A 121896-nucleotide genomic window follows, 5' to 3' on the forward strand; every position below is an offset into this window, starting at 1 on the left:
AATCTTGAATATCAATTGAAAAGTATTGCATAACAAAATTTGCCTAGGAATTACAGGAACATGATGCATATAAATATTTCCCCACTTCCTGGTTTTCCCTTTACATTAGGAATACTGAAGAATGATAGTAATTTCTTTCAGGAGCTATGGTTTGTCTCCCTAATGAACATCTTCTCCATAGTTCCTCACAGGGTACCTCCCATTTGGATAACGAGGCTGAGAACATGCCAGGAGGAGCAGGATGAAGGGGCATCAGGGCTTGGCTGGGCTCAGCATCCCGTTTGATCTGAGCCAGGTGAGATTAACCCTAATGCCAGTCTCAGCCACTTGCAGCTGGAGCAAAGCAGGCTGGCAGAGATGAAAGAGGAAGCCAGGCCCAGCAGTGAATTGCTCAGGGGCAGTGATTTTGAAGGGAGCACCGGGAAAAGGGTTAGGGAAAAGCAAGCATGAAGGCACAGCACCTGTGGATACACTCTGGAGGCTGTGCAGTGAGAGAAAGAACAGTATTGAGCTTGCTGAAGAAAGGCAGGGAAAAATATCTGCTCATGCATGTATTTCCATGTGTTAAATGCTGAGAATTAGGCTTTTCTGTCAGAATGTTTGGAAGATCTGTAGGGAAAAAAAAAACCACTCTGAAGGTCAGAAGCCTGCTACTATCAGGAAGCAAAACAAGCTGACTGAGCTCGTGAACATAAGTCAAAGCTGCTATTATCTCCATATAGGATCTTACCATTTGCAAAGTATCTGATAACTGTGGTAGAGTAAAATTAATGCCATTTCTTGGATGAAAATTTTCCCATAATCACTGACTTTACTATTTTTTGTTAAGGCTGTCACTATTATTTCTGTAGCACAGAAGTTCATTAAAAAATCAATTTATTGGACTATGTATTGTATGTATGTGTGTATATTTAAAATACATGAAAAATGCAAGCACTTAACATTAATTATTACATTGCAAAAACACTTCACATCTGTCACATGCAAAAATCAGATTTTCCAGACTGATCACTCTCAAATCCTTACTTTTCTTCCTTGTGTTAGTGAAAAGAACCTTGCTGCAATGGGACCAGGACTATGACTGCAGCAGAGGTCCTCTTCTGCATCATCATCCCTGAACTGCTGTAAGTGATACAAGCTCTACTCCATAGCTCCATGCAGTTGCACATGTAACACATCAGCTCAGCCACCACGATGCTGGGAAGAGATCCTGAGATCCTGCTGTGACAGTTAAAGGTTTACAAGTCTCTCTCCGCCATTTGCTCCTTTCAAGAGAAGCATGGCTTTAGACTGTCCAAAATCTCCATGTTTCAAGTAGCATTTGCCCTTTGTTAGAAACTCTCACTCCTCCTAAACCCTAGTCCTGCAAGGCATACCTGTATATAATGAGGCACAGGTATTACCTTGCAGCTGGGGCTTACAAGTAAAGGAAAATCTTATATTTCTTTTTTTTCCTGCCTTCCTTTTTCACTGTTTTCATCCCTGTTTCCAAGCATGTGGTACATCACTGCTCAGTGGCATTGGTATGTCACCTCCTCAGTAGAAGCAAGTTCTATGTTGCTTCAGTTCCAATTCAACTCAGGGCACAAGGAACAGCAATGTCAGGGAGAAGCAAATAATGAAAGGAAAGCAGAAATATGAATTAAACACCTTAATGAGGTATCTGTGCTTAACATGTTGCATACTTCAGAAAAAGGCACCAATATGAGGCATCCAAAACTGCCTTCTTGGGAAAGGTTTCCATCTACTTAGTCAGGTCAAACCAGGCAGCTGATGAACCTGACACTTTTGCTCTGTGTTGAACCCTGTGATTTAGTTTATTATTCCATAATGTGACTGTACATGCAACTAAACTAGCTGAATTGTAAAATTCCAGGAATTGATTTGCATGCTTTAACAGGGATGTTAATTTGTTGAGAATAATTTGTTTCCCCATGAGATTTGTTCTAAAATTAATATTTATCCTTACAAAGAAATACATGTGACCAACGCTATTTAATAAAATACAAGACTTACAGTCTCAGAGACCAAAATATTCTCCATTAACCACAGGAGAGTGATTCATGCCAAGTATCATTTTTCTGGGCAACTGCGAAGAAAAAATATTCAGACGCTTGGAAAAACCTAGCTCTGATAATATCTTTCTCTGGCCTACACAATGTTTCTGTCTTGAGTAACTCAACATGTAAAACCATAGGATATTCATGCAAATCTCTTGGGATTTTAGTTTTGTTTTGTTTTTTAATAACTCCTAAAGTAGATGCACCTGCCCCCAACCACCCCTTTCAAATGTGGGAAGCTCAGGAGTGCCAAATCAAAGACCAACTGAAATGATCTTACCTGGGGCTCACATTTATCTGACCAAACTCCACTTTACACAGGGAAGGAAAGAGTCCACAGCAGCTTGTGGGCAGAACATTTTTTTTAGATAAATTTCTCCCTGCAGAAGAGCTGCAAATTTGGCTGATGCTTAGACTACTGCAAGCCAAAGATGATCCACTTCTCTACCAGTCACCATCTCTGTTGCTGTGCCAGCAGAAATACTTACCTGCCTCCATGACTGCTAATAACTGTTAAACACAGAAGCAACTCTGTGATGTGTTGGGATTCTCTGCAGACACCTGAAAGAACAAGAAACTATAGTTGAAAATCACAAAAGTCAGAAACTGTTGCAGTTCCTCCCTTGTAGAAAATACAAGTTAGAAGAATTTGTGAGGGCCAGAAAGAGCTGGTAAAGACTCTGTATGCTTTGAACTTGTTCTTTCCAATTGATATCTACCCAAAATGGAGGCAGTGCTGAAATGTGAGACATAAATTGATGTGCTGCTTAACAGTATATGTGGGGTTTCTGTGCAACCCAATGAAAATAAAATGTTGGGATTTTTTAAGAGAGCGCTAGTATAAACACCCCCTTTCCTATTGAGATGAAATTTACTATAGTTTGATTCTCTATGTTTTATAAACTAAGCTGTGCTCTTCAGAAAATCAACTACATAAATACTTCTGGTAATCCAAAAGTGAAAATTTTAAAAACGCACTGGATCTTGATGATGAAAAAGACTCTATAAACTGTTGCCTTTGACTATTTTAGGAAGTAAAGTACAGATATATTCTGTCTTAAAATATTTACTACATCAACTGAAGGTGAGTTGCAATCATGGTAATGTTCAATAAGTACTTAAAATCAATGCATACATATTACAATTTAAATAATTGCATTAATATAGGACTAAAAGTTGCATATATAATTTTAAATTCATTTATATATATACTTCCAGTTATAGTTGAAATCCTATTACTTTAGGTCCTGTGGGAAAAAAATATAATTAACCATTTTGAAATATTAACTAGGTATATAATTTCAGTATAATCTCCTGTTTTAACTACATCACCAAACTGTATGATGTATTGGCTTAAAAATTGCCATTCTCTCTACCAAGGTGTGAACACTGAGCCCCACGTCTGCTGTGCACTGCTGTGCATTGTCTAAATCACACTGATTCAATGTTTTATCTGCTTGTGCTCAAAGCAGAAACACTGCTGCTGAGGGAAACAGTCCTGCTGAGGGATAAAATAATCTTGTGCAAAAGAAAAGGGGGTGATCTGAGTGGGAGACAGGGTCTGGGAAGGATGTCTATCTCAAATTTTGAATCTGTTTTGTAACATGCTATTAGTAGTTTTTATGGGGCTGTAGTAAGCTGTGATGAACATGCAAAATTGAGTATCTAGGGCTGGAATCCTCTTAAAAGGAAAATTTTTGTTTAACTGCAGCCTTTTGTCCAGGAAAAACCTGCCCCAAACAGATTAACCTCCAAGTTTTTCTTGCTTCTTAAAAGCACAATAAGCACAAGTTTAGATTGAGCACAGAAGCATTTATAGAAGGCAAGATCCATGCAGCCTAACTCAGGAAAAATCAGCTTAGGCTGTCAACAAACAGAGAAGTCTCTGGAATAAACCAAATATGCTCAGACTTTGAAGTGAATCACTTAAGACTGATGTGCTGTGCTGTGGGAAGCTCCTCTATTCCTTTGGCTTGTGCTGCTTCTGCCATCCTGACACAAGTCCTCATCAAGAGCACATAAAGAGCTTCATAACAGCTGGCTAACTGAGAAAAAAACACATTGTGGAACTGTATTTTAAATAATTTCCTTAGTGATATCAGGTTAGTTGGCACAGCTATAGATCTCTCTTAACCATTTAAATTACTTTACATGCTTGCAAGTAATGTAGTATTGTTACTGAGGTTTCAAAGTATTAGCTACTGTACCATCCACAAATCAGTATCCTTAGCAACATTCAAACTGTTGTCAGACCTGTTTCTGCTGAGCTGTTCCAAATGACACTATAGTAATGGGAATCTTTCCAAATTTTTCTTTTGACTGATATGTTAAAAATATAGCAAGTATGGCTTCTGCTACCTGGCACTTCCTTGACTATGAAACTCTGCTCCTAGAAAACACTTTACTCTCTTAGTCTTAAGATGTATGATTTCTGACACTAAATGCTGATTAGGAGACATATTTAAAGCAGTCTGTGCAATAGCAAGGTCTGTAGGAGAAACAAGCTTCTGCCATTTCTGGTTACAGTGACCTGTCCAATACAGGCAAAGGAATACACAAAGAATTAACAAGAACACAAAGTACACAAGTGTGTTTATTACATTTTGCAAGCACTTTGTTCTACATTTCAAAAACGCCACCATCAAGCTGTTGGCACATTTATGTACAAAACAGATTAATTGTAATGCCTGCTACAAAGCATTCTTTGTGAAAATACAAACTCTAATACCAGAGAAGAGCCAAAAGCATTAACATCATTACATGAGTTTAAAAGACATAGTTTTAAAAATCAGCACAAACATTTTAAGACACAAAACTGAAACACTACAATATAGAGTCCAAAAGAGGTTCCTAATACTTTTTGCAGAACTGTAATACCGGTACTGCACATTATCAGAAAACTGTTGACCCCGTAGGACAGCTTAAGTATAAAAAAAAAAAAATCCAAACCAAAACCAAAACCCCAAATCAAAAACACAACAAAAAAAACCCCCAAAACAAGCTAAAGAAAAGAAAAAGAAAAAGAACTCAACCAACTAATACTACTTAATGCATTATCATGCCACAAGTAACTATAGTATTACCTTCTACTTACTACAAGAATTGTTAAAAATTACTGATGATGCATGACTAGTAATAGTACAAAGAAGAGTTTTACTCAAGAAATTTTATTAGAAATGCACTTACACTGAGAGAGAATTCACAATGGTCCAATAAGTGCACAAAACTACCTAAGGTTTTTAACACTGACAAAAATGTCTTGTCAGGCTACATCACTTTAAAAGACACTTTACAGCATTCTTGTAGCATTAGAAATAGGCAAAAAAAAAAATCCACCAAATTTGGTCCAATAATACTGACTTTTCTTAAATAGGGTTTTTTGTTCTGTTTTTGATACAGGTAATTCTTTCAAATTAAGATGACCTATCATTCTGATAACACTTTCATATCAAAATAAAGGTTCAAATATATTACTACACTTTGAAATAATAAGCTCTGTAGTGGTCTTTCACCTTACTTCAACGTAATACAGGTAAACCATTATGTGTAGGAAAGCTAGAAGCCAAGCTATAACATTTATGGAAGTCTCCTTTAATATATCTTTTACAGTTCAGACAGGTGCAATCCATTTAAATTTTTAAAGCAGGTAAAAAGACATCTGACTCCTATGGTCACTGCATTTTTGATATATTACTTTCATAAATGTAGCTAAGCAGTAATTTCTTACATCATCACATGGACAGCTCCAATTTAGCATAACCATCATTGAATTAAAGAGAGATTATTCTGTAGAAAACTATGAATAACTATATCACTTAATTAACAGTTGTCTATATACCATAACTCGTTAACAGGTAGCCGTGGTATTGAATTCCTTCAAAAGGCAAGTGGCCATGCATTGTTAGCACCACGGACTGCATGCTCACAATACAAACAGGAATTATCACCCATGGAACTTGAAACAAGAGAATATTCTTTAAAAACATCAATAATACAATGTTAACAAAGATAAGAAGCACTTTTTTCTTTTTTTTCTTTTTTTTTTCTTTTTTCGCTTTTTTTTTATTTTTTTACCCACTATTACAAATTTAGAAATTGCACCTTTGATTGTTTAAAACGTTCTTAGGACCTTCATTCAAGTTGATCAGGGTCCCTCTGGCAGGTTTTCCATATATAAAGGAAAGTCATCAGAATGTTTTCTTTATATATTGTACATCATGTACAATGGTCCCTTTTAAGTATACCTGTAGTTAAAGTAGTTACTGAACTCAAAACTAAAAAGTATAAAAAGCTACTTTTTTTCCAAAAACATATAAGAAACAATGCAAAAGGTGTTATGCATAACACATACAAAGTGATTAAAAAAATCAAACACATAGTTGTATTTGACAATAGTTTAGTATCCTTGACCTATCAGAACTAATTAGCCTAAGGGGATTCAGGAAAGGTTATTTAGGAGCTTTGTGGTATAGAATGGTCACACAAAGTAAGAACTAATTAAGAAACCAAGTGCTAGACAACCAAGAATTGTATGTAGGTGATATGTAAGTCACCCAAACTATCTTTTGTGAGAAGCACTTTCAATTGTTTTTAAAATGGTAGGATGGCCTTTAGTTAAACAACAAAGCATTCACATGTTAGGAAGTAAGACAAGGTTTCTTTTATGTATAAGCATTGAGCCGCTCTTTAGAGCGAGTAGAATGAATATCATGCAGCTCTTGTTCCTCCTTTGATTTAATATCCTCATATTTTTGCATTCTGCAAGCATCTTTCACATAGGCCCAGTTGGCAGACAAGACCATGAGATAATGAACCTGTAAGAGAGGTAACACAGCATTAAGAAACAATAGAGGTAGTCAGAATAGAGCACGTGTAAACTTGGAGGCTGTAGGTGCTCATCAGCAGGAGCTAGGTAGTCTGTGTCAAGAAGTACTATAGAACCATGATGGCAAATTCAGGCTTCATTAACCTTCAGATTATTCATCTCATAGCTGTTACTGTTACTATAATTAGTAGTTGGTAGCAATAGACATAAGGAAAAAATCCCTAAAACCTGAAAAATTCAAATTCCAAATCATCCCTGCATTATTTTTCAGTTAGTTTGCAAAGGTACATGTAAAAATGCCTTCTGTGTTATGTATTTACTGTACACTTTTCCCCACTGAAGAAGTTTTTGTTAAAGTAGTTCTTAACATCAAAATATGCCATAGACACATCTTATGACTGCATATCTAATACAATTACAGAAAGTTTTACTTCTTGATTTTTGTTAAGGTTAGCATTTTCCTTTCATTTAGCCACGACTTCTTTCAACTACAATTCCAGCTTTGTATTTAATTCACCAATCTGGGGAAAAATTGTCAATAATTGCAAAATAAATTCAGTTAGGCAAAATGTGACAAAATTTAGTTGAAAAAAATTTGGATGTCCTGTTTACTCTGTATTCAGTCAGAAAATAAAAGTGTTCCACAAGGATATTCAACTAGTTTTTGCTGGGACTCTCTGGACCTTTATTCCCTCCCTAGCAGGTTTTCAGACACTTTCGGAGGAGAGCATCTCTAATTTATGCTAATCTACTTCCTCAGAAGCAATGCGCAATTTTGTGAGATCCAAAATATTTTACCCCTCTCTAAGAAATTAAGAAATTATACTGGGATTCAGTTAATGGAAAATGGATTAATAATACAATAAATAATAAAAAACCACCTTGAGATTACGCAAACTCTCCTTTTCATGTTGTACTATTGTACATATGAGTATGTTAGATTCATATTTAAATGAACAAATTCATTCTAATACGTTTGGGGTTTTTTTCTTTTGGAATATTTGGACATTTTTTTCACAACTGTTTGTTGGCAGTTGTTGCTGATTAGTGCAGGCAAAAGTACATTTCTTAATCTGGATAATTATGATCAAGGAAAGCATTCTGAAGCCCTTAAAAAGACCAGATATTTTTTCTACCTTTTTTATCCTTATGTTTTATGTCAAGTTTCCAATTAATCCTTATTTAAGGAATACTATCTGACTTGAGGAGACATAAAATTAGAAAGAAGCTGTCCAGAGAATCTGTCCTCTAGGGAAAAAACTAGAGAGTAGTATTTCTACATATCTTAAGGATTTTCTTGATATCTAGAGCACAACACTAGCAAAGCAATCCATGAGTATAGATGTTGGAGATGGTAGCATGTTGTGTGTCACTCTGGAATGCTCTCTAGTCATAATTTAGTACATGGGAAAAACACCTTCTATCCTAACTCAGCTCTTCCAAAAGCTTTCACCATGGGTAGTTTCTGGATCAGGCATTTTTAGATTGAATGGGAAACCCTAATCCTGGATCCCCATTGTGATGAATGAAATGCCTTAAATTCTCCACAGTAAAAATATTGAGAAAAATCAAAATAAACAGGCTGGTAAAATTAAAAATTTTGTCATCTCAATTGCAATTTGCACCCAATGAAAATTCATTGGGTGCAAATTGAGTCTGAAATTTCAATTAAAAATACAATCTGAAACTCAAACAGATTGCAGACATGAGAATCCTGAAAGTGGGGGCTATCTGAGCAGTGTACTCGTATCTTCATGACCTTTTAAAACATATTTGCCAGAAATCCTTGCAACTGAAGAATCTGTGATGAAAATGGAATGATATAGGCACTTTTTCTTACCTTCACAAAATATTTGGTAATGACCCAGTAAAACAAAAATTTAAACTTAATGTCCTGCAATATCACTCATCATTTTTCTTTGTTAAAAAATAGACTACTTTGAAGGTATACTGGTAACAGTCGGACCTTCCTTAAACACCCATTCTTTGCCCATCCCTTCCTTATGAAAATACTGAATCAAACTACTGTAACAACTGTCGAAAACTCTTGGAGTTCATATTCAATGTAAGTAGGAAGGTTTGCCAGGAAACTCCTACTTTAACTAATATAATATCAAATATATATCCATGTTTACAATGACATATACATTGAACAGTACCACCACCTTTGTTTTTTATTTTAACACCAAGTTCCTAGATAACATTGCCACACTATGGAGGTCATTTCTAAGTGGCTGTCTAATTGCATTTCACAATTCCATGACCTGAATAGCCTGAAGCCAGTGGGGCCCTCGTCAAGGCTTACTTAAATTGAAGCCAGGCAGCTTCCACAGTCTGCCTCAGGAGGTTTCAATTACAGACAATATGCAAGGCAGTGCAGGGTCTTTCCATACCTATTCCTGCTTAGATTTCTTCATAAGGTGAAAGTATGCTTCAGTGTTTAGAAATTGTGGAGTTGGCTATTTGAGGTTGTTTTTTTTGTTTTATTTTTCCATGCAGGACATGTCACTACTTCCCCAGGACCCAAGTTTAAATAACTTGAATTCCTCCCTTTATATGCATCTCACATCCTGCAGAAGACCACAATCATACTGGGGGAGAGGAATACACCACTTTACACTTCCATTGTTCCTGTTTCAGGAGACCTGATTGCATCTCCACCTTACTGGACATAATTTCTGTGGAAGTTAAGGCAAAAGAGTTACCAGCTCATATGGTAACTTTGAGAAAGGAAATTTTGCATCTCATAATTAAGTTTTTCCGCAGTGTTTCTGGGGAAACATAACAGCTAGAATGTATACTGGCTTTACAATCAACTGTTGAATGCTAGAGCTTACATTTAAACAACTTCATGTCTTCTGTTTCTATCTAACACAACACTGACAACAGTAAAATTTGTAAGTATGTATGTATAAAATTTATAAGTAATTTTCTATTCCATATGCCTTTGTTGTCCATTCAGACATAAGAAAGAACAGTACTGCTCAGAATCATGTATGGTACAAATTAAACACTATTCAAAAGCCTGGCTATTTTTTCCATGGTAAAGACTCTCAAAAAGCATTTACAGCATAAATAATTTATCAGGTTTTGGTTCTTTTTTCCCCATCTTGCATTGACATAAGAGTGATAAATTTTCAAAATAAACTCTTTGACTGTGTTCTTTGCTGCAAAATGAAACTTTCCCTGACATATACTGTAAAATATATGAGGCTTTATATATATCAGTCCTCAAATGTAGGACAATTCTCCTTTTGAAACCCAAACCCAAGATTCTCCTTTGCAGACTAAAGAGGTATCTTGTGAATTGGGAAAAAATTCTAACATTCTTAAGCAAATCTGAGACCAAGAGATCTGGGGAAATAGTGATTTGTGATCAAATGGTTTTGCAAGTTTTAACAAATTTTTTGTGGTTTTGCAATAAATGACTACTCTTAAAAAAAATATCTTTTTAAAATACAGTTTTATGAAAAGTATCCTGGGGACAGATGGATTTAGTATTTATGAATAAGCTGATTCTTTTGTGAATTTTGTAGAATCATATTGACGTTATAGAGTTTAAGATACCTTCAGAAATTCAATAGTCTGGCACTTGCAAATGTTTACAAATCCAGAAGTGAGGATATAGTGGAGTATATTGATGTCATAACTTAAAATGTCATTTCAGGAAGCAGATTTTACCAATTCTGTCATTCAGCACTGATGTTGCACTACTGTTACTGGCTGGCCATAAATACCATATACTTACCACTTTAGTCAGATGGACTATTCTGCTTTAAAGTAATTGTTTGCAAGAAATGTTTTAGGAGTGCATTATATTAATAAGCTTTTTCTTTTGTAAAAGACTGGTATTTTCTAATTTTCCTGTTTAATTTCACAAACATGTTCTGGATATACTCAAAGACAAATGTCATAATTTCATTTATAACTATTCTTGAAGCAGCATATATAGTGAAGGGCACTGGTTTTCCAATTACTAAAATGACTTCTGCACACTATTTCTCACTTCTGATGCATTACCTCTGTCTACTAATTTGAGTCTAAGATCTGGATAAAAAAGACATCTTCTTCCTGGATGAGATAGTTAGGACCCCAAATTAATTTTCCTCCCTTAAATTACTTTTACCTTGGGAAAGTAAACTTTCCTTAAAGGAGAACCTTGTAATGTCTGCATGTCCAACCACAAGATTCTGAATTTTTCCTCATTTCCCTTGTGTTTGGGGTACTATGTCAAGTGTGAAGCACATGTCTTAGCCTAGAGATGTGGTCTGGTATGTTGGTTTTGGAAATTACACTATCAAAGAGTGGAATGTGCTAGTCTTTAGGTACCTAACAGATTAGAATGTTAGGTTAAAAACAAACAGCATAGTTAGAAACTTGAAAAAACTGTTGTAAACATTTAATGAAACATACATCTACCAGTGCTGGGACAGTATGCCATTTACTAGCACTTAGAACATTAATTTATATTTTTGTTGGAACAGTGTTATCATGTCTGCTCTGTGCATTATAGAATTCAACACAAAGCACACTTGGAAATGGGTAATCCTTCAAAAACATGTGAAAAAATATGCACCATCAAAGTGACTTCAAAGGGTGTTTGTGCCTAGTATAACGCAGCTATGGTATCTTTGATACGCTGAGCTTCAAGGGGACTTTTTAAAAACTTCATTGAAAGTATTACGTATTTAAACTATGTAGCACAGTGTATTTACTTAATTTGCTTTCACTGAAGATGTATTATTTTTCATTAAATATATTTTGGTGGCTATTTTAATTCAAAACTCTTGATTGAAATGCAGAATTTTCATCTGAGCAAAATAGAATTTTATGATATCAACTGAATATACTTCAAAGTAATCACACAGTGGAAAACTAATGATCTCTTTTCCTAACACTAATGATATGTTATCATAATTGCTATGTGGTTACCATTTTTCGAACTATAAGCAGAAAAATTTCAGTTTGAAAAAAAATTAAATTATTATTATGAATTCTATTCTACTATTACACTTATCATTTGTGGCCTTGAAACAAAAAAATACTTTGAAAATATGTATTTTTTATTTAGCTGTCTTTGCTGTTTGCAGGGTGTCATGTAATAATGAAAAAATGGCAGTAAATACGAAAAGAAATCATTGACGTAAGAGAAGCACTAGCTTCATTGGATATTTTCTGAATGTACTTTTTTATAATAATATAATTATAAGGATAAAAAAACCAAATCATGGCCCTATGATCCATAAAAACTACTAGTATAAGCAGTATATAGGAATCACCACCACTAACACTTTTGAAAGCATCAGAACCAAGTAACAGTCACTTTTAATTTCCCATTGCAGCATGCATAATGCAAACCTACACCAGTAGAGAATTGTGAGTCTAAAAATATCTTTATGCTTAAGCAAATGCAGCAGACAAAAGACAAAAGAGCAGGGCACCAGCTCACATATTTTTTCTCAGTGGAACCTTCTCATTGACAAAATGTCAAAATTTAAAGTGATCTTCATTATAAAGGAGCAGAAAAATTGGTCCTGACAGAAAAATCAACACATTCATATATATTCATAGAACTGACAAAAAGATTCTGTTCCTAAAATAGCAGTGTGGCAAGCCTATGAATACCCAGAAAGGCAGAGATCATAAAAGTATAATACTATGGTTACAAAATAGACATGTGAATTCAGACACTTGTCTGAAGACAGCAAGAGAACAGTGAAAATTCTTAGCATGTACTTAAAGGTGTTTTTTCAATTCAAAAAAGTAATCATGATATTCTACTTAAAAGGGAATCCATCAATATATTAAAAAAAAGAAGAAAAAAAGGGAGAGTATTGAATTACAGAACTATATTTTAATAATAGCTTTGGGTGATAGTATGGAAATTGAACAGCTGATCCTAAGTCAGAATCAGCAATTCAGATGAGTTATAGAGGGGTATGGTGGCTTACCATAGCAATGACTGCTGCTCCAGCTCCAGCAAGTGCCACAATGAACAAGTGGAATGTCATGTTTAGCTGCAAAGGGAGCAAAGAAAAGGACTTCCATGGTTGTACAGCAAACAGAAAATGAACAAAAATTCAGACTGACATAGAACAAATAATTACCTTCCTGGTTCCGCCCTTCCACATAAGTAATGAATGGGAATATTTTTCCAAGAGATTGATAGCACTACATGTAATTGTGCTTGTGCTTTTTTTGGTTACAATGCTCATGTCAGGGAAAAAGCATAACTCTATTTAAATGTACAGCATTTACATAATAAAATATTAAGAAATTAATTATTTAAAATAAACACTCCAGCACATTTTGAGGGTTTTGTTTGTTTTTTTTTTTTTATTCTACAATACTAGCTGACAAGAATAATGTTTGTGATGGCTTCTCAGTGGCAGAGACAACCTAAGAAACCACATTTTCCCTTCATGAACTGTAGCTTTCCATCCTCATATATTGATCCACTTCCCTCTCAAATTTGTTCATAATGATATAATATAAACTAGGTTACTTACATAATTCAAATTAACCACCATCCTCACTTCACCCCAAACCAAATGATTATATTTGCTTTTAATTTCAGTGACCTGGTTTATGCAGCAGCCACAGAGAGTCAACTGCACCACAAGAACTGATTTTGGAAGATGGTTTTGGTGTAAAGGAGGATTGTATACCGTCCCTCTGAGATTGATTCAACCATAGTAAGAGACCCAGTAAAACACTTATCATATGTTGACCGTTCTGGCTTCATGAGGGATCAACATTTTAGCCTCTCTTTGTTCTAGGCAGATGTAATTTTGTTTGTCCTGTCTTCATCCTTTATCATTTGAAAACAAAACCAGAACCCTCAACTGCACTGAAACTGGTGGCATTTGCCCAAGGGAAAAACTACAAGGAAAAACGTACTAAGAGCTACAATCCTAATGCTCAACAAGGTTTGGCCAAATCCATTTGCAATCTTTACTCTCCTGTCACAACAGTAGCCATAAGCCCTTCAATCAAAGATTCATTATATGGACCTATTCATTGTGCAGCAGAGGCATTAGCTTTGAAAAACCTCTCAGTAACAAAGAACAAGATACTGGAATTATTAAAAAAATCCAAACAAACAAGCCACAAGCATATTTAGAAAACAAATGGTTGGAGAAATTGCACTGACTAAATTTGGTAAAAGATTAGGAAAACTACTTGCTTGACTGTGTTTTTCACTGTGATTTATTTCATCTCCAAAGCTAGAATTAGACCATTAACAGTAAGAAAAAATATACCAGTTACTTCCTGCTACAACATATATAATGGATTTGCCAAAAAATACTATGATATTTATTTACCTCATTAGAGTCACACATCTTGATGAAACTTTCTGATGAGGTGCAAACCTTCTTTTCCTCTCCAATAGTTACAATACCTGGAGAAGAATGAGTATTCACATTATTAGGAATTCCTGGTACAGATCAACTTCCTTTATATGAGAAAAGCTAAGAATTTATTTTAACAATGATATCTGGGGTTTGTTGACATTTAGGAGTCTGGAGCAACTCTCCTTTGAAGACAAGCTGAGGCAGCTGGGATTGCGCAGCCTAGAGAAGAGAAGGTTTTAGGGAGACCTTATAGCAGTCTTCCAGGAATACAAGGGTCTGTCAAGAGAGCTGGAGAGGGACTTTATACAACGGCATGTGCAGTAGAACAAGGGGTAATGGCTTGAACTGAAAGAAGATAAGTTTAGGTTAGATGTAAGGAAGAAATTCCTTATTATGAGGGTGTTGAGGCACTGGAACACGTTTCCCTGAAAAATGGTGGACATTCCATCCCTGGACTTGTTGAAGGACAGGTTGGATGGGGTCCTCAGCAACCTGATCTAGAGGAATGTCTCTCTGCCCCATGTCAAGGGGTTGGAACTTGTCTTTAAGACGTCTTTCAACTAAAACCACTCTAGGATTCTATTCTATTTCAGCCAGCACAAAGCACATTATCTATTTAGTAAAAGCCCTAGTAAGAAAAAACATGCAGGTAACAATTGTTCTGCCATTTTTGAAGATATCTTTATTCCTGATTTTGAACAGCACAACGATTAAAGAACCAGAAATTATTTGCAACCAGTTTATACACTTCAAATGTTCACAAACCTTCTCTACCTTCATGTGGAGAAATGTGCTGTATATTGGTTTCAAACATATTGATCTGGTATAAAGCTTCTTCCACAAGTTATAAAAAAGCATTACACAAACTTATACTTTATTGTTTCTCTTTTCAGCAGCAATAAGTAGAATCTGCTACCTTGCTTCCTTTAGCTAGTGTCCAAATACTAAATCAAAGACTAGCTTGAAAAAAATACTGCAAGTAACTTAGTTACCATGAAAAATGGTTCTTTCCTAACATCAGTGTTTTTTACACTGAATCTACAGTAAAAAGGTACATTCACAGAATACACACTGTACATATTAGTGTTCTATGAACATCCTAAATAGAATTAATGAAAAAATAGTCATGAATATTAACAAAATAAAAGGTCATAAAAAGAAAAATAATACACTTGATAGGATCTATACAGATAATTGATTTTTAAACTCACCTGCCATGCTGTGTAGGGGAAAAAAACCAAACAATAAAAAACTCCAACTTTCCTTCCCTCTCATGAAAGAAAAATCTCAAATATTTTATTTCAGGTTAATTGAAATGTTTACTATTATTAAAACCATTTCCTTGCAAAGGGAAATGCCAAGGAAGAACAAAAGGAAAGATAAGAAACTGTCTGTCGAGATTCTACATGTTATGGTCCTAGTGATTTCTCAACCCACAAAGCTCTGTGGGTTGAGAAATCACTAAGACCATAACATGTAGAATCAAACCAGTCTTGTAGAAGGATTGAATTACCATCACCAACCCAAGAATTCTCAGATATTTTAAGATCACAAATTCCTTTCTCTCCTTTCACATTCTCTCAAAACACACATGGGTGCGTATCCCCACATTATTCTAACCTCCAGCATTCAGGCTTTAGCCCCACTCCCTCTCTCTCTTTCCACCACTTTCTTGGAGTGTTACTATCAGTATTGTTGGTCCTCATCAGGGTTTTTGAAAGCAATTGATCTTGTGTCCCAATTCACTTCTGCAGAGACAGCTGATACCCTAGGACCTCACATCTCCAAGTCAGTGTCCTACAACAAAATTAAAAGTCATTCTCCAGATAGAAGACTAATTAAGCATTTTAGACAAGTTACAGCAATTTCTGAAGAGACTAAGCCAAAGCCTCATGACAGATTTTCATTACTCTGGGAAGATTGACAAGGTTGACTCAGTTTTTGTCAGGACGGGCAATGCAGTTCATCTTTTATGCACTATTTAGACTAGTGGGTAAAAGGGCAGGGAGAGACACTTAACAATTACTTCAGAAACACTGAACAGTTCATTTCAGACACATGGAAGCAAAGTAGTGGAATGCTTTCTTTTGTGAAATATTACTTTTCATTTAGTGCTTTTTATTTACATACCATACTGGCGAAGATCCAAGCAGAGATTAGCTCCGTCCACTACGGTGGCATTTCGGCAAATGGTCCACAGGTTGAAGTACATGTAAACAGGCAGAGAAGTGAAAGCTGTAACTCCAAGCCAGGCCAACATAAAGATGTATGTCAGCATAATAAACTGCAGTAAAAAATAGAAAAACATAATCAGTGGTAAGTCAGAACGGAACTGATTCACCATTGGAAAAAAGGAACAACAGAAAAGTAACAAATGCATATATGATTGGCTTTGTCTGCTTCTGTCCTCATTTAATTTACAGTTTTGGTCAGATAATCCATTAATGATCAGGTCAAAATGATGCCAGAGCACTCTCATGTTGTTTCTGAAGAACAAGAATTATGCTTCCAGAAGGGCAAGATAACTCCATGTTCCTCTCACCCTGGTGCCAACGATAGATGTAAAGCAGCGCACCTGAAGTACAGACAGCTGTACGCTTTGTGAAACATATCTGTCCCTGTCTCTCATCACCAGTACTCCATAGTTAGAACAGGAGGCCTTATGGTTGTGTCTTCCACTACCAATCATGAAGTAAAAAATTAAAATTAAATACTGTAGGCTTTGCTTCTTTTGTTTTTAAAATTGGGCTCTTAATAAAAATGAGTCTTTATCTATGACTGCCACAAAGTCTCACTGGCAAATCCATTTGGCATTGAACCAATGAGACTATATTTTTGCCATTCTGTTATTGCATTCGTACATATTGGGGATCTACAAGCAAATTCATCATTCAGAAAAAAAAGTAAACAAATGTCCTATACATATGTAAACATGCTACCTTGCTGCTCTTTTGCTGGCCTGACACCACTGGGAAACACACTTATTAATAACAAATCATCTTTTAATTTTATGCTGTGGAAAGGATATGAAGATGCTACATGGTAAAATGGGGAAATTAGTTTCTAAATATTGAATCCAAATATCCTCAGTATTTGTTGACTTCAGAAATGTTGATGAATCTAAACACATTACTGGAAACAAAAAAATTTCATCACACTAATATTACACTAACATTTTTCTAGCTGCTTACCTCAGAAATATTGGCTCTGAGAATAAGAAATAAGAAATATTTTTGAAAACTGAATAAGCTGATCAAATATCTGCTAAAATTAAACCTTAAAGAGTAAATAAGGGGGAAATGGATGATATTTTCTTTTTTGTTTTTGGTTTTCTTTTTTTAATGCAAGATCTCTCAATTCAGGTAATACAGGAAAAAGCTTAATATATGTAGAGATTTTAGTTATGGAAATCAAATAAGGTCAGAATCTAAAAGGTAGTAAATGGTACTAAAAATTGTAGCAGAGTGACTTATCCACATTGATCTGATCAGGAAAAGTAATCCAAAACAACAAAAGGTCTGAATTTTAAATGAGATACCTTTATTGTGTTGAAGGTATGGGATGGATGTTCTTAAGCAATATGAAAGAGACCTTAATTTGATTTACCTTAACTCACTTCCAAATACTACTAAATAAAAGTAATTTTAATTCTGAGGAAGTGTATTTACATAGGGATTTAATGTAGTTTAATTAATCCAGTTTAAAATTTATTTCAGATTAATTTTCCTGATTGTCTCTAGGTAAATGACACTTGTCATAGTAGTTTGAAAAGCTGTTTAATACTTTTCTTATCAGCTTTCTATCCTTTTTTCTCCATGCTTCAATACTTTTCTTATCAGCTTTCTATCCTTTTTTCTCCATTCTTCAATACTCATACTTTACATTCATGCTTACCAGTTTGAGGGTTACAAACTGTTTTAACTTTTTCCTCAACTTCCAGCTAGTTTAAAAGAAAAGCTGATGTGTCCAATTTGCACACAAAGATTTCTAAAAATGTATTTATGCAGGTAAGAAAAAAAATTTTCCCAATAACCCACTTACTACAAACCCAGATGGTAAAATAGAAGAAGTCATGGCAAAGTCCAAAATAAATATGCACCCTTGAATACTACTTTAGATATTTCCATGAGTCAGTTGCTTTATATATTGGAAATTCTATCCCATCTATTGCAGAGCAAATAGTTAACACAAGTAAATACTGTTCTGTACATGGTCCTTTTTCTGTTGTTGTTACTGCTCTTTTACTGTTTTCTTTTTTTTTCCCTTTCCATATTACGGTGTTAAAATTAATGAAGAAATATCTGTCTCCACCCCAGGCACACACTTACAAACGATTACTTGGAAAACTTCATAGAAATGTAGATTCAGGGATATGAATTCCGAACTAAATTGCTATGTCCGATCTTAATTTATTATCAAGGCAAAGAGTTGCACTCATTTTTTTCTAAGGCAGGAATACTAAATAAGAAAGAAGACTGTCTTTGTATAGACTTTAAATTCTCATTTATTCTAGAAGTGTTTTAAAAGTAAACCGGCCTTCTAGACTATATTCTTAACTTGACAAAAACAAGTAAGTCTGAAGTCATACTTGTGGTCCTTCTAGAATTTGTGAAATAAACAATACTTAATGAATTTTAGTATATGTCTCAGTGTAGCACATACACTTATTTAATGAAGTACTAAATCTTTTAAATTAGTTATATCACTGAAATGTAATAACTGTTTTCATGACTGGGCTCCCTATAGATTTGAGAATCTTCCTGTTTTGTGATAAACACCCCATGGAGAAAAAAAGATAGGTCTAGCATGAGCATTACAAGTTCTTTTTAATATCTATTTATTTTCTGATCTGTAGTAATGATAAAGAAGCCTACTCAAAAATTTCAACTGAGATAATACACTAGTATTTGTGTAAGGCACTGGTATAGCAAAGAGGGGGAAAACAGAGCTTATTAGCCTCTATAAAATCTGCCTTGGGCATAAAATGGTAGTATAAATCTGTCATATGATAGCTGCTGTGAGTCACAAGAGCTGCCGTCTCAGAGAGAACTGTCTGCTTGTTATGGAACAGATTCTTTTAAAAAATATGAATCTGATTGGTTGAGTATCTCAGAAAAATTGCTCAAATGATGATTTCATTTTAGAAACATATTTTAGAAAAGGAAGAACTTCAGTTTTCCTCTGTCAGTTGCTTTCAGCTGAAGAGCCAATGGCCAATGACATACCTAATTTCATGTCATAACACCAAGAGCACCAAGAAGACAGAAAAAATACGTAAGTTTTCTTTGTTTATGTAAGAATAACTAAAATACAAAACTTCAAGTTAAACCATGGGGTAATTATGGGTTATGCCTGGAAGTTGCTATCACTGATATCAGTGTAGCAAACCACAGAAATGTGGTCTGGGCAGTAATATACTTCTTGCCATAAGAGCAGTAAAAAAAGTTTAACTTTGTACAACAAATTAGCTTCCAGCACTAGCAGGTGGTAGCTTCTTTTTATAATTGAATGAAACTATTAATTATTTGATTTTAAAAAAAGCAAAGGGAAGAATAAAGTCTTTTTTTAGATCATTTTCTCTGGTATTACAACCTTCCCTCTTTGTCCAAGAGAACTTACAAGGAATGCTTAAGGAGCCTGTTCTCTCCAGGAATTAAATTCAGAGGCCAATCTCCTGAGATTCAAAGGGATCTTTCTCCTTTGAAGTAGCATTCTGCTATGTGACAAGTTGAAGATTTCTGGAATAGCAGTATAGCATCCTAAAGAGGTATCACAGTTTGTCCTTTGGCATCCTAGCTATTGTGCTTATAGTGAGAATTGCTTTCTCTGATCAGTTCGATTTTCACTCTAAGAAGCCAAACACATAAACTCAAAACAAACTAGAAGGGGTAGTGAAATTCATCTATTAAATAATGAAGATGAAAGATCACTAATTTAAACTCAGCTCACATTTGCAAAGAATAGCTGAAATGAATAATTATTTGAACAAAGAAATCTTTAACCTTTTTAGTGTTTTGGGGCTTTTTGTATCATCACTGTGGCTGGCAAAATGCTCTTGCCTGATTTTGTAAGCTTTTCATTGCCTGTAATGGCTTTTCTGAGTTATAAATTATCAAAGCAGGTGAATAATCAACCTTCTGGAATGATTTTTTAAGTCAAAACAGACCAATATCAGGAAGTAGGTATTTCAGAGCATATTCTGAAATTGTTTGTGTGGAGCACAACTTCCCTGGTGGTCATAGCTGGTTGAAATCTTTTTTCCACTGGAAAGATTACTTAAATCCTATTTTAATAAGATCAAGATTTCAGTTACTGGTTGGTTTGGTTTTTTTTTTTCCCCCTCCCTCTTTCCTAATTTATGGGTACTTGTCCCATGAAAAGCACATTCATTAAATTTCAAACACTCTTCTTGTTTTAGTTTTGTTATAAATAATTTAGTACCCTGAAGAAACATTGTATGATGGCTCAATGACCCTAGGGATAGAGACAGTGAAATCTTATCTAAAAGCTACAGTTTCTAAAAACAGAAATGGAAAGAGAAGGAAACAAATTAAACCTCATTCGTGTCATTTTATGAGGACACTACTGCTTACAACAAGAAAAATAATACAGAAACATAGCAACAAATTAAGTGCCCAAATAAAACTTAACTCCAGAAAGCTCATGTTGCCATGTAATTCAATCTTTGTTCCACAGCACTCAGTACTTACTTTTACACTTTCTCTCAATCTCATCATATATTTATTTTATACGAACTCCCTGATGTGAGCTCTCAACGCAGAGAGTTGCAAAAAGATGTGCACCTTGCTGTGTTTGCATCACATTGAGATTTATTATCCTATGAGACACACACAAAAAATGTTTACTTTCAGCTACATGAACTAAGAGGTTCCTTCCAAACCTCTTCACTGCTTCAGAAATTCCCATAAACAGCTTTTGCCAGAGATCAAAACCACACCTACAGAGATCATGTACATCCATCCTGCTCAAAGCATATCATGCTTCATTATGAAACCCTGGCACTGCTGGACACCACCCAGAATAAGCCCAGGGTGAGCCTGGCTGTCTCTTATGGGAATACTAGGAAGCAGCTGGCCTCTGCAGTGCAGTGCAGTCCAGGTTTTGGGTGCATTTTCCAGAACAAGGTGCTGTGTTGGAATTTTTGGCCACACAGAAGCATGAACAGAAAGATCTTTCCATTTCTTCCTGAATTGTCCTGTCTCTCAAGCATCTCATTCACTTTAAATTGTCCATATATACTAACAAAACCTTTTTTAGTTTTAGCACTTTGCCCAGCCTCAAATTCATAACTAACCTTTGCCTTTCAGACCTTCTGCTTCATCTTGTTCATTTTACCCAGAAAAAATTCCTCTGAGTTATTACTACTGTCTCTTTACCCTGAACACATTCTGCATAAATGCATTTGCATACTCTTTTTAAATTATTTATTGCAGCTGACACATATTTTCTCAAATGCTGCAATTTGTCTTGATGCAGCTGTACTGGGAGAGTACTGATAGAGTGCACAGTTCTCTCTTCAGGTTACAAGTCAGATTTGAAGCACTACACGTTCCCACTTCAGGCCTGTTGTTTATTTGCATTCAATTTTCTATAATGCAGGGTTTTCACTACACCTCCTTACATCAACAGTCCAGACTCAATAAGGGCTCTTTATCAATAAACTTTTATGACAGAGCAGTTTAATGATTAGATATTTGTTCCTATTCATCACCTACATTATTGCCCCACAGAAATTTAGTTCTTCTTTTCAGAAGTTTAGATTTAATCCAGCAGATTTTTGCAATTTTTTTTTCATTTTTAAAAAAGACTCTCTCCATAAACACTTCCACCTCTTCCCTAAGGATTTCTTTTTGTGACAGCATTTTACATGTATAATTCCTCACACACAAATATGAAAGAGAGTTAGTATAAAACTTGCTGAGTTCCTCTGGAAAACATTTTAACAATGCAGAAGCTCAAAGAGCCTCAGCTGCTTATTTTAAAATGTTGTCTAGAACCAAAAATTCTATTATTTATTAAAATGTAAATAAATGACAAAATTAAAAAAAAATAGCAGATGTCTTTAGAGATAAACTTGTTAAAGAATGACTGTTGAGTAGCTCACAAGGAAACGGTTTCTAATATTTTCATTTCTGTACTAACTAGCATCTCCAAATTCATGCCTCATTCATAGAAAGAAATAAAAAAATGAAGCAAAAATATTTCAACTTGTCTCATTTTATATACAATGCTTTTAGAAAGGACTGTTGTTCTGATATTATCACTGTAAACCACAGAAAATACACACATGCAAAGTCTTTTCTATAACATCACTTCCATTGCTAACATTCACTTGTTGGACATTTATAATTGCCTCTACACAATATGCTTATCCTCTCTCTCTCTAATATATTATCCTCCCAGGCACAGCTCCAAAAGTCTTGTTGAAACATGGATAGATTTCATGGTGTGCCATTACTGTCACGTGGTTGACATTCCTTGGCTTGCATTCAAGTCAACTGCTTCGAGAGGAAAAAAAAAAGCCAATATTGGTCCAAATTTCTCTCCATAGAGGGACAGTCTTCTCAGGTTTGCCTAATTTAAATTCATTCATTTACTGAATACTACCTAATGAGAATTTCCTTTGATTATTAAAATATGTTAAGAGAAAAATATAAAATCCCAGAAAATTGAAATTATATTTTGAAACAGTTTTGTTTGGCTTTTTAAGACATTTTTCTTCTACAGATAGTTTAGATGGAAGGAAAACTGATTTTGTCGAAGTTAGGATCAATTCTCACTGTTGCTTTCTGCTTTTCATCTGCACATATATTTTTCCAAAAGTGTATTTCAAGATTAAAATATTCCATGCATTATTTCTATTGCTTTGGAAACCATTTGGATGCATGTAAAAACTGGCTTACTTTTTGATTTATGCTGTTGATTTGTTGGTAGCAGTGCAGGAGGAGATTTCCACAGTCATGTCAGAAATCATTCTCTAAGAAACTGATTCACTTTTTGAAATATTGCTTAGTAAACAAATTGATGAAATATCAGTTTGAAGAACATGACTTCTCATTAATGCAAGACAAAGTTTTACCTTAAGATGATGTGATTTTTCTCTATGGTACTTCCTTAGAAACTAAACATGGTAATTTATTTTTATTTCTGAATTTTCTTTAGAATGTTGATGGGTCTGTAGCCTTGTGTTGCCTAAAGTTATCATTAGTTGTTTTATATCCTTCAGGCAAGACTATAATTTTTGTAGTCTGACAGGCTTCTGAAACCCTGTAGAAAGCATTGGATCTTTAGTGCTGCTTGACAAAAGCAGAATTTCCTATGTAATTTTTTTTACAATCTTTCAAACAGGAATTTTTTTTTCAAAATGCATATGCTCATATTTTCACATTCAAAAAGCTGGCCTTCTCTTGTTTTTCTTTCTGGTGGTATTTCTCTAATGCTAGGAAGTACTGTCTGGGAATATAGTTAAGATATTTGCTTTGCATTTAAATGGGATTGAAGATAAATAATTTGGTTTCCAAAATGGCTTTTTAAAATATGGATTAGTAGCTTTTAAAATATGGATATCTTCATTAAATAACCTTTTTCATGCGCTCTCCTCCCTATGTTCATGCCACATAACTATTCAATTCAAAGACATTAAGTACAAAAAACAATCAGTTCAATCATTACCTTTTCCCTGACAATGTAGGCTGATCCTAGTAGTAAATTTACAAGGTTATGCTACCAAACAGCTGATAATTTTTTTATAAACCATACTCTAATGGTTTTCAGTGATGACAAATTTTCTATACACAGATGAAGATGTAACACTCAGCTGGGAAACGACTGAACAGTACAGATTGTTTACATTTTTCACATTTCCAAAATTTGCAATGCAACATTTTTTTTAGGAAATTTTCATGGTTTGTAGTTGGACACAAAGGAGTGAAACTTAAAGTAGTAAGCAGAAATAATAGTTATAAGACTAAACAAACATGTCACTCAAGGTTAATACCTGGCTGTCAAAAAAAAAGTGCTTTCTTTCCTGATAAATTCTTAATGGGCTTTGAGAAGCCTGTGTGAAAATGAAAGGGTAGGGACCTTCCTTGCTTGATTCCTGTCTTGTCAAGCATTCAAAGTCAATAACACAGTCTTTTAAGATTTTATTGTGACCTTAAATAAATTTAAAAGTTTCCCTCCTTCCTATGCAAGCAATGACCAAAGATATTTACAAAGCTAATTATTTGTAAGACATCAACAGGAAGATGCACTTCATAAGAAGAACAAAGGCATATGGCTTCTGTGAATTTTCTGTCACCATAAAAATAATGAATTTTTGATAATTCCACTGATATTCAAAGGTTTAAATACCTATAAAAAGAGTAAGATGTCTAGATGCAGTTAATAAGTTCCCCAGGTGAGAGCAAGAATCAGGGAAAACTGTCATCATCTGATGGAACATTCAAGTTAAAGCTGAGATGGATTATCTGAACATAGGGGAAATAAAGCTATCATCTTAAGCGTTTTGTGATGATCCATAAAATAAAGTTAAAGCAAACGGAGAAACTGCTCCCAAAGTCAAGCATACTTTGGAAATGCATGACAGCAGTTTATTAACAAAAAGTTCTTGCTGACTGAGCTTACATGCCAAGAAAAAAACCTGTCATCCATGTGCAAGACATAAAGCACAATGTGAAGTAAAACCACCCAGTTTATCACCACCAACAACAACATTGCTGTCAGCGAGCAGCAAGACCAAGAGAAGATGAGAAGGTACTGGGAAGGCACATTGCAATGTCTGGCACACCCCTCTATTAAAGGATGTAATGAATACCACAGTCAACAAAAGGGCTGCATATACAACACAAAGGAAGTTATGAGAGAAAAAGAATATCAAATGAAAGTATTATTTTATATGTGCAATATTCCTGAGTGAGAAAATCTGGAACTATATAATAAAGAAAAACAAAAGGGCTTCAACAGATTACAGAAAAAAGACAGAAAAAGTAGATTCAGCACATAGACATACATAAAATTTCTGAGCTCATTGTAAAATATTTCTAAAAATATAACAAATAGTGAAAAAAAACCAGCTTTCTTCTTTCTTTTCAAGACCCCATATGTATATTAACAATGCAGCTGGGAGAGAGTGACATAAAGATGACTCTCTTAACCATTCAATGAGCTTTGAACTGTTGCTACAGCTTGATCTTCCTGTTTCAAGATCAAGAGCAGAAAACTGCAAGGAACACACAGTTCTGTAAAGAAATTTCAACACTGGTTTAGTATCCAGGGATAAGATGAATTCTAACAACCTATAAAATTGCTAATATGTTTTCTTTCATCTACTAACTCCAGCAGTGTTTAGACAGCATATGTTATTCACCTAAATTCCAGCTAAAGGGGCCAGGCAGGATACATCCAACTAACAGTATATAATTGATTGAAGAACCTAATATAAAAGACATAACTTAAAAGACTTGAGGGTTATTTTTTTTGCAGAAAATAGGACAGTCACAAAAAAATTCACTTCACCTGATAAAGTTTGCCTAAGCTGCCCTCTCCTTTAACTACTGAAGGAGCATTGGTCTTTTTCTTAGCAACCTTAATTAGGTGGGATATATCTGTGCCATAATATAATCCCTCTGAAGTTAACTATTCCATTAGCTTCTGGGTAATTTGTGGGGAAAAAAAAATCACGTTCCTGGTTTAGAGTTGAGCAATCTGAAAGGTCAGAGCAGTATGAATCTCACCTCCCCCATTTCCCATATCACAGTGTGAAACTCCATACAGCATACACAACTAATCATGTATGAGGACATGAGATTTTTACATACTTTCCCTAGTTAAAATTGTTTTAAAGTAATCTGGACCCACAAGGATATCTGCTGTCTTGGAGAGAAGGTCCTTTATTTCTCACAAATATGGTATGAAGCATACTGCATTCCTCAGATGGAGCAGAATTTAAGAAGCAAGGCCTCCCTGTCTGTCATATCAGCAGTTTTACCCCAGAATATCCAGACATGGTATCTAATTTTCAGAAATGAGGGCTTCATTTCTAACATTCAGAAATAATACATCTGTTCTGGGTGGGAAAGCCAGCTGAGCCTGCACTGAACTCTCTTCCTCCTGTTACACAAAGAATCAAATGTCAATATGACGCGGTTTCACTGCCTCCAGAATAACTGGTCTGGTAAGGAAAAGATGCAATGATGAGTTCACAGATGGTTTTTCAAAACATTTGTGCAGCTTCCATGGTTTTTTTTTGCGAAATAAAATCTGGAAATATATTGGGAAGTTCATGTTTTAGTTTAGGCACTCAAGAAGCATGTATGAAATAGCCCATAGGTAGCCAGATAACCAGAATTATTTTCAAAGGCAGAAAAATCCTTGTCAGTAATTAAATGAAATATTCCTAAAACTAAAGATACAGAAGGTATACGTAAGTGCAGTTTAGAATATAAAACATCTTTCTCTAGAGCCTTAACATGGTTCTTTTGAAAAGCAAGGTACAAAGAAATAGAAATACAACTACCACAATGAAGTCTTCATATATTTGTTTCTGATGAAATAAAATAAAAACCAAACCTCCTTTCCCATTTTATAGCATAACATGAGGGGGAAAGTGTCATTGTATTTCTATTGACTCTGTGAACAGATACTCTAAAACAAGGTGTAAATGAGGCTTTCCATGGCCAAGGGAGCTGAATATAATAGGAAGGGTATTAAATTGCAAACATGAAAACAGTGTTACAGTTGGCATCAGGCCTGTCTCCCATTCTTTACTAATCATGCTGCAGCACAGTTATATATGAATGTTTATTTAATACTCTAAAAGCATGTTCAGGCATGGAAAAATGATGCCTAGAATGAAAGGCATCCCTCCTCGAATGTGACTGGCATTGTTTTACTGCTTTTGTTTTACTTTTCACAGTAAATTGAGTCTGCAAACAGTGCCAGTGAGAGCCTTCACTGTCACTTTCACAAGGCCTCTCTGAGAGGCCCTACTCCATGGCAGCACTGACATGACTTGGATGCTAAGCCTCTGAATGCTCATATCAGCTGTTAAGTCAACTATACATTGATTGGAAAGGTTAGGCTGAGCTATTTTTTTTTCCGTTACTTCAGGCAAAAAAATTTCTTTTGCCAATTCAGAGCTAGAAAGTGAGCTATTTGCAGCTAAGGAGGGAGGTCAGGAAGAGCACATGAAAAGTTCCTTCAGATGTTGGCTATCAGTGTTCTCAAAAGTCTGCTTTTCAAAAATATTTCTTAAGAAAGAGAAAAAGGTGTTATTTTTTTGTATATTTCTATATATAGAAACATACCTTATTTATACAAAGTTAAAATAAATTTTTCCTTCTTGAAATTTTTTATTGATTTTTTCCAATATTTTCATAATAGGTTTAGTCACAGACATAAGAAATTTGCTCCTGCAAAATATTAATGACAAACAACTGATGGCAACGGTAAGCTGAAGGACTTCCTTTTCAGACTTTAAATGAAATGTTAAATGTTAAACTTCTATTTAGAAAGATATCAACAAATTTGATGTGAAATCATAGTCACAACTGGAGTTTTTACAAAGGTGTTTTTGATGTGGAGCCATTTTCATAATTTTAATTTTTCAAAACAACAAATATCCTGTGTGTACATTTCTGTAAGCATTAAGGCACTGCTAAAAGAAACCAACTGTTTAATCTTTGACAGTTTAGATTTTTAATATCTACAAAATTACTAGTTCAAAACTGTACACAAGAAGCTTTCTTGCAACTTGTAGTATCTGCCAACCCTTTTCAATAGCATTATCTCATTTTGGCAACTGTACAGAACAAAATTTATTACAGCACTATTTTAGCAATTGAACAATCTGGCCTTGACACACCATACTGATTTGGTTTCATTTACCTCTCCACTATTCTTTTTGTTGTTCTTAGGTCTTATTTCTTGATAACATTGCATGTGTTATGGAACTGAATAAATTCTGAACACATCTGTCTTGGATTGAAATATTTTGTGATTCCAAATATATGTATTTTTTAAACCTGTTATTTTTTCCTTAAGAATTTTAAGTATGAGACAATGAAAACCAACCTTGTCAAAAGGATATCAAGTTTTAATTGATATATACTCTCTAGAGTACAGACACTAAAGCCAGAATAATAATCCAAAATAACTCCAGACATTTGTATAGCAATCTTACTGACAGAGCATCAAAATGAGATGAGCAATCAAACCGCAGGTTTGGGGTTTTTTCACTAGGAAAAAGAAAAAACTGACTTCAATAGCAAGGACAACAAGGTATTTAACTCAAACTAATTGATGAGTTGTTGTAATTGTGGTCATAAAGAGTATACAGCCTGAACCTTAGCTGCACCATGTACATCAACCCAGGGCTTCTCAAAGTAAAACACAAACATTGCAAATTACTGATGAGGAAAGCAAAGTGTTGAAGGAAATTATTTCATGAATAACTAGTAATAAGAGTGATATTAACCATGAAATAGCTACTTAACCATTCATTTCTTCTAGACACATACTATAGAATTACAGTTATCAAAACTGAGAGAGGTTGTAGCACTGCTCTGCTGCAGTACTGAGGACAGGCATTCATAGAAGCTGCAAAGAAAAAGTGTTCTGAAAATCTTGCTACTCTATACAGAATTGGAACTAACTCAGTAGGCCCTCAGTGAATACAGATTAGAGAGTTCTTTCCAGAAGATGAAAGCAGTGTTGGCATAAGCAATGACTGCTCTTAATTTAAAACGTTCTCAGTCTTTTTTTATATACTTATTTAAAGGTTTTAAAGCAATCTTAGTCGAAGTGCCAAAATCATAGAACGATGACAAGAACAAAAGAAAAGGAGACAAAACCTCAGGATTATTGTGGAGCAGGTTACATTTACATAGAGATGACATACAGACTGCATTCTCCAATTTACAAGAGACAGGTCATCTGTGTCCAGTTTAACCTTAAATCTCAGGGTATCCAAAGTACTCGTTTTGATAGTCTGCGTGTGACTGGAAGCAACTATTGCTTATATTTGTTCAGACTGTATTGCACTTAATTAAATGTTGACACTTACAGTGGGAAACCCAACCCTGCCTAGAAATTATAGGTTATTTATCATTAATATAGCATAAAAATAAATGTACTCTAACAACCAGATCTATTTGGCTGTACTTATTCATTTAGTATTCATCACAAAATATGAGGTTTTCATGCAGACTGTGTTTTCAGAAATATCCAACTCCAACAGCTACCAAGTACACAGGCCTTTTAGCTTAGACATAGAGCAGTCAAATAAAAAAAAACCAAAAACAATTAGTTACTTACCTGACACTGAACAGAAATTTTAAAATAATCCCATTTGAAACAGTCAGCAATTTTAGTATGATAAAGTTCCATTTAAGTCCTAGTACAAATAAAAATTTTTTGAATCCAAATTTTCCAGGGTCATAAGTGAATGGTCTCTCCAAACCAGAGATTACCACAGGAGTAAATAATGGCCTGTTTGCCATTTAGAACCTGATAACAGGTCTCAGCTTGTTCCAAAGAGGAACAGGCAAGATTTCTAAAATAACTGAAAATATTAGTAAGGGAAACATTTCATTCCCAGTAGAGCTGGAGGCCATACCGTTTTAGTCCTGCTCAGCACAGCTTATGTTGCTGAGGTAACAAGCTTTCTCACCCAGATGGCAGAATTCATTGCTCCTGAGAAGCAAGAATTACTTAGCATTTAGCCAGTACAGAGAATATTTATAACACTCTGTTCTCCTTTGCTGTAATTTTTAAACACTGAACTGAGGTATCACAAAATATTAAAGAAAAACAAAACCAAAAAATAAACATCACAAGGCGCTAAAAATATATACAGAGCATATTGAATTTGTCACAAAAGCTTTCTTAGCCACTTACCCAGGCACTCACACATCTGCCACAAGTGGTGATTTTGAAATCTCCATAGAGATCCTTGATGGCACCAGTTGTAAAGAATCCCTCCACCATCAGCAGAATGCCATATACAAAGAATGCAGCTGCTACACCATATATCACGTACTTGAAGATGTCAATCCTGTGTGGGAACAGCAAAAAATAATTATCTGCATAAATATTTAAAGCTGACTCTGAAATTTCAGGGTGAGATAATCAGACCCCCTGAGTCTCAAACTGGAATGACTGACTGGGTGTGCTGATGTGCCATAATGACAAGTGAAGCTGAGGACAGGAATGAACTTTGAAATAAAATAGTGTTGATATAAGAAACACTGGGTCATTTAATCTAATTAAATGTAAAAATGGATCTGTTTAGGTAATACAGCAAAAACTGTCACATCAATTTAAAAGTCAGTTACTTTTCGTTTTTTTCCTCTAAATGAAGTGGAAGAGGAAAAAAAAAAAAGGAAAAGAAGCCAAAACCTGACACATCTCCTAAGTCATACATTCTATCCAGCACTTAGGTTATAGAAGTTATTTAGTTACAATCTTCAATCAAACTTTCTGCACATACAAGTCTGCAGTGTCAGTCTGTGCTACCTTCTCATTGCTATTCTCCCACTTATTCTCCAGTGGACAAAGTGTGTGACACAAAATAATTAAGTCATCAGGAGAGATCCCTTACTTCAAATCAGAAACATATTATTCCAGAAGAAATGAGGTCAGATCATCTGGAATTCGTCTATAATGAGGCTTTAAAATATAATTTGACAGGCACACAGCTGGAGCAATGGAGGGATGGCTTGCAGTGTGACATGTAGGGTGCTGGAAGGCTCAATTCACAACAGAGATTACCTGGGTTGTGTGGGTGTTCTGCCCAGCACTGCCTGTAAGTTCAGCCTTGGCTCAAGGAGACTATGCCTCCTAAATGTTCTCTCATGACCAGCATTTGGTACAAGATTTTTGAGAGCACCTCTCTGCTCTGTTATCTAAACTTGGAAACATTCCTACTGACCATAGCCTTAGATCAGCAGATTTCAAAGTTTTCTACTTGAACTTCTCTAAAAAAACTATTTTTTAGAGAACTAAAATTTACCACAGTAAATTTTCAGTTTGTTGATGTGACAAGGAAGGAGCTGTACAACTCTTTCTAAAATTGCTATATTCAGATTTAAGATGGTACTAAATTCCAGTCTTATTCTCCAGGTCAAGATAGATACCTCCTAACAGACAAAGACAAAAAAATAGCTGAGAATCATTAGGATCTGCCAGATGAATTTTGACATGCCATTACCTACACTGGATGTTTTCTCAAGACAATGATTAATATTTTTATTGTCATGAAAGGAAATATTTAATGATAACAATTCCTTAGGAGCACACTTTCCATCATCACTCAAAAAGACAACTCATAATATACATTTTACATGTATAATACAATAAAAAAAAGCTCAAAAAACCTGTTAAAACGTCTTTGATCTTGAATGGTTTTCAAAACATTCAAAGTCAGGTTCAGGTCTACATTAAAAAATGCAATCAAAATGCAGTTAAACTTCTGATATAACTGGGGATGGGAGAAGTACTGGAAATGAATGCTTCAGGAAATGAGATAGGTTATGTTTTTCCCTAACATTCTAATACCAAAGCACTTCCAGCTTTTTTTCTTAACATTGTTTTTTGTTTCATACTCAAATGAAAGCTAGAATAAGTCAATTTCTGTATGGAATAGACACTTGAACAATTCAAAAGGATGAAAAAAATTTAACACTGTAGATGGTATGATGCAGATGAAATTTATTATTATTGATATGTATAATTCTGATTGCATTGCAAAAATCTCATTTCCCTGATTTAATAGTAATTCAGCCATTGTAACATTTTTTTAACAACAAAACTGTGATTTAAGTCTATCTTGTCAATAGTGATTTTAAAAAAAGGTTACAAAACAAATAGCAATTTTGTGGTTATTGCATAGAAACTCTTCCAATTCCTATATGATATACTTTAAAGAATTTTGACCTTCACCAGTGGTTGAAGTCTGGGAGTTCTGCCAGCAGCAGCTCCCCTCAGACCTCAATGTGCTCAGTTACAAGCTCTCATTGCCCTAAAGAGATTAGGACTTTTGAGAAGTCCAGAGACTATTTCAGTCCTTACAACAGCCCTTTAAACCATCTGTGCTGAGTCTCCCACTGAGCTGCTTGTGTCAAAAAGTGTGCTAAGAGATCTCTGCTTTTTCCTCAGCCTTATGTGCATCTACAGGAATAACTTTCACTTAAGCCTTCCTTTCACAAAAGGAAAAAATATATATATCCCAACAGTAGCCAAATATAGAAATCTATTTCCTTCTCATCCACTTGTTACAGAGAAGTCATAAAATCTCTATTCATCAGCCTATATGGGATGAAATAGCCAGGCTTATTCCAAGGGAAAAGGATTTCCTATACAGCAAACAGTAAAAAGATAAACGAAAATTGTGAGACAATCACTCAACTACCTCTTTAAAAGCCAGATAGAATTGTATTGCAGTATAGCTACATTTAGTGTCTGCTCTATTTAAAGAAAATGTATTACAACAATAACATTATATGTATATATATATATAGTTTTGAAGATATTATTGCTATTAAGTTATTCTGCAGCATTTAATATAGTTCACATAAACTTTTATTTTCTCATTAAGCCATAATAGATAAAAGATAGACCTTATAAATGGAGATTGCCTTTCTTTAAAATAAAATGTGACTCTTTGTGGATGAACTCACGGAGATTAATTGCCATCTGTGCTTCAGCAGATTCTCAAATGCTACAGACAGAGCATGAGAGCAACCAGGGAGGGAGAAGGGAATGGCAGAAGGGGAGATGAACGTGAGCCAATGGGCTGGATGGGTAAGGACAAAGAAAAAGAACAAGAAGGGTTTACACTTGTGTAAGGTGAAATGGAAGGAAAGATGTGGGTAATGAGCAAAGGAAGGAGACAAAAAATAAAGATAAAATTTTGTTCTTCTGTCAGAATTGGAAAAATATACACTATTCTACAAAAAAAAAAAATTATTTTGGAAAAATGTATATTATTAAAACTACTCTGACCTAGGCTGCTGAGTAGAATAAGCGGAATGATTATCTAAACTTAAAATAATTGTGAAAAGCAAGTTAGTAAAAGATTTTTTTAAAAAAATACAGAATAATCTAAGCCATATATTTGTCTTAATCTGGTAGATTCTCCATGGATTCTGGATCTGCCCTTCCTCACGACACTATGTTCAGAAATGTTAAAAACATTATTGTTTTTAAATTGCAATTTAAATCAAACTGATCTTTCAATTTTTAGTTCTTTCTCTGCTGCCAGGTCATTAATTATTCCATATTAACCAGACTACCCTAATTCATTAGTCTAAATCTGGATTCTATCCAACAAGAAACATATTCAAAATATCTCTAGAGAAAACACTTTCTTTTTCTGGCAGAAGGTATTCAGGGAAGCCATCAGTGCTAACCTCTCAATGAGCAGGTTGGAACTGAAAACCGAGTAGACAATCCCAGCAGAGACAAGTCAGAGGTGAGTGAAAATATTCTTAGTGAGTCAGACAAATGTTGACAAAGATTTCCTACTGTGTATTTTCATGGTGTTTTGGCAAATTTAAGTATTAAAAATTATAATAAATCAGCAAGAAATAAAATAATTTCTTAAATTTGTCTATGTTCAACAGGTTTTTGTGAAAAGTGTCTTAATATAGTTTTGGAACAACCTACATACTTGCTAGGGATATTTTCTTTTTCAATTTGGTTAATATAGGAATGTAGTACAGATATTTAGTTGTAATTAACAGCTAAAGTTTACACTAAGTTGCCCTGTGACACGATTCTTATGCTGCCCAGAAAAACCATTATATTCTAAAAAATTTTGTCTACTTCAGTCTAAACAAGCGATAAACTTCAGTCTAAATAAGTGATAAAAGCCTAATATTCCAAGGGTTTCATTGGCCTATCCACCAGAATACCAGATATTAGTGTGGGACTAGTTTTCCTGAACTTATAATTCTGTCTCATGTTTTTATTCCAGAATTTATAACATAACTTCTCCAATATATACGACAATATTAATATATTACAGGTGTTAAGTAGAACATGATTGTCAGTGAATTGTACCTATAATCTCTGAATGTAAGAAGTTTCAGGCAATTACATCTATTTCCAAGCTAAAAACTTCCAAACATAAGAAAAATAAAATACCAGAGCAGTCAAAGTACTGAAATGTTAAGAAGATTACCATAGTATAATATCTAATGAAAAACTGCCCTTTTTTTTTTTTTTTTCCAGCCTGCATAGAAGATTTAGAAGGATGAGAAATACATGCAAATGTCACCATTAGGGTAGAAGGGCTTCTCCTGCTTTGGAGGATTATTTGTTTTTTTTAAATTTGTTTTCTCTTTCAATGATGGAGAAGTTTGAATACTTGATGTTTACATCTAGAACACACAGTGACCTCTGTTACTCTGTAAACCAGCAGAAATGCTGGCCTCCATGCTGATCCTCTTGCCCCCTAGGGGCCTGATGCTATGAGGGTGTTAAGACACTGAGATAGCAGCCTCCCCCCTCATACCGTCTCAAGCATGTAGAAATAGCTTTGCAATTGTGTTTTTAGAAGACAGACAAGATATAAGGGGATGTTTGCAAGCAAAAAGGTCTGGTTAGGCTATGCAGAAACCAAGCCCCCGGACTTTTGAAAAGATGTGCTCAGGCTCTCCTGCAAACCAGCTGGGAACAATTTCTTGGTGTCAGTTCATGATACTATTCACTTAAATAGATTGAGGAAAGAAGATAGCTTCTTCTTTGAAGAAAGAGAAATTGTTAGGAAAAGGAGGAGACAAGCAAAGACAAACTTCTGAAGGAAAACAAATAGGGAAAAAGAAGAGTTTATTAATAGTCATGTACTACCTGCAAAGTAAGACAAAAACCCTCAAGTAAAAGCCCAAAGAGGTAAAAGAAATTGAAATATTCTCACTGTGAAGGGAAAAAAAATGAAAATACAAAAAAAATTTCAGCATAAGTCTATGAGGATTTTTTCTAGATTAGGTTAATAAGGAGTCTAACTTCTAAATTTCAGGTGGGAAGAAAATAAAACTGGAGTATAGAATGCTCAACTAAAGTTCATTAGGAAATGACAAGAGAAAGGATTAACAGTAAAGAAAGGATAAGACCAAAAAAGACCAAAAAGTAATTTTTATTAAAGTAGAAACAAAATACAATAGAAATATTGATAATATTGAATATAGAATAGAAGGAAAACAGAGACTTTTATTATGCATTCCTGGAGGAAATTTGTAATTGTGTAATCATAGAAAACATTTGCTCAAGACTAAAGCCAGATTGTAGTATTATATAAAGAAGACATCATCCTACTGCAATATGCAAGTTACATTCATATTCTACAAGGGCCAGATTTTCCTGTTCTGATCTGAAACAAAGCTGATGTGACATAAGTACCCATTGTTTTTAATTTGTGATGTACAACTCTCTACAGCCATGCAGAATAGAACCCTAGATCATCATCCTCTACAAGTGCGTTGCTACCTTCCTAGGAATGGAATGGTTGAGTACAGATTTCTTGCAGAACATCTAAAAAGCCATCAAACTAATGGAAGAAGAGCAAAAGTAGCACAAACCACACCACTGTTCTGTGAGTCTTGTAACTTTCTTGAAATAGGAAAAGATCCAGCATAAGAATTTTAGTAATCATGAGAACTTTGAGTCCAAAACACTGAATTTTTACTACTACCGACAGACAAAGCTTCTCCTCAACATTGTTTCGGGGTTTTTGATAACCTGATTTGTTCTGTCTAAAACTAGTTCCTTAGAAACTTTTTTTAGAGACACTCATTACAGAAGAGATCAGAAGCCTCCCTTGTCTGAAGAAGGCAAAAACCCCAGTGGAACTAGTGCAGAGTATTGTGCTGACTTCTGGTGGAATTATATGATGGTTGTTGTACACTGTGGGTACTGAATTTCCAGGCAATCTTCTGTAGCAGGAAAGTGTAAAAGATGTTGCAAAAGCATACGGCAGGATTTGTGAGTATCTCATTAGTACAACTACAAACTTGGAGGCATACAAAGTACATACTGACAGTGTAAGACTGACAGCTTGTTACTATATGTCCAGATTGGGATCAAAATAGCGAATTTACCCTTTTCAGATATCCTGTGGAACAGAGAGCTTGTTTTACATGCTGCATAAAGCATATTTAGCAATATGGATATTACACATAAAGATACACTTTCCATTTTATCTGTTTATCTGAACTAAGACTAAAGAGAAATAAAGGCAGTTAAAAAAGAAAAAGATATTTCTATGGAGATGAACCACCTATTGAGAAAGGGAAAATCACAAGACATTAAGTTATTATAGCTAATCTAAGATTCCAGTCAACCAGGAAGGAGAGCTACTTAACGCAGTACTAAATAATACAGATGTCTGCTGAAAAGTAGGAGAGTGTATTTGCACAGAAGAAGACCAATAAATTCTTTATGTAAGATCACTCTGCTGGTATTCACATGCACTGCTATGAATTTTCCAGATTATTCCACTGGTATTCTCATGGGGTGAATTTCCTTATTCAATTTCATAAAATGAGGACTATGTCTTTGCAAGTAATTGCCAAATCCTAAATTTTACTTACATAAGTTCTCATTGGTATTGCCTTTCACAGAATAAAGAAGACTGGACTATATAATATAGCTGAGTAGGTTGTAAATGTGACTTTTCAGTGCTGTATAATCTTGTAAAGGTCATGTTCTCAGGTGCTGTGATATTTTTTGCTGGATTTGATGCATCTGCCAATGACACCAGATCTAAAATTCTGTGTTCTGCATCTAATATTTAATATGCTGTATTTGTCCAGCTCTGCTATTTATATGTGACTCAGTTATTCCAATGAAATAAAAACTGTTCTCCTTAAGTAACCTGAATCTCTCTCTGTTCTCTCTCTGGTGGTTCCTGCCAAATTATAGTACCCAAAGAAGACACATGGGTCAAGGTTGGATATTCCATGCAAAGAAAACTTCATTCTTCTGCACAATCTCTGTTGGTGTTTCCAAACATGCACAGACCTAAGTTAGCAATTATTTGATCAAGAGCTTTATATGTTTTGCTTTCTGTAATACAAATAAAACATAATGTACATTCAAATTTAAAGAATGCTTTTGTAAAAAGATCAAAAATATATAGGGAAAACCAGATTACTACTGTGTATTAAGTAGATGCCTTAAACAGAATCATCACACAGTCTGATGCAGATGTTTATAAATACCACATTTAATATTAGCTGTCCTTTACTACAGGACACATTGTAATAACTTTCATGATGTTCCACTACTATAAACGTAGAAAGATTGATGCTAACAGTAACATTTTAGTGCTACCAGCATTTAACTTCTGATAGCAGCAAAGTCAACAACAACAACAAAAAAAAAGACAGAAAATCATAACACCCATTTATCTACCTCTCAAAAACATTGTTTTTTATCCCTAAGAGGGGAGATACAAAAGATTGTACACCATTTTTTTTTGTTTTACTCAAAAGAAAACGGTTGTACATACATATGTATATTACAAAACAATACTATCTAATAAACCCTGACTATATACTAACAGAAAAGTCATCAGCAAGCATCAAACTTGGCCACAGCAGTACCTGAAACACAGGTTTCACACACTGAAAGGAAGGAAATTTTTAGACCTAGGAAGGTGGTACCAGTACAGTGTCTATGCAACTTCCTGTAGAGAACACTGTGACAACAGAATTACAGATTGCAGCTTCATTTAGTTTACTATTTAGTTTCACACCTTTAAAGGAAGTGAATTTCCAACGACATGAATTAGCTTTGACAGTAGTAAGAAAAGGGGTTTAATGCTACTATCAGGGAGATTGCTTCATTTTCCACTCTAGGAGCATGATTCCCTTGTTCCATGGCCTATATATCACAAACATGTGACAGATGGCACTAACTGGCTTTGCGTACTAAAGAGAAAGAACTGGAAAAGGATGCTGCTGGGAAATACACAAAACGTATCTTGTGCTGCTGATTTTCTAAAACCTTCTTTTGGAATTTGTTCCAAATACCAGAAAAATATAAAAATCCAGCTCATGTGATACATGCCTAATAAGCATATGTCTCTTTCTGCTGACTTTGTAATGTTCTCAAAATCAGTGATTAATTAAGAAAATCTAGTTATACCTGGTACTTTGCAGATAGTGTTCACTACATTTTGTTAAGTTATTAAGAGAATGACTGAAAACCACATCCACCTCAAGCAGATGGCTCAGTTTTAGTCAAACCTACAGAGCTGATAAACTGACAAAGTCAGCAACATAAACCATTCACCTCTTGCAGTTAAATATTATAAAAAAAGTTTTCAGGATAATTTAAAGCATCATATGTATTTTCTTAGGCTTCCTTTGGATCACAAGGAAGTAAAATAACTTCTCTACAGCCATTGAAAGAATCCACATCCCAAAAAAAGGCCTATGATTTCTGCAAATTCCTAAACAACCTTTCCTTCACTTGGTGGGGGAGTGGGTGGAGGGAAACATTTACCATTAGAACAGTGATCTGGTTGATAGTGACAAAGTCTGGAACTGGAGGGAATGAAGCATCCCAGAAGTCATTCAGAAAGCAATATAATTACAGGTTAGTCTCAATGAAAAGGGCACACATTGATAATTCCAAATGTCTTTATAGCCATCCAATTCAGAAAGGCTTATGGATTTAAAAATTACTGTCTAAAGAAAGAAGGGTCTACCATTCAGCTGTGTGATTTTTGCAGATACATTCTCTCTATAAGGAATACCTGTCTATACAGCATTTGTTCTCGTGAATTTGAACACATTTGATTTATATTAGCTTTCAAGTATTTAGAGTAACTGTTTTACCTTTCTCCCCCAAAGAAACTAAAGTCAGGCTTTAATCCACTGCTTTGAGACAAAATCCTTAAAAAAAAATTATTGGCTTTTTTTAGAAATTTTTGGGCTCTGCATCTTATTACAGGCTGAATTTTGGGTTGTATTTTCCCCCTAAAAACAAGCAAGTGAAAAAGCACTCTCTCTACCCATCATCTCTCTAGGTTGCCTCCATAACTTTGGAATTATTGACCATGATCATTCTGTATTGTAACTTGGAAAGAAAATCATAAATTTTCTCAAGTTTATGACTGGCATTTATAGAATTTAAATGGCAGCTACAAAACTTGCTTATAGTTTTTAAATTACAAATACTTACTACTTGCCTGTATTTCCACAGCAGATATGATATGCAGCTGTTATAGACTCCTTGAATTCAGACAGTAATCCAGGGAGATGGAATGAGGGACCAGTCTGCAGGACCAGCACTCAGATCACCTCTTTTATTCCACAGGGCTGCTGCTTTTGCTGAATCCCCAAGGGCTGAACACTCCAAGTGAACTTTGCTGCCTATTGAAGGTTCTTCATTAATTAATCTCTCCCCAAGTGTGGCCAGGAGAGTCTGAGGTGAGGGTCTGAACCCCTCTGGCTTCACTGAAATGTGGGCCATGGGAAGGCTGAGGAGAGGCCAGACAGGGACGGTCAGAGCTGTTGATGCCCTCAGGGACATTGATATGGGCGTTTCTGAATGGCAGTGTTGGATCAAGGTATTTTGGCTCTTATTTTAGGCATTTAGAGAGTGTTTCATATTTTGTTTATGCCCTCATCATGCCCTACTTTCTCTACAGAGGTCTGCTGCTTCTTCTAAATTATAGCCAGTAGCTGCATTGACAGAGATAAAAGATACAGGGTGGCTTGTGAGTTGTGCTATTTGCATTCAGAACACAAAGCAAAAAGTTAAAACTGCCTTTATCTGTTACCACCTACATAAATAACTCTCAGATTGGGATTGATTTTTATGCTGTATGACATTTAAAATGCAGCATGCTAATAAAAATATAGACAGAAAGCATAAGCATGATTAAACAGAATCTAACACACTTCACTCCACTGCAGCATCTGCCTGGCACATTTATCACAGAAGGACAGACTCCAGGCCAGCCTGAGACACTTCACAGCACTACGAGCATTAAGAGCCCAAATGTGTCAAATAACCTTTAAAAAGTACAGTTGGGTAGGGCACACTGCTAGATTTTTTTGAAGTTCTTATAATTATTAATCATAAAAATTAAAAAAGAAATAGGTTTTATTTCCATTTCAATGTGTATTATTTTAAGGATATAGGCACTACAGTGTTTATTTCTACTTACATATTCTTCTTTCTGGTTTTTGGTTTTTCAAAAGTATGATTACTATAGAGCTACTGCCAACAGTTGATCAATACTTGTGAGAAAATATCAAGGATTTATTCTCCCTACAAAATTATTTTAAAAGCAGTGTAATAGCTACTTCAACAGGTAGAAGATTAACAGGTGCAAATTTCTTTGTGATTTGCACAGTTTACCCAATTCAAAGCAATTGCTTATCTGCTTTTAATCAATATCTTTGCTCCTCCTGCCTTTAAGACATAAGTTTAGATATACCTTTCACAACTGAATAAAATCAAATTTCATTTTACAATAGGTCTACCAAAGAAAGAACTGGGTTTAATATCTCTTTAAGTTAACTAAGAAAACAAACAGGTCCAAAAGCTACTAACTGCAACAACTAGCTAAGAAAAACAAATGGCAGGGGGAAAAAATTACAATTCCTTAATCTTTTATGATGAATTATATGCATTTGGACTACATTCCCTGATGATACTTTCACTTTAGCATGTGACAGAGAGAAGCTGAAAAACGTGCTATGAAGAGAAAGCATTGATTTGTGGCTGTTCTGCACTAATAGCTTCCTAGGGACTAATAAAATAAGTTAGAGCCTAATAAAATGACTGATCTTTCATTCAGGATAACAATGAACCTTAGCCACCAAGTCAAGCCAGACTCATCATTCTAAATGACAATACAAAAAGGCAAAGCAGAAGATACATCTTCCCCTTTACCCAACATATTATTATACAAGAACATAAAAATTCCTTGATCCAAAGAAGAAATTTTAATTTGCTGTAGCAGTGACATACTTATTTGGTTCATGCTCCCTTCTGGCTACTAATCCCACAGTGAGAACATCTAAAATTTGCAGAGGAGGTTTGGAAAGGATGTTGATAACATACCCCAAGAGAAGTTAAGAAATTTCAGATTCCATTTCTAGCTCTTGTACAAACAGTGGTACCCAGTCAGATCAAATACACATATATCTTGTTCATTTTTGTATGTCAAACAACGAATATAAGGAAGGAGGCAGGCAAGTCAACAGGATAACCTCCAACACAACCTCAAGCCTTTGTGACTTCCTGAGCTGGATAAGTCTGTGTGTACTAGAAACCATCAATGGATTTGTTTTTCATGATTACCCAGTCTTCCCTTGAAGCCATAAAAAGTTCTGGCATCCATAATATGCAAATAGGTTTAGAGTTTTGCTATGAAAAAACTGAAGAACTTGCTCCTGCTGAATCTGGTGCCTACTACTTCCCTCTGATACCTCAAACTTTTTGTACTGGAATAGAAAGACAGTCCAATCTTGCATGTCTTATTGATGATACTGTGAATTTACAGACCACTCTTGCAACAGTTCTTAATTACCCCTTTTCTAGACTGAAGAATTCTCCTACACTCAATTTTTAACCATGTATCTCCTGTTCTATAATGCTATAATTTTCTTTGCTTTCTTTGAGGAACCAATGTTTTATACAGTATTTATGATATGAATTAAAGATGGACTTATATAATGGTATAAGCATGTTCTCTGTTTCACTTTGATTTTTCCACTTGTTGGTACTTGGTTTGTTTTTTGATCACTCCTAAGCCCTCAGATCTTTGTTGTGGAACTATCCATCAGAAGAGGTCAATGTTTTTGATGATCAAATCACTTCACTTTTACGAAAAATATTCATGAAAGAAAATAATTACAAATTTAAGGATAGGCTTCTTCAGCTTAGTTACAACTATTAGCAGCTAGGTAAGAATTTTAATTTCAAATATCTAAGAAAATCATGTCCTAAAGAGAAAATTTTAAAGACACAAGAAAATATTTCATTTAATTTCAGCATGCAATAAGCTATTTTTTAAGGTAATAAATTTAACAAAGAGAAGTTGATGCTCAGCAAAACAAAGGTCTTCCAGAAACAGATTTTCAGGAATAGCAAGGCATGAAACCTTCAAAACAGCTTGATTCTAGAAAAACCAGAGGCAACAGAATTTTGACATTTCAAGTCTCAGGATTTTGAACAACTCCTTGGTTACCTCTTTATTGTGTTTATTCCCAGAACTGATACTTGTTGCACAAGTCTGCTTTATCTATTTATAGTTTGTGGCCACAGGGTTTGTTTGTTTGCTTGCTTGTTTTTAAAATTCAAGGATGCATGGAACAGATTTATCGATATTATACTAAAAAAAATTTAGTAATAAATTAATCAAAGCTGTGGGATATTTAATAGTATTATAGATTGCTTGTAAATACTAAAAATATTAACTTGGTCAAAACTTCAGCAGCTAAGCTTATCCAAACCATTTTCTTTATGATATTCACTAAAAAAATATTTTCTTGAGTCAAATTTATATCCCATGTGGAATTTTTCAGCAGTTTTAAAAGGAGACAAGTAAAAAGTACTTACAGGGTGAAGGCATCGATAACATCTCCTGCAGATCTTGTCATCTCAAAGTAGGTTTGCAGAATGTTGACGGTTCCTGAAAGTGCTTCATGCCCACAGCCACAGAACAGTGCAACTCCAGCATAGAGCAGGATGGTGGCAATCAAAGATGCGTAGGGAATGCCTCCCAGGCATTTGATGCAACACTCGAAGCATCCTACAAGAAAGAAAAAGAAAAGGTTATATACTACTAAATTATATCAAAAAGGCAAAAATAATGCTTTTCTTGTGAGAAACACTTCTGAAAATGAAAGACTGTAGGCCAAAGAGAGTTTAGGTCAAGTGTAACAACCCAGACTGTCAGAAAACATGTGAAAGGTTATTCCAACTTCTGAATTTTCTCAGTTGCTACTTGACCTATTAAATGTAGACATGCCATCTGATTAACATGAAAGGTTAAGCAGTCAGTTCCTTGCAGAGCTTCACGCTTTTATTCAGAGCAGGTTACAATGTCAGTCTTAGGTTATATCTATATTCACACTTCCTGCTGGTCATCTATCAGATTACTGAGGAGGACTCTCAATAACAGGAAAACCACTAAAAAAAAAATAAAAAATATTTCAGTCCAATACCTTCCGTCATCATAGGTTCATTCCAATTTTTTTGGACATACACTTCTGACAACAGAATTGCTCCTGCTCCTTGTGTATACTCAAATAACTCACAAGCATAATAAAGACATCGATCAAAGAACACAGAATTAGAAAAAAATTTAGTCGAATTTTCTCTCAATATATTTTACTCTGTGTGATGTTCCTTAAGTGAAGGTAATTGCTCTTGAGTTATAAAAGGCCAACTTCTTGTCCTGCCGTCACAGTGTCTAAAACAATGCCCAGTTCCGCAAAAAACCCCACATTCCTTCAGTAAGTGTGCTCAAGTTTCTGGCACTACCCTGCCTAGTTTCATGAATGCAGCATCTCTGACTCTTCCAAATCTCATCAATCCCTTAACACCTCTTACATTCCATGGAACCCTTCCTATTGTCTTCTGCAGGGACAGGGAAGGTGGGATCCACTGGCTGAGAGAAGACAAGCAGGAAGTAATCAGAAGCTGTGTTTTCTCCTAAGCACTACCAGTTTATAGCAAAAAGGACCTGGATAGAAAACAAAGTGAGGCATATAGATTTTAAATATTTGCACAGACAAAGACCAATTAAAAATTACATATAAGATGCTCAACAGGTATGATTCAATATATTTTAACTTGTTCCAAAGTCTTTATGCTGTGCTAATTATAGTACCAGAGATATATCAAAAGAAAAAAGCCATTCTTTAAAGACAGTATGTCTACTTTCATTATGTCTAATTCTCAAATGTAGCTTCTCTATCTAATTTCATATTTTGTCTTTTAATTTGGTATATTTCTATTTACTTTAGCCTAGATAAGCCAAGTAATAATTTCCTCTGTCTGTTAAAACCTTCATTTACCTACATTTACTTTTGACTTCTTTTAATGAACAAATATTAAATAGTCATATGTATGTTTAGCATTTATATATGTATATAAATTTATATACAAGATTGCATGAACAGTTTAAGCCTTTTTCAAATATGTACATATTTTACCCAAATAGAAACCCCCTTCTATTTTGTAAATAAAAGTTATATTATGGAAGGCAGTATTCTAATGGCTGGATAGCTCTTGGTAAAAAAAATATAGTATATTAAACATTGAATATACTAAATACATAAAAGACAAAATAATACCCAAGTATGTATGCTAGTTGTACAAAAAGAGAAAGTTATAGCTTGAGACTACTTTTGTTTAATGCCAACCTAATGTATCAGAGTCAGCTGTGAAATACCAGAGGTAAAATGTGCAAATCCATACATTTAAACTGCTGCCAAAGTCTTGCTGAGTAACCTGTAGTACAAGTCACCCACCTGGAGCATTCACCACACACTGCCAGGGGTGTAACACCTTCCAGGCTTTCAGGTGAGAGCATTCCATCTCCCTGCTCCCCCCATCTCTGAGCCCATACATTACTGGGTGAAGAGCAGATTTTCCTTGCAATTCCCACCATTCCACCTCACTGGCAGCAGGCAGCTCTCCTCTTCAGCAGCACAAGGCTTTGGATGTCCAGGGATGGATGAGCCTTTCTTTGGTGACAAACTACAGGGGTCTTATACCCAGGGACTCTGAGCTTTTCATCAGTGCAAGAGCTTAAGAACAGACTAGAAAAATTTAAAAATGCCTTTGGAGTAGCTAATTCTGCCTGCAGATAACTGTAGTAATCTCTTAAAACTTCTTTGGTCCTGTTTTCTAAGATTACCCAACTGTGATTAATTCTTCAATATTTAAAAGACTATACAAATACTAAAAAAAAATCATTCACTGGAAAAGCTTTGTCTTAAAGGCAAAAATCCTAAAAGTATATATTTGAAATAAGTTCACTGAACAAGAACTATGGGACAATACATAGTTACCTGACATCAGAGGTTATCATAAAATGCCCGTTACCATTTTCAGCACAGAATAACAGCAGGAAAAGCCACAGAAAACTAGTACCACTGTACATCTATTGACATTATAGGAGAAAGTAAAAAGGGGAAAGATAACAATAGGGTAATAATAGGAACGATGCATGAGGGCTTGTAAAGTCAAAGATTAAAAAATAGCATAGACCTAAATATTTTCAGGGACACACGGACTTTCGGGAGTATTCTTGATATTTTCTTGATATAGCTTGGTGCAGGGAAGAGGAAGAGATTTTGTAAAGGTTTCTTTTTCCCCTTCTGAGAAAGATGAAGTAGAAGAGAGAAAGTTGAGAGCACTGCTGTCTGGGAGCAGCTGGCTGTGCATTACCTCCTGAAGCTGCTGCACCTCACTCTTTAGGTCCAGTGAGGGCTGAGCACACACTCAGATGTTCCAAATTTGAATGCCATCAAAACCCACAGACAGATATATTACTTCAGCTTTATTATAGTGAAAGAGTTTAAAAGTATATCAAAATAGCATAACAAAGTAAAACCAGTATAAATTATTACAATGTAATGATGTCCAATCCAAGGAAAAATTCAATCAAAAATAAATCAGCTTTTTCTCCCTCACCTCAAAATTTGTAAAATAACAGAAACAAATTTATAGTTTGTGAAGAAGTGCTTCTATTCATCTCTCAGATTTAAACTATTCATGTTTATGAGCCTTTGAGGGAAGCTTTTATTGGTATATTTCACCAACCTGAGCTCTTTTCATTCATAAAAAAATACTGGAAAAAATTAATTCAACCACGTGAAATTTTCAGATAATCATATATTGTCAAAGCCTTGCTCATTTACTTCACTCTTCTATAGCCTTACTACCTTTCTCACTGCTTACTTAATGAGTTACTCCAGAGTTTTCAGTCCTGTCAAAGCAACTGAAAAGTAAAGAAAACCAGTGAATCAGCATTATGATTTTAAATTGGATATTACACATCATTCATACACCACACAAGGTAATGTGCTACAGGTAATATCTGCTCCAATTCTTTTCTTTCAATTGCTCAGAATGTGCAAATGGCTGTTTAATACCGGAACAATAGAAGTGCTATTTTAACCTGCACAGTGATATTGAATCACCAGCACAGAGTGTGACTCAGCTGTGAGAGTGTGTGGATGTCTGTGTGAGACAGGCAGTCATTCACCTCTCCCAACACGCTCTTCACAAGGCACTTAACACATACAGTCACAGAAATAATTCCTAGGAAAGATGAAAAAGATTCTATGCTCCTTTGATGTTTGTTCTCATCTTCAAATACAGTTTTCAGTACTTTTCAAACTGTTCACTCTGCACAATACACTTGTGCTATATAATTCATCATCCACTGTTCTTATTTTACTTATGTATACCAATATTTTTCCTTCAGGTAAAAGCATAAATCTTATGGGGCCACATGTCTTTACCAAAACTGCAGGAAGCAATTGAAAAGAGTATCCTTTTTTGTGGTTTTCAACATGAAACTCTGTACTGTTCTTTTTTTTTTCTCTGTTTTATTAAAATCATTCCATAGAGAAAATTCAATCATGAAATACACAGAAGACGACAAGAAATTTTATTTTATGCAAATAAATTAAACTCCAAATACTGACTATATTCAGCTATCAAAACACAACATATTAATGTTGCATTACATTCATCCAATTCCAGTCAACAGACATCTCATAGAAAACTACCTCTTTGCTCCTCTTAGTACAATTATTACTGTCTACATCAGACATATTCTAGATATAGATCTCTAAACTTCCTTACACAGGCAAATCTGTGCAAATCTCTTCTCATTTCTGGGGTTTGGGTGTAAATACTCTATTATATCTTCAATTGCATCAGCCAAAAATAAGTTGACTTTCTGTTTATACAATCTCTACATTTAAAAGGCAAAAAAATTAGATATTGAGCAGAAGAAGAAATTTTCCCTGTGACTTAAATGTAATTATGCACACAAAGTGCATCACCACAATAATTTCTTTGTTTGTGTGTTATGATATGTGAACTCTTTCTCCTCATAGTAGATCAGGACATATATTTAACAAATAAAATACTCAGCCCATTTCTGATGCCACTTCTGTCTGTGAAAGTTAAATCAATGACATCAGAACCAGTTTCAGAATGCTGTTATGCTACTGCCTTTCACATAAATGGTTAAGAAAACCCATTCACCCCAGATATTAGTATGAAGAATATCAATATTAAAAATATATTAAAACTAAACATAGAAAACACAGAAGGATATTCTGGTTTTGTTTTTTTCATCATTTCCAACTCATTTGCAGCTGGAACACCTAAATGGTTAATCAGAGACAACTACATGTCCAAAGAATTACTGATTAATCACAGATAATTACTTCTCTAATGGGACCAAGTACCTCTGAAGAACATACAACATTTTAATAATATTTTTTCTTAAATTACTTTTCTTAAAGAGTTTTCTATCTAAAATTAGAAGACAGGACAACAAAGTCCAAGTAAAATGCCTGAGAACTACATACACTTGAAATGGAAAACAAAATAGCAAAATCTTCTGTGTCTTCCATGCCTGGCCAGGCATGCATTTTCTTCATATCTAAATTTGTACCACTTGTCACACAGCTTTCATGGCCAATCAACTCAAATACAGTTTCACAGCCCCATCACGAAGCATGAAGATTTACTTCCAAATTCTATTAAGCTAGGACTTAACCTCAAGTCAAGCTACTGTTATATAATATTTTAATTGATAAGCAGAGCCATCAAAACACAATGTATTGGACAGAAAGCAACACTTTTTACTTATATCTCATTCCCTCAATTACTCAACATGCAGCATGATTTCCTGATCTGAAACGACCCCAGGACTTCACAGTATAGCATCAGGTAGAAGCAATCCAGCTCCCCCAGTATTATCCCAAGAACAGAGAAAGGACAAGACATTCACAATGTGCTTTTATAAAGCTGCAAATGAGGTGAAGCAACATTGGGAATGAATCACCAAAGATTACCCCTGTACTTTGACTTGGAAAACCTGCTCAAGAAGTGCTGCATGCACAATCCCATGTGATTTGATCCCAGGCTTATTAATGGAATATATCCCCACTCTGTTCCACCCTCTCCCATTACACAAGATCTACTGGAAACTAGACCAGTAATGCTAACAACTGAAGTTGCTTCTTGGTCTTGTTCAGGAGATGATTTCTCATTTAAATTAACCTTCAATAAGAATGCTTACAATTACGGAATTACCTATCAAGCAATAAAAAACAATTTTACCACAAAATTAATTCTGATATCCTGACTGCTATAACTACAGTGGAAAAGTAAATTTGACATTGAACACTTGTAAGAAACATGATATACAGAAAAGCAAGAATAATGCCCCAACAAACACAAAAGGATTTTTGGAAATAGGCAACTAATTGCATGAAAATAAAATTAAAAAAACCCACAAATATTAAGGTATCCTTTTACTCATTAAATGGTGTATCATTACTGGATCTACTTTGACTTATCTGCACAGTGTGACTGGATATTAGCTAATCAGATATCAGCTAATACAGAAAATGAAAATGTTAGTCCTGAGGCTTTTACAGTCATTCTGCAGTTAATAGCTGCTTCAGTTACTGCACTCAGCATGGGACCAAGGCTAAGAGGAACCATAAAGACTTTTTCTTATTTAGATGCAAAATGCCTCAAACTAAATTGACATAATTAACACTGTGCATTGTTAAAATCACTATAATATGTGTTTGTTCATGAGAGTCCCACTGGCCAAGATGACAGCTTTAAACAGTGGAGATATAGTCTGGTTATGCTGGATTTTGGAAGCAGCTCCCACAAACCCAGCCCTTCACCAAAATCACTGTCCTCATATTGCCTTGCACTAAAAAACATCCCAGAAACCACCTTTGTGGACTGGCTAGGGTAACATTGGTGCCCAGGGAATTATATGGAGGATAAACAACTGCAACTTGCAGCCCAAAACTGCTGTATAACATCTCACGTAATTCCTCCTTTAACTAAAAAGCAACAAAATATTACCTTTGCAACATCCATCCCGCCCATGCTCTGATTCTCTATCTTGAGAAATGTTCAGTCATAAAAATAATATGACCTCAGATATTTGAATGATACTGGGATTATGTCACCATGGACATCCCAGGTCCACACACAGACATCCCCCAGTGGCCCCAGGCCAACTACAAAAGTGATCATTTTGCAGCATAAACACTCACAATTTTAGACAATAGACTACATTTTGTCTATAGGTTGATACAAGGATTTTCACTAACATAAAAATACCCAATAAAATCCTTCTAAGAGGTTTCAAAACAAAAATGAAAAGAAAAATTTCATACTTGTAATAAAGTGGTCTGAAAATGTAGCCTTAAGAGCTGAATGTGTATGTCAGGAATTCTTCAGTGAAAAAAAAATCACATCTTTATTGACAGCTTTAAGAGGTGATGTTTTCTTATGTGGCTAAGTGCTGAAATACTTGAAATTGAAGCAATAGAGGTAAAATACTGAAATACTTGAAATTAAAGCAATAAAGGTAAAATATTTGATCCTTCAACATGTTTTGAAATGAATAAAATATTCAAAATCTTCTCTGTAGTCATTAAAGAAAAAGGAATAGAGGGGTCACAGACTAAGGAACATAACTGAGTTCAGCTGAGTTTTAGCTACCACTTTTAATGAAAAATTGAAATAATAAACTGCTTGCTTACTCTATCCTACAACAATACAAGATTTCTCAGTACTTCTACTAGGAAAATACATTATTGTAAAAACTTTTCTAAACTGAACTTAATTCTTGGAGAAGTTTGTTAGAGATTTTAGAATTCCAATACCAGCCTAGGTCAGTAGTCCAATGTAAATTCAAGGGTTTCCTGGAATGCAAGCAGTTTTTTATTTTTAAGTTTGTAAAACATCCTTGTAGCATCACCAATATTTTTAGAAGAGAAAATTGTGCAGCAAAATATTTTTTTCAAAAAGGAAATTACTAAGACCTTCAAAAACCTAATTTAAAATTCATTTATTAATGACTTTTTTATCCTTAGTGCATATGCAAATTTTAAAGTTATTTCCTGCATGGTAATTTTCATTTGAAATATGGGGAGCTGGAGATTGCATGTTATTTTAATAAAATACAGTACATTACAAAAAAATCTCTCTCTCCCTTTCTCATATGGATGCTGTCTTGATCTCAGTAACAGATAACAGTTCAATCTGAACAAGGGTAATAGAATTAGTACATTTTTTGTACACTGGTTAATATTTGGTATGATTTCATCCAAACTGTCCCTTGTTCTTGTCTCTTGTTCCTTGTTAAGCACTCAATACTCCAGTTCAATTTGTAACGTTTAACAAACTGCACTCATGACAGAAAAAAAAAGTAATTCAGCATGCTCACTAATAATCATGGTACCTCCTACATCAGAAATATAACTTAGATTTGCGTTTTCATCATATGCATTGAACACATTTCTTCACTTTTATTCAAGGCAATTAAATCTCAAATGGATTGCCTACATAGATACCCAATAATTCACTGTGCTAATGCAGAGTTAGAGTAAAATGAAACATGCTACTTTGCCAATGAGAAGAAATATTGTTTCAAGAAGCCTTCGTCTATAACACATAGCTATTCAAACAACTATGTTTAGGAAATCCACCTTGCCAAGTGATCTATAATATCTGTGTTACCCTCAACTGATATAACAAATTTTCAAAGCCAAATCAAAGATGTATTTTATATTTGAGCTAAATTACATTAAAAATAGATTTTCAGCTAAGTTTAAAGACAGCTAACTTAAAGAAACATGATTTTAATTCTCATTGAAGCCCAAAGCATGAAAACAGACAGCAAGGAAGAAGAGATCCTCTCTTTCTCCTGGTTTAGGAGTCACATGTGTGTACTAATCCCCAGATAACAAACAAGCTTCTCTTGTTCCATCCATCTTAAGTGCTCTTAAATCTAGAGGGAAAAAACCCCAAACAGGATACCTACAGCCTTTTTTCCTAAATAACTGAAACGCATCTTAGGATAGCTGAATGTGGATAAATGCACATATATATTATATACACACATACAAGAATCCATTTTCCATCATAGTGGACTGTACTCTTATCAATAATCAAACAGCTTGTTGACTTCCCCTGTTGCACCAAAGTATTCTGCCAAAGTATTTGCTGGACTTGGATAACTCTCTAATGAATGGTGAGAATCACACATTAGTGGAAGAGCACTGTGAAGCAAACACCTGATTCGTACCTTCTGGCAAAATGAAGTTGTAATGACATCAGAGAAACAGTGGCTTGGCAATAAAGTCTCATAATGAGTCATGATCAAAGGTTTAGATTTCATGCAGTGAAGGTACATTCCAAGCTTTAGCAGAGACTGCACAACTCCCTGAGAAGCTACTCTGTATTTCTTCCTGACTCCATAACTCTCAACAACAGAGGGAAGCTACCTGGGATTGAATGGAAATACTTTTTTAAAGCAAAATGCCTCATTTGCTTTGCCAGTCAGACAGGAAACTAACCTTTTCATCACTCTAAGGTTGTTTTTCTTTGCTTCTTTGATGGACTGGTAAATGATCATCCTGCATGCTTCCTTTAAGGTACCAGTGCTATCTTTCCCAGCCCTGTCAAATGTAATTTTAAGAACTAATTTAAGCAAAAGCTCCTGGCTGCACACCCCACAGCTTGTCAAAGAAATTGGCTCAGCTACTATTTAGGTACCTACACAAGGCTCCATTTAGTAAGGTATTGAGAATGTGCTTGGCTGAAAACCTGTGGCTTGTCCAATTGACTTAAAATCAAATGAACACTGTAAATAATAAAATATACAGAATATGATGTAGGTATCCAGAGCTAGATGACATTACACCAGCTGATATGACACCTTCATTGTTCCACACTCATATGAAAAATATTGCATATGAGATATTTATGAATGTCCATGGTTCTGTTTATCTATGCATAAGGGGGTATTGCTTCTGGTGAGAAAGAAACACATTATTAAGAAAAAAGGTCGGAAAAGAGACCTGTACATGCTTGGGAAGATGGCTTTTATCAGTATCAGTATTGCTTGCAATGTAAACCAATGCAATTTTTCCAGAAAAGTATAAATTAAAATAATTTAATTATATACATGCAAAAACGTATACATTCACACCCTGGACATAAACGAGTACTCATATTTTGGATATTGATGATTACAATAATGTACAGAGCACTGTGTTGGGATTAGCTGCTATAGAGTCTTCAGTACATTAGGTTCATTGCTGTTTAATGAGACAGATCTCAATCTAGCAGCTAATAGGTATTAAAGTTACTGACACAGAGCAGTCACTGCCTAAAATACAAATCATTCAGGCATAACACAGTCAATCTTCATAATCTTAAAAAACTTTATGGCTGATTTAACACAGACAACATTTGTCAGCTTCAAAATCGCTCTTAAGCTAAAGGGACAGGAATAAAACAAACTAGCTTCACAAACATGATACAAATAATGAAGATGTGGGTCAGTTAATTCAAAGAGTTTGTCCATTACGTGTTCTCCATAGATCATGTATCTAAGATTTGTACATTAAATACATTAAGATTTATTATTAATAAATGGGTTATATGCATATTACATATATCAATAATGCATAGATGATGATGGAAACAATTATAAGTTTTTATTGTTTGATTCAATTGAAAACAATAACTTGCAACATTAATTCCATGCAACACTTACTACTTTAGTTATAAAGTGAATGACAATGCCATGGATCATAAAACCAGAAAATAAGTATCCTTTTCATCTCTCTCATCTAGAGTTCATGGAATCAATCTCTCAATTATTTTCCTTCAGCCTTGAACAGAACTATTTCTCCCAAAGGAAAAACTACTATGAAGTATGTACTGAAATATAATTCTGCACTATTTTTTCTCACTCACAAATAGGTTGAGTTATACTAGGCTTTAAGCTATATATTTTTTCTTCTTTTTTTTGATGCATTATTCAGATCTTGAAAACCCCAAAACCATTTCTTCATGATTTTTCTGTGCACTTATCTGTTTAAATGGAATGTTCTACAAACCTCTTTATGGGTATTTGTGGGTTCTGCACACCTTCATTTTAGAGAAGATAGCATCCTCCTTTTTTTCGGGTGTTGGAACAGACAAACAAACAGGTTAGTGGGCAAGTGATTTTCAGTCTGGTAGTCAGAATAATATTAATTTGATTTCTTGGAATACTTACATTTACACTATCAAAGCACACATTGCTGTTGTTGTTTCCAATTATTAGTGTTTAAAACTCAGAAATAACAAAACTGCAAGTAGAGGTGAGATGCAAATACTTTGATCTCAGGAAATTTTCCAGCAGCTGTGCAGGGCATAGTGGTCAAACGCATATGAATAAAATACTAAATATTAAGCATCCTTAAAAGATCTTTTTTACCTCACAAATCTTTTCAGTGCTGAAAAGGATAGGGTGGATATTTTGTACAGCTGTTAGCTGAAAGCAGTGGATTTCTAGAACTCAAAAAGCCCAGACTTTTGGAAATGGTATCAATTAAAACTTTAAAACTTTAATTTAATTGGAATTATGTAGCCCTTTCTCTTTATTCTACATGATATGCAACTTTTGATTCTAATGTCCTCATGTTTTTACATCACTTTTATCTCAAAAGCCTCTTTTTGCTTCATCTGCTTCCTTTACCCTCAGGCTCTCTTCATCTTGGCTACTCATATTCCCTTGAACACCTATTTGCCTGAGAAACAATCAGACCTGATAATCTTGCTTCCTCTCTTGAAAGCCGGGAGACAGAAAACTCACCTGCTCTGGGGAATGAGCAGCAGGAACACAGCATTGCTTCCCTCTTCTCTCCCCATCCTTGTTCACCACCCCCCTCCAAGGCACTGAGATATTCCTCAATGAAACAGACATGCACAGGCTGTCATATTTACTATCCAAAGGGTAGAACATCTTCAACTAAAGTAGTAGAAAAAGGAATTATAAAAAGCCTCAGTATGAAAATTTGAATATTCTGAATATTTCTGTCTGGAAAGAAACCCATAATCCTCTAATGGAAGTATTTTACTTCTGTCACTTTTACACCTCAGAAAGGAAAAATAGTAAGAAATAGATCATGATAGGGCAGATAACTGCTATCCTTCATGACATGACTACTTATGAAGACTGCTCCATGAAACTAATTAATGCCATTGTACATATTTTAAAAATATATGTATGTATAACACTTTAAAATATGCTACTTGAACCCTTCTACATGGTAATAAACAGCTTAATTTGATTTAAAACCACAAACCAATGAATCTATTATTAAGCAGGTTTGCAGACATAAATAAAACACAAACAAGTGTTTGTTAATGAACTAGGAATATACAATCTACAGGTATCATTGAGTCAGTGCAAATTTACACATTCTTCTTTTTTGTAGATAATAACTTGAAAGATACAGGTCATAAGCAAAGTCTCTGTGGACCAGTATGTTACATGATTTCTCAAGTCTACAACTAAAAATCTCAGTGATATAAAACTGAAGGTTTTTTTTTGGAACAGAATCATTAAGTTTCCTTCTACCAAGACCTCAGATCAAGTTATGTATTCCTTCTGAACGGAAACATCTGCAACTGACTTCGACTGGCTTCAAAAAGCCCATAAAAATAAAACCTAAGCTATCTCCCACTGGAGTTAAACAGCTTTTATTACTGACTCCCACAGGAACAGAAAACTCAACAAGTATTAATTGTAAAAACAAGTTTTAAAGTAAAGGAATGAATAACTGTATTGAGAAAAATGGCTCTCAACCAAACAAAATAGAATCTAGTACAAGATCAATCTGCACCAAGCATGCATTTCATTTTCACTCTCTATGTAGAGTGGAAAAGGCATTTATACTTGTACATTAAAATACTAAAATACATTTACAAACAGTATTTGGGTCACAGGAAAACTGAAATCATATTTCATATTTCTTTAACTCACCTGCTGCTTTGCCATGAAAGACTACCTTCTTGTTTCAGAAAAGTTCATTTGTGAGATACTTAGAATTATTTTTTTCTCATCGAAATCTAGAATTAGAGAACTATTTTTAAGACGGGCACACGAAAGAAAGATCTGTGAAAGACCAAAGGCAATACATGCTAAAAAAAGGAAGTAGAGTTGCCATATAATATTTTCATTCTAATAATGGCAGACATCTCCTAATCGTTTTTTTAACCATTGGTTCCATTGATTATGAAACCAAGCCAGACCAACCTAATCCTTAGACAAAATTTCATTAAGACTGTAACTTAGGGTTTTCTTTTTAAAATTTCTTTAGAAAAAAATCAATTTGAAATAATGCAGAATGAAACCTATTGAAGTGTGACTTGCACAAAATATAAACTACAAGACTGCATGAAATTCAGCACTAGACTAACAGCTCAAATAGATACAGTTTCACCTATAACTCTAGATATAGATATTGTGTGATATCTATATACTAGCTCATGCTTCCTATGCCTTACCTTTAAAATAGGCAATGCCTGCAGCCATTGAGTACAGTTAATGTTGGCTTTAGACCATTTTCTTATTACAAATTTTGTTCTTCCTAAAATATGAAGGAAAGGAAAGCTTTTACATGAAATAGAAAAAGACAGGCCAACCCCAAAATGAGGAAGCACTGTCCAGCAGCACGGATCAATGATGACTGCTCTCATTTTTCATGCCTCTCCTTTTCTGCTACCTTGCTCTACACCTGGAGATCCCTGTAGTTCTTCACAGCTACACCACTGTGATGGGCTGCTTGCTAATCTCACATATCACAGCCAGAAATATCTACTTTCCAGTAAATTATTTCACTGAAGCAGTTCCAGAGGGAGAAATCAAACCAAGCAAAAATCAAGATGATGTATCACATTTGCATAGAAACAATAGATGCAAAAAAACAAGTTAAAAAGAATATTTCACAGAAGTATTAGTACTTTGTCAGTGAAAACAATCTTTTCAAAATTACTTGTATATATAAAATTTATATTGGATTTTCCTTCTTTAAAAGATGTGTAGATAATTTATTATAAAATAATAGAAAACAGAAAATTTTAAAGTAGTGTGTTTGGTCTTTGAAATGCAAATTCTTTTTCTCATAGTGTCAAAAGGTTTGAACTTGAAAGCTTTCTAATGTAATATATGTAATATATTTTAATATAATATAACACATAAAGTATCTTATGAAATTTGCTGGTCATATAAAGCAAGATCACAATAGAAAGGGAGCAACAGATCTTTTAGGAACACATAGTTATTACTATACAAATAAAAGACATTTGTCTCTTACACAAGTGATTTTTTCCCAAGGATTACAGATATAAGTCCTGTGTCGACTGTGGTCATATTTGGTGAATAAATTTGTTTTCATTTTATTATCTTCAATTTAAAAGTCTTCCTACTCGTTCAATAAACATGAACAAAATAACTTTAAGGCCTCTTTGAAAAAGCAGTTTAACGTTACATCTAACCTTTTTGAAAAATTTTTTTAGAGGAAATGAAAATATATACATTTTTTGCACCAAAATTAAAGACATGATCATGGTAAATAGCTAAATTTTTAAACTTGAAACTGTCAAAATTAATCCATTGCAGCTTTTCTGCACTAATTAAATTAGGTTAGCACATCTATCTCCAGAGGTAAGCCATTTAGTGTTACAAAAGGTCACAGTCTCAGGAAGTCTTACTGAGCTCCTATACAGTCTCTTCATTGTAACACTATGCTAAGAGCAATATATTTTACTCCTGGGAAATAAAAAAGTACAGAAGTGAAAAGGTCAACAGGCAGAGAGGTTTAAGGCAGAAAAAAAAAAAAGAAAAGGAATAAAACAAAGACAAATGCATTTGAGGAAAAATAATTTGCTAATGTAAAAGATATGCACATATGTGTATCTATACCACACTTAAGTATTTATACAACTTAAGTTAAACTCTAGGTTTTCTTTGAAAAACATTTGGAGAATATGTCTTTTTTGCTGTATCAATTTTTATGTCCATGGCAATTATGTCTAGGCCATTCAGTCTGGGATTTCTAGTAAGCTTTACAATGCCATTATTCCAGGCATACACCTTCACCTACATTTACATAGGAAACTCATCACTCCCATGTGAGAACAAAGCTCTGTTCTACTTAACAGCTGCTGCAGTGTGATAACAGGCAACTGTCACAGTACTCACAATGGGAATATAGAGAAATTTTTAAAAAGGAAGAACTAGATTCATTGTGATCTGATATCATCCATACAAATAGCAAGTAGATAATTAATTTATTTTCACTGCCACTACACTTCTTTTTGCAGCAGTGAAGGGGCTGCACTGAGCTATACAGACAGGCAAAAGGGTTTTGACTACTTTAACAGGTATTCTGAACAATGCTTTCACCCACTTGCCTGAAACATTCCAGAAAAATGTTCCTTTAAACCAATCTCTTGGAAGGGACATTATGATTTTCACAGATTTTTTAAATTTTGGGGGGTCTATTTGTTTTTAAAATGTTTTAGCATTTTCAAATGGATGTGTAAATTTAAGCTTTCTTTCTTTACCTGTTTTAGTATAAAATATTATAATAAAGCCAAAATTAAAATACACATTTTTTTAATAAAGCCAAGTGATTTCCCTGAATTAACAACTAATAAAATAAAGCTTCACAACTTGAGCTGTTTCAGAATAGAGAAGTAGTATGCAGAGCGGATAAGTGATGCTTCTTGTATTTTTAGACTTCGAAGAAACAAGTCTGGGGCCAAATTATACAAGTTCATTGTATAATTTTCCTTTGTTTTTGTTTTTTTTTTTTTTTCAATTAATTCTAAACAAAGATTAGACAGCCTTCCTACTTTGCCTCTTGCATTACCTGTTCTACCTGGAGGTATTTGAAGAGTTCTGAACTTTTCATTTGGGATTACATACATTATCAGCACTCTAGACAAATTTATTCCGATTCACTTGCCAAGTACCTGGACTATCCCTTTTACATGCAACACATGAAATGAAACTGAGGGCAGTAAACATCATATAGAGAGATACCCAAGGATTTGGAAGAAGGCTATTTTGCAGACCAAATCCTCGATGTATGTGGAATGAAGGAGACTGAAATACTGAATTTTAAGTGAACTCCACATATTTTGATTAGATATCAACAACATGAAGAGCCTATCAACAACTTGAAGACTAACCAATTAGCTATGCATAAGAGAAATATGCAAGTTATTGGCATTTACATTTTGATGAGTGTTTACAACCAGATGTCATACATGACGGCAGAAACCAGGACACTGGTTTGCTATTTAATTTACTGAAACAACATTGATTTGAGAATTTCCATTTTATGAACAGGATGTAATCTAACATGGAAAGCTGCAATATTCTCTGTTTGTTAAGACACAAAAAACATGAGCAAACTACAAACAACTCATGCATATAATGCTATAAAAGTATTGTGATTATACATATTTTGCTGTTAACATTGCAACACTGTTGGTATGGATTTACAACACTGTTTTCTTAGTTTACTGGAAACAAATCCTTTAGTCTTTTTCATCATACACAGCCAAATCTAACAGTGCCTGAGAGCAGATGAATGCATAAAAGTTCTCTCCATAATGAATGATCTTCTCCCCACGTGAAGATTTCAGAGCTCTGTATGCTGCAGGCAAACATCACTAGGGAGCACTGTGAGAAGCATGCTAACTGCTATTGTAACAACTATAATTGACTCTAATTCCACACACTGCAGATAAATATCATGGGAAATTTCCAAAATTGTGCTCAGATCACTGTTAGTCAATCCATTGCATTCTTATAAAAAACAGAATCTGACGTTCTTTTCCATTTTAATGCAAGGAGCATATCAGTGTGTTACATGGGTTTTGACATCAGCTTTCAACCATGGGATAACAGTAACCAGGCTAGGTTACAGACACCAGCACAGGGAAAAAGAATTCATCTGCCTCCAGGGATTTCATCTGCTTCCTGGCCTAGTAGAAATCTTCAAAAGAGATGATGGAAAAAAATCAATTTACAGTAAATTATTCCCTTGTGTAGCTAACAAAACTCACTGAGCACTGTGAGTACAGTAGCTTTTTGAATAGCTAAATTCCTGGTGGGCAAATCTCAGCGTGGATGCAGGATGCATAGTCAGGGAGGCAGATGTGTACTTACTGAGTATATTAAAGGGTAAATACTTAGAGTTTCAGCAATGCTACAAAATTACCTTCCATATGACCCTCAAAGACTCCAAACAGACATTACTGACTAGGTTCCACATAATAGCACGTGCAGGCACTATATAAAACACAGGCAACATCTTCCTTTTCCAGTTACATAATTTGTCATGTGCCTTTCCCTATTCTTTTTCAGCATTACACACTAATGAGGTTTTACATGGCCAAATACAGATATTGGGAAAAAGAAATTATTTGCTTTTCTGTATTGGAAACACTACAAAACTTTATTTTGGTAGATTGAAAATTCAGGCTACTTCCAGAGGACTTAGCTTTACAGACTATTGAAGAGCCTGAGTGAAGTAAAATTCTTACACTGTTTACATAGACCTTTGAATAAAATTTCAATAATCAAATCAGAAATTGAAGGAGTTCTTGAGTAAGCCAAGAGACCAGTTAATACAAGATACAAGGTAGGGGAGATTAAATGGACACTACTTTTTTCTTTTTTATCATTTGCTAGCAATATTTGAGAGCACAAGTGCTTCTCCCACAACACAACAAACTCACTTTATAAACCAATGGCCTTCTGGATAAATGATAGTAAACATTACCTGCAATCACATACAGTGGCCTCCAGAAACCCATCTTTAGAATAAGAAAACTCATTACTAGATTTTTTTTTTTTTTTTAGGTTTGTCTGGGCTCTGAGCTATGAAAGAATGACACATATATGTTACAAAGGAATTTGCATGATATGAGTAAATGTACAGTTTAATGCAAATAAATTTCCATTAAAGGGCAGTTCTTCTTGGAGAGAAAAGCAAAGAAAAAACCTGCAATTTCCATAAATTGCCAAATATAACAACTAGAAACTTGTATTTGCTGCCGGTATAGAAGACACATGCTTTTCTCTAAACATTTGGTTACAAAGGGAGCAGACAGTTGAATCCTGTATTTGCAAGTAAATGTGACTTTCATACATTTTAGATTCTGACAAGAGAGGGCCAGCAAAACAAGGCCAAACCAGCATGATTTTTTATCATCAGACCCTCACACAAACTCATCTTTTCTGTAGGTTAGGATAGCACAAATACATGAAGGTTGACACTACATTTTGCCAATTAATTCTAGTAAGCTCAGTAAAAAAACCCTAATGAATCTTCAAGTGTATGTCCTCTAATGACAGAAAACTGCTCATTTCCACAAAGCACAAATAGCAATATGTTTATGTGAGCTCATCTAAATGACCTTAAAGGACTTTCTTCTGTTTTCTCCAACAGTACCTTCTGAGGAAAATCACTCTAAAGAGACATGAAAAGGTCAACATAATGCTTAAGATGATGATGATAAAGAACCCAAGAATCCTTCTAAAATTTGGCCATGCATTCAGACAGAAAGTGTACATTTCAGATCCACTCAACTAATATTTAATAAAGAAGTCAAAGAATTCAGAAAGTATCTAATATGGTGGGGCAAATACAACAAAGGAAAACTGCAAAACACACAGCAGGGTGCACACCTTCGTCCAAACATGCATTCTAGTAAAAATCCTCTCTTTTGGAGAGCAGATGGTATTTCAGCATGGAACAACTTGCAGCTCTGTTGATGAAAGGTTTTTTGTAGGGTTTTTTTTTTTTTGCTTTGGCCTTTTTTATTTTAAACCTTACTACAGCTTGAAAGACTCCTACCAACAAGCTTTTGAAGAGCTATGCTGGCTGAATGGGCTCCAAAATTGCACTAAAAAAAGATGACAGTTCATTTTCTAGATGATTCCCACTCCCACACACCTAAAGTTAGGATGGTTAAGTATCACCAAAGTGTTTGTTCATGTTCTGCTCCATGTGCAGTTTTATATCAGAGTAAAAACCCAGTACAATGCCTGGGAGTCTGGTGCAACATTTATTTCTCGTGCAGTGTTAAGGTACACTGTCACACATCCAGTTTCCCAGCCTTCTTGGGAAAGTTATTCCTGGCCATTATACTGGTGTCCAATGCCAGATGGGCTTCAAGAATCACTGAATATGTTCCAGTTAATTTTTTCAGATAAAAAAATCTACTCACACACTTTCTTGAAAAGAAGAGGACCATAATTAGTCATTAGAAGCGTACCTTTTTGCAAAGACAAAAAGGATTATATTTGCTCATTAGAAACACATATGAAAGTTTTATTTTCTTGTCACATACACAGACAAAATTGACTAATAGACATTTCTGGTTTCTGTTCTCAAGACGTCTAGGAATGTCTTCTCTGAGGCATAAAGAAAATCTCCACTTGACTACTATCCAAAAAAGCCTGGACCTTTTAAAGGTCAGCAGCAGCACATTACAGGTCCTCCTGAGACAAATATTTCTGCAGTCATCAGTATGTAATACTGCACTAGCATTACAAAGACAAGACAAATACAGAAGTTTGTAAAAAGAGGATCAGTAAAAAATGACAACTGAACAAAAAGAAAGCTAACCTGCATTAAGAAACAAGTTAGAATAGAGTACTGCTGAAACTGCAGAACCACTATTCATACTGTTATTTAAAGTAAGATTTTAAAGTAAATTATTTCAAAAGAATAATAGCTTTCAAAGGTTCCAAATATTCAGAGCAGCTAGGGGAAGTTAATGTGCTGTGAGTTCTTTTTATAGGAAACTTAGAAGAATTTTAAGAATGTTCTAGCAAAAACCATACATCTTTGTCTCAGTAAATGAGAAACAACTTACAGTGACATTGGCAACAAAATATGAACTTACTGCTTGTCAAAATCAGTTAAAATGTTAGAACCTACTTCGATTGTGCAGTTTGCATTTCCAAATCTATAGTCTTTTCACTACACTGTGTTTTAGCTGTAGGCATTTGTGTGACAACTGTAGGTAAGATGGAGATGTGCAGTATCAAAAGTTTCTATGAACTAAATAATCTAAAAGACTAGTTTTTAAATCTCCAGGAATAGTTTTAGTCTTCTACTTTATAGGTGTATAAAGTAGGAACACCGTTTCATCCCTTAAAAAAGGTCCTAAAAGAAAAACACTGGCTCAATAGTTCATAATGATTTTCTCTATTAAAATGCAAACATACGCATGTTGTAATGATTTATGATATGAAAAATAATTATCACCCAACCCGGGATTATATATCAATATTTCCCCTGCCTGCAGAACAGGAAAAAGAGCAATACAGCTTTTTGTGACCAATCATAGGCAGCTGTTAGGATATGGGTACTCTGCATTTTACCTTATCCTAACCCCAGTTGTTTTTGACCTGGTACCCCTTCTTTCCTTTCTAGAGTCCTCATAAGTAGATTTACAATGTCCAGTTTCTACAATAAGCATGGTTATCTTCCCTAGAGACAGAAGGGTTTCCATGGATTATGTATGTCCAGAACAAATGTAACTACAGAATGAAAGGAAACAGGCAGTGAAGGCAACCAGGGATGGAGCAAAAAACAACTGCACTTACAAGAGAGGGTTATTCAGTGAACAGAACCAAGACAATGTAAGTTAAATTTTATGAAAATTGTTTGGCCAGTTTTTTCATTAAAACCTGTGCTTAAGACCTCATGATGTTGTTTGCATTGTTTTAGACTCCCTTTTGGAAAGGAAAAAAGTCTTAAGAAGAAGACAGAATGCAGGAAAAAATATGGAAGAAAAGAGTCAGAACTGATATTCTTAATACTAAGGAATGCATATACATTTTATTTGCACAGTACAAAAGCTTTTTAGAGTATTTCAAAATCAATTTCACGTTATTTGAAAAATATTTGTGCCAGGGCCACTGCCGAAATTCAATTAGGTTGAGAGACCAAATAGCAATTCTTTTATTCTTTATTATTTCAAAATATATTTTTTATATTATGAGTACATAATATGAATAGGTTTTTTTTCTCAATATTCCTTCCCTTTCATTGCCCCATATACACCTTCACACTGTGATATCAAAGTGCTTTGTCAATTTTTTTTAATGATGCAAAATTAACCTAGAGCATTCTAAGTCAAATTAAGTCTGCCCAAGAAACATAATAAGTGTCTATTTCCACTGCTTTGCAAATAAAGAGAAAGGATTCCAGAGTGTAGAAGAAAAAGTATGCCACTATGAAATCAATATTAGCATGGTGCTGAAACCTAGACATATTTCTGTCTCAAACCACTAAAGAAAATCTTAACATCTTGCTGATAATCTGAAAATAATGGATTCTTTTTCTTAAAAAGAGTTGGGCTGGTCAGTGATTTTTTTGCTTAAAAAAAAGTCATTGTAAAGAGGCAAGTTCAATGGGAACAAAATATTTCAGAGGAACATATTTTTTGGATGAATTTTCGTCATTTCTAGACTGGAATGTCTGTTTAAAAACAGCAGAACACAAAGATTTGACTAGTGCTTACATTCAAAGGAGAGATGTAAATTTATTTTAGAAAGTCAATATTTATTTCTCACAGAACTATAGCTAATTTTGCATGATTTCATGAACTTAACTTTTATTTGAGACTGTAAATTTTTGTAATTCTAAATCATACAGATGTGCACAGCAGTAGGCCCAGGTATCTCCATCAGAGCAGTTGTGCCATCACAGAGCAACACAAGCTCCATAATCCACCTGAGAAACCCACTCGGTCATTGGCCTATATCCTCTCCAGTGTACACTGATAAGAATACCTAAGATGTTTTTTTATGCATGAAGCAAGATCAGAAATGTCCCCAAGAGCTGCAGTCATATTTTAGCTTCTTTTTTCTTCCTCCCTTTAAAGGCACAATCATTTTACAATAGGTCCTCTAAAAACACATAGCCCATTCTTGTATCATTGTGATAAGATTCTGAATCATCACATAAAGTCTTCAGTCCACAGAGTGGATCAGCTAGGTGGCTCTAATTGAATTTTATTTTATACTCATACTCTATAGCTTTTATAATAATCTTATTTTCTCTCAGCAGACTTAATAATCTACAGTTGTTTATTTTTCTGTTGTAAGTCTGTTGAATATCTTTAAAACATTTACACTGACCATGAGATGAATAAAGATGTGCATAAGTCAAAGCTTTTCTGTAGTTGGCTTAATTGAGATTATCTATGCAAGGGTGAAGGAACAGTTTAAAGATAAAATGCATTTACTAAACAAGAGAACAGAGGTGGTGGCAATGAAAGTAAATTAAAATAGAGTTTACTACAGTATGGAACTCATCAAATATTTACGTCCCTCAAGTGTACACTCTCCATAGAACTACACAGGCTGACAATATTTTCCTTTTTATTTTGGGGGTTTTTAGCACACATTCAGTTCTTAAGCACAGCTTTGCTATCAGATCCCATGCATGTGTTTTGCACTAAGAATGGATTTTGGTTGTTTACATTATGTGTCAATAAAACAACATTGATAAATTCAAGATATTAAAAGTGAAAGAAAATGAGAGGTAATGCAACTTATTTCAACTAAGAATAAATCTATTGCTATCAGATACAACTATTTATGCAAATAAATTTTTGTTATTATTGTATGATTCCTGTCCAGAAAAACTATTGTCATATTCCATTGAAAAGTGCAGAATCCAGACAATTAATAGGGTAGTATGTCCAAGTATAAGTCACTCTTTTTTTCTAAACCCAACCAGCTACTTCACCACTTCACACTCTGCCTCTTTCTGGATTTTCTCCTTCAAGCTCCAAGTGTTAAGATTTATTTCTATGTAGCTGGATCAATGAGCTCTTTTGCACTACTTCTGAATTTTATCTCGTCTGCCAAGGTTGCAGAATGATGTGGAATAAATGAACACCTGCTCTTGAAAAGGAAGCTATCTGAAACACCAGGCTTTGGCAAGATCAGTACAGAATATGCATGTCACCCAGAAAAATCTGTTACAATGGCCAGCTGCCAAGGCATTTGCTCCCAGGGAAGCACAGGTTAAAACTGCTGTCAATAATTTGTCTTAAGACAACAAAGAACCCAGTCAAAGTGGGAGAAAAAACACCAATGTACATAAAAAATACATTTGAATATATTTTTCAAACAAAAATATTTGAGTTCCTTCTTTTCCACTACTTCTAAAACGCTAGAAATATATTGTTGATACATTGAGTAATGATTCAGTCAGAAATGAGTCATAAGTTCATTATTCTCCTCAGGGACAAAAAATTGCTGAACATACTTTGTAACAAACTGAATTTGATGGCATAAATCTGGTACAAAACCTCCCTTAAGCCCCTGTTTTTTCATCAAGTTAAAAATATTGAAATAGCTATGCAAAGAAGTTTTGACTATTTAATTTTTCTTTTGTGTGCATGTGTTCTGATAATAGGACATACAGGAAAAGAAAAAAATGAAAGAAGAAAAGTGAACTTCAATATCAGAAGGAAATAGAGATGAAGTTCAGAGACAGTAGACTATAATTATATTTGCTGTCTCAAAATGTTTAAATACAGAAAAAGCTTGATACTTGTTTAAATACCAAGTCTTCTCTGTCAGCATCTTTCAGAAATGCACCTGTCTTGGGATTTTGCAAAGAATATAAACTTCTGGGACCTACTTGACATCCATAAATGTGATAGAGTCTTAAATTTTGTTTTGAGCACATCAAAAAGATAGGCATTGTTCTTCTCTGTTTATAAGAAGAAAGTATTAAATATAACAGTGGCTTTCTTCTAAAGACAGTATCAAATTATGCTCTTCCTTAGTTGAACATGGAAGACTGTAAAGGGCTGTCTTCTTTCTTCATGACAGCATTTGGCATATTCAAGACTAAAGCATGAGCTTGCTTAGCTGAGCAATATTTTGTCTTCAATCAGTAGTCAGATACTAAAGTTTTAGCAAAATTCCATCACATAATTCTTTGTCTTTATATTATCTCTGTGTATTGGTTTGAGTATGACATACCTTGTGACTGTGGTCACAAGGGTTCTCAGGATGAAGAAGAGATGAGAATGTTGACTCTGCGATCAGAAGGCTTGACCTACTATCTCATGATATATGTTACATTAAGACTATACCAAAAAGAAATAGGGAAAGGTTTCTTTAGAAGCTAGCTAAGAATAGAAAAGAATGAATAACAAAGATCTGTGTCTCAGACAGAGAGCAAGAGCTAGCTCTGCCATGAGTGGTCAGTAAATCTAAACATCCACAGGAGACCAACCATGGGTCTACCTGTTGCATTCCACAGCAGCAGATAACCATTGTTTACTTTGGTTGCTGAAACTGCAGCTTCTCACAAGGAAAAATCCTAAGAAAGGATTTTTCATGAAAGATGTCTGCGACATACCTTTTTATAAGATTTCCTTTGATTTCTTCAACAAAATATCTGTGTTCTCAATGACTCCAAAGTCAGGTCATTGCAGAGATCAATTCAGTGTAAGATGCAACATTGGCATCTAAATCTGGAACAAGGCTTTTAAAGAGAACACAAATCCTATACAAATAATTAAGGAAGGAATATGGATGCTTACTTACATAGGATTAGGGTGGGTTTTTTCTCCAACAAATAAAGAGGTTAACAAGAATTTCAGTTCTTGATAAGACTTGTTTGCCTTATTGATTATTGAGTTATTTTATTTGCCTTATTTGAATGTCAAACGTCAAAGCCCAGAGGTGAAGTTAAAGTGGGACTGATTCTCCAGCCAAGGAGAAAGCTCTCAGAGACACTGGGATGATTTACAGAATATCCTGCTCTGATCTCAAAAGATTTGATGCTTCCAAAAAACAGCAAAGGGTTTGAGAGAGATTTATTTATATTCTTGACAAATTTGGCAAGGAAATGCCAGAGGGTTTATTGACCTTAAGTAAAGGCTTCCTCTAGTCTGGTTAAACAACTGTTTGCTTTTGGGCAATTAACAGCACATGTCCTTCACTACAGAAGTAGAACACTAAATTTCTCTGTAACCATGTAGGGCAGATGTCAATTTTAAAGATAATGGCCTAAAGATATTTCAGGGTTTACAACTGAGCAATTAGCTCAAATTTCAACTTGTATGGATTTCTAGTTGCAGCAACTTTGTCCCTACCTCATAAAGCTGGTTTCATATTAGTCTTTACAGCACCATTTTATGAAACTGAAGATTTGAATTTGACTTTTTTTTCCTTTAATTTTCTGCTCTTCCCAAAGGATTTAACAGCTTACTGTTCAAAGCAGTTTTATTGGTCATAACATGGCCTACACAGCTGTAGCTCCTAAAACTTCATAACCTGTTATAAGCAGATTTTATGCTAACATTTTTCTTCTTTTCATGAAATTAAAAAAAAACACAACATAGAGACCCACCAAGCTGATGCAGTATACAGGTTATTTCCAGTCCTAGCTCTCTAATGACACTGAATTTTAGCGTTCTGCTAGATATCATGAGGCAAGCATAGGAGTAATATATGCTAAATTCTCCCTCCTCTCCCTTTTTTCTTTTGTTTGCTTGCTTTAACCCAGAATGGAACAGTGGATTTGTCTAGAACTTCTATATAAATGACAGTATACGATATTTAAGCTGTGCAGATTTTAATTTCTATCATATGTTATAAAATAAGAAAGAAGAGCTAGCTCCAAAAGCTATTTAAGGCCATTTGCTACTATCAGAGAGAAACCAGTCATGCCCAATGCCCTTATATCAGCTTTCTGGTATTCTGATAAGGAAATCCCTTGTCAACAGATATTCTATATATTTGCTTTAAACAGATTTATTTGGACTAGCTTTTCCTTACATCTAACAGCCACAATTTGCATCTACTTATGTAAGAGTTAACAAAGGTATGTCCTCTTCTTATTTCCAATTCAGGAAGATAAAAGAACAGAGAAAAGAATCTTTAAAGGTTTTAAGAATTAACAAGGAATAGTTGTTCATGAAGACCCAAGCATTACATTTGTCCCTAAGTATACTATAGGTAAATCACCATACTATAAATAATGTGTTATTTATTATAATTCCTAGTTTCTTTTGAAAATTACTGAAATGAAAATTACTGAAATATATTGATATTTATGTAAATTTGTAATGTAATGAGTTATATGAAATTTAGGACATATCTGACATACTATGTAGTGAGAAATTGAAATATAAAATTCTTATCATGTGAAAACACAAAGGAAGATAAAAGCAAAGCTAGGGAGAAAACACATAACTTAGTCACACATTTCATATAGCATCATTTCAGCACTAACCATTTAGGAAGTATAAATGAGTCACTAAACAAGTTTTCAGGTTTAAGATATTTCTTTAAGCAGGCAAATATTTCAGATACCAGTATTTCTACACCCACTAACTGAGGACTTTACCAGGGTGTAAAAAATGGGTATCCAAGATCTTAAATCAACAACAAAATGCAATATTTAGGGTAACTACCCTAATAAAAAAGATAGTCTTTGAAATTGGAAGATACATTTTTGATTTTAATAATTTTATATATCTGTGGATACTTGTGGTCACATAGCCTGAGCTGTTAAACAACTAATGCTACAACACAGTTGAACAGAATATCAATACATCCTTCCTGATTTTAAAACAATGAAGAATGCTCTGCAAAAAAAAAAAAAGCTTTTCAATTAAGCAAGAAATAGGGTATTGTTTGTGGTATCATTGCTCTTCTATTATTCTTTGCTCATAAGTCAGTGCTACAATAAAACAAAACAAAACATGGTTTACTCAAAATTTTCCCTACAATTATTGCAGAATGGTATTTGGGGTGCCAAAATGTTCCTTCACATGGCTGGTGCAAAATATATTAAAACCTTGAAATTATTTTGAAAAGAACTAAAGAGTGGCGAGATCTTTTCCATAGGTGAAGTTTCATAAATAAACATCTTCCTGACACCTGTTTCTTGATGCATCAAATCTCCCTTTCTGCCTCAGCCTAAAAGAAGATAAGTATTGACTAAAAGAGAAAAGAAATTATCTATCTGCTAGTTTCTGTAGGCATTAACACCAGCATTCATCTACTGTATTAAGTGAGGTAATATAGATAAAAAACATGTTGGGTTTTTTTATCTTATTGGTAAATTTAGTTTATTCTAATCTCCAAATATTATTAATAGCTTGGCCTATCAGAATAATATCTTAGTCTGGAAGAGATCCTCATAATGACCTTTGAAGGGGGTAGATCTAGTGTAAAAAAATTTTAAAATTACCATTATTTTAGAGTCCCAAGTTAGGCATATTCTAATAGAGGATATCGAAGATGTTATAGTTTCTACTGCCTCCTGAAAGATCTAGGAAGTGACAACTGAAACTTTAGCAGTTGCTTTTTTTATTAGAAAATCATACTAAATTCAAGGTAAGATCTGGAACCAGCAATTAGTTTCAGAAGATCACAGAACACAGACAGTTTCACTTGTACAGTCCAAGTGATGCTCTCATGGAAGAGCCGCTTTATTAAACTCTGTCTATAGCTGCAACCTAGAAAAAGGCTTCACTACAAAGGACAGGTTTCTTCAGCTGTATTCCCATTGTTACTGGGAAATCTACTGGCAGTGTAAGGCCAAATTTTGTTGAAAGATGCTGAATGAAGAGAAAGCCTTATGATCTATTGTTTAAAAAGAAGACAAAGAACCAGAATCCTTCAAGAGAGAGGAAAAGCATGGGCTGGGTTTTTGGAGTTGGCAATACACACAAGTGAGGAATCTACTGAAATCCCTAGTATGATCAGAATTATCAACAACCACAACAGAACATAAAAAGTATCGATTTGTACAGGCTGATTTGCACTTCAGGATATTAAAAATCCATTCTTTAGCAGGAAGAATACATGACAGAAGAAAGTTATCATGTGTAAATTTCTTGAGGCTGAAGACTTCAGGCTTCACTCTCTAAAATTTAAGAGACCGCAATGCTACCTGCTCTACAAAAAATACACAGCATGACTTAAGACAATAGCTCCTGAAAAGTCAGAAAAATTTCTACATAATTCCTCAGCTGTAGCAACACTAGTATTTTGGACTATTTTGGTATGAAGATTTTGAGGTATGTGCTCCAAAACCCATCCAGTTAGAGTCAAACTCCTTCGTTTATTGCCACATTCATTTCTTCATGAACTCACATCACATAGAGAGGAGTTGCAACAGCCAATTCTGCTTGAATCTTTTTATACTCATTAAATATCTGATGAAAGCCAAAATATCCCCTCCATTATTGAAAACCATAACTATGGAATAGAACCCTCTATTTAAAACTTATGATGCAAGGCCATTTTCTTCTAGGAATTTTCAGGCTGAAAAGAAACCTGAGGGAAACCACAGAATTAAACTGTCTCCAAATATTGAGGAAGAGAGAATAAGCTCCAATGAAGACAATATGCTACTTGATGACAGTTGCTTCAACTTCATTCACTCTATCAAATCTTCATATATTTGTCATCATTGTACTTCTGCAACAAGTCTTTTTTTAATGGAAATGTTGCTTTAAGAAAAGCTTCAGAGAATATCAGGTAACAATCCCAGAAACTACCAACACTACAAGTTTCCCTAATTATGCTTCTTGCCTGCTTGAGCCTTTATAACATGCAGCATTACCATGTGACTAAATATGTAATTCAAAACAAAAGAAAACCCCTCACACAAAAATAAACCTACCAGAGTTTACAGGTATTTGTCTTGGGGACCAATAGAAATTGCATTTGGTGATATGGTTTAGGTGAGATCGTAGTGGTGTGAGGAGGATGGACTATGAAGGTCTTTTTCAATCTTAATGATTCTCTGAACCTGAGATAATGGTGGCAATGAAGAGGAACTAAATTGTAATCAGCAAACTTGGGGATTAGTCTGGGCTTCGTTTTGCATTCAGGAATTTGTCCAGTAATGGTAGCTGCTTTATTGTTCCATATAAACAGATGTGAAAGGATCATAATGTTCGTAGAAATTACTCATGGGAAAATTACTAATCTCAATTCATTTAACTTAATAATCAAATGGCAAATTATGATGCAAGCTACAAAACTACAAAATATGTTTTATATTTAGCATTAATGAAGAGAAAGAAACATCAGAATCATATTTATCACTATACTGATTTAGCAATTAATGTATTAAATAGAAATTCCATGTAAAAAATATTTTAAGATATTGAGTCATGTCAATAAAGGGGGAACACTACGTAAATTAAACATCAATCTGTCAGTCAGTGAACGCCAGCATAGGCATAATGGACAAATTCTTGACCATTTTTAACAGAAATATACTTGAACTCATTTTTTAATTCTTATTTATTCAAATAGATCTTTCTCCAATGCTTGATATATAAAAATTCAGAAGTAGCAGTTACTACCATTTTTCTATAATTTCTTAATGACTAAATCTATCGACAACTGCAACTAGCACAGCTTTATGCCTAAAATCATTTGACTGGGTTCATTTCAGCTGTCATTGGGGATATGGCCAGAATGCAAATTCCCTTTAACACAAACTACTTGTATGAGCTTTTCCTATAAGACATTCCTTCATTTACTTAATTGAGATTTAGCATTCAGGATGTGTGGAAGTACAGTGGTTTAAAGAAAAAAATAAAAGCACTTATGAATAAATAGGAGATTTCCAATGAAATACTGACTGCAAAAAATACTGGCAAAGAAATGATACACTCACTTGATGTCAGTGGGCTCTTCTGTATATTTCTTTGGACAGCAGAAATCTTTCAAATCCACTAAAGTATCTATAGAGACTCTTTATAAATGCACATTGTAAGCATAAAAGCATGTGCAGTTATAAAAGTTACAAAGGATGGTTGTACCATATAAAGACTGTGTCTTAGATAAATGAAGATTTCTAAATCTAAGTCAATGAAAACCATTAAAATGAAAACAGTGTTTCATTAAATTTTCTATTTACAACATAATATGAAAAGAGAAATACTAACCTTTTAATTACAAGCACTTCTTTTGTATTTATAAGAAACTAGAAAAAATAAGTTTCAGGCATTTTGACTATCCTTGCAAAATATGAAAAATTTTTCTTGTTTCATCAGCTCTGGCTTAACACAGCAAAAGAGAAAAAAAATTGAAATTATAGCTTGATAATAATATGAACTATCTTCACTGTACTTTCCAGACCAGAGGTATGTGAATGCTTGTATTTCTTCCCTAAAATGCTTCAAGAACTTCAAGGTAAGACAGTAAAACAATATATTATCACTTAGAGTATTGATGGGAGTTAATTTCTGCACAATCCAATAATGAGGGCAAAAATGTTCTTAATCATTCATATGCAGTTGTTGAAAGTCTGATATCAGCAACTCCCTTTAAAACACTACTACACCTTTAGGGTGAAGCTCAAAGGTACTTTGCAAAGTCTTGTCCCTTCTGCTGACCCCACTCACAACCCCATTCTAGGAAGAACAAAGGTGCGGCAAAGAGCATGGGACTGGGTCATTCTTCAGGATCTCCAATGCTGATATTTTGGAAGTATCAGCACCTGTTATGAAAAAAAACAAATCTTCCATCTTAAATTGAGAACAGTAACAGGTGGCAGATAATTGGGTGCATGAGTGTAGGAGGACTGCATGTCAAAAACTCAGGGTTTGAACTTTCAAGTAGAAGTTTGCTATTTGCCAGCTGCATGTACATTCTGATTGTAAATCTTTCTAACATCTGGTATGAAAGTGGCATCTCCCAAATATTCCAATTTTTAGACAGATAAGACAAAACCACAAATTAGAATGCTGATCACATACTGTGCTTAAATTGGGAACCCTGGGGCCTTGGGTTTGTGGAAAGAAAAGGACAGGAAAAAAAGGGACCTGGATAGAAGGTGGTAAAGACCTTGGCTGGAGGAAAGATCCAGGAAGTGATCCTTCTCCATTCAGGAGATCAGGCAGCTGGATGGAGACAATTGTTATGGTCACCCAGGGTCGTTGGCTAACAATGCCCAAGATGAGTACAAGCAGCAGAGGAACAGTACAGCTTTCAGCCCAGCCCTCCTGGAAGAGCAGTAATCTGTGTGCAAGGGAAGAGTGAAAATATCCCTGTTGGGGAGACCAAGATGAATGGGGTAATGTGAGTGAGATAAACAAGTCGGGGAAAATCTGGTCTAGTTAGTTCTTAAACAAATCAGCTATGGGTTATTTATAGAATCTCACAGGTGCAAGCACTTAAAAACTTAGGTATCATATATATTTTATAATTATGGTATCAGTACCGTATCTGCATATCACTTTCAAGTAAAATTTATCTGTCTTTTTTAAATGCAAGTAATTTCATCTATGCAAAGCATCTACACTGATGTCAAACACAAATGGACTTAACCAGAATTTTTAAATGATGGAGGAAAAAAAGACTGCCATGATTTTTCTGCCTTACAAGCCAGAGAATTCTACTAAAGTATATATTGAATAATATTTTAGTCTCATACTGCAGTAACCATTTTCTACTTACCAGTTTTTCCTCTATGTACAGATTTCAACATGAAACAAGGCAGCAACAACAGAACTTTGGGGGGAAATTCAGTTCTGAGACTTATCAGGATTCTGCTCAAGTACAATGATTGTCGGTATGCCCTCCTGCTCATGATTTGCAGATTTTCACAGCTGTAGGATTTTAGAAGTGCATAGGAATCTGCAATGTATTGCCAGAATATATTGAGAGCCTTCTGGAAAGAACTGGCACAGACTTCCTGAGATCATGGTTTAAAAAGATATTTTTATTTCCAGTGTTTCTGGCTACATGGAGAGTAGGACTGTCCACTTTCTGCTACAACAATCAAGTCATTGCTTCCAAGCCTGTCAATTATGGGAATTCAAAAAATCTCTGCCTAAATGACTCATGCTTCTGCACAATCTTCAGGCAGTGACATCTGCATCTCATATCTCCACTTACTCTTGCTACTGCATCCCTGCAGACACTCCAAAAACCTCTCCAAATAGAAGTAACAGAGAAACTTGTACTAATGTATTTTCTTTGGGGAATATTTTAACTGGATGAGCCTGAGAAGAAACAGTGCACCAGCTAAGAGCCCTGGTAGATACCAGTCTGCTCATTTCACCTTTTATTCTGGAAAGTTACCATGCCCTCACTCTACTCAAACATTAGCAAATTTAATAGGGAGGCCCGACCACAGACCCATCAGGTGTTGTGGAGGGTGTTGCTCAGCCCCATGTGTAAAAGGCTATCTGCTCACCTGTAGATGCTTGCATAGCTAGGCCTTGTGTTCCTTCAAAATAAAGAGTTCCTTGAAAAACATAACATATATTACATCCAAAACCATCAAGAGAAAGAAGCCTTGCTCAAATACATAAATTAAAGAACAATGACAAAATACTTAAATACAGTTCCAAAGGTTCAACATGAATAATACCATATAAGCTTTCAGTCATTAGAACCTCATTTAAATCCTAAAAGTGGTTTTCACTTTCAATGTGTATCACAATTTGTGAAATCCAGGTTATATTGAATTTGTAATATAATTTGAGTAATCCATTCACTGCAGTTAAAGGAATTTTTTTCATAGCTTTTAGAGATAAGATTTATTATCTTTTCTAGGTCAGATATTTTGTCCTTAAGGCCTTCCTGATGGTGTCTCTGCATGAGAGGTGTATGCCAGCTAAGGGAGAGTGCTGATGCATCCAGAAGAAATCACACTGTGCTGCGACTCCATGAGCTTGACAGATGACCACCACATAATTCAGAGACACAACAGTGATGCATTGTGTAGTTAGGATAAACTGGAAATTAATTCATTCTGCCATCCATAAACTTATACAAATGTAAATTACCTTTCAGGAGTTGTTTTGTTTTGTTTTCTGGACAATCACCCAAATCCATTATTAGTTTTTTGTAACGTTTCAGCCTAACAAAATTTTAAGATATTAGGTATAGACCACCTAGGTCAAATCCACCTCAGGTTTCCTGCAGCATGCATATATAGCTAACTTGAACCTCTGTTTGCACCTATCAAGTTACTTCATGAGAACTCCTTGGAATCAGATGGAAATTCAGTTCATCTCTGAGGCCTGCAGTATGTCACACACAGAACATTAGTGGAGTGCCAGGAGTGTACAGGTGTATTTGACTCCCACATTCGGTAATCAGCCTCTCTCAAATACAAATTGTTTTCTATAAACTACCAAGAGAATTTACAACAGAAGTAAAAAAAACCAAAAGGACAAATATTCATAAAGTATCTCATAAGCTTTGTAGAGTTACAAGATAAGCAAGAAAGTAAGGCAGACTCATTGCTGAGTATCAATTATAAATATTTGTTTAGTCTTCCTTTCCCTGATTACTGTGTAACCCAGAAAACAACAGAGATTTTTGGCATTTTTATTTCTTCTACCTTAGTTTCTTCTGCTGACACATAATCAATACAATTAGCAACAATGCACACAAAATGAATACTTCTTTACATATCTGGGGGCAATAATTAGCCTTGTGAAAGGGATACAATTGCTGTTGTTTTTATTAAACTGAGCACCACTACAAAGACCCATGCCAAAAATTCTTCTAGAACCTGAAATACATACCAAAGCTACATGTCTATTCTATATCCCCAGCTGACCAGGAAGATAAGGTTCTGTGAAAATTTGGTCCATTAAGGGGAGGAAAGAGATAACATATACATGAGGTAGTGGTGTAAAGACCATCAGCAGGATGTCTCACTGCCTACTAAAGATCTTTCCAAATGAATATTAATGTTTAATCCACCATGTGTCATCTTGTATTACATGTCCCACATTTTACAATTATTATTTCATTAATGAAATAATATTAGCATAAAAATGTATGCGTTCATATTATCCATCTGTGCTTAAAGCCAAAATCTTACCTACTAAACAATGTAAGGTACAGCCATGTGCTCAGGCACCAGGACTTTCTCCTTCTCAGCAAGTCCATGGACCAATGATTTTGGGCTCCCAGCCAGCTATGCACAACATGCACACATGACTTGTGTGCCCACAGCAATCTAAAGACTGCTGGTGCTTTGTGGGGACATACCAAAACAGGGAAGGTGAATGACACAGAAAACGCGTATGAGGGACTTCAAATGCTCCCTACTACCATGATGCTACTGGCAGTAAGATTTTTGCCATATGTGGGTGGTTTTCACCATAGAAAGAATTTGGGGAAAGTTGCTCAAGCTTGTTGTCATGCCAAATGATAATTTTCTCCCACTGTATGAAACAAATGAAGGAATTTCAGGAAAAAAGATTAAACCTGAGAAGACCTGAAAGAACAGATACACAATCAAATCTAAACATGAATGAAAAGGCATGAAAGAATGCTGAAATCATCACTATCATTTGGTCAAGAACAAAACAAAGTCAGATGAAGAAAAAAGAGGAAGAGTTTTATCATGATACTGCTACACTAAGAGCATTTTTTATTACCATTCTTTACCAAAGCTTTTTATAATAATTTGGACCCCTACTGCCTGATTTAACTGTGTAAATAATTGTGTATACATGCATTTTTCATCAATTTAGTTCAATTAAAATATTATTTCAGAGAATGAATAATAGCAAGGAATTCATCATGAAATGAGCATGGAAAGTTTATAGTTTTTAAGGCTTTGGGAGCCCTTAACTATATCCCCAGCATTGTATCAAGCAGGTTACAAAGTGGGACCTCGCTGGAGTTGCACAGGCCAGATAAAAGCTGGTACAGCAGGGGTCAGAAGAAGCAAAAGTGACTTGAGGAAGGTTTGGGACACTCTGGAACCCCATAAATACTGGAGATCTTCACCACAAGCCTTATGGGAACAGAATGCAGGAGGTGAAATGAAACAGTAAGGAGTCCAAAAATCACCTGCTGGAGTTAAACCACACAGGGGGACTATAGCTATTAGAGAACATATGCTTAGTCTTTTGGAAGTCTGCACACCATATCCAGATTGAGACATAGAATATTATTAATTAATTGTAAAACCATCAACAATGAGAAGACTAACTTTCTGCAAATTGTATTTCTACAACACCTTCTCCTTTTCAGTCTCTACTGGTTTCCAGTGATTTAGAAATGAAGAATGAATGCTTGCATATAAAGAGAAATCATGACAATTTCTCACATTCGTGACAAGCAAAAACCAAATCAACAAAATCTATCTTATGAAGCTAAGGTAAGGTATCACACAGGACCTAAGAAAAGCTGATCCTGAACTCTTGCATGACATAAAACTTTTATAACCACAAACAATATCTCAGGAAACAAGCAGTAGAAAATGAAATCTGTTCTCTGTCACAACAAAACTAAGAAAGCAAATATTTTGCCTCACATATGAAAGTATCTTTTTCTTTCTTTTTTAAAAATTCTTATGAACTAGCATTTCTGTGGGAGATAATGAAGAAAAGGGAGAAAGATGAAAATCAAGGCTTAGTTTTGTTAAAAATTTCTAAAAGACAAATATAATTTCAAAATTAAGGCGATGTAAACCTTATAATTTGGGACTCAGTTCTTCTTCTTGAAAAAACAAACAAACAAAACACCAAACTCATTCCTTTTACCTACCTTTCCTAATATTGGTTCTATTTTCTCATTATCTCATTATACTGTTCCCCAAGCTTTTCATAAATCCTGTAACCCTTTTATGAAAATGAATTAATTTTCCATTTATGCTTTTCTTATTTTCATCCTTTCCAGTTTAACTAGTGCTGACACATTGCTTCATTGTTTTCCTTTTCTTTTGGGAGCTATGTTTTTTTTCTCAGCCTTACATCTTCAACTGTATCATGAAGGCACATGACTTTTTTCCTGTTTCTTACTTTCTGTTGACTTGGAGATGTGATCAGTCATGCCTTAACCAGTGTGTTTTTGAAGACTGTTCAGCTGCGTTCCATTTTGGCAGAATTTTTTACTCATTTTTCACATACTAACTAAATTTCTCAGCTCATTTCAAATTTGCTTTCCCAAATTTGAAAGGTCCTGTGTGGCTCTATGCAGTCTGAGCTATTCCTTCGAGGCTGAACACAAGAAGGCTGCTAACCCTGACATTAAACGCTCTAATTTCATACAATTTCAGTTAAATCATAACAAATTATTTTCTGAGAATTTTTAATAACCTGTCATTTACATTTTTTGTAATCAAATTTTCCTATGGCATTTAAACCTCCCAAAGACCTGTACCTTATGAAAACAAATGCTCAGTCATACTACAGACACAACCATACTACATAAGTTGAAAACATGACATAAACAAATCAATTTGTGCAAATGTATTATGACAAAAATAGCCATTAGGTAAGTATGCAAATAAAGGAGAATACTGTATATACATATATATACACACACACATACATATGCACATATATATATTAAAAATGCACAAATGGTAATTTACTTTCTATCTCACAAATTATTTTTTGTAGCGTTTTTGTGTTGTTATTCAGATAGCACCATTATTATGCTTGGCACTTTACAGATGTCTCCAAAAATGAGGTCACTGCCTTGAAGAGCTTATAATTAACCCTCCTGTGAATTATATACTAAGTAATTGAGGATATCTACCTGCCTTTGAGCTATAGAGACAACATTATTCAGGACTATGTATTATGTATTTTTATTACTTTGGGTTCCAGTTTGTTAACTAACACAAACAGAAAAACAAGCAAGTGGTGGAAGATTTAAGAAAAAATTCAATCCAGATAACTGTTTTCTCATTTGCTTTTTGTAGATGGAAGCAAAGTGAATGGGTTACCAAGACAACCATTTCATAAAATCAGATTGTCAAAATCTGTTAGGAAACAAGTAGTCTATAATATGAGCCTTTGGCTAAATGAAACCATCTGATATGATGGAACTCTAAAATTACCTTACAATCTCAATTAAAACAAGTTGCACCCATTCAGTCTTGAACACTGACCACTATCATAAGTCTGCAATTGTCATTCTTCAAATAAATAGTCAAAGTTTAGGGAGCAGATCTACCAATCCTTTTCCCTTCCCTGTTCTTCAAGAATCATTTTCTTTGTGCTGACCACCATAACTGAAAGAACACTTTTGCAAAGCTATCAGAAAAAGGTTTACATCTTCCCAGCCAAAAAGCTGTACTGAAGAGATTGTTTAGTATTCACAATATCACTTCTGTCCTTCTCTGCCCTGACTAGGCAACTAGGGAGTTAGATCCTGTGTATATAAACAAAAGAGGAGAGTGTGAGAAGAATAAAGGCTTTGCAGTTTCCATTTATTTTTGTCACTCCATTTTTGCTTCTCTTTTTCAAGTTCTCTGATGCAAAAGCAGCATAGATTTTTCACTTGCCAATACTACAAACTTGCATTGGTATTAGTATCAAATTAATGATGTCGTGGGTATATCACAATCTCCCAGGGAATGTATGCCATTTTTGTGACACTAGTCCTGTGTATTAATCTCTCTACAAATGGAAGGGAAAAAATATTAATAAACTACGGTTTATTTCTCTTTGCTTATATATGGAATATATGCATTTTACATGCATGTAAAGAGCATTTTTTATATTAAAACAGGCCTTTAAAATTATGTGCTGCTTGTTCACAATGCTTTTCCTATGAAAGATATATAAGCTTAACTGGAGCTTCTGAAATGTTCTGATTTTTCTCTTGGTAGGTTTCTAGACTCTCTGGAAAACACTAAGAGCTCCAGATGGAAGAATTTTTTGAAAAGCTTGATTCAAGAGACTTCTGAATTTTGGCAGATAAATGCTGCATATGTTGTGTGGAGGTGATCTCCTGTGGGGGACAGGAAGATGATCTCTTAATGCACATTTACCAACTGTCACAAGGCTGAAAAGAGTATGCACGTATTGTGCAAAGATACTGATCAAAATTTCAAACCCCTGTTTTTCAGTGCAAAAGCTAAAGTAAATCTTAAAAGTGAGCTGCCATGTTCTTCAGGGGATGAATTAAACATGCTGTTAAGTGTATACACCATTGGGAAAAAAAGTAGTCCTTTTTAACCCGTATTTATATAACTCTCTTTAAAAAACCAGACTTCCAACAGCATGTTTTATTGAGAGAAAAAAAAAACAACCCAACTCTGAACATGCCAGCATCACATACAACAATCCAGCTGATATTTTCAGACTAAGTGAAGGCACAATTCTAAACTAAAATTACCAGACTAAAGTAAATAATTTACTAGGACAAAAAGTTAATTCTGTTTAAACAGTGGCAATACAGTAACCTTTCCACTTAAAATGTTTACTGATTTAGGTGCTTTAAGAAGATTTTCAGATCTGTGGCCTAAATATGTGGGGAAAAAAAAAAAAAGAATGAAAATAAAATCATTATTTCCCACAGGAATTTTCTACTGCAAAAAAACACAGAGCTTCCACTGGGATAAAAACAGGTTTAGAAATAATTCAATTGTGCCACTTGTTGTGTACCATATAAATAAAGCTCCCTCTTTATCCAACTGCTAAAATCTTTATACCAGGCAGCAGCGGCATAGCCCATAGGACTGTTTTGGATAATATTAATAAATTTGGTTTTCCTTAGAAACTAATGAACTCAGTTTGAGGATGTGAGATGAGTGCTTATTGCAAATGGGAATCTCAGCACTCACAGGGAGATTTAACTCTCACTACTCTTCTGTAAACTCTTTTATTGCATATTACATATAATCTAATCTGCTAAATTCTGATGAAAGTTTTTTTTCAATAATGATCACATTTTTGTTCAGAAAGAAATTATTCCACATGAGTTGAAAACGTAGCCTTCATTAGGCAATTCTCTCAGCCTTAGGCTCCTGATGTGCTATCTAGCAATGATCTTTTTTTTTTTTAGCTTAGATTATGGTTTAGTGATATAAGACTTTCTAGAATGGCCTGGGTTGGAAGATCACCTTAAATATAATTGAGTTCCAAACCCTCTGCCACTAGCAGTGGCATCTTCCACTAGACCTGGTTGCTCAAAGCCCCATCCAACTTGGCATTCAATGCTTCCAGGGATGGGGCATCCACAACTGCTCTGAGCTTCCTGTTCCAGTGTCTCACCACTGTTACAGTAAAGAATTTCTTATGAACACCTAATATAAACCTACTCCAAGTTTTAATCCATTCCCTCTTCTCCTGTCACTACATGCAGTTATAACAAATCCCTCTCTGGCTCTCCTGTAGGTTCCTTTCAGGAGCTGAAAGGCCACAATTGGTCACCTCAAAGTGTTCTACAGCCCAAACAATCTTAGTTCTCTCAGCCTTTCCTCACAGGAGAGGTGCTCCATGTCTCTAATTATCTTGGTGGCCCCCTCTAGGCTCGTTCCAACAGCTCCATGTCCTTCCTGGGGCCCCAGGGCTGGATGCAGCACTGCAGCTGAGGTCTCACCAGAGCAGAGGAGCAGAATCCCCTCCCTCTCTCTGTTGGCCACATTGCTTTTGGTGCAGCCCAGGCCTGGATTGGCTTTCTGGGCTGGGAGTGCACTTTGTCAGCTCATGTTCAGCCTCGTATCCATCACCATCCTCAAGTCCTTCTCAGCAGGGCTGCTCTCGATCTGCCCATCCCCCAGTCTGTCTTGACACCAGGGCTTGCCCCAACCCAGGTGTAGCACATTCCCTGTACTCCATGTGCCCTAGCACAGCTTCTAGAGGATCTGTTCCATTATCTTCCCAGGCACAGAGGTGAGGTTGACAGGTCAATAATTCCCAGGGTCCTCCTTTCTACCCTTTTTAGAGAGAAGTACATTTCCCTTTTTCCAGTCACCTGGGACTTCACTTGACTGCCATGACTATTCAAATAGTGTGAAGAGTGTATCAGCCAATTCTCTCAGGACTCTGGGATGCATCTTATCAGATCCTATAGACAGATACATTCAAGTTCCTCAGGCAGTCATAAATGTGGTCTTACAGTGGGAAACTCTTTGCCCCCACAGTCCTCTGAGAGACACTGACAGCAGTGCCTCCTGATACCCCAACAAGCACTAAAATTCTGAACCACCTACTACTGTGCATTTTAGTAACAATTTACATACTTACAAAAAAAAGGTCCTCATTCAAGTGGGCATAGTTAAGATTCAATAAAGCCCTGAACAGCTTCCCTTGCAAAATTCAAACTTAAAATAATTTAAAAGCTACCTTAAAAACTGCAAGAAGTGCACTTAAGTCTTTATTTCAAAAGATTTTAAAAAAATTTAAGGTTATATGATGGAAGAGAGTTATAAATCTGGGCATCATTGTGTATAACTTCTGTATTTACCTAAAGTATGAATATACTCTTTCTATTCTCTGAAGGCTTTTTACTTTCCATGGCCAAATATTTAGTTGACTTAAGTAATACTACACAATATTTTTTTTTAAATTATCCACACCATATTGTGCAAGCTGACATATAAAAGAAGTGAGAAAATTGTGTCACGACTTTTTTATCTAGCTGAAACAAACTAGGTATTTATCATGACATTTGGCATGCAAAACAGTGACTTGGCTGGTTAGGAATACCAAGGAGGTAAATCCAGATGGGGAAAAAATTGAGTGATTTGGTAATTAGCACAGTTCAAAAAACCTTAACAATTTGGATGGGCTCCAAAAAAAGACAGATGTGAAAAATGCCTCTGCAATGCTTTACTTTAGTTTGTTTATTGTTTACTCAGGAATAGATGCTAGAAATATTACAAGAATAAGATTTAAAAAATAATAAAGAATTGTCTTTGAATAAATTATCTTCTCTGTTACACTACAGAAACTTTCCTTCAAGGCTGAAGAGTTAAGTTACCTTTTCTTCCTAATGCATTTCACTCTGAAAAGCTTTAAAATGGACATCTTAACAGTACCTCTAGAAGAGTATGATTAGATGAAGAGCACTACCATCCAGCTGCAATTCATTGTTTTCACATTTAGATAAGAATTACACACACTGTAACACATGTAGTGTCCTAGTATGGTATAGACTCCACAGCTGAATTACCTACTGCAATGTACAGCTGTTATTTGGAAAGCTAAATGTAGACTTTTATCCTCCTTACAATATATTTATATCTATGTTTTCCTCATAGATATAATTAATGTCAGGGGCAGAGACTTTACCACATGCTTCATTCTAGTCACTCAGTTACCACTGCCACACCATTCAACCAGGATACAACTGCTCTTTGTAAATAAAATATTTATAAAATCATAGAACCATATAAAAGCTGATTCTAGCAAAAAACTGCTGGTGAGTACTGTAATTTTAAAAAGTAGCACCCAGAGTAGCAAAAATACAGCTTAAAATGTTTTTTAATGTGTCTAAAAGAGCTGTCCAAGCATATAACAGAAAAATAGCCAAGATGGAGTTGTATAGCACCAGTAGTAGTTGTACAGTAGTACTTGCAGAGACAAGTAATCTTTCTGGGTCTCAGAAGAATCACTGTAAGGATTATTGACATGAAGAGAATGTGAAGAAGTAGCTCTTAAAGTATAAGCCATAAATGCAAATGGGTTTTCTCTTGAATGTACTGCTGCCCATAGGAAGCTGAAATATACACAAAATAGGAGCTTTATCACTTGCTAATGCAGACAGAATACGAGACATCCTAATGCACGAGACCTGCCTAGTACTTGACTTTACAGTTCAAACAAAATAGACAGGATTTAAGTGGATTATATCCCAAGTACTTTGTGCATGCAGAATGCCTTCAAAACCTTCCTGGCGTGAAGCCACTTTTAGGTAAAAAATATTCCATTTTACTGGTAAGCCCTGAAGAGTCAATCCATATAAATATATTCCAATAATTTATCATGCCAGACATTTCAAATGCCAACAAATTTAGCATGCACACACTGAGAAGCTTTGTGTTAGTTCTGAGTGTTTTAATAAGAGCAAAGTTACATACCTACAAATGCAACAGAAAGCATTTGAGAGTGTTCAGTAAATCACTGTGTATTATAAATAACTACTACATGTACTTAACTACAACTAATACAAAAAACAAAACACCAGTGCTCGATCAATAGCTTGAATAACCAGCTGTCTCTCAGTCAGAAGATGAAATAAATATCTAACAATAGTATGCATACATTCACTGATTGTCTGATAATTGTGATTTAAAAGGCATGCTGATAGGCTCACTGCCAAATGTTTCACAATGTTGTTTTACCTAGACTATTTCTAGGGGGAAGGCAGTGAATAAAAAGAAGTTAATGGGAAAAGAAATGGGTTAGGTACCTGTAACAGTATATGTTTTCAAAATAATGTTTTCATAAACATTATTTTGCACCTCTGAATCTCCTCTGCCTCACACCCAGCACATGTGTGTTCTTCTCTGTTATAAAATTATTTCCTTCAACTTATTTGTAGGATGAACACTTATGTTTTTCTGTGACCACAGAATTGATACACCTGCTGAGCAAAGGAAGGATGCCTGGCTACATACAGCAGAGCATGGTACAGTCAAGGCTACCATGATCTGACATGACTCTGTATCTGCTTAGACACCTGACACCTCAAGGCTCAGAGATCTGTATTCTACATCAGAATATACAAATTGCTAAATGAAAATAAGATTAACAGATTTCTCAAATCTTGCTTGCCTAGACTGTTGACTTTAGCTTTGACATTTAAAATTATGGCAAAATGTGACTCTCCAGGTAGGAGGAAGGCATAGCAAGGTGTATAAGTGTCTCAGATGACTGCATTCACTACCTGAGTACACTGGAGACTTCAGAAGTTTTCCCTAATCTACCCAGTCAAGGGGAGTCACTAACCACATCATGCCATTCCAGCAGATATGCATCCCTAGAAAACAAAGTACCTCCTTTTGGTTGGCCAGTTTGAATCAACACAACTCTGTTTCCAAGATAAAAATAATTCAACAATTATATTAATAGAATTAAATACACACATGAAACTTCAAAAATTCACCAAAAATTCAAGTGTTAAAATGTAACATGTTTCATATTCTATGCCATAATTATTCAAGATTTTCATGTTATCAACATTTTTAGGTGTCCCAAATAAGGTGGGTATAGCAAGCTGAGCGATATTTCAATACAATACAGACCTCTGGTAAAAAAATAATGTGATGAAAGGGAGACTAAATCCTGCCACAGAACAAAAGGAGCATGTTCACACTAAATGTGGCTTAAGAAACTTGGGTAAAATGTAAATAGTCAGGTTTTTTACTGAAAATTGATTGATGGCCATGACTTTAAATCTACAGCAATTTGGAACCTAGAAGGAGCCACTAGCAGCTTAAATTATTGTACAGCCATGATGCAAAAGTATGGTATAGAATACTCATAGTGGAGAAGACTCTATGAAGAGACAAAGCAGCTTAAACAACTATATTTGATTCTTTTCTGTGTAAGTACAAATCACCAGCCTCACCATCTTATGAAGCAGTTTTGTATCAGTACAGACAGAAAGAAAGGTTATCAGTTAAAAACCCCCAAAAAACAAACTCCTTAGGAAAAAATTCAAACCTGGAAGTTCGTATGGCATCTCTTGATCAATCACCATGCAACCATGTCCAATACATCTATCACAATTCTGTGCTGCATGTGCATTTATGGAAATTTAAATTTGATCATATACAATGAGGAGAACAGAAAATCAAATATTAAAAGAAATATAGATCATTACAGATAAAGAATAAATCAGGAAACAACCAGTTTCAGCAAAGTATTTTTGAGCAGAAAACCAGTTTTTACTATATCCAGCTGTACAGGCCAAATAAAAAGTTAATAGACTTGTCTTTGACCTTGCATGGCCAAAAACGAATGCCAACAAAATGCTCTTTTGCTCATTTTTGTTGCACAATTTAGAAAAAATAAAAAGCAAAATACTTCATTAAGCCACAGTTTTTTGTCCAAACTCTTCCAAAAAATCAGCTACCAATATCTTTATTAGCCTGCTGCAGATTGATTTAAGTCTAGGTCCATAGCTTTATGATGTAGCAAAGATTAAGGTTTTTTGGCTGCTGCCTTTTTTAAGTCAATAAAGACTGACAAACCAAGGCCCCCTCACGGCACGATTCTCATCAGACTAATAGACTGGGTTAAGGAACAGGTTTGAGGCTTCGATGCTCTGATGGAGCAGAGATTAAATCAATTAGGAAAGTGCTAGGATGGGCATGGCAGGAAGCGTTTTTCTGCATTAGCTTCTCCTATCAGTTAACACAGGCAAGCAAGCACACTGAACTGAGTACAAAAGCAGTGCTATGCTGCAATAACCAAGGGCAAGAAAATAAAACTGAATTTCATTTCAAATTAACAAAAGAAACCTCCACCAGAAAACCCCAAGTTTTCCTCACTGTTCTAAGCACTAAGTTGCCAGGAAACCTCTTCCTCTCATTTCTGCTCAATAAAAAAAGGAAAGCAAGCAAAATATGACTGCAATGCTAAAGCTATAATACTAAAGCTGCAATACAAATCTATCAGTAAAGAAGTTAAAACTGAAAAGTGCTTATCAGTGTCTGAAAAGCAATGATATATTACCATAACTTCTGGTTATCATTAGTAGTTTTTTGCTTGCTTAAAAGGATGACATTTCAACAGACTTTATTGAACCCTTTTGTATGCACATAGAGGAATGCCTAATAGCAGCATCATATACACAAAAGAAAAACAAGGAGATACATGTATGATATGTTCATACCATTCTTTTTGAATGGGTAAAACCAATTTAGTCTTCTTTATTACCACAAAATTTCTATCTTTTACTTTGCTACATCAAAACCATACTATAGATATTATAAAGATGACTTAATAATGCAAACCCAAAACAGTTTGAAAATGTGTGACGATTACAAGAACGTAAATAAGAAATAAGAGAGGACAACCAGTTTTTATTTCCAACAATTGGATGAAGTCTACAGCAGGCAAATCGTTCTTGTAGCATGTTCACATCAGAAAATTCAGATAATGTAAGAACAAAGACAGTAGCATAGCCCAATGAAGAACTGCATAAAATAGCAATGCAATTGCCAAAACCAACAAAAGTTAAAGACCATATCCAAAAATACAAGTAAGTCTCAACTATTTTTATTATGCAGCTTCATATGAGACACTGTCTTTGCACATCTGGCTTGGAAATTCCCAATTTTTGGCCATACATCCCAGCAGCCAAAAAGGAGACACAATCCCATTCAAGCATATACTACATAGCTATGATTCAACTTAGACAATTAAATGTTAGATAGACCGATAATTAATGACCATTTTGATCTAATGTCGTTCCTGCTGGGTTAGGCTAAGATCATAGAATCCTAGCCTGGCTAGAGTTGGAAGGGACCATTTAAAGATCATCTAGTTCCAAGCCCTCTACCATGGGCAGGGACATCTTTCACTAGATCAGATCGCTCAAAGTCGCATCCAACCTGGCCTTTAACACTTCCAGAGACGAGGCATCCTCAGCCTCTCTGGGCAACCTGTTTCTGTGCCTCACCACCCTCATAGTAAAGAATTTTTCCCCTAATATTTAATCTAAACCTACTCTTTTCCAGCTTAAAGCCATTCCTCTTAGTTCTGACCCTACATGCCCCTGTAAAAAAGTCCATCTCCAGCTGTCTTGTAGGCTCCCAGCAGGTACTGGAAGGCTGCTATATGATCTCCCTAAAGCCTTCTCTTCTTCAGATTGAACCACCCCAGACTTGCCCCATAGGAAAGTAGCTCCAGCCCTCTGATCAACTTTGTGGCCCTCATCTGGACTTGTTCCAACAGGTCTACTTTTTTCTTGTGTTGGGGGTCCCAGAGCTGGACAGTTTTTCACATGGGCTCTCATGACTGCAGAGCGGAGGGCCAGACTCCCCTCCCTTGACTTGCTGGCCAAACTCCTTTTGATGCACACCAGGATGTGGTTTGCTTTCTGGGCTGTAAGTGCACATTGCTGAGACATTGAAATTCTCACCCACGAGATATTTGTCTTCAACATATTAAATAAGTCATTCTACTCTTGGGAAAATTTCTGCACCATTTTAATATTGTATTTTTTACTAGAAAACTAAGCATCTTCAGTTCAATTAACTTAGGGTGCTTCATTTTTTTTTTTTGACACAGAGTAAAATGAAAGTATATTTTAAATATTAGTAGATCAAATAATATTCAACTTGATCCTTGTATCTGAAGTACTCTAGACAGGCAGAAAATTAATTCTGAGCACCTGGGACTGGGCAACGCTAGATGTACCTACATACTAGGGAACAAGAGACTGGAGAGCAGTACTGTGAAAGGGTCCTGGGTGTCCTAGCTGAGAGAAAGTTGGATATGAGTCAGCAGTGTCCTAGCAGCCAGGAGGGCCAACTGTGTCCTGGGGTGAATTAAGCAAAATATTACCAGCCAGTCAAGGGAGGGGATTGTCCTGTTTTGCTCTGCATTAGCGCACCTCACGTTGAATAGTGGAATTTTGCGGGCAGATCTCAACACAACCAACAGCTTCATAATGAGGGGGAATGGAGGGGCAGGTAGTGATCTCTTCCCTCTGGTGACCACAGATAGGACCTGAGGGAAGAGCATGAAGCTGTGTCAGGGAAGGCTTAGGCTGGATATTAGAAAAAGGTTCTTCACATAGGGGGTGGTTGGGTACTAGAACAGGCTCCCCAGGGAATGACCACAGTGCTGTCATCTTATTTTAAAAGTTCCATACCTTCTGGGTGATTTCTGATGGGCAGCTCTTCACAGCACTGACTCCTTCCTCACAGCACGGCCAACAAACTCCAACTCTCCTCACCCAGCTAACCCACTCTTTTGTAGCACTCGTCTTCTTATTGAACACAGCTGTGGCCTATTAAGGGCAAGCCTGTTCCTAATCTTTGGTGATTAGTACAGATACAACTCCTCAGGAGTGAGATTGTCTTCTGCACTATTTTCTTACATTCTATCCTTCTACACCACAGCACCAAGCCTGACAGAGTTCAAGAAGTGTTTGAACAATGCTCTCAGGCACATGGTATAGCTCTTGGGACTGTCCTGTGCAGGCCAGGACTTCAATGATCCTTGTGGGTCACTTTCACCACAGGATATTCTATGATTTCATACACAATGATATGAACCTGTGTGACAAGAACCATACTAGAAAAATATATGTAAACAAATAAAAATATCTTCCATCAGAAAACTATTAAATGTAGTTGCAATAATACAAAGTAGGCATTTAAGATTTCTCCTTTTTCATGTTGGTTTACTTCTTTTGTAGGCTCAGTATGAGTTATTACGGTTGTAACCTAAGCCATTTTCTCTCAGGATTTTTTTTTCCTGTCCTATTTAATACTGGTTACTGGAAATGTATTACGAAGTGATCTGGAATATACTCATAAAGAACATAAATTAGCTAGACAATGAGACAACAGACAAGAAAAATTTAAAATCTATATAACTTTGTTACTTTATCACATTTCATAGGACAATTCAAGCACTTTTATGAATATTTCATTTACCAATGACATATAAATACAACAACTTCAAATATGGAAGATATCAGAACAAAGAATTTCACTGCTCCCTTTGTGATGTCTCACTTATTATATAAGCTTCATTTTCCTCCCAGCAGATTCTTCCTAAATTATCTTCCATTAACTACTATGAGCTAGCACTTTTTCTTTCAAATAGCTCAATGGAAAAATAATATATAAAATTCTAAAATACCTAATATTTGCATAGAAATACATCAGCTATGTGCTTTATCTTCATCTTTCACACTTCATTTGCAACAGCATTTAATATTTAAGCTGCTTAGGCAAAAGGCTCCTTTTATTCATAGAATCCAATAGATTCTAAATGCTTTATTTATATATACAAAGTGTATACCTTTAAGATCTTGAATTTGATGTCCCATGTGTCCTAATGTGATAGAAAAGGCAGAAAACAAGTCTGTGTGCTAAACTGAAGCAGTCGTTGAAGACTCCAAAGGACCATCAACCCCAGAATCTCAGCAACTGGGAGTATCAGCTGAATTTTTCGAAATATTTTTACATTCTTATATTGCATTTCTAGCTCTGGGGCTCCAAGCATAAGAACAGAGACTTGTTGGAGCAAGTCCAGAGGAGAGCCATGAAGATGAAGTAGTTATCTCCCGTGGAGTCAGGCTGAGACAGTTTTTCAGCCTGGAGAAGGCTCTGGGGAGGCTTTTAGCAGCCTTCCAGTACCTAAAAAGGGCTTACAAGACAGCTGGAGAGGGGCTTTTTACAGGGACATGTAGTGATGAACAAGGGAGAATGGCTTTAAACTGTCAGAGGGTAGGTTCATACTAGATGTAAGAAAGAAATTTTTTGCTTTAGGCAAGCTGAGTCTCATACAATCTGCTCCAAAGAGGTTTCCCAGAAAAGTCATTGATGTCCCATCCCTGGAAGAATTGAAGGCCAGGTTGGATGAAGTTTTAAGCAATCTGGTCAAAAGGGAAGTGCCCTTGCCCATGCTGGGTATGGCAGGGTTGGAACTACATCATCTTTAAAGGTTACTTCCAAATCAAACTATTATATGATTTAAAAAAAATAAAAATAAGGACACCCTTATGATGATACAAAGTGGCTGCTGATCCTATATTTAGATAGGAGGGTTTTTTTTCATTTAGGTGTCTAGAATTACACATATTAAGCTACAAGTCCAACATTCGCTTGGCTTCATGTCTCTTCTGCAGAACATGAAATTTTCTTGTAACATGCGCAATTTTCCTAGCTGGGGCAAGTGCAAGAATTTCAAGAGGAAGGAAAAGAATTACAAGAAAGGCAACTGTGATTGTACCGCACAATAAGCAAACCTTCAAATTCTTATTTCAATAATTTATTTAGTGACAGCCTATTTAAAATATGCATGCAAACACTAGACTTCCTCATAATGTTCCCTCTTCCTCTCTCTTCTCTACTCAATCTATAATTATTTTCAGTTATATTCAACAGTTTCAGCAGAGATAGAATGGCCCCATTTTAACCCGACATACAGATCAATTGTCAGAATATACTCAGGGATATAGTAAATGTAGGTGAGAAGGGACTTGATCCCAAGCATATGCTGTAACCATTAACATAGCACTCTTCATTTCTGATGCATTTTCAGATCACACTTCTCAAGATGAAACCTGGAAGTCAGCACAGGCAAAGCAACACTCTACACATAGATGAACTGCGCAAAGATGTGAAACTCACTTAGCCAGTTACTGGCAGCTCCACTTCCAGGATGTCTCTAATGCGACTTAAGGTGTTTTGGTACATACACATTGTAGAAGCCACCAGGATTAGGCAAAATGTCATGAGGTTTAGTGAGGATCAGATTAAAATGCACATACCTAAACTCTAACTCCCTTTTTGGATGAGTCCTAAGTCTTCCACTCCTTTTATACAGACAACTGCAAGAGATTAAGGCTGGGAACTTGAAAATATAGTGCTACTGTCCATCACAGCCTACATGAAACTACTGCCACAGGAAGCCTCCCTGCCAATCCAATCCTGAGTTGTGGGGACAAGCTCCCAAGAAACTTTGGAGGAGGAGGATAGAGAAGAATGAAAGCCCACAAAAAAACAAGCCACAAACCCAAACACCATGATGAGAAGATTTTAGATCTTCCTGTTGGTATTAGATAGTTTTTATTCCCACAATTTCTTTTGCAACAAGTAGAGCATTTTCTTTATTTTAAAGCACAGATACACTTTAAGACAAGCCTCTTTGGAAGTTCATGATGTAGACACTTGACACAGACCCTTGATGCAAACCCTTGATTGCTGAGTTGAAGGATTGCTGATTATTTTGTGACAGTAAATGTCAAAATGTACAGCTAATGTATCTGTGCATACATGTTGAAATAAACACATTCATATTTTGTTCTGAATATGAACTGTGATAAAGTTATGCTCAGGTCCCAGCATTTCTGCTGCAGAAATATATCACAATAAGAATTGTGCTTCCTTCCATTCCATTCCATTCATGTTTATTGACTTCAGCTTTTCTTCCATCCCACTACTGAAGAGAAAGGAAGGGGAAGTAAGAGACCTCAGAGTCCCCCAAAAAAAGTTAAAATAAATGAGAGCAGTAGAATATGTAGAATAACATTGCATACTATGCAAATAGGAAACATGGAGAGAGAGATGCTTTAGTGGCATTCCATTAACTCTGCAAGATCTTAAAATGCAGAAAATTGTAAATATTCTCTGTGATGTTTCAATCCATTAGGCTATGTTCTCTGTCCCTAAGAATGCAGTTAAAGTCATATGTATCCCTTTCAAAGCCACCAATCAAGCAAATATGATTGGAAAGATACTAGAAGAAGCCCTACCTAGTTGGATCCCAGTAAAAGGATCTTCTCCACATTTCTGTACACTAAGTTACATATATGTTTTATCTTTCACTTCTAGTAGGCTACTCAAAAGACATGACAGCTGGGCCAGGAAAGAGTTGCAGCTTCATCTTGAGTTACAAGTAAAATATTTAATCAAAATAATTTCAAAATGAAAATGCATTTCTTCTCTTTCTGGAAAATTATATTTCATTTTAATTATGCAGTAAATCACTTTTCAAAAATCAAACTGATAGGATTTTTAGGCTTATTTCATTTGGGGGATATGGGCATTTTTGGTGCAGGGGGAAGTTACTTTTCCTTAGCATCTTAAAGATATCCTCATCCCTGACACATTTTGCTGTCTGAAAGTTGGCAGCATCTTCCTGTATTCTCACTGCAGTCCATCTGTTAGGAGATCCAGTAAGTGTTTAAGATATGCTTTGCTACAGGTACTAGCTGTCTCCATATACACAGTCTAGAGGAGAAAAGGGCATCACTGAAGATGAACGAAATTTAATTCTCATGTCTTTTGACTGTCCAAAATTCATTTTGGAAAGTCCAGAACACATTGAAAATAACAGTGCTACAAATGGGAAATAAAAGCAGAGAAAGCTGTGAGATTTAAGACTGTGCCATATGTCCTCCACTGTCTTGTGCACCCACTTGAAAACAAACTCCTTAAGCACAGCCTCTAGAAATCTAAGTCCCCAGTGCCAGTGACTGGCGTTATGGCCGTTTTATTTACTGTCCCTGGCTTTTTTTGCAGCTCTGTCTCTCACATTCTTTAACACTTTCCAATGAAATATGAAGTTTTTCATTCGTGAACTTGAAGAGATTTAAAGCCCTGCAGAGGCAAATAAGTTAAGATCTGACTATACATCAGTGGGGTTTGTGCAGTTTTATCAATTTCTGTAAAAGCAGCACAGAGAGTTATAATCACAGGACTACTTGGGTCAAACTGAACAGCAATACATCTAGCTATTTTGCTCAGAAGATAAATGTACAGCAGGAAAGTATTAAAGAAGTAGACTACCAGAAACTGGAAACTTCCTAAAGGAAAGAAAAAGAGACATTTCTTTTATAAAAGTAGTCCTAAAAGGCTGAAAAAATTCTGCACAGCATTATTTCCCATTGATCAAGGAAAAAAAATGTTTTCAAAAGCCGTAGATTTTCTCCGAACTTGAACTGAAAATGAATGAAAAGGAAAATTTTCTCCACTCTTTTCAGCAAGAACAAAATATAGAATTGCTACTATATTGCTAGCCTTTAAAAATGATTATGTACTGTTGTTTTTATTTAACTTTCCTATTAAAAACATACCTTCAGTTGCCTACATAATAATTTGGCAATAAAGTTGAAATGTTAAAGCAGTTCAACTACTTCAGAAACTGTAATAACATTTTTTAAAAATTCAAAACCTACTGTTCTTCTCCATTTTTTTTAATTAGTAGTAGTATAATGATCAATTAAATTTTTTCATTCTTCTGTTCAAAATTTGGTTTAGTTAAACTATGCAGGGAAATAATTAAGTCAGGGATAGTTTGAGAGAAAAGGAGAAAAGAGAAAGATAAGTTACAAGGGACATTGGGAGAACTAAGACCTGTTAGTTCCACATTTTTTCCCTTTTGCTTAAAATCTTCAGAGAGCGCTAAAAGGCATTGCACCAGATCATGATTCAGTGTTCATCTAGCCTCAGTTTTAAACTTGAATAACTTCTATAACTAATTTTTCCACCTTCTACTTTCAGCTATGTTGATTTGGAGCTTGCCTACTTCTTATTTGCCCAGGGTGCCATTTTTTAGTAGACCATTTACTTAGAAATACTTTCAAAACCCACTCTGAGATTCCCAAGTAGTTTGAATTTTTGCTAGTGTATAAGACAGTTTCCAAAACATATTTTTTCTGGTACTTATGAAACACCTGCAGGCTAAAAACATGAAGTATGAAATATCTACCATGCAATGTGAATTTACTCTCCAGAAGTATTTCTTCCATCAGCCAAGGATGGGAAGCATATGAGTTATGAAGGTGACAAAAGCTATGTACTATTTTAAGTCCACATGTGCAGCATTATAACACTGCCATTCTTAGGAATGTTTTTGATTACTGAAACCTCTGTGAAAGATACAGTGAAGCCTGGCTCCCTACATTAGCTTAGCATGAATGGCAAAACAGAGCTGGCTGTTGCTACTGTTCCTACTTCTATAGCAGCTTTCAGGAGAAAACTACTCTTAGAAATTCCTACCTGAATATAGATTTTTAGAAAAAAAGCTTTGTAACTACAGAACCTTACATGCCCTCAGCTCTGTACAACTCTTTTATTTTACAGAAATAGATGGTTTTGCCAAAGTCCATACCTCTTCCAGTCATCAGCTGCTTGCATGAAACAAATGAACACATAGTCCATGGCATTGCCAGGAACAATCTGTTTCCTCCAGATGCAGGACTTTCACTGGTGCTGTGATGTGGTCAGTGTGAAAGATTTGAACCTCTCTGCAACTACAAAATTCCTTCCTTCATCCTTCACATCCTTTTTCTTCCCGTTTTAGTGGTAACATACTAGTGGTCAGTGTCAACTGTAGGAATCAGTTCACTGGACCAACAATTACTATGAACTTGTGGATGTTCAGATTCAAGCTTTCTCTGTGATCAGACTACCTTTCAAAAAACTATTATAAATTTAATTATTGCAGATGTTTTTTGAATGTTAGCATACATAAGGATTACAACACATGAAATTTTGCTTCTTTATAGATTCATGGAAAAAAAACACTTTGTCAGGTGTTTTTCTTGTTTTTGGGAGCTGTGGAAGAGTGGAGGAGAGAATGGCAAACCTTAGCAAGATCTAAAGCAGTTATGAAATATTTATCTTTCTTGTGTTATACATTAGAACAACTAGGTCTGACTGATGTATAATGTATTCAATCCCACCAAACTAAAATAATATCCAAAGACTTTAGAACAAAGCAACATAGAACACAGACAGAACATAGAGTGAAGTGCTGTGCATTGCTTCATTTAATTTGTAAGTTTGCATTTCTGTCCCTCCCACCACCAGAGACAATAGACACATTAAAAAAGGGGGGAAGAATCCACTGCCTGTTTCAGCGTCCAAGGGATTTTTCCTCCCTGCCCTCCAGCAAGACCCCGTGAGAGCAGGAGGCTGGGAGCCTGCTCTGCGCATGATTCCTGGACCACTGCCGTTGCCTTGCCAACGCAAAGAGAGAACTCAGGGCTTACATCGGGCATTTCAATGCAGTGACCCACTTACTGTCTGTCAACAAATTCACTGGGACAATAGTGAGTGTAACACATTACAGAGATTAAATCCCAGGGACCGAACTACAAAGATCTCTGGAAAAAAATCTTTGTCAGTTTGAAAAGCCAGAACACTATAAACAGAGTTAACGGTAATATGTTTTAATCCTCCCATGTATTTGTTGCTTTAAAGGAGAAATTTCTACCATGATAATCTCTATTCATTATTTGTGTATTTATTTTTTTAACTAGGTTCACAAAACTAAGTCAATATTGCCATAAGAGTAATGGGAATGAAATAGTTTTTGTGTATTGCATTCTTGGCTAGAGCTGAGCAGAATTAAGACCTGAAAACCTTCTTTCAAGCTATGAGAATGCAATAGTTAATTTAGAATATATTTGTACAGATGGCTATCGTAGGAGCAAATTGTTACAAAAACCCCCACAGTGATTTCTGCAAGACAGTTAGATCATGGATTTATATTTAAAAATTAACTATGTGCAGGCTAGTTACAGATTTCCCATTCAGTTCTTCCCCTTTACAAATATATTATTGCAGGCATATTCAAAATCTTCCCCCTTCCTTCAATTCCCAGTTTCCTTCTGTTCTTTTCATTCTCTGCAAATAGATTATTCAAACAAAAATAATTTGCTTAAAAAGGCTGGCAACCACCAAGAGAACTAAATATACATAATGGCATATTACCAAATGCAAAAAATGTATGTTTAATACATGTTTACCTACATTCTTCAGTTTCTTAGCTATATTACCCTGTCACTTTAAATGAAAGTCAGCATTTTTTTAAGTGTATGTGTCACCAGTTACCAAATGGAATTATCTGAGGAACCATGCAGTGAGCAAAAAATAGCTGCAGCCTCCTGCAGTATCTGTAGAAAAGGCTATTTTTTAATCCAATGAAGATTTATTTATATTTTTACTCTTAATATTTTGTATATTTCTATTAGTTGCCGGGCTATATGAACCCATATTGCAGCAATTGGCTATTATCAAAATTCTTGGTTTGGATTGTTTCTCCATCACCCACCCCCGGCAGAAATACCTTTCCAATTAACACCTAAGAGTGGGTATTGCTTCACATCCTGAAACTGATATTTCCAAACCTTTGAGGCTTGCAGACTCCCATAGTTTCTGTATGACATTTTTAAAAATATTATTTTCAGGAGGTGTGGGGGAAGGCAAATGTTCCTTATGCCTGCATGAGATTACTGATACCAGACAAACTTAAAGGTGAAAACTTTATTCTAAAAAAGTCAGCATCAGTGAGTGGTAAAAATTGCAATTCTAGATTATATATAATATCCCTGCAGTATTGTCTAATAGTTTGGCTAGTTTGGAGATATGGGGAACCACACACCACCCTTTTTCTTCCAGTCACCTTTCCCATGCACATTCTTTATATTCCACACTACTGATCACTCAGTCCTTCCTCTTGGCTCTTCCAGCTTTGTCTCTTTCCACAAAATTAAATCCCAAATTTCTCATCTCTTTAAAAGGTTCCCTAGGCCCATGTCACTATGCCATGCAAAAGGAACACAGGGGCTTCCCTTTCTATCTCCCAGGAGGGTTATCTTTGTTTATAATCTTGTCTTATTCCATATGCAGTCTAATTATTTTCTGCATTTGCTGTTAAAAATATCAGAATATTATAAAATCACATAAGTTAAATTATTTAAGCAATATATATTTTATCAAATCCATAAACTCTCATTCTTCACAGATAGTACATACCAGTAACAGAGATACACAGCTGTGTTGATTTTCTCGTTCCAGTCCTTTCCCTCTTTCTTACACTTGACTTCTCTCATATGTAGTAACTTGCATTATTATGCCAATATTTTCCAATGTAAAACACTGTTTGTATTTACTAATTTTCCAAAATCAATTATTAAGGATGCATTTGGCTATGCATGGTGTCCCTCCAGGCTGCAATCTCTTAAATTACAGCCAAAATATCTCACACTATTCCAAAGAGTGAAGTTAAAGGAAAATATATTAATTTTCCCTTGTGGGTGGGAAATCCAGCAAGCTTTTCTTTGAACAACTTTAAGATTATTTTTAGGATTTACAGGAGGGACTTGAAAATGGCAATGGGACAGACCTACTCTCAGATATGCGCTCTTTGAAAAAAAGAGCACATAAAAATTCCTTCAGTCTTGCTCCATGAAATTTGTGATACACACACATACACTCAGAGATTTGCTGTATCTGCAGAACACATGCTGTCAGGGATACAATCCAGGTCTGATGGGCCACAGCAGACCTTCTGTATCTCTGCAAGCCAGGACATAGAAAGAATCATCCTGAACTGACTGCATCTTATGGCACCCAATGGCACCCTTGTGAACAGAGAATATCTGCTGTTTTACCAAATGCTCTCCATGATTTCCAGTTCCTTGAAACTCTATAAGAGTTCTTACAGCCCAGTCCTCTGTTCTTGATTGCAGGACAATTTAACCTTCCAATTCCCCTCTGCTCCCCACACCAAGTAATCTGCTTTGCATCTACCAGTGACTAAAAGTACCTAGGTTTCTCCTCAACACATCCTTAAATGAGAGTCATTGTGAGAGAATGATTTCAACATTCTCGCCTCTCTGGAAGTGAAGCTTTCCAAATGCTGTCAATTCAAACTGGGAGAAAGTACTGTTTCAGCTTTCTCTCTACTTTTCAAACCACATCTGCGAGGGAAAAATCAGACTCTATGCTGTTAGGTAGTCTTCCCTTCCGCAAGTCTGACCTTTCCTCCTGATTAGCAGCTTAGGGAAATCCCCCAGCAGATCTCAGTCCAGTGCCCCCCATCTCCATGAGAAACCACTGCAAAATGCATTTCCCAAAGCCAAAGACTGAGGGCAGCAAAAATGGCAGAATTCAATCTTTTGTGCTAGAGGAACATTCTATGATTCATTGCACATATTGCACTAAGCTTTTGGCAAGTATCACCAAAGAGCAGCCTTAGCAGTGGACTATGCTAAAGCTGCTACTCAAAGTAAAGCAATGTTTTTTATATAATTTTTTAAAATAAAAATTATTGTGCGCACCGTATGCAGCACTGCAAGCTAGATGATGAAACTAGATAGCTAGATAACCATGATCAACTCCCAGCTGACCCTGAAATGGTGCAGGATCTGCTTGCCCAGCTGGATCTCTGCAAATCTAAGGAGTCTGATGGGATTCATTCCAGAATCCTGGCAGAGCTGGCTGATGTCTTCACAAAATCTGGATGATTTTAAGTAGTCTTGGGAATCCATAAAGGTCCCATCTGACTGGAAACTAAACTGGCAAACATTGTCCCAGTTTTCAAGAAGGGGAGAAAGAAAACCCCACTAGAGGCCTGTAAGTCTCACTTCAGTGCCTGGTAAAGTTATGGAGAGGATTATTCTGGGAGATATTGAAAAACACCTGAAAGACAACACAGTCCTCAGTTACAGCCAGCACGACTTCATAAGAGGAAAGTCATGTTAATCAAACCTTATTTCTTTTTATGACAAGGTAATCCACCAGTTAAAGAAGGTAAGCCAGCTGATGTGTGGATTTCAGTAAGGCTTTAGATACTCTCATCGGACCCTTCTGGACAAAAAGTCCAGCACAAAGCTGGATAAACACATCCTGTGGTTGGTGAGCAACTGGCTCACAGGTTGGACACAAAGGGTTACAGTGGGTGAGGTGACATCAGACTGGGGACCTGTCACAAGTGGTGTTCTGCAGGGCTCCATCCTCAGGCCTGTGCTCTTCAACATCTTCATAAATTACTTGGATGCAGAAGGGATACTAAGCAAGTTCACAGATTATAGGAAACTGGGAGGAGCTGTGGGCTCCCTTGAAGGCATGAAGGCCCTGCAAAGAGGCCTCGGTAAAGTAGAAGACTGGGCAATCTCCAGCCACAGGAGGTTCAACAAGGGAAAGTGACAGATTGTGTACCTGGGATGAGGCAGCCCTGTATGTACAGTACAGACTAGGGAATGAGATACTGGAAAGCAGTGATGTAGAAAGAAACCAAGAGGTCTTGGATGATAACAAGCTGAATCTGACTTATTGTGCCCTGGCAGCCAGGAGGGCCAACCATGTTGTGGCGTGCATCAGGCACAGCATCACCCATTGGGCACTGAACCAGGCTCCCCAGGGAAGTGGCACCAAACCTGACAGAGTTTAAGAAACATTTGGTCAATGCTCTCAAGCACATGGTGTGACTCTTGGGGTTGTCCTGCGCAGGACGATGAGTTGGACTTGATGATCCTTGAGGGTCCCTTCCAACTCAGCTTCTTCTGTGATTCTGTGATACAGGGCTAAGAGTTTATGGGAATTCTGCAGCCAGGAGCAGGCACAGCGTTTTCTGTTTTCTTCAGTTGCCTGGGGGAATTGCTACAGTCTTTGAAACTTCTTCTCTGGCTAAAGTCTCAGTGCCAGCACCGCCCCCGACAGCTTTGCACAGATCCAACGTAAATGCTACAGAAACTCCTTCTAGCTGAAAAGTAGCTTCAGCTTCCCTCAGCTTCTTGCTTCAAGTAGGAGGAGTAAAATATTGTGCAGGTATGATATCATATTCCCTAAACACAGAATAAAAGATGGAGACCCTCCTGTCCTAACAAGTCTCTCTGTACATTAAACCCTAGCAACCTGTATAGTTAGCCAATTTGCCGACCACTGGCAATTCCAGCAGCTATCCACCCTCTCACACCAACTAAGACCATACAGTCCTGTCTCTGGTCCATCAGATGTACTCCACTTTCCAGCTCCTGCAAGTGCAGATCTTCACCTAACACTACACACTAAGTCTCTACCCACCTACTGCATTCTTAGACACAGAAACTCTAATTACACATCCTTAGTAGCCCTGCTATTATCTGCTTTAGGTGCAAGGAAATTAATTGTTCAAATGAAAAGAACTGCTAAAGGACAACGAGCTTTACTGTCATAAAATAGTTAACTGCATAGGACTACATTAATTGTCATCAACTGTAAACGAGGCCTGACTTGACAGGAGGCCTCCATGTGACACTTAAAACAAGTTTGGGGCCTTTTTTTTGCCTTGTGTGTAGGTGTTTGTGGGTCTTTTTATTTGTTTTCTTTTTTGCTTGTTTTTTTTAACAGATCTTCTATTGTTTCACTTTTTTATTTTGGTTCCAGAGCTTTCAGAATGCATCCACTTCACATTTTCAAGAGGTCTCATTTTTTTATGACATTAAGCCTGATATTTTCATTTAATTATTATCACTTAGTCCTTGGAGATTTTGAAAATCTAAGCAGATGTGGCACACAACTTCAGGCAACAGACACCTTATGTGTTACATAGCTGTTCAAAATTCCTTCATGCTGAAAGTCCTCTTCATTCTCTTGTTGTTCTTTCATTCTCCAGTGGTAATGAATATTGATAATCATTCATTTCTTCCAGACTAGTTCACCCTTAGATCTACCTGGCTTTGCTGAACAGTGGGGCATGAGAAAGCTGCAATTGCTTTCCATTTTCCTCTTTCCTAATTTCCTTTGGTGAGGAATACCAACATACAACTATGCTCTACCCCTGCTGCCAGCACAGGAAACTTTATGGGGCTGTTTTGCTTCATGATATGAATGATGGCCCAATGCTTGCTGCACAGCAAAAGCAAATATTTTAAAAAATGCTTTGTTTATTCTCACAATATATTCTTAAAGGTCTGTTCATTATCATTTACAGGAGTCTGTTTCACAGAACTGAGAAAACCAAACTATTTCTCAGAACATTACATACTCTACTCTTCTAACGACTACAGTATAGTTATATTAAAAAAATAAAATAGTTATTGCACACTAGTACAACCTACTATGACTATAAGCCCCAGATTGCAGACCCAAATAACATTTATTTCCTAATGTTTTGGTACTACTTTACCTGTCTCTAACTGGGACTCAGAAAAGCACTGTTTCATGACTAAACCAAACCACTATAAATTCACTGCCTTTTCCATCAGTATATCTCTCCCCCACAAATAGCAGTGTTTATTGTGGGCAAAATGTTTTCTATATATTTATTCTTGTTTTGGCCAGCTTTTCTTCAGCTGGGATGGGCTGTGTTTTGGATTGGTGCTGAACACAGGGCTGATAATGGGGAGATGTTTTTGTTATTTCTGAGCAGGGGTTGCACAGAGCCAAGGCCTTTTCTGCTTTTCATAGTGCCACGGTGGGGAGGAAGGAGGGGATGAATGGGAGGATGGGAGGGGACACAGCCAGGACAGGTGACCCAAACTGAGCACAGGGATATTCCAGACCATGTGGCATCATGCTTAGTATATAAAGTAGGGAAAATAAATGAAGGGAGGCATGTTTGGAACGATGATGTTTGTCTTTCCTAGTCATGGCTATGCATGTTCTCCGGGAGATGACTGAACACCTGCCTGCCCATGGGAAGTAGTGAATTAATTTCTTGTTTTGTTTTTCTTGTGTACATGCCTTTTTCTTTCCCTATTAAACTGTCTTCATCTCAACCCATGAGTTCTCTGGTTTTTGCTTTCCCTGATCCCACTGCTGGGGGAGTGAGTGAACAGCTGTGTGGGGCTTGGCTGCTGGATGGGTTAAAACGCAACAGCATGTCACAATATAAAGAAAGCACTACACTTATTAACATAAACTTTAAAAAAAAACAAACTTCAAACTTCTTAAGAAAATGCCATAAGATTAGATAGAATTATGAAGAGAAAAATCTTTTCTAAAATGTTTGAATTCATAAATGTGTTTTCATAGGTTAGTATCAAATTTGTAAAAAATTAATGCAAATCTTTCTTTTGAATACTTCATGTTTGAAAAAAGGACTGGAAGCAATTGGAAAGATGCTTCCATGGAATGACTTAGTATCATCATTAATCCTCTCTTACAAGCTAACTGTACTACCACAATTTCTGACTGGATGTAAAAGATAAAGTTCCATCCACTTTTTTCCCAGCCTACACACTAGACAGTCTATACTTCAGAAAACTTTATATTCTACACTTCATCTGCTTGAATTGCAATAAGTCCTTTCTGCCTACTTTTATATATCTAGGGAAGCCTGTAATAGTTTGACATTGCTTTCAGTCATTCTAAATACAACATTTGTTGTCTGAGGGCAGAACTGCTCTTCAACGTTATTCAATGCATTAGTGGTGAACACTAGGTCCATCATGTGCTTTGACATTAAAACTAAAATACCAAAGGCTGAGGAATACTCATATTTATCACAGAAAAAAAAAAGAAAGAAAGAAAATAAAGAAAATAAAACCAACCAACCTTTCAAATTCTTTGGAAGTGAGCAAATTAAAACAAAGATAGGGCCCATGCATGCCAAAAGTGTTACCAGCATTGTCAGAGCCTCCACATATTCCATATGCTATTGATGAAATATATAATAAATGTAATTTTAAGGATAATTTTTTTATTGAAACCAGTAAGGTCAGAAATTTGCTTTTGTAATGAAACTGCTGAGAATTTTTTCATATCACAAGATTTTTGGAGCTGCTTTTAAAGAGGACTTCAAACTTGCAACAAAGTGAGGTATGCAGAGGACTGGTTATTTCTACAACTAATTAATTGTAAATCTTTTTAACAGACAGTAGTCTTAAAGAATGGGTTATAAAAAAATTTAAACAAGATAGCTTGGATAGCAGACATAAATCTTGCTTTAACAGCGTCGAGTTCCCCACAGTGCATTCTTCCCACTAAGACAAATTAGATGGTGATGCTTACAGTTTTGGGGAGAGACTGGATGTGACGTGATGAGACCACATCACATGCACGTGCAGGAAAATGCTCAGAGGCTCTCTTTGCATGGGCTGTACACCAAATATACTCAAAGAAAGCAAACACATCTAAAAAACAGTATTTTGAGTATATTTCTGTTAAGATTTAGGCCTGTTAATTTTCAGCCTGAAATTTTCTTCATATTTGGGTTTATACTCCATCATGTGCTGATAAAACAAAGTCTGTATTTTTTGCTGCCAAAGACAGGACAAATTTTGTATTCATTTCAGTAGCTGAAAATGTTGCAGTCACCTTTCTAAAGAAAAATAGCCATTCATCAGAAGAAAATGCCTTTTTTTTTAAACAAACAAGCAAACACAGGCTAATTTCTCTCTGTTGGGTATCACTTCTGTAAAATGAGTTTTAAAAGGCACTAATGGCTAGTATAGACTATCCATTCTGAACTTTCCATATCACATATAATAATCATTAAGAAATTCAGGTTTTTTGAAGGGAATGAAGTTAACAACTTTCTGAACTGTTCCTTCCTTTGGCATGCTGTACCGACATCCACCATATGTATATCACAGCACTCTGACTTACATTATGTCTCTGTTAAAAATCAAAGGTCTGTCACTCTTCATTTTAACAACACATATGCCATATGTATAATGAATGCAACTCCTTCAGTTTTGTTCATTTAAATAAAATATTTGATTAAGAATTAAGGTGGGACAGGAAAGAATCTTCAATTACACTGCATTTCACCCTTACCTGCAAAGAACATCAAATGGCTGCAATTTATTTTTTTTTTTTACAAATTACTAAGTACTCCTTAGCACACTTCATCTTGATTTAATATCTAGATGATTCAACTGAGACTGCATTGTAGAATTGTAAATTCTACCACCAATTAATGTGATAAACTAATCAGAATGAGTGGAAGAAATTAAAGTTTACGTATGTCCTATATTGCTTTCACAAATGGGAAATCAAGACACAGTGAATTACAGTGAGATTTTTCAGGGTCACAAATAATTTTGTAGTAATTTCTGCAAATCAAACAAATAATCTGTTTCAGATATTTCTTATCTCAATCCAGAATCTTAGATGATATCCCAGTAATTTCACAAAACATTATCTCTAAAGGAGTAACTTATGAATTACTGGCTGAAAAGAGAGCTTGCTTTTTAATCCTATAACATAACTTTTAATACCTTCACTATTTCATAACAATTTAATTCCTCAGAATTACCAAGCATGATGGAAATTATTGCTATGACATATTTTCTTTTTGTAATTTTGTACTCTTACTGACAATCATAGAATCATAGGATATCCAGAGCTGGAAGGACCCGCAGGGACCACCAAAGTCCAGCTTCTGCCCCCAAGAGTCACACTGTGTACCAGAGAGCATTGTCCAAATGCTTTTTGAACTGTATCAAGCTTTGTGCTGCGACCACTTCCTTGGGGAGCCTCTTCCAGTGCCCAACCACCCTCTGGGTGAAAAACCTTTTCCTAATATCCCCATGAAAAAAGAATTCATGTCTACCCATTCCCACGGATGAGGCACACGGCTGAAACTACCTGGAGGTCTTTGATTTGATTTTTGAAGGTTTTTCCCATTATCCCATTTGTTGAAAGGCAATTGTTGGTATTTTGTAAAGTTAATACACTAAAGAGATTTCTTTGGCAACCAGTTTATCAAAGTAAGTGTTCTGCCTCATGGAGCCAGGGACATGGAGTATATTCATTAAGAAATTTATTTCATTTTCCCTAGAGGTTTGCTTTCACTCACATTAACATTTTCATGCTTCTGTTGCAGGAGTTTCATAACCCAGTTCCACAAACAGAAAACTATTATCTCAGTACTGCTTTCTTTAAATGTTAAAATAGATTAAGATGAGTTAAGAGATTTCACTGAAATAAATATAATCTTATTCATTTTGGCTTCATACTCCACCTCTCATTTACAAAAACTGAGACAGTCTCACAAGTATGTATTGAATACAAACCAGCCAACTCTTTGCTTTCAGTGTCCATTACCATTACAGTTGCAAGTATTCTAGCTAACTACCCATCTTATTAGCTAAAATAAAACAAAAAACTGAAGAAAACCACTTTTTTCTGTGAGGCACACAGTTCAGTAATCTAATTTTTTCCTCCTATGTCCTTTCAAAGAAAGCTTTAAATACTTTTAATTGTGTGATTTTTGAAATTTGTTTTCTCTTAAATCCAATTAAAAAGCTCAAAAATAGCATGGGCATTACTGCTTACTTTATAATCATTAGGTGTTAATTACAGGTGTAAGATAGCAACTGGAAGATTTTTTCTAGAGTGTTTTTGTATTAATAGGTACCAAAAGACTGTGTAATAAATAAAAAAGCATTAAAATATACAGCATTCCCAATCTTGATAAAATATTATGTCTTTGCAAACTGGACTTAGAATTTAGTGTTTTGATGGCCACAAACTATATAGATAAACCAAATCAGCTGTGGTCTTCAGCACACTAACTGTACAGAAAGGTGACCGCTGTCAGGAATACAAACCTAAGATAAACTAAAGAGAAAGAAAATAAATAGCAAATAAGCATGCAGAATGATGTTCTGGGCTAAAGAAGTTGAACTGATAAATCTTGAGCCAACGTCAGAAAGCCAGAGAATACTAGAGTACACCACGGGCTGTCTGGCCCACAGAATCCTTTATTTTTCTACAGAAGAGGGTGGGTTCCATTCATTTTTAAGCTGTGCAGCTCCCCAACATGGAGACATAGGAGAGAAAAGGAGATAACAAGCTGAAAGACAGTATTTCAGCAGATGATAGCTCAGAATAAATGAAAGCATAGCTGGTAGCAACAAAATGAAAGAGGCCTGCACTACCCTGATACAGAGGAACCTAAGGCTCATTTAAACTCCTTTTTCTACATATTTCTCTTAAGTAGGAATAATATCAAAATAGCAGAAAACAATATTCTAAATTTTAAAGAAACTGTCCTCAGGCATTATGCTTTTCAGCATGAAAAAACTCCAGAATAACCAGCTGCTGAGAGGCTTTCCTTAATAATATGGCTATTATTACTTTGAATATTCATACCTGTTTTTGAACTTCCATGTACTGCTAATAAGCAGCATCTGCTGAATACATCTGTAGGCTGAGTAACTGAGATACAAAGCACTTATTAATTACACCACTGCCATTGAGGATGTAAAAAGACTTAACTGATACCAGCTCTAAATACATACTAAATAACCATCTCCATAAAATGCCTTAAAAAATTTCCAAAATGTAAGACCTTAGGGCAGGTGTTTGCCCTCTACATATATGTAAAATCCCAATTCTCCCTCTTTTGAATACTTTATCTTTACAACAGCTTTGTTGGATTGTGCAAGAAATACAGGACTGGACAACAGAAATTTTAATATTTTGTTCACTAAAGTAATAAAATTGTATACTTGCAGGAGTATTTGTCAAACATTATGTCATAGAGAAACCTAGTTTCAGTTTTAATGCATACGATTGCCTATTATGAAATGAGAGCACACTGAATTAGTCATTTCCATTAAATCTATGAAGTAGAATTGCCTAGCAACCAAGAAAATTAATTCAGAGATTAAAATAAAGACTGTGACACTGACAGAGCAACTGCTATTCTACCTCAATAACCATAAAGACACCAAGAAAAGAGGTGTTTTCTTAATTCTTCTTAACAAAGGTAAAACAAACAATTTCATAAAATGAATCATAATGGCAAAGAAAAAAAAAACAGTGTCAAAGCAACTGCACACAGCAAATGCAAATAATTATGCTATTTTTACATAACACCATTTAAATTTTTAAAAATTGAAAGTTTTCATATTCTGACAATTGTGAATGAATTGTTGTGGAAGTTTCTAACATGTTTTCCCTCTTACAAAGGAGAAATTTGCTTCATGTTATTATTTCTATGCAAATGTTCTGTATTTTAGTACTTACTAGTTTAACTAATTATAGAATTTATGACTATGCTTACCTGAAAAAATTCTGCATCACTTCTACCCCCAGTCAAATTATTCCTAATCACACTTCAGTAGGAAAGCTTTTAAATGATACAGTTTATCACACTGAGATGGTTATGGAAAAAAAAAATCTAAATGTTAACAGATTAAGGACAGTGAGGATGAGTGCAATAATTTAGTTTAGTGACTGCTACATATTGCTTGTTACATCTGGGCCATTGTGTAATTCATTGTCCCTGAAGGACCACAAAAAGCCTAGTAAAATTATCCCTTTAGAAATAAAACAACTACAATTCTGTAACAACATTGAAGTCTATCACCTTGTCAGGGTATTAGATTATTGGAATGATTACAGATCAGGGATTCTGGAGTGTCAGTACTTTCATATCTCCAGTAGGAGACAGTCCATCTTTCCAGCTCAAGATTCAGAGTTAGTATGGAGTCAAAAAAAAAAAAATCCGGAGTGATTAAGGCAAGAATAACACAAAGGAGAAAAAATATACCCCAGAGGATATGACAAGACAGCAACTGCAGCAGCTACATCAAATCTAGTTGAGTCTACATTAAAAGATAATAATAAAAATAAAACAGTAACAGGAATAAATCAAGACAGACAAGCAGGAATAACTGTGTATTCGAAGGTAACTCCCCAGGCAGGGACAAAGCTAGTCTGCTCTCAGGAAAGTGTATTTCAGCTCTTTGGTTGTGTACAATATTCAAAAACCACACAGACCACCAGCTACAGATTCTTTAAAGTCTTGAAATCAAATTATTACAATCACTAAATCCAGTTCAGTGGTGTCCAAACTGGATTTTAAAAGTTCGTACTGTGAATAATTATGTAATAAAGTAGATGTACTCGTCTAGAAGGGATATGACATGCAACAAAGGAAGGATATCTGCTGGAAGTGCAGACAATACAGATGGCATAGACATGTAACAGATCAAAATGAAAAAATATTAACAGCAAAAGTCCCCATTAGATAAACGCAGCCATAAAGCAGATAAAAGAGCCCAAATGTCCTTAACAGGTTCCCCTGTGTCTTAAATATTTGATGAATGTACCAGATGGGGAGGGGGGAGAAAAATATTCTGTCTGAACCACAAGCATAAACACAGCTGACCTAAAAGACCTACCCACCACTAGGTTATAATTACTCCAGTGTATTCACTAGTGAACAATGTTCATATATCTAGAATAATTTGAAGAAATTGCAAGATAACATCTCTGAGAAAAGGTAGCCTCCATATGCTGCTGAACAGCTGAAACTAATTTTAATTTTCTGGCCTTTGTGCCACATGTCATGGGTGTGGTTGAAGTATACATGTTTTACTGAATTCTTAAGATCATCACAGTGATGAGCATCCTTTTTTATTAATTTTATCTATATTAATAAAGTGGTATCATAAAAATAGAAGATACACAAATTCTACACGTAGCTGAAAATAGTATCTTCTTTGCCTTTAAAATGTTTAACAGCGCAGTTCATATGGTAAAATCTCAGGAAAAAATGCACAGTGCTCAGACTGGACATTGTCAGAGTCCAGAACCTTTTAATAAAAGAAAGCCTTGTAAAAGATCTCCAGTTCAGAGGGATTTATTAAATCTTCTCCAGTCTACCCAAAAATACAGGCAAATAACCAACATGCTGGTCCAGACCTACATTCAAAGATCATCTATATTTTGTTACAAAAGGACAGCAAGAGGGGAAAACACCAGTCTTGCACTAGAAGCAAGAATTTAATGAACATAAACTTCCAGATAATCTTAGAAAGCAGACCATGTTGCAGAAAAAAAAGGTAAAAAGAAGGTCACTAGTAGCCTGCCTTGGGAAAAATTCCATCTGCACAGTAAATTTGATGATCATCTTGGCTTAAGTATGTGAACAGGACACACAGCAAAATTGTTCAACATCACTAGAAGCTCTAGTATACCCTGCCCACAAGTAAATCCAAATTCTACTAATTCAAAAGAAAAGTACAAACAAAAAATCTTTAAAAAAAAGGCATCTAAGAAGAATTACATATATATTATGTAATATATTCTTTTTTCAAAATCTTCAGACAGCCACAGGAGACCCAAAGCATATTAATCACTGTAATACCACGTGATACAAACAAAAAAAAAACCCTTCAGCTCATAAAAAAACTCCTTTCAACCTTCCTTCCAGTTTCCTCTCAAACCATTCTAAATTGCATCATCATGTCTTCTCACAGATATCCTGCCAAAAACCTGACAGCAACATGCAAATTACTCCATGGCATTGTTAGGCCTTAATCTTAGATGCTCATGTGCTTCCTTTTTGCTTATATTGGTATAAAACCAATGGGGTTACCCACAATGCATGACATCAAAGATGTATATTTAGATGCACAGAATATTCTTAGTTGGAAGGGAGCCACAAGGATCATCAAGTTCAGTTCTTAAGTAAATGGCCCACACAGGGATTGAACCACAACCTCAGTGATTGTCTTTGCAAAATCAGAGCTTTGGTCACTGATTTTTCAGATTTCCAGATTTACTGATTTCTGCAACTTTTGGAAGCAATCAAGGGCCATATATACATGTACAAGCAAATCTTAGTCTTTTCTACAACATTGGTAGGCAGTGTGGATAAAAGGGGTCCTTAATGCTCTATCAGAACTATGAGTTTTCCAGCAAAATGAATGCATTAGGTAGCAAATATAAGTCAAGACTAAATAGTAGACGTGTTTTGTGACTCAGAGGAGTAGATGTCAAGCTGATTATGAACACCTGGAAAACAAGACACTCTTTTAATCTAGTTCAGCCATCTAGTTAAGTAACATGGCAATAAGGCTCCTGACTACCATGAGAACTGCAAAGAGAACCTGCAGGTGTTTCCAGGGAACTGCAATCTGCTACTAAGAGGAAAGGTGAGGGAAATCACGGTTATGTTTATTTATAATGTCAAAAGTGTATGTTGGTCAGAAGCAGTGGTTAGTGTGTCAGTAAAAAATTTAGAAGGCTGAGAAATTCTCTGAAGATAATTGTGCTGCTGTATTGAAATACCACAACAAATAGGAAAAGCATTTTATAAATCTAATAGACTAATTCATAATAAAGTAAATCACTTTATTTGTGTCAATCAGCCAGAAATGTAAATTCCTTTTCTATATAGGACTGGTTTATCAACAAATCATGAAAAAAGGCAAACCATTTTAAGCAGGAAGCATTTCACACTAAAGCTACTCAGTTTAAAAATCAATAATACAACATTCAATTATATAATTGAATACCTTCATGACCAACACAGTGGCTGCTAGCAGTCAATGGTCCCTTTCTCAAGGCAATTTCAGACATTTACTTTCATCCCCAGTTATGCATATTGATTTAATATTTACAATGACTTATCAACCCGTTACCCCCATAAGTTAAAGTACATGTTCTTTATTGGTTAAAATGTTTTTGAAAAACACTATCTTTTTAGAGTTTATAAGTTCTTTCACACCATATAAAGATTTCAAAATATTATTTTATTATCATCATTATCAGTAAAATTAAAAATTATTTCACAGACATCTGGTCAGTTAAGATTTTCCACAATGGACTAATCCAGCAGACAGAGAGGCTGTATTTGGGCTCACTGCACCCAGTGTCAGATACTGCATCCTCTCCTACTGCAGCTGCCTGGCCTGCTTAATACTGTACTCAGGTAAGGCACAGAAGCATTTGTCTGGTCCAAGTGACAGCAGCATGTTCTCTCAGCCATTCCCCACCTCCTCCATTGGAAAGGGAGCAAATCAAACAAACATCTCAGAGAACAGATCCCAACTCCAAGTTGTGTCATGAACATGGTAAATAAATTATGCAGGAAAATGTGGTTGGAAATAAATTTTCATCACAGAGGTCACAGAACAAGCAGACCAATAAAGATCAAGGAGTTGCTGAATATATATCACTTAGTACATATAAATTAAGAAAATTTATGGTTTTTAAGTGGCAAAAGGTAAGGATTAATTTACTGGACAGGTTAAGGTAATTTTACATTGTCTATTGCCATTCACTTACAAGGAAAGCAATCCTCAACTGAATGACTTCACTGTTACTTACATAATTTACAAATGCTCCCAAAGCATTCATGTTACTGACAGTAACTTTCCCTGTCTCAGAGCTGAAAATCTTTTGAAGGTTGTATGGTGTGAGATGAGTCATAAAATGGTAAAAGAGACTGGGAACAAACAATGTGGCAGATGGAAGTAGAACACAACAGGGTGTATGTAATAGCTTTCTTCAGGAGAGATGAGACTCAGAGCTTTGTGCTATCCAAGCATAGGGATAAGTACTCAGTTTGGATGGGTTTCCTCATCTCACCCTGCAGTACCAATCAAAACCATGGCATGAGAACCTCAGGATCGACTCCTGCATAAAAATAAGCAAACCTAAATTCTTAGCTATGGTCAAAGCTCCTCACTTGAGGACTGCAAAGATATACTCCAAGCTCTTCCCATGGTTGTTTTCTAAATGCTTTTAAATAGATTCAAAGTTATGCCAGGTGCTTACAATGGCATGTATCTTAATAGAGTAAGGGATGATTTGGAAGGAAAGCAAGGGGTGGGAGGCTTTGACAAACTACATAAAGAAATCTAAAGTGATTCACCAGTAGCAGAGGGTGCCACTACACTGTGGAGCCTCCTACACTGGCTGCATCACCTCGCTAAGCAAGGGGGTGCAATACCAGCTTCCTTCACCAGAGAAACTAGGCCAACAGGTCAATTGTGATAACTCTTTTCCACGGTATGTGAAGTGATATACTTTCCTTTTCCAACTAACAGAACCTTTCCTATCTCTCATCACTTTAGATTAAACCAGATTAACTCTCCCTTTGCCCTCGTCTGTAGCCTTAAATAGCTAGAAACTGTCCCCAGTTATAATATTACCATAGTAATTTTATGGTATTATTAGTAGCCATGAACATAGTTGCTGTTTTACTTGTGGGCAAAATGTGCTTAAATTAATTGTTCACTATTTTAAAAAGATAATTCAAATGTATGCTTCTATTAACTTATGAAAAACATAAATGTTCTTTCAACTCTAGTATAATCTTCCACCATAGTTTAGTAGTGGACTTGTCAGTGCTAGGTTAATGGTTGGTTCTGATGACCTCAGAGGTCTGTTTTGACATAAATGATCATATGATTCCCCTATTACCATATCAGTTTCAGACATCTGAAGCCGTCCAAAGGTATTTCAAATTCTACTGCTTACTCCTTTCTTCTTCCATTCATATTGCCTCTCTTGAACCTCTATCAGCACAATCATCAATCAGCTCCACTTTTTTCTCATTGAGCCTTAGTGCAGAGCAATCCCTGCCTAATCATTTAGCTATGCTACAACTTTCTTCCTTTAAATTCCTCCTTAATGTCCAATTTTGCCTGAATAAAATCATTCTTCTGCAACCTGAGAAGTAGGATGTGGCCAGCTATGACTTAATTGATAAACATCCAGCACTTGTCATCTTCTATTACATGTTCCCAGAAGAGATTTTAAAATGCTGCAGAATTTAATTTCCATGTCTTCCAAGCATGGAAAAGTAAAAGCAAAAGAAAGAAAAGAAAGTGCTTCTACAGAAAAATGAAAAGCAGGACAACAATCAAAAAGAGGTACTTTTTCTCTTTTTTCCTTTTGGTTTTTTTTAAGATGAATTTAAAAAAAAACATGCACTCGGGGTACAAATAGGAAGATACTGACAACTAAGGGGAAAAAATATTTTTGCCTTAAGTTTTTTTAAAATTATGGCAGTAGTACCTTTCTGCAAATCTCATACACCAAAAGTGTAGCAAATGCATTTTTGTTGGTCTAGTTTTGTACCAGCACCTCAGCGAATGCACTGCTCAATTTAAAAATTGATACTAAATTTATTGTGATATTTCTTTGCTGAATAATTGTATTGTTATCACTACTGTGGAAAAAAAATGAAACTTTCTATATGTGAACCAAATAAAAAAGTCCTCAGAAACTGTCCAAGTGCAAATGTCAGGTGCTTTACAAATGTAAAAAGAAGAGTAATGCTTGCATTTAGTAGTTGCATTTCAGCAACTGTTATTTCGAAAAATGTTGTTCCAGATGGCTGAAGTATAAATTTTGGAAGGAGTACTGAACTCCTACACGATAGCTAGTAAGAAGGAGATGAAAATTTTAGAGGGGGGAAAAAAGTAAAAGACAAAAATTAGCCCTCCTGAGACTAATGCATTGAAGCACAAGTGTTACCATGGACAAGCTAAGAGAATACATAAGCCGTTTTTTTTGTGTCAGTGGTGTTCCTCCATAAGACCCTAGAGCACACATACACAATAGTTCCCAGTTTTGTTAATTCCTACTTGGTGTATATCTTTGATTCCCTCAATTTTGATGCTCTGAGTTTGATCCCTCTGCAGCTGAGAAAATGACAAGACTTATTCTCATTCCTTGCACAGTGGAACTCAAGTGTCTCTAACTCCCCACTCCCACATGAGAAAGATTTGTGCCAACACATCAATGTGGGACTTGCTGCCTGTCTCAGAAACTGGCCATGTGATAAGATATTAGCAGGAATTTTGCATTTTAGTCACTTGAATTGGCTGAAAATTCTCCTGAAATAGAATTGCCAAACAGAATATTATCTGACAAAGTATTTCATCTAAGATCAATATTCACCTTTGCCTTTTTTACATTCTGTTTTTTAATGGCTATCAGCTGCCTATATTCTTCATGGATTTTATAAAATCATTCACAGTGTTTAAAATATGAGGCAAAACAGCCCAAAAACGTGGTTGGTTTTTTTATCATTTTCTACACAGTCCTCCTTATGAAACCACTAGGAAGAAACAGCATACTCTCACCTATATATATGGAGAGAAAAAATAGGTAAAAACTGTTTTGTCAAGAAAGCAAACATTATGGTTATGTGAGGCCAGTAGCATTTCCTCCATTCTTCTATGTTGAATTTTAGTGCAGTGGCAGGCTACTTAAAACAGGTTACAAAGTCACACTGCCAAGTTGTTTAAGGTACTTATCAGAAATTAATGCACAGTCACAAGCTAAAATGAAAATAATTTGTATATTAAGTATAACAATCTCTCAATCCTTCTCCATAAGGAACCTAACCACTCAGCTGAATCAAATTTAATTTTGCTGCCTCTACAGTATTGTTCTTCTTATTTCCTATTTTTAGAGTAATTGGAAACCCAGAATAGCCCTTTTTCCCCAAAGGTGAGCCTTTACTTTCACAAACTGTCAAAAAAGCTTCTTTTGATAAATTCATATTGCTATTTTGATGGGGTTTTTTTCACTAATTATTGTAAATCAATAATTTAAAATACATTCAACACTTTTTTCCTATGCATTTACATCTCTTATGAAAAATCTTTTTAATATAGCTTATTTATGAAATTGACATCCAAATATCAAAATAACCATGAAGACTTAAATTTTCACACATTGAATTAAGGATTCAATCTGCCTTGGGGCAGTTGGAATGTTTTTTACCCTGAAAGAGTGTATATAAAATTATAATTAAGTCTTATTAATGCTGGATTTTCATGCCTAGGACTAGTATAATGTTAAGCCTGTAAGAAATACAAAGTTTTCTGCTATTAACAGAGACATTCAATGTTAAAGATTAAATAAGCAAGCAAGACTAAATTTATTTACATCATTATCTTAGAATAAAAGCCTAATGTATTGAATAATAACATATTCAAATTACAGCTCTACAAGTCAGGGCTCCTTATGTAAGAATATTAAGTAAGGTAGCCTGTAGTTACTACATAAAGGAGAATAACTCTTACAGTATTAGAACAATTAACTTCAAATTCATATTGACTGTTATTCCATTTTTCCTTAATAAACAATATTGATTGACTACTGAGGAATATTAAGCAGGAAATACAGTGAGATAGTTTGTCAGATGCTAAAATTTATTTCCATATTTAGCATTAATTAAAAAGGAAATTTATTTACTCTGTTAGTTACTTTGTAACTGTTAAGTGAGTATTTCATCTGAGTATTACTCTTATTATAACACATATAAGAGTGAGTATTACTCTTATTATAACACATATAAGAGTGAGTATTACTCTTATTATAACACATATACCTTTAAGGACAGGAAACAATAAACATGATGAAAGTTAAGACCATTCCACTCTAAAGCAACTTGCAAAAATCCAATCTGAACACAAGCTTGGGAACTAAGCCTACTAAGTTGAAAAGATATTCCCAAAGTAAACAGAGATTGACCTCTGCTCACCATGTTTTCTTTAAGAATCAAGCACTACAAATGCAGATTTGTATGGAGAATATCAGCCCACAAATGTCCACTCCTTGCCATTCATAAGGCTAAATTTAAGCACTATTTCCAAGTCCTTTTGAATGCTAACAACATAAAAAGGATCTAACTGAAGATACAAGCATGGCTGTCACTCAGTGTGGCATTTACACCAAAGAACAAAAAATAACTCCTCTGCTTTATTTACAAGTATTGTCACCAAACAAAATCAAAGTGCAAAATACTGGGATTTCCTCACTCTTATTTTAGCCAACTTTGCAACAGCAGTCAAAAGAGAAGGAAAATTCTTCTCTCTTAGAGGTAAATAAGAAGATTTAGAAGACTAATTTAGGAAAGATGTCAGCAGTGTTTGGACTGTTCGGCTGTTGGTATTTCTTAATATGAAATAAAACACATAATTTTCATTCATAATTTTAATTTCATTTCACTACTCTCTACTATCCTACTAAGTCAGTCTGCCATTTTCCAAAAAGTACTGAAGCAAGAGGAAACAATTTACCCTCTCATGGCTGAAGAAGCAAGAGGCTGTGTGTGCATTTTACTGATAGCATCCTAGTCTCCTTATGATTTTCTTCCAACACTCTGCTTAAAGCTCTCCTTTGCTGGTAAGCTGTGACAACAAATGAAAAAAACTCTGATAATAGGCTGCAGATCCACTTATATTGCTAATGCAGGCCAAACATTATTTTCTGGAATTCAATCATTTGTAGTCAAAATAATACTACTTTTTTTTTTTTTTTTTTTTTTGCTGTCCTACTGGTGAAATCTTAACTGCATTAGCTATACTACAGCCAAGAGAGCTTAAGTAACATTAGGCTCTTCCTCCTGTTTGCTGCTCTATAAACACATGATGCTCCATTCATTCCCAAGAGTTTATTTTATATAGGAATTCAAACTGCAAAATGCAGTTATGGTTGAATCATTAAAAAAGTCAAATTCATCTTCTATTTAGTACAAATGGTATGATTTACTGTGCTCCAGAACATCTCTCTTTTTTTCTGAAAAAGATTGTGGTGTGAATAATCTTTCACTCCCCTGTATCAAGTTCCTTACAGTGCAAAAAATTACCATACCTGCCCTCTGAAAAGTTCTTTAGTGGGATGAATAACTGGGGCTGGGGACAGCATTGCAGTCTTAGTGCTATCTCAGAGAGAAGACCTGAAATCCTGAAATGCAGGGACTGGAAATATACCTTTTTCCACATCATAAAGCTATCAGCTTGACATCATTGTCTTTCAAACACTGGCAGCTGAGACCTACCACTGCCACATGCAATTTATGCATGAGGTTTTCAAAATTAGCATGCATCCCTAAAGACATCAGTGAAATTTCTGCCGTTTAGTGGACCTGATATTTTTTGAAAAATAAACCCAGTTTAGTTACCCTGGGTTTTCCAGACAGCAAATCTGCAGTCAAATGCCTTAGTATGTTTGAAGTCTAGGATGTAGCATAATGTCAGTGTTACAGAAATGGTGAACAAGTTGGTATTTCTGAGATGTTATGACTTTTTACCTTCTAGAATATATTTTAGTGTTAATTTACTTTGTATTTGAGACAGACTTCCTACACACTTTCAGTTCTTGGACAGCTAGCGATAATTGCAGAGCAAATACCTTTGAAACCTCCTCCCCAACCTTTACTGAGTTCTGAGAAAAGGGGAAAAAATAGGGTGGAGGAGGCACAACAAATCTTCCAGAATTTTAAAACAGGAATTTTATGAATAGAAATTATTCTTGGTTTCAATTTTTACAGCCTTATATTTAAAAACTGCTGGGCAACAGCCTTATCTCATTTAACCATATTAAAGGTAGTGATGCCAGTATGAAAACACACTTTCTGCAGCCAATAGAAAGAAAATGGGGAGGGGAGAAGATGAACCTTACTTTGAAGTGTTTCTAATAACTCATTACTTTCAGAAAAAAAAAAGGAATGTATTTCCCTGCTTATAATTTTCTAAGATACAGACATAAAGAAATCGTAAGTATTAAATATTAGCATGTAGAGACTGTGGCAAAAGGTCATTATTTGGAGCCACTGTGTTAAGAATTATGTTTGCACTTAATTATATCTTATTTGATAAAATTCTCAGAAATAAAGGCTTCCAAATCTGCTAGAGCTATCTTGGTCATATTTATGAAACGCATCAATATGAAGTTATTCATTTCCATCATGGCTGCTAGCAAGACGTAATGCTGTTCAGTGGGAGGTTCAAAGCATCTGCTGTGAAAAGCACAGGAGCTGATAAGCAGTGACAATTTATACTCCCATTGATTTTGTATAAATCAGAAAAGGAAAAGAAAGAAACATTTTCATTCGAGATGGCAGGAGGATGAAAAGTAGAATATATGAATTACCATATATCTGAAACACTACAATTAGCAAAATTGGTCTGGATGACCTGGAACTATCCTGTGGACATCAATTAAATACACAGTAGATAGATCACACTAAATGAAAGCAAAAAGACCCTAGAAACTATGAAAGAGAACGATCATGTCATACTAGTACCAGTCAATATTTTTCAAGTGCAAAATGCAAATCTTAAGGAGATCCAGGATTTCATAATCCTCCCTATACTTCCCTATCATACAGTCAAGCACCTCCAAAAATTCAAAACTGAAAATATTTTTTTAATTTTCCTCCTGAATTGCAAATTATCTTGAAACTCTAAATATATTCTAAAAGTTGTTATAACCCAAAAGGGGAACACAACATCTTGAAATGACAAGTTCACAGGTGTGGCGACAGTAACTAAGCAGCATCCCCTTTCACACCAATAAGGAAAAATACATATGATTTGTGAGCTTTTAACATTCTTGTGCCACTGTCTGTGATGACAGCTGGGTACCACTAAAGGGGAAAAAGGCTGAACACATGGCATTTTTAATGGGGGTGGGGGGTAAGTAGTGTTAGCTGTTGTAATCACACTATTAATCACACCATTTTGAGTGGCTATTGGTCATTCAACTGCTTATCATATGAACAATGAGGACACAGTTTATCAATAACAAATTCTTTCAATATAAAAAAAATATTCCATTTTTTCTCTGTGTTTTCTTTTTCCCCCATGTTTTTTTTTCCCCTCTCCCTAATAAGAATTTAGGGATTTTGAATTTCACACTGTTTCTTCAGGCAACATCATTTGGTAGCAATGACGTATTTTGATTTCTTGGTCACACAGTTCAATTTACTTGTTTTAAGAAGCAAAAGAACACATTTCAGAATTTTTAAAAAAGCATATGTTCTATTTCTAAGTGTAAAGCACCCTAAACAATTTGAATCAGAGTAAAAGTATTGATTTTTACCTTCAGGAAAAAAAAAAACCACACCAAAACAAAACAGAAAAACTGACCTGTCCTGTACTTTCCCATTCTAGCTTTCATTTACAAATAATAAAATTCAACTGAAGAAACTGCTGTAATCAAGTACTAATGTACTTATTTATAAAAATAAGTGTGTATACACATGGGGCAAGCACATATATCCTCTTTTAATATTGTCATGACTATATACTGTGCATCTAGATCAAGACCATAAACATATCGAAGCTGCATTCTGTCTAAATGGGTCACTTATAATGAGAAAGCATGACATTTACATGTAAGAAGCAGATTGATCAGGGAGCAGAAAAACAGAATATGGCATCAGTGGAGAAAAATATGCCTTTACAGGCAATTTATGCTAAATTATTTGGCAACTTCCTATATCCTCCTCAAAGAATAGAAGTGAATTAAAAAAATGTAAAATGAAAGGAATAAAAATTTAACACAGGAAATATTCACAAGGATTACCCTTTGTGCTTGCAGTAAAGAAAAATGAAAAAAGCCTTGGTTCCTTTCAGTACTGTTATGTCTCTTGTACAGAATAACACTTAAGTGAAAAGACTGAAAGCACTGTGTCTCCCAAAGATCCACACATTAATTAATTGTCCACAATTGCTTTAAATTGCACTTTTAAGTGCTAACATATCTCATAACATTCAGTTGTTTTCATTCAGAAGCCGTGGAACAGAAATGCTCTGAACACGCTGTGCACATCTTGCTAAAGCCATTTCAGCTGCAGCCTGCAAAATTAATTTCTGTAAATCTATGCCATGCAAATATTGGAATGATAGCAAGTCTGCTGCAACACATTACAAAACCAAAGTGGCAAAAAGGCAGAGGGAAATTTCAGTACTGCCTAATACATACAAAATATACCCCAGGTCTTTGTTCAGACTGGATTCTCATTCAAGGTGTAAATACTGGTTACATTGTTAGATATCCAACTGCAACCAGCTCCAATATTGTGTGAGTAGCTCTCTCATAGTTCACACTAGACTCCCTTGACCCAGCTAGACAAGCGTGAAAACGTGAAATAAATGAACATTAACAAAGACTAGTCTGGAAAGCAGGCTGCATTAAATGCTCGCAACATTATTCGTATAGATGCAAAATTTGCTACCTAGATTCTTTTTATACTAGATATCAGCTGGCAGTCCCTCTTTTAATGCTATGTGCTACTGCAGAGAAAAAAATGAAGTAAATAATATGAAAACAATATGTCTTTCCCCATCTGCCACATACAGCTATTCCCCAACCTTACAGCACGCTGCTAAGGCAAATAAAGAACAGCAAAATAATTATCTTCATGCAAAGAAAAAGCAATTTTAACACAATACCTTTCTGTGTTTGTCCCTCTTCCATATTCTCTTCCATGGCTACCTTTCTTCACTAGAAACAGCTACAGAGAATTAATCAAAAGCTTCAGTCAGATGTAGGAAAAAGTGTGGATTTTTTTTCCCTGGGAAGCTCCAACGGCAGAGGCTTAGGCAAGTCCTCAGAGCTTAGCTAAGGCTCCCTCACTCTCCTTGTTTGCTTGGAGACAGGCTGTCAAGTGTAATTTCATTCAAATTACTCTTCCGTGAAGATTATCAATTTTTCTTCTCAAAGCTGCCCATTGTGTACCACTGTAAGCAGGTATTCAAATGAACAGCCTGTGAATTTTGGGGGGAAATTTGGTCTGAGCCCTTATAGCAATGACACCGATTCATAAGCCTCACTTTGCATATAAAATGGAGTAAAGAAATCGAGGTTTGTATTGAAATCTGTGTTTAAATTGGAAACAGGCTGTACTGAAAACAGATGGAGGAGTGTCCTCCTAAGGGAAAGCAGACCACCAACCCATAATTCCCCCTATTTGCTACTGAAGTGGGAAAGCCCAAATGCCTGTGGGTTCTTTATGCTGTATTACTTGTCTTTCTCTCTCTCTCTCCCCCCGCCTCTCCCCCTCCTCCTGTATCAGCACATTTAAGAATAATATGACTCTTCATTTCTCTTCTTCTCATATATCTGTATCATCAGGAACTAACCACAAACATACACTATTGCCCTTACAGTATTCTAAAAAAAATCATTATAGTAATACAATTTTGCGTGTATGTATATGTGTTTACACACACAAGCACAATTCAACACAAGACAATAATCACTGCAAATTCTATGTACTGTACACATCCTCACTGTCACAGTAAACAGGAATTTAGAAGCAGTTCAGAGGTTTAAAGCAGTTCTTGCATCAACTCTTTTTCTGATTCCTCATATCTCAAATTAGCTTTCTTCAAAGCTCTTTTAAAATAACCAGATCTTAAAATGGTGAAGCACCACATGTGGGTATGTACACAAGGAAGCACATACAGACACATACACTTCTAGGAGTTTGCTCTGGAAAAACATAGGTTAAATACACTGTGAGGGCACCTACTAATTTGGGGAGCTCTGCAGTCTGATTTGGAATGCAAATTGGACGCTGCAGTCTAGCAATAAATTAGCATTTTGGTACCTTTGTCTACAGAGTAATATCTCATTATTTTAAGACTTCCAGTATTTCACCAAAAGTGCAAACTGAACACAATTCCAATTTTTCTTTGCAGGTTCAACTTCTCATCCTTCTGAGGGAAGTGACTAAAACTTAAACAAAAATAAAAACTACTATGGCTGAAAACTCCTATTAACATATGATAAATAGCTCATCCATTTACTTTATGCTATCTAAATACATTGGCTTAGTTTTGCCTTCTGAGCCACAAAAAAAAAAAAAAAAAAACAAAAAA

The 121896-nt window shown here is 35.4% G+C and overlaps 1 protein-coding gene across 1 annotated transcript; it reads right to left on the reverse strand.

The window, feature by feature from the left end:
• Positions 1-4623: 4623 nt before the first annotated feature.
• Positions 4624-121020, reverse strand: GPM6A (glycoprotein M6A). Its single transcript, XM_036381856.1, has 7 exons — positions 120466-121020; positions 42843-43035; positions 30159-30315; positions 16371-16524; positions 14211-14287; positions 12837-12902; positions 4624-6874 (listed from the first exon to the last, which is right to left on the reverse strand). The coding sequence occupies exons 1-7, from the start codon at positions 120500-120502 to the stop codon at positions 6722-6724; spliced, it is 837 nt and encodes a 278-aa protein (XP_036237749.1). The 5' UTR covers positions 120503-121020; the 3' UTR covers positions 4624-6721.
• Between the last annotated feature and the right edge of the window lie 876 nt (positions 121021-121896).

Source organism: Molothrus ater, chromosome 4, assembly GCF_012460135.2.
Source record: "Molothrus ater isolate BHLD 08-10-18 breed brown headed cowbird chromosome 4, BPBGC_Mater_1.1, whole genome shotgun sequence".
In the NCBI taxonomy this organism is placed as follows: domain Eukaryota; kingdom Metazoa; phylum Chordata; class Aves; order Passeriformes; family Icteridae; genus Molothrus; species Molothrus ater.

Bases quoted from the DNA above. Each gene is read 5' to 3' on its own strand.
- GPM6A (XM_036381856.1), bottom strand. From the start codon at position 120,502: ATGGAAGAGAATATGGAAGAGGGACAAACACAGAAAG. The intron at 16,525-30,158 runs GTAAGTGGCTAA...TTTTTACTGCAG, and splicing joins GCAGATGTGTGAGTGCCTGG to TTTATTATGCTGACATACAT. The intron at 14,288-16,370 runs GTATGTAAATAA...ATTCTTCTCCAG, and splicing joins CTTGGATCTTCGCCAGTATG to GTATTGTAACTATTGGAGAG.